At 42.3% G+C, this 144,179-nt stretch overlaps 1 protein-coding gene across 1 annotated transcript; it reads left to right on the top strand.

Annotated features, from left to right (window-relative positions):
* The first annotated feature begins 33,130 nt into the window (after positions 1-33,130).
* On the top strand, positions 33,131-112,065 carry LOC126162198 (nanos homolog 2). Its single transcript, XM_049918535.1, has 2 exons — positions 33,131-33,267; positions 109,863-112,065. Exons 1-2 carry the CDS (start codon positions 33,162-33,164, stop codon positions 110,288-110,290), a joined length of 534 nt encoding a protein of 177 aa, XP_049774492.1. The 5' UTR covers positions 33,131-33,161; the 3' UTR covers positions 110,291-112,065.
* The last annotated feature ends 32,114 nt before the right edge of the window (positions 112,066-144,179 follow it).

The following is a 144,179-nucleotide window of genomic DNA, read 5'->3' as shown; positions in this document are numbered from 1 at the left end:
AATAGTTGTTCTTTCATTATCGACTCCATCACCTTCTCTGGTACTGGGTTTATAGGTATGAGCCTGTAGCTTGACACTTCATGTGGACTGCCTTTTTTGTAAACAGGCACTGTGCGTGCTACTTTCAGGAAGTCTGGAAATTCCCCAGCATGGAGGCTTTTATTTATTACTACTGTTAATGGCTGTATATTATAGTTTTTGACATAGTACAGGACATGCAATAAATATCAGGGCTCCCTGAAATTTGTAGCTTTTTACAATTTTTATTATTTCTTTTGGATACACTCTTTTCCACATTACCATGCTGCACATATTCTCAAATTTCACAGCAGCTGCAGGATCTATTCCACAGTCAGGAATTGTATCTACTGTGTTTTCCACTATTTTTATAAAATAGTCATTAAATTCATCTGGACTGCAAGAATTAGAGCAAGAGGTGGGCTTTTTCCTGTGCTCATTAACCAGATCCCATGCTGCTTTACAAGGATTGTGAGCTGCTTCAATAAATCTGGCTTTGCTTTCCTTCTTTGCTTTTTCTACTTCCTTTCTGTAGATCCTTTTGGTCTGTAAATAACTACAGTACAGTCTATCCTTCATATCCATATCTTTAGCAGCTTTGACCTTGTCATTTAGTATTTGGACAGTACATTTTATTTTGGATAGTCTACGAGTATACCACCTCTTTACTTTGTTAGTTTTTTGTCTATATTTTGATTTAGCATTTGAATATCTCTTGGGTTTTAATGGAAAATATTCATCAAATTTCACTTTTAAGGGTCTGGAACATGTGATTGAATGCAGAATTTGGTGGCAACTCATCAATTATTTGGTGCCAATCTATAGAAGACACTGTAGTTTAGAAATCATCTAAGCTTTTCTTTGTAATAACTCTATTTCTGAATACATAATTTGAATGCCAGCTGGGAATTTGAAACTTCCTGGCAGATTAAAATTGTGTGCCAGACTGAGAGTCGAACTCGGGACCTTTGCTGTTCACGGGCAAGTGCTCTACCATCTGAGCTACTCAAGCACAACTCACGACCTGTCCTCACAGCTCTAATTCCGCCAGTACCTTGTCTCCTACCTTCCTAACTTCACAGTAGCTCTTCTACGAACCTTGCAGAACTAGCACTCCTGGAAGAAAGGATATTGCGGAGACATGGCTAGGCCACAGCGTGGGGGATGTTTCTAGAATGAGATTTTCACTCTGCAGCAGATTGTGCGCTGATATGAAACGTCCTTTGTAGCACAGTCTTGTAAGATGTTTTGTTTTCTTTTTCTGTGTCTTCAGTAGTTTTGACCAGTTCATTTTCTTGTTTCACTACAGTCGAATTTCTTCTGCTTCCTTGCTTTTTTTCACTTCTTGCCTGTCTATATTGATGCCTTCCCAAGAGTTTTCATTCATCAGATTGTTTACGTCTATATTTGGTTTGTTTTTTATGAGGGGTTGAGTTTCACTGACACACCCATTTGTACTAGATATGCCACTCTAGCAATGTTTGGATCTTCAGTGTTGTTTCTCATTGGATAATTACCACTTTATGAATTTGCAAGCTTTTTGTTGCTGTTGTGATTGGTGATGGTGGTAGGTGCTGCTTCTCTGACACACTGCAGACCTGTATTTGAAATTTGCCTCAGATTAGTGATGTTTATCTCTTTATTTCCTGCTATAATACAAGGCACGTTGTTTTCAACATCCTCTGCACACTGTCTTGCTGTGTTTCTTGATGATTGAGGTGCTTCTTCACTTTGTGGTACCAATATTTCTAACTTAGAGTTTGTGGCAATCACAGTGTCTAGTTTTTCTTTTATTTGTTCATTGTTTTTTCACAATTTGCGTAAGAGTACTCACTGATGCAACTAGATCAACACTGCATTGTCCCCATACCTCCAAAATACAGCTGGTTTAATGATTGCTGCTTCCAGTGCTCTCTCCTCGATGCCCTACTAAAAAAGTTGACCATCAGATGAGGCTCATGACGACAGCATTAGTCTGCTCTAAATATTCTTGGTTGAACATAAAATAAGTTGAAAAAAAGAAGATCATACTGATTGTTCACCTGAAACTATGAGTGTAAATGAATCTGTCAGAGTAATCTTTGTAAAAAGGGACACTACATGAAAGCTAACTAAATGATCTGAACTACTTAGTTGAAGTGCCCCCAGTCTATAGTTAAAATCTGCCGAATTATGTATATGATTTGAGCTATGGTCCTCAATGGTCTCAGCAAGGAAGCAAGATTTTGTCTAAATCATATGTAGGAGCACCAATGTCATTTACTGTTGGCTGTAAAGGTAGACTTTAGGAAGACCACATCATCTGGGTGTTACACAATCATGTGTTCCTAAACTCTTGATGGTCTGTTAAGATAATAAGGAAGAATTCAGGAGTGCAGAAATTTGCCATTTCACTTGCTATGAATTCAAGAGTGCAGAAGTTTTCCATCCCAAACATCCTGTTAGGCCATAATCAGTCTTCCTATAGGTAGAAACACTTAGTAGTATATGGAGGATAGTCAGGGAGCAGCAATCCTGAGGACATCTGAATTGTTCAGCTCCACTAGGGAAGTCTGTGACCACAATCTTAATTTGTATGCAGAATGCATACAGCATGTTAATAAATTGCAGAATGGGGGAAGGCATTGTCAGTCTTCAATGGCTCATCTGAGGATGACTTTTGGTTGCCCGGGAAAATTATAAAATTTAGAAGGCACTGTAAATGCCACTATTTCATTATTATGGGATGGTGAACACCAAAACACACAGGTGTTCAAAATTAAAGCAACAAACCGATATTTCCCTATCCTGTGCCCAATTCACAATATAATCATACAAACGGTCATAGGATGTCTGTACAATCGTATTCTGCCACGGATCCGTACAATCGTGTTCTGCCAGGGAGATGGGATTCCGGCCAATGGACAACCATGCCAACTATGACATCAGTGCACCTATCAAACAGGATAGTGTTTGCTGGGTAGTCCCACATCCACAGTCGCTGTGTATACAGTCAGAGATAGTGCAGTATGGCACAGAGAAGATGCTTACCAGGCTCTCTGTGGTGGAGGGCCATAGGAAGAATGGAAGCAGAACAACCAAAAACTGATGTGGCCTGATGGCTTAATGTAAATTGTTCTGTTGTTTCTCAGATGTGGCGACAGTTTATAGAGACCAAAACTCTTCCCCAAAGACCAGGGCATGGTCAATTACATGTGACATAGAGGACCATTATTTGGCTATAAGAGAATGGTTGTACCACCTTAGAACTGCACAGCAACTGACATCTGACCTCGCAGCATCCAGTGGAATTGTTGTACAGAGGCAAACGGTGTACAGAAGGCTTCAGCAGAGTGGCATTTATTGTTAGGAACCTAATGTATGTGTACCTTCGATGTGTCTTCACAGAGGGGAACACCTAGAATTGTGTCGTCAACATGCCATGTGGATGGTCGAACAGTGGCCCAATGTCCTTTTCACAGATAAGTCCCAATTCCGTCTGGAGAATGATTCTCAGTGGATTCATATCTGGAGGGAAAATGATTTTGGAACCCAAAAATTGTGAGAAGAGACTGATATCAAGGAGGATCACTAATGGTGTGGGCAGGGATTATGTTGACCACTCTTAAAAGTCTTCATGAAATCGTATGGATGAATCGGCGGCAAGGTTTAACTGCTGTCAGGAATCATCATGAGATCTTGGGATTTCATGTGCAAAGTGTTGTGGGACCAGACTTCATATTGATGGACTATAATGCTTGACCTCATAGAGCCCGGGTGGTTGATATTTTCTTGTAAATGGAAGCATGGCGTGGCCTGTTACCTCTCCTGATTTGAATCCCATAGAGCATGTCTGAGCTGTACTAGGGAGACAGGTTGCGTCACGTCAGCAATTACCAACCACTTTCCAACACTTGCGAGCAGCTCTGCAGGAATAATGGGCTATTGCCTCAGCATGAGATTGTTGACATCATTCACAGCATGTCCTGTCATTGTCAGTCCTATATTGCTGCCAGAGGTGGTCACATCCTGTACTGAGCACATTAATCAGTTGTTGAAATGTGTGTGCAAATAGTGGCACAGTTAAATTTGTCTGTAGGGCTAAAGGTGAGGCCTTTGTATAGGAGTGAAACTTCTATGGGACCAAAGGTTTTGGTGGAAAGGTTAACAACAGTGTTACGGGAATGTTTTGGCTTTGGATTTGGTGGAGTGTTGGTAGGAGTTTGGGGAATGTGGCAAATTGAAAAAGTCAGCTAAGCAAGGGATTCAGTTTCAGAGATGTGACATATATAACAGGGATTACACAGTAGGAGTATCTTTCGAAGAGAGCAGAGGTACTTCTGGGATGCTTGTGCGATGGAGATTTTGCAGTACCAAGCTTATGAGCACCAGGGACTGGCAGAATCTCAAGAGGTGAAGATCATTGTGAAAGGAGGGGTGGGATCCAGAGAAAGAAATTTTTATGATTGCACTGTTGGATGGATTCCGTCGTGTAGACGGCATTTAAGAAACAGGATGTGGGACTGGGTTTTAGCCAGCAAAAGGGATAATTTTCTGAACTGATACAGAAAGATGGAGTATGGATCCATTGTGGCAGGGGTAGCATAAGGAAATGGGAATGAAGCAGAAATGGACAAAAGAAGGTGTTAGATAGATGTGAGGGGAACTGGATAAGAGAGAAGACCTGTAAAAAGTGCATAAAGACATGCAAAAATAAGCAGGTTTTCGAAAAAGTACACACAAATACATAAAAACATGCTATCTGAACCATTGGGATCCTCCTGTCCACCACCAGCTTTTCTGAACTGTGCAGAGGGGAGTTACCCTTACTGCACATTTTCAGTTCCCTCAATTATTCTGGCCTTAATTTAATGGTAACATACTGTCCCCACTGTCTCCATCCAACAGTTTCCGTCCCCTCTTAACTGTCACCCCCTTCCTGTTCTCATCTGCCACCCTCTGTGTGCTGCCCTCTGCCAATGCACCTATCCATCTTTCCCCTTCCCATCTTCTCCCATTTTTCGCTCCCCACACCACCTCCTCCCTCTCCCAAGTACATTGCCCCACAGACTCCCGCCACCACAGCTGTTGACAGTTTAGTCCCTGCACAGTCGAACAGATAGTGCTCTTCTCTCCTCCCACTCATACACTGCTATCCCTTCCTACCCCCTCCAGATTGCTACTTTTATTCTACATGACAGTTGCATTTCAGTTAGAGTATATTAATCTTTGGTCCGAGATCCTGGAGATGGCAGTCACATGTGTGTCTGTGGAGTATGTTTGTTTGTGTGTATGTTTCCTTTTCTGGTGTGGCTGGAATTGAAAGCTTATGTGTAAGTGTCCTTTAGTTGTATGTGTCTGCTACTTATCCTGTAATTTTTACAGTAAGTAGCATGCTACCTACTTTTTATTCGTGTCAAAGGCAAGAGAATAAACAGAAATTAACAGTTACAAAACATGTAAGTAGACAATGGACATGAACATGTAAACATGAAAAAGGACACAGAAATCTATAATTAACTTGCTTTTACCCAAAACTGAGCTACGTTCAAAGCATTACAGTTAGAAATAACTGTACATAAATGAACATTCATAAATACACTTAAGTATAGACTAACAGACATTGAATTAAATTGTCTTTGTCCAGAAGTGGGCAACGTCCAAGGCATTAGAACTGGCCATCATCAACTCTTCTTCAGTGCATGATGACGGGCACAGACAGCAGTTGCACAGGTGAGACATCGTCTGCTCCTCTGCACACTCACAAGTTGAGGGTCCTCTAGCATATCCCCATTTTACAATCGTTTCTTTACACCGCCCAACACCAGTTTGTAATCTGTCAAAGGACTTCAGCTCTCATTATCACCAGGAGGTAGTTCTTCTTTAGGTTGTCTCCAGACTAGAGGAGCAGTCTCTACTCTTTTTTCCACATGTCTAGCCTTTTGTTTGTGTTGTTGTTTACATCGACCCTTACAAAACTTTTTCTGGACTTCAAGCAGTATGATGCTGGCGAATGGCCAAATAACGGGTAAGTGTCAGATGCCAAGTCTCCATGTCCTTCTGCTTGAGCAGCTGCTTCACATCTTATGTCGGGCAGAGCTATACCTGCTAGATGATACAGCTGCTTCACTTTAGTGAGTCTCAGGCACCCTGTGATTACATGGCATGTCTCATTCAGAGCAGTGTCCACTTGCCTAGATGGCAGGAGTTATGCCAGACAAGTCTTGCATATTCGCCTGCAGAGTTGCACAATGTAAAAGCTGAAGTCCGTAATAGTGACTGGCTGTGCACCCCGGTTAGATCCCTTTAATTTTTGTACGATATTATCTCTTGCGGACACTTTCATTTTGGTGCTGTGACAATGCATTTTGAACGTTAGGGTCCGATCTAAGGGTCCGATCTAAGGTCATCCCAAGATACTTTGGGAAAATGATTGTTTAAGTTGAGTGCCATTCCATGAAATATTTAGTTGTTGGTTGGCCTATCTGTTTTATTGGTGGAATGCACAGACTTGTGTTTTCGTAGGGTTAGGCCTTAAGTTAATATTTTTGTAGAACCGTCCTAGTTCTTCCAGTGCTTCAAACAGCTTATTTTTGACATCATTAAAACCTTTCCCTGGGTGGCCAATGCGAGATCATCCGCATACAGAAAACTCCTGGTGTACAGCAGTAGTGGTTGATCATTCATATACATATTAAAAAGTATAGGGGCCAGAACACTGCTCTGGGGTAACCCATTCCTCTGTAGTCTCCATCTACTGCGCCATCCTTGAAATTCCATGAAAAATCTCCTGTTGCTAAGGAAGTTGGCTATTAAGGTTGTTAAAGTAGAGTATTTAGTGATGTCATAAATTTTTTTCAGGTGTAATTTATGGTTCACAGTGTCGTACGCAGCAGACAGGTCAACAAAGGCCACACTGGATACCGTTTTCAATGTACTGCATGAGACTGAAGATGTGTGATGTACAGGTCTAAAGCCAGCCTTTTGAAGTATGAGCGCAGAGTCAGTTGCTTTTGTCAAGTGGTTCAGAACCATTCTCTCCAAGATTTTATACAAATGACAAAGAAGAGATTTGGGACGGTAGTTCTTAGGGTCATTGTTCTCTTTACCGGGCTTAAGGATAGCGATGACATTAGCTTTCCACCAGACTTTGGGGATCCTACCAGAGCATAAGCAGTTGTTAAAAAGATCTAGAATCCATTTTAGTGTTGCAGGACCAAAACATTTTATTTGCTTATTCCTAAGATCATCCAGCCCAGCAGCCTTTCCTGTTTTACACGTACTAATCACCCTTTGCAACTCTTCCAAGCAAAAAGGTCTTGACAGGTTGGTAACAGAAGTACACGTTTGTTATTAGACTTTGGCTTGATGTTTCGGTTATCCAATTTCCCATTTAATAATAGTTGATGGGCAATATCGTTGGCTGTTATTTTTGCATGGAGGGCCACTCTAGCAGGGTCATTATTAAGGCGTCTGAGAAGTTTCCAGGCTTTCTGGCTGTTCTTGCTGAAGTCAGTTTCCTCCATAAGCTTGATCCACTGATCCAACTTGGTGGCTGATATTGATTCAAGTAATTGCAATCCAAGAGATATTGTTTCTTCACCAGAAGGGTCTTGCTCAATTGCCATGTAGTAGCGATCAAGATCTGATGCTGTATCAGGGGACAGTCTTTGCATGCATTTAGTTCAACATCCACGAGGGATAGACATTCTAGAACATTTGTTCACAGCTCTTACAAAACGATCATATTGCTTAGGGTATGGGCTGATATGTGTTAACTCTTGATCAAGAAGAGTTGTAAACATCTTCCAGTTTGCTTTTTTAAAGTTATACTGGCAGTGAAATGGAACAATGTGGACATATTGCAGGCAAGATCTGACACATGATTGGTCTATGTTGAGATTTAGGGTTCGGTGAGCATAATGTCTTCGTGCACAGCTGTGTGATGGTGTCGCCGGCAAATATGAGGTCAGGATTGTATCCACACTTCCATTGCACACAGTTGAAAGATTGTGGCAGCTTACTATCATGTATAAGTGTCATAGACCCAGAATCTGCCCATTTTAGTACTGCATCTCCATTGTCATCATTTTCACTATAACCCCAACTGGTACTATGGCTGTTAAAGTCTCCTATTACACACTTAGCTGGCTGGCTATGGAAATTAAGTGTTTCTTGAAAAATGAAGGCTTATGTGGGAGGTTTATAAACTAATGTTACCGTGACGCCAAGCAGCTCAACTGTTATGATTTCAATATTGTTCTTTGCAGTAATTCCAGTAGAGTTAATATCTAAACTGGATTTTGTAAAAATGGCACAGCCATACTGATTACAAGGTCGTTCTGCGACAAGTGTCATGCCAAGTACTTTGGGGGCGCCTGTCTTAAAAGCCCCGATGTGTCTCCTGGACGCAGAGTACGTCACAACTACTACACTGGCACAGCTCCTTAAGGAGTCCCCCCTTCTGGTTGCTTAAGCCCTTTATTTTGACAGCGACTATAGTCAAAGCTGGCCCTGATATGGGCAGTTTTGAAACACACTGGGTTGCCATTTTGATGGCTGATGCCTTTGGAGTAGAAGGATTAGACTGCTGTTATGCCGTTACCAGGGAACGCCCGGATGTGCGCTAGATCAGATATATTCACACCCTGCGGGGAGGCTCCTTCCGTGTCCCCCACTCTACCTATGATGTTCCTGTATTACTATTTTATATAGCATCACAGTTCTTATTATCTGTGTTTTTTTTCCCCGTTCCATAGATACGTGCTGAGGAGATCCTCGTGGATGTAGAACATGTCAATATTTTTTAAATTTTTTTTTTAAGCTGAAATAACAATACTAATAGTATGAATATATACAATACATCATTTGTTTCTATTAAAAAATTCGTCAGTGGAGTAGAAGGAGTTGGCCACTAGTAATTCTTTCAGGCTCCTTTTAAACTGATCTTTATTGTAACTAAATTTTTTATGTTTGCTGGCAAATTATTGAAGATGAGTGTTCCTGAGTAGTGGACCCCTTTTTGAACTAAAGTAAGTGCTTTTAAGTCCTTGTGCAGATCATTTTTGTTCCTGGTATTGTATGTATGAACTGAGCTGTTTGTTGGAAAAAGAGATATATTATTTAGGACAAATTTCATTAAGGAGTAAATATACTGAGAGGCAGTAGTTAGTATACCCAGTTCTTTGAAAATGTTTCTACAGGACGTCCATGAATTTACTCCACAAATAATACGTATTACATGCTTTTGGACTCCGAAAACTTTTGTTTGACTTGAAGAGTTACCCCAAAATATTATACCATATGACATTATGGAATGAAAGTAGGCAAAGTATGCAAGCTTTTTCATTTTTATATCACCTATGTCTGCTAACACTCGAATTGCAAATACAGATTTGTTAAGGCGTTTCTGCAGTTCTGTGGTGTGCTCCTCCCAACTGAATTTATTGTCAAGTTGTAAACCCAGGAATTTAAGACTGTCAACCTCTTCTATCTGCTCTTCTTCATGCTTTATGCATATGCTGGGTGGAAACCTCTTACAGGTTCTGAATTGCATATAGTGAGTTTTTTCGGAGTTTAATGTCGGTGAGTTGGCTTTAAACCATTTACACTCCTGGAAATTGAAATAAGAACACCGTGAATTCATTGTCCCAGGAAGGGGAAACTTTATTGACACATTCCTGGGGTCAGATACATCACATGATCACACTGACAGAACCACAGGCACATAGACACAGGCAACAGAGCATGCACAATGTCGGCACTAGTACAGTGTATATCCACCTTTCGCAGCAATGCAGGCTGCTATTCTCCCATGGAGACGATCGTAGAGATGCTGGATGTAGTCCTGTGGAACGGCTTGCCATGCCATTTCCACCTGGCGCCTCAGTTGGACCAGCGTTCGTGCTGGACGTGCAGACCGCGTGAGACGACGCTTCATCCAGTCCCAAACATGCTCAATGGGGGACAGATCCGGAGATCTTGCTGGCCAGGGTAGTTGACTTACACCTTCTAGAGCACGTTGGGTGGCACAGGATACATGCGGACGTGCATTGTCCTGTTGGAACAGCAAGTTCCCTTGCCGGTCTAGGATTGGTAGAACGATGGGTTCGATGACGGTTTGGATGTACCGTGCACTATTCAGTGTCCCCTCGACGATCACCAGTGGTGTACGGCCAGTGTAGGAGATCGCTCCCCACACCATGATGCCGGGTGTTGTCCCTGTGTGCCTCGGTCGTATGCAGTCCTGATTGTGGCGCTCACCTGCACGGCGCCAAACACGCATACGACTATCATTGGCACCAAGGCAGAAGCGACTCTCATCGCTGAAGACGACACGTCTCCATTCGTCCCTCCATTCACGCCTGTCGCGACACCACTGGAGGCGGGCTGCACGATGTTGGGGCATGAGCGGAAGACGGCCTAACGGTGTGCGGGACCGTAGCCCAGCTTCATGGAGACGGTTGCGAATGGTCCTCGCCGATACCCCAGGAGCAACAGTGTCCCTAATTTGCTGGGAAGTGGCGGTGCGGTCCCCTACGGCACTGCGTAGGATCCTACGGTCTTGGCGTGCATCCGTGCGTCACTGCGGTCCGGTCCCAGGTCGACGGGCACGTGCACCTTCCACCGACCACTGGCGACAACATCGATGTACTGTGGAGACCTCACGCCCCACGTGTTGAGCAATTCGGCGGTACGTCCACCCGGCCTCCCGCATGCCCACTATACGCCCTCGCTCAAAGTCCGTCAACTGCACATACGGTTCACGTCCACGCTGTCGCGGCATGCTACCAGTGTTAAAGACTGCGATGGAGCTCCGTATGCCACGGCAAACTGGCTGACACTGACGGCGGCGGTGCACAAATGCTGCGCAGCTAGCGCCATTCGACGGCCAACGCCGCGGTTCCTGGTGTGTCCGCTGTGCCGTGCGTGTGATCATTGCTTGTACAGCCCTCTCGCAGTGTCTGGAGCAAGTATGGTGGGTCTGACACACCGGTGTCAATGTGTTCTTTTTTCCATTTCCAGGAGTGTATTAATATCCATGAAAATATCATTAGCAGATCTTTCTAGTACTACACTCGACATACTATTTATTGCAATACTTGTGTCATCTGCAAATGAACCGAACTCTGCTTCTGGCAGTGTAACTGATGAGAGATCATTAATATACACAAGAAAAAGCAATGGCCCTAAGATGGATCCTTGTGGGACACCACATGTAATTTCTTCCCATTCTGATGATGACTGATGACTTAATTCATAATCCCTTGCACTGACACCCTTTGTTTCCTGTTAGTGAGGTATAACTTGAACCATTTTGCAGCACTGCCCATGACACCATAGAATTCTAATTTATTTAAAAGGATGTTGTGGTTCACACAATCGAATGCCTTTGACAAATCACAGAAAATACCTGCTGCTTGTAACTTGTTATTTAATGAATTAAGTACATTTTCATGGTAGATGTAAATAGCCTTCTCGATATCAGAACCCTTCAGAAATCCAAACTGTGTTCTTGATAATATGTTATTTGTGGTCAGATGGTTGAGAAGCTGCCTGTACATTACTTTTTCTACAATTTTTGAGAATGCTGGCAAAAGTTAAATCAGTCTGTAGTTTGATGGTATCTCTTTATCCCCTTTCTTGAATAGAGGCTTAACATCTGCATATTTTAGCCAGTCAGGAAATGTCCCAGTTATAATTGACTGGTTACACAAGTAACTTAGAATTGTACTAAACTCACAAGAACATGCCTTAATTAACTTTGTTGATATTTCATCGTAATCACTAGAATGCTTTGTTTTTAAAGATTTTATTATGGAAGTTATTTCTTTCGGTTAAGTGAGTGACATATTCATATACCTGAAGCTATTTGTAAAGGCTAGTTTCAGATATTCAAGGGCATTATTTACTGATCCTGACAATCCCATTCTACCAGTAACGGATATAAAGTACTTGTTAAATAGATGTGCCACACTATGCCCATCGGTTACTAATGTGTCATCTTCCCTTATTGCTATTTGCTCCTCTTCCTTTCTGGTTCTACCAGTCTCCTCTTTCACTATATCGCATATTGTTTTTATTTTGTTCCCTGACATTGCTATCTTCTTTTCGTAGTGGATTTGTTTAGATGTCTGAATTATTATTTTAAATATTTTATAGTATTCCTTGTATTTAGCTAAATCATCAGCATTGGAGCTATTCTTGATTGACAGATACATTTTCCTTTTTGTCTTACAGGAAATCTTTATTCCTTGTGTAATCCATGGTTTTATTATAGACTTCTGTTTAATTTGAGTAACTTTTAGAGGAAAACAGTTTTCAAACAAGGTACTGACATTGTTCATGAATGTGTTATATTTTTCATTCATGTTATGAGCACTATAAACATCTTTCCAGTTCATATCTTTGAGAAGTTTTCTAAAACACTCAATTTTTGGTTGATTGACTATTCTCCTGTACTCAGATTTAGTAGTCTTGATAATCTGCTTAGAATTTACATCTAAAACAAGGAGCTGCATGTCATGATCTGATAGTCCATTTATTACAGTTTTATGGTATGATTTTGTTCCTTTGATTTGTCTATAAAAATGTTATCAATTGATGTCCTTGAGGATTTAGTGAACTTAGTTGGCAAGTTTACAGTGTGAGTTAGATTGAAAGACAACATTACTAACTGCAGTAAATGTTTAATGGAAGATTGCATCAGAAAATCTGTATTAAGTCACCAGCAATGAAAATTTCTTTGTTTCTTCCTCTTAAATAACGCAAAAGAGCTTCTAGATGATTTATGAATAGATTATAATTACCTGCAGGTGCTCGGTAAATAGTTACTATTATACAGGATCTGTTATGGAACTCTACTTCTGTTGCACATGCCTTTAGATGCTGCTCTAAACAGAATTTATTAATGTCAATGTTCTTGAATTTATGGCAGTTTTTTTAATAAATGTGGCAACCCCTCCCTCCATCCATATCTTCCCTGCAGAAGTAGGAAGCTAGCTTAAATCCGGAAATGTCTAACATATCTATACCAGTGGTCACTTGATGTTCAGAGAGGCAGATTATGTCAATTTGGTTAGATGAATTCATTTCATCGATACAAATGAGTAGTTCATCAACTTTATTTCTGAGTCCCGGAACGTTCTGGTGTAATAAAGATAACTGATACTGCATACTAATGGGATTATAACTGCTTTGGCAAAGATGAACTGGCGGTTTCTGATTACTTTCTGTTGTACATTGTTTAAATGGAAGCTGTATGCTAAAATCTGACTCCTGTTCATCTGTTTTCTCAAACTGAGTCTGTCTGCCAATCTCTCTTAAAACTCGTTTTCTTTCCCCCTTCCCTATCCTAAAAAAGGCATCCCTCTGACACCTGTGACCACTGGTATTTTACCACTTGTGACAGTGTCCCCCCTTAAGTTTTCTGCAATCAATCCAGACAATTTTCCCTGCCCTTTCCTATTGAGGTGAAGGCCATGCCTAGTATAGTCCCACCTATCGATAGCATCCACAGGAATCAAACCAATATGGGACTCTATATCCGTCATAAGCAGCCACTCCAACTCCAAGTTCACCCTCCCTACAGAAGAGTTCAAATGAGGCCAATCATGGCGTCTCAACACAGACACAAATCCCACACTCGTTTGTTTTGTTGCTGATGCTATCTTCACCAGGGCACTCTCTATGGAATATTCAGAGTCTCTGTCAATGCTATTTCCCGGACCATCCACGATAACCACTGCATCCTCCTTTGTGAAATCCTTTCATAAAGAACCTACATCCTCTGTTACCTGACCCAGATCTGCACTAGGCTTGAAAAAGTTTGTGACCTGGTACTCTGGACCTAGATTTTCCTGCAGTAGTTGGCCAACACCTCTACCATGTGAACTACCTAACAACAGAACTTTCTTTCTCTTTACAAATCTCTCTACCTTTTTCAAGTCCTTGAAAGCTTCAGCTACATGAGGTTCATCCGATTCTGACTGAGGCAACAGGTCAAATCTATTTTCAAGATTTATGACAAAGCTGTCTGATGCTCTCTTTTGCCTGAACCCCCTATTACCTGTTGCCACTTCCCACCTCTGTTCACCCTTCTCCCTCTTTAACCTGTCCAGATCCTCCCTTGCCTTGTCTAGGTCAGCTTGAAGAGCTGCAATTTTCCCTTCCTGTTCCAGTATTTTCCTATCTCTACTGCAGATCCTACAATACCACTGGTGAGCCTCATTTATGTCCCCATTTCCCACGCCACTACATTCGCCCCAATGAAAGAAACTACAGCACCCACCACACCATAGACCGATGACCGTTGCTGTCTGGTCCCTTAAACCCACAAACAATCCATCACACCATACCCCGGAACTAATGATCCTACGGCATGTCCACACTTCTCACTTATGGTAAAAACAGAAATCGTATAAACTGATTTAAGTACTGACTAAAACGTGAACAGAGGACCCTAGAAACTATTCAGGCAGATATAAATAAATTGAGAGAGTACTGAATAAAAAAACTGGTGATTACATATAAGTTTAAGTCACTGTTTACTAATGATACGCGCGCATGAAATTAAGCCTAAAATCCTTGCTATAGGCGCGAGAAGGAAAATAAGCTTCTTACCCCGTTTAATCTTTTTTAACACTTCACTAACACTTCCACTAATGTAACAACACTTATATTATATTTATACCAACTGGAAATGTTTACCTATAAGTTTAACTCACTGCTTACTTCCGATTCGCGCGCGTGAAATTAGGCCTAGGATTCGTGCTACGGGCGTGAGAAGAAAAATATGCTTCTTACAGAAAAATATGCTTCTTACCCCGCTTTCTGTGTTCATTAAGCGCCTTCCAAACTGTATGCATTTTTGAGCCATCCTGCACCAACGATCTCATCTGTGCACAACACACAGCTACATGACTGTGCACTTTGTTGCTGCAGTGTCTGATACCCCAAATTGTTCCCACCAGTAATTATATTTATACCTATTAATCCCATTTCCTCTCTCATTGTCGTGTATTTTAGTGTTCTATTTTCCACAACTACCCATGCCACATGCCATGTCACAGGGTTATTTGGTAACCGTGATAGCGTTACGGAGATGTTTAACAAACTCCAGTGGCAGACTCTGCAAGAGAGGCGCTCTGCATCGCGGTGTAGCTTGCTCGCCAGGTTTCGAGAGGGTGCGTTTCTGGATGAGGTATCGAATATATTGCTTCCCCCTACTTATACCTCCCGAGGAGATCGCGAGTGTAAAATTAGAGAGATTAGAGCGCGCACAGAGGCTTTCAGACAGTCGTTCTTCCCGCGAACCATACGCGACTGGAACAGGAAAGGGAGGTAATGACAGTGGCACGTAAAGTGCCCTCCGCCACACACCCTTGGGTGGCTTGCGGAGTATAAATGTAGATGTAGATGTAGAACTCTCTTCCCTTATACCAATATATGAATACTCCCATACCTCATCTGTTCCTTTTATTCCACATTTCTGTTCATTTTTAATGTATTTGTGCATATTTTTGCTCGATATCATGCATTTTTGCTTACTTTTTACATATTTGTGTCTATTTTTATGTATTTATCCGTGTTGTTCCATGTGTCTACATATTTCTACGTGTCTTTTCTCTTATCCAGTTCCCCTCACAACCATCTGACACCTTACTTTTGCCCATTTACAAATCGTTCCCATTTCCCCTACGCCATCCCTGGCACAGTGGGCATTGTTCCATCTTTGTACAGCAGTTCAGAAAAGTATCCCTTCCCCTGGCTAAACCCCAGTCCCACATATTGTTTCTTAAATGCTGTCTAAACCATGAAATCCTCCCCTCCACCCCCAATGGTGTAACCAAAAAAAATCCTTTCCCTGGATCCCACCCCGCATTTCAAATGATCTTCATCTCTTCAAATTGTGCCCATCCCTGGCCCTCACAAACCTGGTACTTTAAAAACACATCTCCATAGCAGAGGCATCTCAGAATCACTTCTGCTCCCTTTACAGCATACTGTTGCTGTGCAAGCCCTGCTACGTACATCACATCTCTGAAATTGAATCACTTGCTCACCAGTACCTGTTAGAGCCTTCCATACACTGCCTCCATGAGTTATCCAACTTGCTGACATCCTACTGCCACCTCGAGGCACTACTATCCAACATGTATCGTATTCACAGTGTTCCTCCTAATCATTCCTTCTTAGTTCCCAAATCTTGTCTAGCTGACTTTTTAACTTGCCCCATCTCCCAAAACTGCTTACCTACTCTTCACCAAATTCAGAGGCAAAACATTCCCATGACACTGTTGTTAACCTTCCACTAAAACCTTCGGTCCCACAGAACTTTCAGTCCTATGCAAATGCTTCACCTTTAACCTACACCCAAATTTAACCATGCTGGACTCATCAAAAGACCCACTATCCTTCTCCAGATACCTGCAGTGGAAACACTTCTTCACCACCAATCATTCCAAACAGAGCCAATCTAATCCCAACATTGAACCCTGACTCTCCTTGTTCATACCACCATCCAACCATGATCCTCCTTCCCTCCAATGTAATGACCCTCTGGTCACCTTCCAGGAATTCCTTACTTCATCTTGGCCTCTCATTCCTTACCCAGGTCACTTACTGAAAACTCCAAGCTTTCAGCCATACATAATCTCAAAACAAATTCTGACCTAACCATCCCACCTGCAGTCAAAGGTTCCACCACTGTGCTTATAAATCACATTGATATCTGGCAGAAGGCCTCTGCCAATTATCTGACTACTCCACATATAAACTCTGCCAGAGTGGTCCCATCCCAGAAGTCTAACCTAACCTCCAATCCTTGCTTAAAGCCTCAGGCCCTTCCCTAGAACCTCTGCCCTGATTCGATTTCCCTCCCCACTCTTATTTATGACACCCCACACATCCACCTTGTTTGTTATTGTGCCTCTACTGAAATAGTTTTGGCTCACGTTGCCTAACACCACCAACCAATTGCCCATAACCTAGCCTCTTATGTCAAAGGTACTAACCACTTCCTTCACTGACTGTCCACCATTCCCACTCCTTTGCTTCTTGAATAACTACTTGTCACTGCTGATGTCGCCTCCCTATACACCAACATCTCTCATGCCCATGGTCGTCTTGTATTGAACACTACCTTTTCCAATGTCCTTCAGACTCCAAACTGACTACCCCATTACTCCAAACTCAGTACCTCATTGCTCATATGCCTTACTAACTTTACCCATCTCACAGCTACTTATCCTTTGAAGGGAACACATACAAACAAATCTGCGCCACAGCCATGTGCACCCACATGGCACCCTCCTATGCCAATTTGTTTATGGGGCATCTAGAGGAGACCTTCCTAGCCTCCCAAAACACTAAACCCTTGGTCTAATTCAGATTCATTGATGATATCTCCATGATCTGGACTCAGAACCAAGACATCCTATCCTCAGTCCTTCACAACCTCAGCACCTTCTCTCCCATCTGCTTCACTTGGTCCTTGTCAACTCACCATCCCACCTTCCTGAATGTTGACCTCCTCCTCTCTCATGGCCCCATCCACACTTGTGTCCACATTAAACCCACCAACAGCACCTGCACTTCAACAGCTGTCATCCATTCCACACTAAAAAATTCCATACAATGTGACCACCTGGGGATGGTGTATCTGCAATGACAAGAACCTGCTTGACCAGTATGCTGAGGGTCTCACCAAGGCTTTCATAAACAGGCGCTATTCCCCAGACCTAGCCTGCAGACAGACCTCCCATGCTATTTCCCCACACATTCCCAATCGTCCCACCACCCTCAAGAACCAGCCACAAAGTAGTGCTTCTTTCATCACCCAGTACCAACCTGGACAGGAACAACTGAACGGCGTCCTCTGCCAGGGCTTTGGTTACCTATTGTTATGTCCTGAAGTGAGGGACATCCTACCCAAGATTCTGCCCACCCCTCCTAAAATGGTTTCTGTCACCCACTCAGCCTCAACAACATCCTAGTCCATCCCTATGCCTTTCCCATTGCCAACACCTGGTCACAGGGATCATATCTCTGTGGAAGACCCAGATGCAAGACCTGATCAGTCCACCCACCCAACAATTCCTATTCCATTCTGCGCCATCAGAAGCAGCTGTGTTTTATACCAGCTCTGCTTCAAACATTGCACAACATTTTATATTGGTATGGCTACCAACCAGCTGTCCACCAGGATGGATGGCCACCACCAAACTGTGACCAAGATCAAAGAAAACCACCTTGTGACACAACATGCAGCTGAACATAATGTGCTTGATTTCAATGGCTGCTTCACTATCAGAGCCATCTGGATCTTCACATCCACAACCAGCTTTCCTAGACTGCACAGACGGGAATTATCCTTTCATCACATAATCATACCCCAAAATTATCCTGCCATCAATCTACAATAATATACCTTCCCCACACTCTCCAGTTTCCATCCCCCATGTACTATCATTCCCTCCCTATTCTCATCTCCCAGCCTTTGTTGGTGCAGTCCTCGGGCAACACACACACCTATCTTTCCCCTTCCGCACTCCTCTCCTTTCTCACTTCCCACTTCCCTTCCTCCTCCCCTCCCCACCTCCCTACCCCACAGCCCCCAAACGCCTGTTGGCAGTCTAGTCCTTGCATGCTCTGCCTGACTACTCTTCCCACACCCCACCCGTATGCTGCTATTGCTTCCCCTTCCCCTTCCTCACCCCATCCAGATGGCTGCTTCCATTAGAAGTGATTGTTGCATTCCAGTCCGAGCCTCTGTGTAGTAACTTTGTTGGGTCCAAGGTGCTGGAGATAGCGTTCTTGTGTTCGCGAGGTGTTTGCTTGCTCGTGCGAATGAATGTGTGTATTTGTTTCCTTTTCTGGCAAAGGCTGTAGCCAAAGATAATGTTTGAGTGTCTTTTAGCCACGCCTTTCTGCAACTTACCATGTAGCAATATGTGTTTTCCTTATACTGCTGATATTCCAACCTGGAGTTTCCATTGTTTCATTTGGGGCAGGATACTACCTGAGCATGTACTTAGCAGTTACTTTCACATACTGTATATCATCTGGTTTTGCAGCTGCCCGTAAACATTGTTTCAACTGTGATTTATCTATGTTTGATTCTGTGCCGTTTATTTTGTCTCGATGTTGTGTTCCAGCTAGCAAGGGGACAACCAGCTGGTTGTAACTACCAATTTGTCAGTTGATTATTTTTTCCTTCTGTTGATTTTCTTTCGTTGTTTCAGTCAAATAAAACTGGTCTCTGTGGCCTCGTCGGGTATATTAGTGTTTTCCATTTATGTACATCTGCCTCTACATCTATACTCTACATACCACCTTACGGTGAGTGGTGGAGGGCATTTTGTGTACCAGTGTCACCTCCTCCACCCCTCCTTCCCTTGTTCTGTTCCAACCATGTGTGGTTTGTGGTAAAAAAAAGATTGCTGGTAAGACTCCATGTGGGCTTGAATCTAATTTTATCTGGATGATCTCTTTGCCACATGTACACAGGAGAAGCAATATGTTCGTTGGCTCTTCGAGGAACATATGCTCTCATAACTAACAGTAACCCATACTGTGATGCAGAATGTCTTTCTTGCAACACCTGCCACTGGAGATGGGTGAGCATTTCTGTGACGCTTTCGCACTTGCTAAATGAACCTGTAACAAAATGTGCTGCTCTTTTCTGATCGTCTCTATTTCCTCTATCAGTCCTATCTTCAATGGTACGGGTCCCATACTGACGAGTTTGAGTGATTTCATTTAATGTGAGACAACCAACTGGTACAAGGCTCAGACTGTTTTCACTCTGTCTCCAGGGAGGAGTATTTTTACTTGTACATACTTGTTCGGTCTTTTCAGTAATAAACGAACAATGACTATGGCTGCTAAGTGTCTTATATCAAGGAGATGTAAGTAAACAATACGAGAGAAGGAAAGTTGCTACTCACCATATAGCGGAGATGCTTAGCTGCGATAGGCCCAGTAAGATGTTCACACAATCATAGCTTTTGGCCATTAAGGCCTTTGTCAGCAGTAGACTCTCATACACACACACACGTGCACACACACACACACACACACACACACACACACAAGTGCAACTTGCACACACATCTGCAGTCTCAGAGAGCTGAAACTACACTGTGATCAGCAGCACCACTGCATGATGGGAATGGCGACTGGGTGGGGGAAGGAGGAGGCTGTGGCGGGGAGGGGGACGGATAGTATGGTGGGAGTGGCGGACAGTGAAGTGTTGCAGTTTAGACAGAGGGTAGGAGAGTCTTGTGGAGGGGGTAAGAGGCGCAAAGGAGAGAAATAAAAATAAAAGAAATTAAAAGACTGGGTGCGGCGGTTAAATGTCGGCTGTGTAGTGCTGGAATGGGAACAGGGAGGGGGCTGGATGGGTGAGGACACTGACTAACGAAGATTGAGGCCAGGAGGGTTATGGGAACATAGGATGTATTGCAGGGAAAGTTCCCACCTGTGCAATTCAGAAAAACTTGTGTTGGTGGGAAGGATCCATATGGCACAGGCTATGAAGCAGTCATTGAGATGAGGGTTATCATATTTGGCAGCGTGTTCAGCTACAGGGTGGTCCACTTGTTTTTTGGCCACAGTTTGTCTGTGGCTGTTCATGCGGACAGACAGCTTGTTGGTTGTCATGCCTACATAGAACGCAGCACAGTCGTTGCAGCTTAGCATGTAGATCACATGACTGGTTTCACCAGTAGCCCTGCCTTTGATGTGATAGGTAATGTTAGTGATCGGACTGTAATAGGTGGTGGTAGGAGGATGTATGGGACAGGTCTTGCATCTAGGTCTATTACAGGGGTATGAGCCATGAGTAAGTGATTGGGAGTAGGGGTTGTGTAAGGATGGATGAGTATATTGTGTAGGTTCGGTGAACGGCAGAATACCACAGTGGGAGGGGTGGGAAGGATAGTGTATAGGACATGTCTCATTTCAGGGCACGACAAGAGGTAGTCGAAACCCTGGCGGAGAATGGAATTCAGTTGCTCCAGTCCCGGATGGTACTGAGTTAATGAGGGGAATGCTCCTCTGTGGCCGGACTGTGGGGCTTTGGGAGGTGGTGGGAGACTGGAAAAATAAGGCACGGGAGATTTGTTTTTGTACAAGGATGGGAGGATAATTATGGTCAGTGAAGGCTTCAGTGAGATTCTCGGTGTATTTAGAGAGGGACTGCTCGTCATTGCAGATGCGACGACCACGGGTGGCTTGGCTGTACAGAAGGGACTTCTTGGTCTGAAACAGGTGGCAGCTGTCAAAGTGGAGGTATTGCTGGTGGTTGGTAGGTTTGATATGGACGAAGGTACTGATGTAGCCATCTCTGAGGTGGAGGTCAACATCTAGGAAGGTGGCTTGTTGGGTTGAGTAGGACCATGTGAAGCAAATGGGGGAGAAGTTGTTGAGGTTCTGGAGGAATGTGAGTAAGGTGTCCTCACCTTCAGTCCAGGTAGCAAAGATGTCATCAATGAATCTGAACCAAGTGAGGGGTTAGGATTCTGGGTTTTTAGGAAGGATTCCTCTAGATGGCCCATGAATAAGTTAGCGTAGGATGGTGCCATGCAGGTCCCCATAGCCGTACCGCGGATTTGTTTGTAGGTAATGCCTTCAAAGGAGAAGTAATTGTGGGCGAGGATATAGTTGGTCATGGCGACTAGGAAGGAGGTTGTTGGTTTGGAATCCATAGGGCATCTGGAAAGGTAGTGTTCGATAGCAGTAAGGCCATGGGCATTAGGAATGTTAGTGTATAGGGAGGTGGCATCAATAGTGATGAGCAGGGCATCACATAGTAAAGGGAGAGCAACTGTGGAGAGTCGGTCGAGGAAATGGTTGGTATCTTTTATATAGGATAGGTTCCAGGTAATAGGTTGAAGGTGTTGGTCTTTGAGAGCAGAGATTCTCTCGGTGGGGGCACAGTAACCGGCCACAATGGGGCGTCCTGGGTAGTTGGGTTTATGGACTTTAGGAAGGATGTAGAAGGTGGGAGTGCGGGGAGTGGTAGGGGTAAGTAGAGAGATGGACTCTGGGGAGAGGTTCTGGGATGGGCCTAAAGATTTTAGTAGTGACTGGAGATCCTGCTGGATTGCTGGAATGGTATCACTGTGGCATGGTTTGTAGGCGGAAGTATCTGACAGCTGATGGAGTCCTTCTGCCACGTAATCCTTGCGGTTCAAAACTATGGTGGTGGAGCCTTTGTCTGCAGGTAGGATTATAAGATTGGGATCAGTTTTTAGATGGTAGACTGCAGTTATTTCTGTGGATGTGAGCTTAGTATGCATGTTGAGGGATTTGGGGAATGATGATGAGGCACGGTTCGAGGATAAGAAATTCTGGAAAGTTAACAGGGGGTGGTTTGGAGGCAATGGGGGTGGACCACGGTTGGATGGAGGAGTGAAATGATATAGGCAAGGTTCAATGTTGGTCTTTGGTTGAGTCTCATGGGCGGGTTGGTGGCATAAAAGTGTTTCTGCTCTAGGGACCGGGAGAAGGTCTTTAACTAGTCCTACATGGTTGCATTTGGGAGTGGGGCAAAAGGTGAGGTCTTTGGAAAGGACTGATATTTTTGTGGGACTAAGGCTTCTGGAGGAAAGGTTCATGACTGTGTTGCAGATTTGTTTAGGATTTTAGTTCCGTGTGGTGGTGGGAGGGAGTTTTGGAGGGTGGGGTAAGTGTAGTAGGTCTGCGAGACAAGGTTTGTCAGCTATGAGGGGGCATGTGGGAGGTTTTTGAGGTTGTTGTAGAAGTAGAGGACAGTGGTACTCCGAGGCGGGAGTAGGAAGTGAGCAGGATGGAGAGCTTTTTGAGGTGGCGTTGTGCATGTTGCTGAAGTTTCTGCCACACCCAGTCTTTTAATTTCTTTTATTTTTATTTCTCTCGTTTCCGCTACTTACCCCCTCCCCCCTCCACACCACTCTCCTACCCTCCGTCTACACTGCAACACTTCACTATCCGCCACTCCCACCGTACTATCCCTCCCCCTCCCTACCCCAGCTCCTCCTTACCCCCACCCAGTCGCCACTCCCATCATGCAGTGGTGCTGCTGATTGCAGTGTAGTTTCAGCTCTCTTAGACTGCAGATGTATGTGCAAGTTGCGCTTTAATGGCCGAAAGCTATGATTGTGTGAACTTTTTATTGTGCCTATCACAGCAACTTTCCTTCTCTCGTATTGTTACATTCCATCCTGGATTTTCCATTGTTAGATGTAAATAAAGATATATTTATAAAATTTTATCTTTGGGTGAATTAGCCACAGAAGTAATGTTTGTTTAAGATTTCATTTTTAAGTTGTCTAGTGAATTACTGGACCTTGGAAACGTTTTGTTTTTCAGGTTGTGCAGACAGTAACATAGCGTTAAACGCAAAATCCTAATGACAGTGACAACAGGTGCTAATAGAAGGCAGTCAACAGTATTGACTTAACAACACAAAAATGATTGATTGTTTCTGCTCACTATTGAATGCATTGGTGTGATGTAAGTCTGGCACACACTTCCAATGGTGACCACATTGTCAGCACACGTCCATTTGCCATTGTGATATGTTCTTGAATAACCTTGGGCACCCCAGTCTACTGCTAATGTGTCAATCCTCCTCCCCTGGTGCTCTTCTCTTTTTCAGTGGTCAGTGCATGCATCATTCCTCCTCCACTGACTCCCATTCTGTTGTTCAGCAAGCAATGGGTGTTGATTCATATGGCATTCATTTGTGTCACTTGGTGTACCATCTTCTTTTTCAAAAACAATGACCAAACTCACTTTCAGAATGGTCCTCGTAACTTTGGTGTAGCCCCTGAGGTGTTGCCTTGTATTCCTCATGGGTAAGGGTACCCTGTGAGAGTATGCATACCCTTGGTTTGTACTACTGCTTTAGTTCAACTACAGACTGGCTTCACTCAGAAGAAAGATTGGATAGCTCAGTCATCAAAAACACTGATGGGTTTCAGATGAAAGAACGAATACTTGCTTCAACCGACAGAAAAAGTACAGAGTAGTTTCATCTGAAAAGAAAGAATAATAATTCAGTATGCATGCAAAACAACAGACTGTACCATTTTATTTCATTTGGGTGTTACAGACAGCTTTCTTTGGAAAAAAAGAATAATTAATAATTCATCTGATACTTAAAACTACACCTCAATTGTTCTCATAGGTTGGCTTCACTTTTGAAGAGTGAATGAATAATTCAATCAATATGAAAATTGACTTAGTCTAAATTTCTTTCATTCAGTTGTTCCCATCATTAATTCCAGCAATGTGTTTATATTTATTTGTCATTTTATTTTGGGGACAATTAGAGAACATCTCAGGTAGTGAATTGGTTATATAGACTAGCAGAGGTAAAAATCAAATGTAGTTAATTTTAAAACTTGGGACAGAAATAAATGTTAATTCAGATGAGGAAACTGTCAATGAAAGTTTGGGAAGTCAAGATGCAGAAATTTTGAAAGAGAGTTCACAGGAGCAGAGTGAAAAAAGGTTATATCAAAATATGGGGACCACATATCACTGAGTAACTTCATCTGTGTTACTGAATGGTTAACCTGATTCTTACTACTCAGTCCCACTTGCAGGTTGTCTATCTAATGGCTTCCAGGGGAAACAAAAATTTGATGTTCAGTGCTGCTGTTGTAGTCTCCAGTCTGAAGACTGGATGATGCAGCTCTCCATGCTACATCAACCTGTGCAAGCCCCATCATTTCCAAATAACTACTGCAACCTACATCTTTATGATTCTGCTTACTATATTCACCTCTACCCCTCACACTTCCCTACCTGGTGATCCCTTGATGTCTCAGAATGTTTCCTGTCAACAGATCCCTTCTTCTAATCAGATTGTACCACAGATAACTTTCCTCCCCAATTCTGTTCTGTACCTTCTCATAAGTTAATGTGATATACCCACCTAATCTCAGTATTCTTCTGTAGCACCATTTTCAAATGCTTCTATTCTCTTCTTTTCTAAACTGCTAATAGTCCTTGTTTCACTTTGATGCATCGATACATGGCTACACTCCGTACAAATACCTTCAGAAAAGACTTCCTAGCACTTACATCTATATTCGATGTTAACAAATTTCTCTTCTTCAGAAATACTTTTCTTGCCATTGCCAGTCTACTGTTTATATCCTCTCTACTTCGGCCATCACCAGTTATTTTGCTGCGCAAATAACAAAACTCATATACTACTTTGTCTTGTTTCGGAATGTAATTCCCTCAGCATCATCTGATTTAATTTCACTACATTTCCTCCCCCCATGAACCATGGACCTTGCCATTGGTGGGGAGGCTTGTGTGCCTCAGCGATACAGATATCTGTACCGTAGGTGCAACCACAACGGAGGGGTATCTGTTGAGAGGCCAGACAAACGTGTGGTTCCTGAAGAGGGGCAGCAGCCTTTTCAGTAGTTGCTAGGGCAACGGTCTGGATGATTGACTGATCTGGCCTTGTAACAATAACCAAAATGGCCTTCCTGTGCTGGTACTGCGAACGGGTGAAAGCAAGGGGAAACTACGGCCATAATTTTTCCCAAGGGCATGCAGCTTTACTGTATGATTAAATGATGATGGCTTCCTCTTGGGTAAAATATTCCGGAGGTAAAATAGTTCCCCATTCGGATCTCCGGGCAGGGACTACTCAAGAGGATGTCGTTATCAGGAGAAAGAAAACTGGCGTTCTACGGATCGGAGCGTGGAATGTCAGATCACTTAATCGGGCAGGTAGGTTAGAAAATTGAAAAAGGGAAATGGATAGGTTAAAGTTAGATATAGTGGGAATTAGTGAAGTTCGGTGGCAGGAGGAACAAGACTTCTGGTCAGGTGCCTACAGGGTTATAAACACAAAATCAAATAGGGGTAATGCAGGAGTAGGTTTAATAATGAATAGGAAAATAGGAATGCGGGTAAGCTACTACAAACAGCATAGTGAACGCATTATTGTGGCCAAGATAGATGCGAAGCCCACACCTACTACAGTAGTACAAGTTTATATGCCAACTAGCTCTGCAGATGACGAAGAAATTGAAGAAATGTATAATGAAATAAAAGAAATTATTCAGATAGTGAAGGGTGACGAAAATTTAATAGTCATGGGTGACTGGAATTCGAGAGTAGGAAAAGGGAGAGAAGGAAACGTAGTAGGTGAATATGGATTGGGGCTAAGAAATGAAAGAGGAAGCCGCCTGGTAGAATTTTGCACAGAGCACAACTTAATCATAGCTAACACTTGGTTTAAGAATCATGAAAGAAGGTTGTATACATGGAAGAACCCTGGAGATACTAAAAGGTATCAGGTAGATTATATAATGGTAAGACAGAGATTTAGGAACCAGGTTTTAAATTGTAAGACATTTCCAGGGGCAGATGTGGACTCTGACCACAAACTATTGGTTATGACCTGTAGATTAAAACTGAAGAAACTGCAAAAAAGGTGGGAATTTAAGGAGATGGGACCTGGATAAACTGAAAGAACCAGAGGTTGTACAGAGTTTCAGGAAGAGCATAAGGGAACAATTGACAGGAATGGGGGAAAGAAATACAGTAGAAGAAGAATGGGTAGCTTTGAGGGATGAAGTAGTGAAGGCAGCAGAGGATCAAGTAAGTAAAAAGACGAGGGCTAGAAGAAATCCTTGGGTAACAGAAGAAATATTGAATTTAATTGATGAAAGGAGAAAATATATAAATGCAGTAAATGAAGCAGGCAAAAAGTAATACAAACGTCTCAAAAATGAGATTGACAGGAAGTGCAAAATGGCTAAGCAGGGATGGCTAGAGGACAAATGTAAGGATGTAGAGGCTTATCTCACTAGGGGTGAGATAGATACTGCCTACAGGAAAATTAAAGAGGCCTTTGGAGATAAGAGAACCACTTGTATGAACATCAAGAGCTCAGATGGAAACTCAGTTCTAAGCAAAGAAGGGAAAGCAGAAAGGTGGAAGGAGTATATAGAGGGTCTATACAAGGGCGATGTACTTGAGGACAATATTATGCAGGGTGTCTACGACCCGGGACAATCGGGAAATCCGGGAAAAACCCGGGAATTTTTTCATCCGGGAGAAAACCGGGAAAAACCCGGGAATTTTTCGGAATTCCGGGAATTTTTCGTTGGTTTAGCTTTCAGTTAAATTTTGTAATTTTGACTGCAGAATTGATTCTCTAGCAAAGAATGTTATTGTATCCTGCTACTGGAGAATGATACTGCAGCAAGAAAATATAAACGAGAGGGGAAAAAAATAAAACTTTAGTGGCAAAGGAAATGTGCAATTTACAACAACGAAACACCGTGCACGCACAAGCGTCTGCAAATAGCAAAAATATGTCAAAGGCCGTAGGGCGCAGACTGTAATTCTTCGTAACAATAAACTGCTTGCTTTGAGCATGACGTCACAACTGTTCACATTAGGTTCGTTTGACCAATTGCCAGCGGTTTGTTGCGCATGTGCATTTGACTCGCGTATAAGCAATACCTTCTCCCGCTACTTGAAGTTTGGCTGTTAGCTGTATCGGTAGTAGCAGCAAGCAGCCAGATGCAAACGAGAAAAAATTTTCTCCCGCGCCCTAGCTGCCAGATTCACTCTTGCACAGAGTTGTAGTGGGGAGGGGGTTTATCTCCACGTGACCCGTGTTTACGTTAAGTGATTTCGCTGCTTCTCTTCGTGTACAGCTACCACATCAAATGAAAACAAAACGGATATCAGGTGAATTAAAATACATTCACATAATTACGGAGGGCAAAAATATTATTAATTTCAGTTTTCTGATTTTATTTTATTTCCAAGTTTGTAGCAGTCAAACATTAACCGCCTTGCAGAACAGTGAAGTTAATTTTGCAAGTTTGCTAAAGAAATTTGGCTTTATTAATCTTTCCGCTAAGGCAGTCATTTTATTTGAAACGAAGTGTTTCATTCTACAGTATTGCCTAGTTCCAACTGTTCGCTGAATTTCAAGTGCACGTTATCATCTTCTGCCATACATGGCATTATGCCATAATAAAGAACCAAAAATGAGATAGCAGAGTACTGGTACTCCAAGAAAATTTACATCCCAAAAACCACACTGAAAAGCTTAATATCAGATGGGACCTACTTCATTGTGAATCTGGAAAAAGCCAATTTGCACTCAAGCCGAATTATGCATTTTAGTATAGTTTACGAAATTCCAATGTTCTTTGGAGTACCGTCTGATGACCTGTTTCTTTTATGGTGTAATGTAAGCTCTGTTAGTGCTTTATACACACGAACATGCGGGCTTCCTACACCAATACAATTGCACAAGCACAATAATGCCTGTTTTTCTGGCGCTCTCTGGCAACTGGTAAATCGAACCTATTTCTTACAGTCTCTGGATAGTATTGCGAACGGTGGTTAGAAAAGCGCTACTTTCAAAGTAAATTTCTGAATTATATTACGTGTGAGAAAGTGGGATGGATATCTAAGTCACAGAGCGTTCGTAACTGAACAGTTTGAGGACCAGCCACTTACAAGAATTTCGAGCCGAGACATTTATATCAGAATTTTAAATTTACTGGCACATTTGTGTGATGTATTTTAAAGTGTAACACACGCAAAATAAATAAATAAATCAATCAATCAATATTACATGTGAAAACTTAGCTTCTGTTGTAGCATGTTAATCTTAATCGGTTTCAACGCTCCGGAAACTAACGCGCTGTGTTTGGTGCAATTCGATTTGATACTTTCGTAAAACGAAAATATGCACCGTATATGTTGCTGCAAATCAAAGGTCTTTCCGAAACTTCTCTGCCCCGTCTTTTCTTTTTTTTCCGGGAAGTTCTGCGCGATTGTATAAAACGTTAACCATTCAAAGGATTGATAAGTTTTACAGTTCCGAGGGAAAATCTACGGAAAACCTACTGTCACTTAGCACAGAAAAAGTGTATTTTCGCCCGAGAAAAAAGGCATATTTTTTAAACGGAATATCCGGGAGAAATCCGGGAATAATCCGGGAATTTTTTTTCCTTGTCCCCGTATACACCCTGTTATGGAAATGGAAGAGGATGTAGATGAAGACGAAATGGGAGATAAGATACTGCGTGAAGAGTTTGACAGAGCACTGAAAGACCTGAGTCGAAACAAGGCCCCCGGATAGACAACATTCCATTAGAACTACTGACGGCCTTGGGAGAGCCAGTCCTGACAAAACTCTACCATCTGGTGAGCAAGATGTATGAAACAGGCGAAATACCCTCAGACTTCAAGAAGAATATAATAATTCCAATCCCAAAGAAAGCAGGTGTTGACAGATGTGAAAATTACCGAACAATCAGTTTAATAAGCCACAGCTGCAAAATACTAACACAAATTCTTTACAGACGAATGGAAAAACTAGTAGAAGCCGACCTTCTGGAAGATCAGTTTGGATTCCTTATAAATACTGGAACACGTGAGGCAATACTGACCTTACGACTTATCTTAGAAGAAAGATTAAGGAAAGGCAAACCTATGTTTCTAGCATTTGTAGACTTAGAGAAAGCTTTTGACAATGTTGACTGGAATACTCTCTTTCAAATTCTAAAGGTGGCAGGGGTAAAATACAGGGAGTGAAAGGCTATTTATAATTTGTACAGAAACCAGAAGGCAGTTATAAGAGTCGAGGGACACGAAAGGGAAGCAGTTGTTGGGAAGGGAGTAAGACAGGGTTGTAGCCTCTCCCCGAAGTTATTCAATTTGTATATTGAGCAAGCAGTAAAGGAAACAAAAGAAAAATTCGGAGTAGGTATTAAAATCGATAGAGAAGAAATAAAAACTTTGAGGTTCGCCGATGACATTGTAATTCTGTCAGAGAGAGCAAAGGACTTGGAAGAGCAGTTGAATAGAATGGATAGCATCTTGAAAGGAGGATATAAGATGAACATCAACAAAAGCAAAACAAGGATAATGGAATGTAGTCAAATTAAGTCGGGTGATGCTGAGGAAATTAGATTAGGAAATGAGACACTTAAAGTAGTAAAGGAGTTTTGCTATTTGGGGAGCAAAATAACTGATGATGGTCGTAGTAGAGAGGATATAAAATGTAGACTGGCAATGGCAAGGAAAGTGTTTCTGAAGAAGAGAAATTTGTTAACATCGAGTATAGATTTAAGTCTCAGGAAGTCATTTCTGAAAGTATTTGTATGGAGTGTAGCCATGTATGGAAGTGAAACATGGACGATAAATAGTTTGGACAAGAAGAGAATAGAAGCTTTCGAAACGTGGTGCTACAGAAGAATGCTGAAGATTAGCTGGGTAGATCACATAACTAATGAGGAAGTATTGAATAGGATTGGGGAGAAGAGAAGTTTGTGGCACAACTTGACCAGAAGAAGGGATCAGTTGGTAGGACATGTTGTGAGGCATCAAGGGATCACCAGTTTAGTATTGGAGGGCAGCGTGGAGGGTAAAAATCATAGAGGGAGACCAAGAGATGAATACACTAAGCATATTCTGAAGGATGTAGGTTGCAGTAGGTACTGGGAGATGAAGAAGCTTGCACAGGACAGAGTAGCATGGAGAGCTGCATCAAACCAGTCTCAGGACTGTAGACCACAACAACAACAACAACAACAACATTTCATTATCCTTGCTTTCCTTTTGTTGATGTTAATGTTTTATCCTCCATTCAAGACACTGTCCATCCCATTCAATTGCACTTCCAAGTCCTTTGCTATCTCTCACAGAATTACAATGTCATCGGAAAACCTCAAAGTCTTTATTTCTTCTCCTGGAACTTTAACTAATACTCCACATTTTTCTTTGATTTCCTTTAGAACTTGCTCAGTGTACAGATTGAGTAAGAGTGGGGACTGCTTTCATTTCATGCCCCTCGACTTTTATAACTGCCGTCTGGTTACTGTACAAGTTTAAATAGCCTCTCACTCCCTGTATTTTATCCCTGCTACCTTCTGAATTTCAAAGATAGTATCCCAGCCAGCATTGTCAAAAGTTTTCTCTAAGTCTACAAATGCACTGAATTTAGGTACTCCTTATCTTAACCTATCTTCTAAGGGAGGTCATAGGATCAGTATTACCTCGCATGTTCCTTCATTTCTCTGGAATCCAAACTGATCTTCCCTAAGGTTGGCTTCTACCAGTTTTTTCATTCTTCTGTAAAGAATTCGTGTTATATTTTGCAACCATGACTTACTAAACTGATAGTTTGGTGATATTAACACCTGTCAGCACTTGCTTTCTTTGGAACTGGATTTATTATAGTCTTCTTGTAGCCTGAGAGGGTACTTCACCTGTCTCAAGCGTCTTGTACACCAGGTGGAAGACTTTGATTTTCAGTGTTTCTCATAATTGCCAACTGAATTGAATTTTCAGTATTTTACATAATTGTTCACAGAATTTAAAATGTTGTCATAATACACTTATTTAGGTGTATAATCCCAAGCTAAAGATTTAACACAGTAAGCCAAGTATTACAGTTTAGAGACTTGGCTCAGGATAATTCAGTGTGTGCTGATACCCAGATTATACTCATCCAGTATTTAAGAATGAGAGCACTTAACTTGCAACAAACTTTTAACATAATTTCGCATACATGCATAATGGGAAATACAGAACATATTATCAATGTGAGGTAATCAGAAGTCTGAAACTTATATTCATAAGGAATCGGCGGTTTACTGACAGCCACTGGAACACAGGCGTATTTTCTCAGCGTTAACAGAATCATTAGAACGTAAGTCGGATTAAGGGAGGACGGGGAAGGAAGTCGGCCATGCCCTTTCTAAGGAACCATCCCGGCATTTGCCTGCAGCGATTTAGGGAAATCACGGAAAACCTAAATCAGGATGGCCGGACGCGGGACTGAACCGTCGTCCTCCCGAATGCGAGTCCTCGCTCGGTTTGAATTTAGAGATAAGTTCTTGGGGACATATTGGAGCATTGTACTACTGTCTATAGTTGCGAAGGAAGTTTTCCATTTAACCGGTCATCTGTACCTTCGTCATCGCCTAAAGTTGGCTACACAATTTGTCTCTCACAACATTAATTTCAAACAGTGCACTGCCCAGTTGTTCCGTATACTTACCTTCCAGATCGATGGCACTTCCATGTGCGATACATTTTCTCTCTACTCTTTCCCGTGTTCAGTCCGAAAAAGAAGATAGATTTGGGTTTAACATCCCCTCTGCGACAACGTAATTGGAGATGGAGCAGAAGCTGGGATGAGGGAAGGAAGTCGATCTACCGTGAACTCTCAAATGAACCAAACTGGCATTTGCATTAAGCAAAATTTAGGAAAATCACAGAAAATCGAAACTTAGATACCCGCAAAAAATTTGAATCGCAGTGTCTTATTTTTGTGCCACTTCCCTATATCTCAGACTGGTGTGGATTGCGTGTTACACGGCACCAAGATGTAGGTTTAATGGTGAGACGCTTCATGGAAATGAATGCAGAAAGTTCTCAGACTTTTTTACGGCTTGGGAAGTTGTGAATCTGAAGCACACAGTTATGTTCATTTGCGATTTATTTCCGTTTGAAAGGCTTGTTTTTGTAAATAAATGTCAAATAATATACAATTCTCAGCCCTATTTGTATGTTAATATTGTGAAATGCCCTAGTTATTCACCCTCAGTTGAGGGCCTCACACACCCTTCTACATGAAGGTAAGGAGAAATAAGTTTCCAGGTTTATTCAATTCATGCTACATGCTAGCAAAAAAAGTTTTGTCGCAGGAAGTCAGGGTAGAAAAGGTAAAATGTGTCCCAATACTTTTTACACCCATTCGTAGCTCCTAACTCGTCCCGCCCGCATCAGGATACTGCATTACAAAAATAATCGCTAATGCACTAATATCTTTCCTGAAATTATCCCATCTGTGTTGTTTCTCGCAGCTTCTCATTTTATTGTGTAATTTTTGCCCCAAAATGCCCAATAGAAGAACTATATTCTACTGTTACTTGGCAACTTCGATCAAAAAAAAATGAAGCTAGCCTTTTTTTTTTTTTTTAAATACAGTAACAACCTTGCGAGTAAGTACAGACGCGTCGCGTCGTGGATCGTAGCAGTTCGGCTTTCTTCGGTAAACATAATGCGCTGCTGCCCCCAGCTCCAGTGGTCTGCTTGTAACGTCAAACTGCGTCGTTTGGCAAGGAACTTGCAGTACAACGCATTTTGAGTTTAGACGCTGACCGATGTGGGCCCACAGTAGAACTCACCATCCTTGCTACAGCGCCAGCTTTGACTTCATGGACATGATACGAAATTCTCTGTCCTATACGCAGCTGCCGCAAAGTGATGGTAAGCATTTACAGATTAAAGTATGACCGTGAAAGATTAGGAACTTGTTTTAACTGAAACAAAGTTCTCATTAAGGAACCATTTTGCTAAAGTCATCATTTCTGCTGCACTCTTATTGACAATGAAATATCGAGGATAGCTATAATTGTTGCAACTTGTGTTGCAACACGCCGGCTGGTAGGCGTGTACGAAGTATTGGTTTAAGATGCATTCTAAAATTTGTCTGTTGACATATTCAGGTAACTTGGAACAAAACAAGCTACAGATAGCCGAGATATTACTTAGGTTTCAGTTATCAGTGCGGTTTGTGGTACGTACCCCCGAATATGAAAGTTAGCAGTTAAGATTTGTTTCTGTAACAATTGCAAGGGGAAAAATATTAAATTACATTGGTATCTTTCGTGTCCTTCATCTCGCAGCAATATCGTGTGCAGACGTCCACAAGTCTTATAAAGAAGAGCCTTTAACGTTAAAAGTAAGTTAACGCGTATATTCGTGAATTAATTAGACAAACTTATTTATTCGGCCATAGACCAATTTACAATAGTATCGGACATGTCAAACACAAACAGAAATAATTGTAACATTTACAAAGTGGGGTAAGATAAGGGCAGGAAATTAGTTTTACGTTGATATTTTTTAATGGCTTCATTTAGTGCTCCTCACAATTTTTCGCAAATAAATGTAGGAAATCGAATAGGTTAAAATTTCGTGTACCATGAGCGTTAACAGAGCAATGAATATCTTGTCGTGAGCTCGGATGCCTACCACACAAAGGTGAAAACGGTAAAATCTGCACAGCTTTCAAAACGTTACAGGCTCATAACCAAAGTAACAGTATCTGTTACTATACAAACATAAAGTGAGTTAAGAGGCCCCTCTAGTCTCTGAACTTAAAAGATACATTTGAATGACAAGGTATTAGCTCGTATAAATAATTTTCGCTTGGGCACTGATATTTCAGGTTCACAGTGTAGCTACGAAGAAGTAGCCTTTCTGTTATTACAGTTTGTTAGGATTGTATGCACTGTCTTGCCGGTAAAAGTTCTTTCTATGCGGTAGCGCATATATGGGTAGAAGCTTTTATCAAGTCCTTTCCGTCCAGCTGTAATGCGGTTTACTGCCAAGTGGCCCGTTTTTTTTTCTAAAACCTGTTCCTTTTCAGACAACGGTGGTAAAATTGGGCATTACGAGGTATGTGCTCTGGGGCCACGTGTGAATAGTCGAACCCGCTCTCAAATGTCAGTGCGGGCATAATGTTCATTTATAACTCCTTACCCTCCTTAAATCGCAAAACCTGCCGTGATTCGGTGTTGGTTGCATTATCGCACTGTTTTAACATCCGTTGTGGTTTCCTACAATGCGAATTGTGAACAACAGACTGTTTTCTCTAGTGTAATACAAAATGTTCCGCAGAAACGTAAATTTCGATGATTTTAAGTTTGATGTTAATCGCTGCGTGGAGGATGTCAGTGGAAACAGGAAACAGACGAAAAAGATTTTGCAATATCAAGTGATAACAATTCTGCCAGCGAACAGAAGGAACTTCCGGCCAGCGGTGAGTGCTTGTCCAATAAAATACTTTGTTATAATCAGATGCTCTGAGTTGTGGTAAAGGAAAGTGTAGATCCAGCATTGAGGGGAAATTTGTCGACTTTCCTTTTGTATCTATAGAGTACAATTTATGTAGATGCAAATTCAGACTCACGAATTTAATTTTGTGGAAAAAAAAATTGTTATAGTGATCATAATTTTTCAGAACGTAAAATTCAATTAAATGAACGAACAGAAAGTATCGGTATGTGATAGTGTGTACTAAAAAGTAAAATACTATAGGCTTTTAGTACACTCCAACCAGGAAGATTTAAATTAAATTGCACGTAAATAGTTGTGAAAAGTATACCTCCCGAGGAGATCACGAATGTAAAATTAGAGAGATAGAGCGCGCACGGAGGCTTTCAGACAGTCGTTCTTCCCGCGAACCATACGCGACTGGAACAGGAAAGGGAGGTAATGACAGTGGCACGTAAAGTGCCCTCCGCCACACACCGTTGGGTGGCTTGCGGAGTATAAATGTAGATGTAAAAGTAATGTTACGCAAGTTGGTTTCATCGTAGTGGTCCCAAAGACAGCGGCACCTGCCATATCATATCTTACAAAGTCACTTTGTGAGATAACCGCCTCACACACAGATCGACCGACTAGTTGGACGTGTGTATGAGCGCAACCGACCAATTTCTTGCCGACGATCGGTTTTTTCTAGTACCATCACACGACTGTCAATCGCCGCCGCCGCTCCTCCTCTAATCATGCCTTGTCATGCTGTCGTGCCAGCTACCCAGTCCGACAAAAGTAGTCTGTCACGGCGCGCAGGATGTTCAAATTGTGCGAGGCGGACGAAACTTCGACTATGTCTGGAAGAATTTAAAGATTGCAGATGTTTGTGGGACAAGTCATGCCATTGAGAAAAACAAGAAGTGAAACATACGGTTTATTTTTACTTAAGTTAAAGAGTGCTCATGCTAGTCGAGTTCTACCGTAAGTTATTTTTGTAGTCGATCTCTTATCATTGAACATTTCCATACTGGCTAAAATATGCTGATGTTACAGCTCTTTACAAGAAGGGGATAAAGAAATACCGTTAAACTATCAACAAATTTCACTTTTGCTGGCTTTCTCAAAAATATTTGAAAAGGTTGTGTTCAAGCATCTCCTTAAATATCTGACTGCAAGTATTGATGATCATGTTACAGTTTGGATTTCTTAAGGGTTTTGATATAGAGAAAGCTATTTACACCTCAGTGAGAATTTATTAATTCATTAGATAATGAATTAGAGCCTACTGGCATTCTCTGTGACCCGTCAAAAGCCTTTGACTGTGTGAACCACAGCATTCACTTAAGTAAATCAGAATATTATGGTGTCACTGGCAGTGTTGCGAAATGGTTTGAATCTTATCTAACAGGAAACAATGGGTGTTGTTGCAAAATACCTGTGTAGTAAGCAGTCAGTCTTCGTCTGATTGGGAAATAAATATGTGATGTTCAAGGTTTCATGTTGGGGCCCCATTGCTTTTTCTTCTGTACATCAATGACCTCTCATCTGTTACTTTGCCGAACGCTAAGGTTGGTTTGTTTGTAGATGATACAAACATTGCAATAAGTAGCAAGTCAAGCACAGATTTAGAAACAGCTGCTAATCAAATTTTCACTGATATTAACAAATGGTTTAAAGTTAATTCACAGTTATTAAACTTTGAAAACTCACTACATGCAGTTCAGAAACTGTAAGAGATTTCCTCCCAGTGTGTATAACATATGAAGACATGCAGATTGAAGAGGTTGACAGTGTTAAATTTCTGGGATTACAATGTGATAATAAATTAAGTTTGGATGGGCATACCACAGAATTGCTTAAGTGCCTAAACAAATTGGTATTTGCAGTGAGAATGGTGTCAGATGTAAGAGATATAAATATAAGAAACTTCCATGCTCTGCTTACTCTCATTCTGTTACGTGATATGGGATCATATTCTGGGTTGACACATCAAACTGAGCAAAAGTTTTTAGTGTGCAAAAGTGTGTAAATAAGAATCATTTGTGGTGTAAAGTCAAGAACATAATGTAGAAACCTGTTCAAGGAACTGTGTGTTCTAACTACTGCTTTTCAGTATACTTATTCCTTAATAAAATTTCTTGCTAGTAATATATCTCTATTTCCAACCAATAGTTCAATACATAGTATCAATACTAGGAATAAGAATCTACATAAAGACCTAAAATCACTTACCTGGTCCAATATCCAGGAACACACAATTTTCAATAAATTGTGAGGAACCATTAGAAACTTGGTTCCAGATAAAGCACGGTTTAAACAGTTTGACTTTTTGATAGGCAACTCCTCCTACTCTATCGATGATTGCCTTAATAAAGACTGTTAGGCCAGCTTAAGTAAAAATTTGTTAGATTTCAGTTTTGATAGCACTTGGTCACAACAGTCAAGATAGGTAATTTGTGTATAAGTTTATTAATAATGCATAACAATGTTTCAGTCTGACAGTGTAGTAATTCTATAAATGTTAGCTGTTCCAGAGTATTGTAGTCATCTAATTCGACAATCTCCTGATCGGTGTAGTAAGTTTTTTATTCAAATGTTTTATGTTATACTTCCTGACATGTTCCACATCCACGAGTATCATCTCATTTCTTGGGTCTATGGAATGAAAACTAAATCTAATCTAATCTTAGAGTCCATAATGGTCCAATGTTGAATATGACTGTTACAGTAACTGTTTCCAAACAGTAAAGTACACAGCTATGAGAATATTGGAACAGGCTTCAAATTAATTCATAGCAACATCATAATCCTTAATATTGGAGAAATTTATTGTGCAGTTCCAAACAAGCGCCCATCCATGAAATAACTCCCGCGTTAAGGGGGAGGGAGGTGGTCGGCAAAGGGGGATACTGTGCTACAATGGGGTAGAGTCTTGATCTTCTTGACATTATATGTGTAAAGTTTTGTTTTGTATTCCAATACAACTTAAATGATGATGAAAAACTTTAAAACTTCACCCATTCTATCATTATTATTTACTAAGGTTTAAATTTGTGAGTATCATTTGGCACGTGGAGCCGCCTGGTGTGATGATTGTTCATGCATGCTGTGCCTACGGTCTTACATGTTGGCTGCCTATGTTGTATGTCACAAGCCAATACTGCCTTTGAGGCTTTGAGATAAACTGCCATTTATCTGGTTTTGTCTAAGTGTTAATACCATTCAGTCAAAATGTGACTAGCTGAGTGATGGACAAATTGTGTGTACAGCTTATGCTGTTAAAAATGGACAAAATATACAAGATGAAGTTAACACCTTGTAGCAAAGTTTGAAAAGTAATGGAAAATTTTGAAGGTAAAGTGAATTTGAAAAATCAAAAAATTGCAAATAAAGCCGATGAAAAAGAAACTTAAATTTTTTCGCCAATACAATTAGAACCCATGGGCATAAATGTAGGTTTTATATTATTTTTAAAATTTCCTTCTCACTACAAATATGAGGGTCATAGACCTCCTTGTTAGTGCTTCACATTTGATGTTCTGTGCACTGGTGAAGTTTCGAACTATTCTGGCAGATGGCAGAGCCACAGTAAAACATCAAAGTGGTGTCTACATAATGACTCAAGTTACAAACAGCATTGAAATCTGGTTTTGCAGGGCAGAGCGGATCAGGTTATGGTTTTTACTGTTAGTTGCACAAAACAAACAAACTTTTATTTTCCCAAGAACCACTTAATTACACATTGCCTTAAAGGGATCAAATTGAAACAATGCAGCTGAAGGCCTAGTTAGAAAACTTCAGATACTTCCTGGGCTGAAGGCTTAAAACCACAGCAAAAACAAGAATGGCTGAAGCCCTGAACACAAGTTATAGAACAAACTTTCAAAATTTTAGTTATTAAGCAAATCAGTCTTCAAACTTTAAGTCAGCTGAAGGCCTTATCTTAAAATTAAAACAAACTAAATTAATGGATGGCTGAAGGCCTTGCACAGTACATCAGACTGAAATGAAAATCGTAATCTAAAACCAACAGAACAGCGGTGTTCAGAAGTGTTCAAAGGGTTGGCCTGAGGAGGTAGCTCTACCATAAGGTGAGGTGAGACAGGCAGCCAAGAGTAAGGTTAGATAATCGGATGGCAACCCGACCCAGGGACAGCTGAAGGACCGACCAACAACCTAATAAATTCCCTTCCACCCTACAAACGGTACGACAATGGAAAACATCAGCTGGTGACAAAAATACCAGCTGCACTAAGTCTTCAAAATTGGCATCTAAAAGCAGCAAAGTTCCAGTAATCACTCTTAATAAAAAAAATATGAACAAACAACTGAAAGGCTGTCGAACTACACGCCATGCCTGTCAGCTTCAACACAGCGAGGAAAAATGCACTGCTGGAAAACTACGCTAACGACCAGGACAGGTAACTGGGGCGTTAACAGCCGCAGGGCAGAAAATACGGCTGGTGCACTTCACTAATAAGTAACAACCATTTTAATAGTTAGACTACACAGGAAGATTTACAGGTTAACTGATCATCAACTTCAATGTCCAGGTTCAGTGGGCAGCGAACTTTGTAGCTCTCACAGCTAATGCCTCACAATCCAGCTGCATGTGCACACCGCCAGCGGTCCCGGCCTGACCTCACGCAGCGGAGACTTCCTTGCTGCCCTGTCCCAACCAACTGATTGCCACACACACCACCACACGGAAATATAGTGGTCACACCAAAGGTGGTACAGCAGTACTAGTGTAGAGAAGTGCTGCTGCTGCTGCTGCTGCCACTGACAGGCAAGTCAGCAACTTATGGTAGTAACTCAAGGAGAAACAAGACACCACTCGATGGCGACAAACTGCCAAAGAACAAATGGCGTCAACGCAGGCCAGCCATGGCTCAAGCAAGCTGTTATTGAATTCTTGTGTGCAGAAAAAGAAACCCTGGTGAACATTTCATAAACGTTTGTGTGCAGTTTATGGCGATGCTACAGTTGATAGGAGCATAGTTGGTTAGTGGATAAAGTAAGTTACAGCCTCAGGAAATGCAGAAACAGAGCTCTATGATCAGCCACACTCAGGACGCCGTGTCACAGCCACTGCTCCAGACAAGCTGAATTGTACAGATGCCATTATTCGTGCCGACCAGCGCATCACAACTCGACAATTGTGTACAGTTGTCGGTCAGCATTGGAAGTGCGTTCGCAATAATTGAGACTTGGATATTCAAAGAAGTGCTCTTGGTGGGTTCCATGAATGCTCACAGTGGACCACAAGACGCAAAGAAAGGCCACTTCATCTGAATTGTTGGAGGATTTTGAGACAGACGGAGAGGCCTTTGTGCCATGGATCGTTATGTGGGACAAAAGTTGGGTGCACCACTTTGCGCCAGAAACATAAAGGCAGTCCATGGAGTGGTGTTATCCTCATTCACAACAAAAGAAGAAATTAAATATGACCCCCTCTGCCGGAAAAGTCATGGTAACAGTCTTCTGGGATTGTGATGGTGTCTTTTGTGTGGCTGTTGTGATGTTCACCTGCTTTATTTCTTCGTTGATGGTCCTGTGTGTCGAAGTACGGCGTTTCCTATATTGGTTGAAAAAATGGGGGTTGAAGTTACACTGACTACTTTAAATGATGTAGCAAACAGGTGCACATTTGCGTTTCACAGTTCTTTACTTTCACTGTTCACAACCCCCCAATAATATAGTTATGGCCAGTGCACTATTGTTCAACTTTCGATAAGCATCATTAATAGTTTGCAGGTAAACATCAACATATTGCTACAATAGTTCACTGTTGAACATCTAAGAGCTGTAAAAACCTAACCACACATCAGTCTTTCAAATAAATTGAACAGACACTCTTTGCCTTAACACACACACACACACACACACACACACACACACACACACACACACACACACACTGGAGTAACATTTATTATTGTTGATCTAACCAACATAGGTTCTGCGTCTGAAACTCTGTCGTGAAGTGACTCGGGATCAAAATTCAGATCTATATATATCATCACAATAATGTCTGCCCCCCAGTAGCTGAGTGGTCAGCGTGACACTGTCAATCCTAAGGGCCCGGGTTCGATTCCCAGCTGGGTTGGAGATTTTCTCCGCTCAGGGACAGGGTGTTGTGTTGTCCTAATCATCATCATTTGATCCCCATCGACGCACAGGTCGCCGAAGTGGCATCAAATCGAAAGACCTGCACCAGGCAAACGGTCTACCCGACGGGAGGCCCTAGCCACACGACATTTCCATTTTATCGCAATAATAGGCACTGAAACTACACATTGTTCGATGTTTAATTTACAGAAATTACAATTAAAACAGACCTGATTCAATTAACTGAAAACATGGAAAATTTCAGTCTTTTTAATAGTTTCTTCTACTAGAAGAGTTAGGCCAAATTATTTGTTTAAATGATGACATTACCAGGTATAGTTATGCAAACAATACTTTGGACAAAACTGGTAACTACTTTGGAATTAAGGGCTGGCTTTGCGAACATATTTACAAATAGATCCTTTAAGAATATTGTTAGGTGTTCTTCCAAATGTTTGTTATTACAGAATTTATATTTGTTTATATGTTAACAATAGAATTTAAGTTACGAAACAATCACTGACTTCACCCTATAATGAAAGTATTAACTAGGAATAATCAAAATAAATAGAAAATCAATTGCATACATAAAACTAAGCACATAATTAGATCTGGTGTTATATTCTTTAAAACTGAGGGCCTACCTTCCTCTTGTATGAAAATGCAGATTATACTCATGTATGTTAATGGTAATTAGACAGACATGAAAAAATGAATTTTAAGGAGGCAGAGGGCAAAACAAGATGGAAAGTAAAAATATCCCAGCTTGCTTCATCACAATGTGATGCCAAGAGTGTCAACCATCAATTCAGAGATATACTTGAAGACTCTGAATAAACTCAAGAACCACTTCCAACATGTTCGATTGGACAAGAATCCAGCTAAAGTCTTGCTCTAACACGATAATGCATGCCCACACACAAGTCTTAAGAACCCAGCAACACATTGTCAAATTGGGCTGGACATCATTGCCTCATCCATCCTACAGTCCACACCTGTCGCTCTAGGACTTGCATCTCTTTGGGCCTCTTAAAGATTCATACAGGGAACACACTTTGAAGATGAAGAGAGTGTTAGTCATGCAGTGAAAACATGGCTACACCTACAGGACAAGTGCTTTTACAAGCACAGAATACATGCTCCTCCAGTGTTGGCATATGGCCATAGAATGTGATGGAGACTACGTAGTAAAATAAGACATGGACAAGACATGTTGGTGTATATTGTCACCAAATTCTGACTCTTAACAATAAATATGTCCTGAGAAAAAAAGTGAGGCAATAATTATTGAATGACCCTTGTATGTTTAGTAGTCTGTGCCAAATCGAAAAATGGAACAACAGTTACATTCAGTTGTTATTCTCTACTTATTATAATGAAAAATTAGCAACCGCATCTTTGCCTCTTCGAGGTAATCTCAAAAGGTACAGGGTCGATTTCAATGCAGTTTTTGCTGTTGTAGCTGAATCCTTCAGGATGATTTAGCATACATATTGTGTGCAAGGCCGATGTTCAACTTTTTACATGCTTCCTTTTAACTGCAGGAAGAAACCAAACGGGACCAACCAGAGGACACTAAAGATTTTAGAATGCAACCAAATGGAAGCAAGTTACCTCAGACAGTACCTAAATCAATGCCTAGTTGGAACATCTATAGGAATAAAATTGTAGGACTAGAATCTGAACTCAATAGCTTGCTGTTAGTATGCAATTCTGGCTGGCAGTAGATGAAGCAACAAAAAGAACGGCAGCATTAAGGAAAGACATGCAACAGTAAAAAAACATACTGAAGAGAAAGATCTGTGCAGATGAAAACAGAAGGAATTCTGATTTTAAAATACAAAACATCCTTGAATAGAATGACAATATTAGGAAAAGGATGTATTGTTACTTAACGTAAAGCTGAGATGTTGAGTTGCTGATAGGCACACAAGACAAACAAGTAAGCAATCAACCAGAAGGCGTTCTTCTGAATCACATGGGGGGAGCCCGCACTCGCATGCACACGCAACGAGTCTCTGGCTGCTGAGGCCACAGACAGCAAGTAGCAGAGCATGATGGGAGAATGTTTGGGTGGTGGGGTTAAGGAGGTGGCCGGAGTAGAGAGGAGTAGGGGTAGGGGGGGTGTGATGGTAGTGCTGCTTGTGGCGCATACACAGATGAGGTGGAGAAAGGATGAGGCAGGTAGATGCAGTTGGGAAGTTAAACCCAGGGGGCAATTGGGGGGGGGGGGGGGGGGAGTAAAAAGGGAGAGCTGTGTGAAACACATAGTACATGTTGTTGCAGTAACAGTTCCCGACTGTGTAATTCTGATAAGTTGGTGTCAGTAGGAAGGATCCAGATGGTACAGGCTGTGAAGCAGTTGTTCATGCAGGAACCCAGCTTTTTGGTTGTCATGCCTTTGTATGAGGGTTGCCCAGAAAGTAACGCACTGCATTTTCTCCTGGGCCAAAAAAATGCTATGAATGCAGAATGTTACGTATGTATTGATTGAAGCCTCCTGAGTGAGCGTGTCAAGTTTCCGTCACTTTCCTACAGATAGCGTAGCTGCAGAACAGATTCAAAATAGTGTCTGTAGGTGATGTATGTTACAAGTAACGTGCTGTCATTGAATTTCTCACTTCAGAGAAAGAAACTGTCAAGAATATTCACAAATGCTTGTGCAAAGTCTACGGAGCATCTGCTGTTGACAGAAGTACGGTTAGTTGCTGGGAACGGAGGGTGAGATCACCAGAAGGTGGTTTGGCAGAGCTCTACAATTTGCAGGGGTTGGGGAGACCATCCACACCTGTCGCACCTGACATGTTGCAGCTAGCTGATGTTGTCATTAGCAAGGACAGATGCATTAAGACTCAGCGTTTTGCACTGCATCTATCAATCAGCGAAGGAAGTATGGATGCAATTATCTGCACTCCTGGATACTCGACAGTGGTGAGTCCTACTGTGTCTAATGGTGGATCACAAATCACTCAAGAAAAATATTTTCTTGATTTCTTGCAACATTTTGAAGCGGAGGGGGAGGCGTTCTTGTTCCGGAGTGTGATAGTTGATGAAAGTGGGTTCACCATTTTGAGCCCGAAACAAAATTAAGTCGCTGGAATAGCACCATTCCTTGTGTATCCCGCCTGGAAGGTGGCGTGTGGGTATGCTCCTGAAAACTGAAGGGTAGGCCAAATGTAGGAAGCTAGGAGGAGCAGGTGAGGTAGAACTCTCGGCACTGCAGTGTGAACTAAAATAACCTTTACTTAACTTTACGTACAGATGAGCACGTTGGTGTGAAGCCATACATAAAGTTCCTACGTTAAAGTTCCTAAGTTATAAGTAGTGGTCAGCCCACTGTGAAATAGAAACAATGTTGCTAGGTCGTCTCCTCGGACTCAAATGGGTAGAATCTGCAGCAGCACTCATAGAGCTGAACAGTGCCGGCTAGAGGGCGCGGTCATCTGTGTCGGTGTTTTACTGCCAATCTATGAACTTGCACCTACGCCATGGCATCGTAGCTATGGATACCACATCCCCCCCCCCCCTCCCCCCGAAACAACTCACTGTCATTGAGTAGGGCTTCCGATGGCGGGTGGAGGGACCCAGGGGTGGCGCAGCTGAGGGGGTGGACAGCAGAACTGCCGAGGCATGCTGCCCAGCCGCGACCCTGAATTGCTCACGAGGGGGCGAGAAAAATGCCCCGTGGAAAACCTTCCCAGACCGTGCACCGCCACTGGGTATGCTTGGATGAGGCAGCAAAGCAACAACCTCCATGGGCGATGGCAGGGGCGACGCGACGGCAGCCTCAGCATCCATTGGTTCCAGCACCGCAGAGGAATACGGCGGTGGTGGGGATATGGCGATGGCGAGAGGTGCCTGTCCAGTGCAGCTGACCTGACTGGCAGGTGCGCCCGCAGTGGAGGTGCGAGCAGTGGAGATGCTGTTGGTGGAGTTGTGGGCAGTGGAAGCCACGAAGCCTCCAATTTTGCCGGTAAACAACCAGTGGCAGGAAACCAAGGACAGCACAAACAGATCAGTTTCCGGTGTCGCTTGACAGTGCCGGAGGGACCAGAAATGACAAATAAGGCGTGGCCGAGCTGGCGAAGAATGCGCCCCTGCTCCCAGCACTGCCTGCCAGAGAAAACGTGATAGAACACCAAATCATGCGGCACCAAGCCAGAATGAGGCGAAGCAGTGGGGGCACGCGGCGGTGGGTGCAATAGCTGCAGGAGCGACTGATGGGCACGGCCATGCAGCAATTCCGCTGGGAATGGGTGCCGCACGGCTGGGAGAGATATGAAGCAAGGAAAGTACAGAGTGCACGCTCGCGAGAGTGCGTTGCACGCATCTTGCTCATCTGTGACTTAAACGTGTGCACAAAGCGTTCAGCCTCGCTGTTCGACTGGGGGTGGAATGGGGCTGAGGTCAGATGGCGAATGCCATTAGCAGCACAGAACGCTTCAATCTCTGAGGACATAAATTGGGGGCCATTGTCAGAGACAATAACTTCAGGAAGGCCCTTAATACAAAAAATAGATGTCAAAGCCTGAATAGTACTGGCAGATGTAGTAGAAGACATAGGTACAACAAAAGGGAAGTTGCTGTACACATCAATAACTATCAGCCAGCGGTTTTCCCCGAAAGGACCCTCAAAATCAATATGGACGCACTGCCAAGGCGCAGTAGGAGTCGGCCACGCAAAGAATCGCTGGTGGGGAGCAGATTGATGCTCCGTGCAAGAGCAACAGTTAGCAAGCAAATTCTCTATGTTTATCAATGCCAACCCAAGTGCAGTGACGATGCGCTAATTGCTTCGTCTGCACTATACTCAAATGACCCTCGTGCAGTAAACCGGGGATTTCAGACTGCAACAAATGAGATACAACCACATGAGACTGATCATTATCAGTTCGCAACAAGATAACACCGCGGTGTACAGACAAGTTGTGACGTTGCGCAAAGTAACATCAAACAAGCGGATCTCGAATCTGCAAAGAAGCATTGGCGGCAGCAATGCGATGAAAATCCACCGAAAAACCAGCAGCTAATTCATTATCTTGCAAATCAATAAACATGCATGACAATTCGGAAGAATCAAACACTTCGTCAGGTCTGATAGGTAGACGAGACAAAGGATCAGCATTGCCATGCTGGGCCATAGGTCGAAACAAGATTTTGTAATTGTAGTTGGACAAAAACAGACCAATGTTGCAACTTTTGTGCAGTATGGGTTGGAACTGGCTTTGACAGGTGGAACGGCGATGTCAAAGCCTTATGGTCGGTGACCAAATAGAACTTGCAACCGTACAAAAAATCTTGAAACTTTGTCACTCCATAGACAATAGCTAAAGCTTCTTTCTCGATTTGAGAATAGTTTTGCTAAGCAGAATTGAGCAGCGTAGACGCAAAAGTGATCGGGCAATCGTCAGAATTAATGCGGTGTGAGAGAATCGCTCCAATGCTGTGAGCAGATGCACAAGACCGCCAAAACAACTGGTTTGGAGGGATCGAAAGGAATCGAACAGCGATCACTTAATAAAGCAGATTTGAGCTTGTGGAAATCAGAATCACATTCCGAAGACCAAACCAAAGGTAAGTTCTGACGCTGAAGGTGATGCAAAGGTGGTGCAATCTGCACTGTATTCGGTATAAACTGAATATAATAAGTGGTTTGCCCAACACAGACTGAAGTTCTTTCAAGTTCCTGGGTGCTGGCGAGTCTCGAATCGCACAGAGATGTGATGGTGAGGGGTGGACACCCTGTCCGTTAATCATATGTCTTAAATACTGAATCTCAGTTTGAAAAAAATTGCACTTGTCTGTTACACTTTAGTCCTGTCTGCAAAAGTACAGTAAATAAGGCACGCAAATTCTGCAAATGTTCATCAGGGGTGCGACGTGATAAAACTGTATCGTCCAGATAATTGGAACAACCAGGGACAGTGGCACACAACTGCTGTGAATAAGACTGATTAATAGCGGGAGCCGAAGCACAACCAAATGGAAGGCAGTGAAATTTGAACAATCCAAGGAGGGTGTTTATCACAAAATAGCGCCGCAATTGTTTGTCGAGCGGAATCTGAAAGTATGTGTCCCGCAAGTCCATCACGGAAAAGAATTTTCCTGCACCAAGCTTATCAAAACTGTCTTCAGGATGTGGTAAGGGAAATGTAGCTGCCACTGCCTGGGGATTTACTGTAGACTTAGTCAGCAAAAATACGGAGACGACTGTTTGGTTACTTCACACACACTTTAGGCAAAGCCCATGGCGAAGCAGAAACTGGTTCAATGACGCCACTGTCTTGCAGATGCATAAGTTCAGCGATCTGCATTGCGCATTGCGTGCGGTACCGGGATGCGTGCCAGAAAATAGGCATGGCATTATCTTTAACTACAACATGCGCTGCAAAGTCTATGGCACAACCAAGGCCATCAGAAAAGAGATCAGGAAAATCATTGCACAATGTGGCAACACTGTCTGCATGGTCACTAGCATTGATGTGAAGTACATTATCCTGAATTGCGAGGCCAAAAAGTTTAAATGCGTCCATGCCAAAAATGTTCTCCACATCACTAGAGCGGAGCACCATACATGGCTAGCAGACTAAACACGCCAAGCACTGAGATTTCCTGTCCAGTAAATGCAGTCAGCGTGGAATGCGAACGACGAAGCGGGGGCGAACCAAGCAAGTCATACGTCGATTTTTTTCAGTAAAGAAACAGACGCACCAGTGTCCAGCTGCATGCGAACAGAATGTCCACGAATGTGCAAAGTCACAAAGTTTCCTTGCATCGCACTGAATGCGAGAAGAAGTGTCTGGCAAAACTTGATCCGTGCGACGAGATGTTGATACACATGAAGCAGAAGGCTTTGAATAAATGGCATTAATGTCCATAGGCTGATGTGAATCATGATCATGGCAGTTGCCGTTGGGGTGTGTGTCATGCGAATGGGAGACAAGTTGTGAATTAGTTTCTCTTACTACATACAGCTTGCACTTGTCCTTTCTTATTACAAAATAACACTGCACTTGACAGGATAGGCAACCGTCCCGTAGGTGGGCACGAAAGCAGTTCAAACATGATTTCAGTTTCTGAGTAGGTGCTAGGCGTGAAACTTGTTTACGTGCGCGCGAGCGACGTGGCGTGGCTGGCCGTGCTGGGGCCAGGCGGGAGGGCACGTGTTGTGCCGCGCTAACAGTACACACAGCTTGGGTCATGTTAAACCTGGAAGTAGCCATGTCTAGTGTATCTTGTCTGTCTAGTAAGTCCACTACTTCCTGCAAAGAGGAGTTTTTCAATTTGAGGATTTGCTCGCGGATGTGGTGATCCGCTACATTCTGTGCAATAGCGTCTCCAGTCATTATATCTGCATATGAGCATCCACATGAGCAATTAGTCACAATCAGATGTTAGTCCCTGGAGGCACGCTAACCAAGATTTATTGGACTGAGTAGGGCTACGCCGGAGGCGAAAGAATTTGTAGCATGCAGCTACCACATTTATGCTATCACGGAAGTGGGTGTCCAAAGCGTCAATCACTTCATCGTAAGTTTTAGTTTCTGGGCGAGTCGTAGGAAAAAATTTCACGAGCACATGGTACAACACAACACCCGCGTTGTCAATGGAAAAAGGCAAGCCGCTCTGTACCTGGTATGTTGTATGCTGCGAAGTGTGCCTCGAGCTGGGCGATGTATTCTGGCCAGCGTTCAGTGTCGGGATTGAAAACACAAAATGGCGCCGGCGCCGGTACAGGCATTTGCGTCGGAGGTGCCGAAGTAGCTGCAGTTTGTAGTTTGACCAGTCCATTTATGGCAGCAAGCAGCTGCGTCATTTGCTGAGCCTGAAAATGTACAAATTGGACAGTGAAGCCTGACCAGTCCATTTATGGCAGTGAGCAGCTGTCATTTGCTGAGCCTGAAAACGTAAAAGATCGGACAGCGAAGCCTGTTCCTGTGGCGAAGCCATGGTTTACACAATTGAAAGCCTTTGCTGAGGCTAGCACAAAAAGAAAGCAGTACCGAGCAAAAAAAGGAAATGATAGTAGAGGGAAAAAAATCCCATCCTCGTCGCCAGCTTTTGTATCCTGCCTGGTAGGCAGTGCGTGGGTCTGCTCCTGAAAACTGAAGGGTAGGCTGAATGTAGGAAGCTAGGAGGAGCAGATGAGGTAGAACTCTTGGCACTGCAGTGTGAACTAAAATCACCTCTACTTAACTTTGCGTACGGATGAGCATGTAGGTGCGAAGCTGTACATAAAGTTTCAAAGTTACAAGTAGTGGTTAGCTCACTGTGAAATAGCAACAACAATGTTGCTAGATCGTCTCCTTGGAATCAAATGTGTAGCATCTGCAGCGGTGCTCGTAGAACTGAACAGCGCTGGCTAGAGGGTGCTGTCATTGGTGTCTGTGTCAAGTGTCGTAGTGCCAACCTACGAACTAGCACCTACGCCTTGGCATCATAGCTATCGATACCACAATTCCCACTCCGCACAGAGGAAAAAATTCAAAGCACCTGCTTCTGCCAGTAAGGTCATGATCACCGTGTTCTGGGACAATGGAGGTGTGATTGTCATTGATGTTATGCCAAGAGGCGGTACCATTAACTCAGAAGCATCTGTCAACACACAAACAAAACTCCAGATGTGCTGTCCACAGCTTGTGGTCTCGCAGTCGCATTCTCGCTTCCTGAGCACAGGCTCCCAGGTTTGATTCCCAGCGGGGACAGGGATTTTCACCTGCCTCAAGATGACTGAGTGTTTATGTTGTCCTCACCGTTTCATCATCATAGCTCTTTATTCAAATGAAGTGTTGAGTGCTATTGACAAGGGATTTCAGATCAATTCCGTATTTCTGGATTTCTGGAAGGCTTTTGACACTGTACCACACAAGCTGCTCGTAGTGAAATTGCGTGCTTATTGAATATATTCTCAGTTATGTGACAGGATTTGTGATTTCCTGCCAGAGGGGTCACAGTTTGTAGTAATTGATGGAAAGTCGTAGAGTAAAACAGAAATGATTTCTGGCATTCCCCAAGGTAGTGTTACAGGCCCTTTGTTGTTCCTTATCTATATACACAATTTCGGAGACAATCTGGGCAGATGTCGTAAGTTGTTTGCAGATGACGCTGTTGTTTATAGACTAATAGTCATCAGAAGATCAAAACAAATTGCAAAATTATTTAGAAAAGATATCTGAATGGTGCGAAAATTGGCAGTTGACCCTAAATAATGAAGTGTGAGGGCATCCACATGAGTGCTAAAAGGAACTCATTAAACTTCGGTTACATGATAAATCAGTCTAATCTAAAGGCCATAAATTCAACTAAATACCTAGGTATTACAATTACGAACAACTTAAATTGGAAGGAACACACAGAAAATGTTGTGGGGAAGGCCAACCAAAGACTGCGTTTTATTGGCAGGACACACAGAAAATGTAACAGATCTACTAAGAAGACTGCCTACACTATGCTTGTCCCTCTTTTAGAATACTGCTGCGCAGTATTACCAGATAGGACTGATGGAGTACATCGAAAAAGTTCAAAGAAGGGCAGCACGTTTTGTGTTGATGATGTCCTACGTGACGTGTCTGATGTGATTGTTTGTGCTGCTAGCCTTGCTATCCCACACTCATCTGGAGCATTTCGTCGCCGGCAAGTCCCGTGGTGGAGTATGGCCATTGCTATCGCCATCTGTGATAGCCGTCAAGCTTTGCAACACCTTAAGAGGCACCCATCCGCTGTCAATCTTACTACCTTTAAACGCCTTCGTGCCAAAGCCCGATACGTATTCAGAGCAAACAGGTGTGTTGGGAACACTTTGTTTCTTCCGTAGGTGTTACTGTCCCTCTGTCACTGGTATGGGCTACACTTTGCTCCCTCCAAGGTTGCCATTGGCAGTCTACCCTGCAGGGCCTTGCCCTCCTGGGTAGCGTTTGCACCTTTGCACATACCCATTGATTCTTGTGGAACATCTTGCGACCCATTTTGCAATAGCGTCAGCATCAACCTCCTATCCGGCTGCTTTCCTTCGCCAGAAACAGCAGGCCAAAGCTTCCACCATATGTTTTACCACTTGCCAGTTACAATGAACCTTTTGCTGAATGGGAACTTCTTTCCGCACTTTCTTCTTCTCCTGATAAGACCCCTGGCCCACACTCCATTCATAACCAACTGCTTAAACATCTCAATGCTCCACAACGGCAACATCTTCTCCGGATGTTTAACTGTATTTGGCTCCAGGGTGACTTCCCTTCTCAGTGGAGGGATAGCATCGTGGTTTGTGTCCTGAAGCCTGGTTGTTGTTGTTGTTGTTGTTGTTGTTGCCTTCAGTCCTGAGACTGATTTGATGCAGCTCTCCATACTACTATATCCTGTGCAAGCTTCATCTCCCAGTACCTAATGCAGCCTACATCCTTCTGAATATGCTTAGTGTATTCATCTCTTGGTCTCCCCCTACGATTTTTACCCTTCACGCTGCCCTCCAATACTAAATTGGTGATCCCTTGATGCCTCAGAATGTGCCCTACCAACCGATCCCTTCTTCTAGTCAAGTTGTGCCACAAATTTCTCTTCTCTCCAATTCTATTCAATACCTCCTCATTAGTTATGTGATCTACCCATCTAATCTTCAGCATTCTTCTGTAGCACCACATTTCGAAAGCTTCTATTCTCTTCTTGTCTAAAGTATTTATCGTCCATGTGTCACTTCCATACATGGCTACACTCCATACAAATACTTTCAGAAATGACTTCCTGATACTTAAATCTGTACTCAATGTTAACAAATTTCTGTTCTTCAGAAACGCTTTCCTTGCCATTGCTAGTCTAAATTTTATATCCTCTCTACTTCGACCATCATCAGTTATTTTGCTCCCCAAATAGCAAAACTCATTTACTACTTTAAGCCTCTTATTTCCTAATCTAATTCCCTCAGCATTGCCTCACTTAATTTGACTACATTCCATTATTCTCGCTTTGCTTCTATTGATGTTCATCTTATATCCTCCTCTCAAGAGACTGTCCATTCCGTTCAGCTGCTCTACCAGGTCCTTTGCTGTCCCTGACAGAATTACAATGTCATCTGCAAGCCTCAAAGTTTTCTTTTCTTCTCCTTGGATTTTAATTCGTACTCCAAATTTTTCTTTCGTTTCCTTTACTGCTTGCTCAATATACAGATTGAATAACATCGTGGAGGCCTGCTAAGAACCCCCTATTTGTTGAAAGTTATTGGCCAATTAGTCTGCCAAATGTTGTTTGCAAGTTACTTGAACAGATGGTAGCCCATCAGCTCAATTGGGTCCTCGAATCTCGGAATATATTGTTCCCCTACCAGTGTGGCTTCCTAGAAGGACGGTCTCCAATGGATCATTTACTTTGTTTGGAATCTGCAGTTCGGCAGGTTTTTCCCAGTGCCGCCATTTGGTTGCAGTATTTTTCGACCTTCGCAAGGCCTATGACACGGCTTGGTGCCATCACATTTTACTTACTGTTCATGAGTGGGGTCTTCAGGGCCCACTCCAGATTTTTATCCACCAGTTCCTGTTCCATCGGTCCAGGGTTCGTATTGGTACTGTTTTTAGTTCTCCACGGACCTAGGATAATGGCATCTCATAGGGTTCCATATTGAGTGTACTTCTTTTCCTCATTGTTATAGCTGGACTTGGGGCCTCTGTCAGTCCTTTGGTCACCCCTGCTCTGTATGTGGATGATTTCTGCATTTGGGTTAGTTCCTCTTCGATGGCCTCAGCAGAACGGCAGCTCCAGGGAGCTGTGCGGCATATGCCTCTGCATGGACCCTCTCACACGGGTTTCAGTTCTCTCCTTTTAAATCGTGTATGGTCCACTTCTGTCACCGTTCTACAATCCACCCCGATCCAGAGCTCTACCTTGATGCACAGCGATTGCCTGTGGTCCCACAGTTTAGTTTCCTGGGTCGTCTTTTCGACAATGAGCTCACTTTCCTGCCTCATATCAGATTTCTGAATGTAGGATGTTTCCGTAAACTTAATGTCTTTCGCTTACTTGCCCATACCTCTTGGGGTGCGGACTGCTCCATCCTTCTCCACCTTTATTGGGCTTTAGTGCTGTCTCTTGGACTATGGTGTCAAGTTTATGGTTCGGTTGCTTCTTCCACACTGCACCTTCTGGATCCCGTCCACCATTGTGGTATCCATTTGGCCACCAGTGCCTTCCCTACTAACCCTGTTGATAGTCCCCTGGTTGAAGCTGGGAACTCCCCCCTTTCTGTTCGGCGGTCCCGGCTTCTGGTTTCTTATGCAATTGCTATCCGTTCCTCTCCCACTCATCCTTCCTATTCTATCCTGTTTTCAGACCATGGATGTCACCCACCTGATTCCTGTCCTTGGGCGGGTTTACCAGTTGGGCTTCCTTCTTTGCCCTGTCTCCCGCATTCCCTCCCCAACATCCCCCCCCCCCCCCCCCTTCCCCGAATTCGGATGGGTCTCCACCGATGTCTGAAAGATTCCATTCCCTGACGGTGTTCCGTTGTTTCTTCCGCCGAATTTTATGAGAGTTTCGGGATGCTGTTGTTTTTTACACCGATGGCTCTAAATCTGCTGATCGGATGGGATATGCCTTCACGTCCTCTGTTGGCACGGAAAATTATCTGCCGGCACCTACATGTGGGGTGTTTACCGCAGAATTGATGGCAATTTCCCAGACCCTTACCTTTATTAAACAATCCCAACTCAAACTGCGTTTTGTTTTGTATGGACTCAATGAGTGGCCTTCTGGCTGTTAACTGGTGTTTTTTCTTGCCAGCCCTTGGTCTCAGCCATCCATGACCATCTTGCTGATCTTCGCCGTGCTGCTTGTTCCATTGACTTCCTTTGGATCCCTGGCCATCTGGGTACCCCCAGGTAATGAGCTTGCTAATCGTTTGGCTGGGGGAGCAGTCACTTACACCCCCCCCCCCCTCCTTCTCTGTAACCCCTCCTACAGCGGATTTATGGTTTCACATCAAATACCACTTTGCACAATCATGGGCCAACTCTTGGGAGGCTACCTCCCTGTCTAATAACTTCGTGTGAGTAAGGTGACACCTGTCTCGTGGCGTTCTTCCTTCTGCCTCTCCTGAAAAGACCCGACCACCCTGTGTCATCTCCGCATCGGCTATACCCAGCTGACACATGGTTTTCCTTTGAATAATGAACCATCCCCACTTTGTGGTTGTGGGCCCTCTAGTCATTAGCGCACATTTTGGTGGAGTGCCCCCTTCTTTTGGCTCTGCGTGCTAACTATGGACTTCCCCGCACTTTACCTTTAATATTGGCAGATGATTCCCAGATGGTAGAACTGGTTCTCTGTTTCCTCTGTGAAAGTGTTTATTTTCAGTTTTAAAGTTTTTAATCTCCTCCTGGAGTGGGGGCGTGTGGTGAGGGTTGGGGTGTCTCCCACTGTACGCTGTGTTTGGAGATTCCTGACTCCCCTCCCTGGGGTTGCCCACTTGCTGACTTCCCTTCATTTGTTTTCACCATTGACAACACGACTGCACTTTTACGTTTTTTTAGCCTTTTACCTTTTATCATTATGACTCTTGTGAGATGTAAATCTGTCAGTGGACCACCTTTAAAACAAGGGACTGATCACCTTGCTGTTTGCTCCCTTCAACCCCAATCAACCAACCATCCATCCTATTCTACGTATTGCACTTCCATAACAACCGCTCTCCAGTGTTTCGTGGTTATCGGGGCTTCTGTCTGAACCATGCCACCCTGGGATAGCACCTGGAGGGTCTGCACTTTGGTTCACTCTGATTGTTAGTGACTTGATGCCTCTTCATACCAACTTGGAAGCAATAGTAGTCAGTCCAAACAACACCGGCAATCAGTGTTTGCAATGTCTACCTCCCTCCAGGAAAGCCACTTCCTTATGTTGAATTGTCTATCTTAATACAGCAACTCCTGCCCTCGTTTCCCCTCTGTGGGGACGCAAGTGCCCACCACCCTAATTGACCAACTTACTACAGACTTTGTCTTCCCTCACTATCTCATCCCCTGATCTCGTGGCTTCCATACATAGATCACCTAATGATGATCTTTGTGACAGTGACCAGTGTCTGGTGATTCTATTGGTTCCCTGCTGCAACCAGGCAGACAGGCCCCCACGTTGGTCATTCCGCAGCATCAATTGGCTTTTATATATGTCTACTGTGCGCTTCGACACCTCTATCTCGAATTGCATTGATGCAATTGTGCAGGGCGTCTCCACCACTATTCTTCATGCTGCTGGCACTGCTGTCGCCTTATCCGCAGGTCCCCTTGTCGTCAACTGGTATCATGGTGGACTAAGTACGTAGCAGTCGCTGTCCAGGACTGCCGACGGGCGCTGCAGCGATTTAAATGACGCTCTTCAAGACCAACCTCCTCACTTTTAAGCATCTGTGTGCTAAGGGTCGTTACCCTATTAAGCAGAGTAAAAATGAATCCTGGGAATGCTGTTTCCTCCCTGGGGATGTATGCCTCTTCCATGCAGGTTTGGTCCAAGCTCTGTAGCTTTCTGGGCTGCCAGCAACAGTAAACTGTCCAGGGTCGATCCATTGGTCCTTGCAGAACACCTCGCAACATACTTCGCAATTGCTTCAGTGTCCCCTTCCTATCCTGCTACCTTTCTCTGGCAGAAATGCCGAGTTGAACGCCTCCTCCTCCTCCTCCTCCTCCTCCTCCGTTTCAACCCCCACCATACTGAACCATCTAATGAACCCTTCACTGAATGGGAAGTCTTACAGGCTCTTACCTCTTCACAAGACATGGCCCCATGGCCAGATGGTCCAACACTTGAACGTTACCCAGAGGCAACATCTACTCATGGTCTTCAACTGCAATTGGCTCGCTGGTGGTTCCCCATCACAATGATGAGACAGCATAGTTTCCTGTCCTTAAGCCCAGGAAGAACCCACAAGTCTCTTGACAGCTACTGCCTGATTAACCTGACAAATGTGGTTTGCAAACTGCTTGGGATGATGATTAGCTTCAGATTGAGTACTAGAATCTTGGGGCCTTTTATACCTATATCAGTGTGGCTTCTGGGAATGATGATCTCCAACTGACCATTTACTCGGATTGGGAACAGCAATCTAACAGGATTTTTCCTCCATGACTGAGGCTTTCACAGTCCACTTCAGATTTTTATCCACGAGTTTTCATCTCACCGTCTCCTTCAGGTTCGAGTAGGCACTTCACTCAGTGCTCCTTGGATTCAGGAGAATGGTATTCCACAGGGTTTTGTGTTAAGTATCACACTCTTCCTCATAGCTACCAATGGGCTTCTAACCTCTGTTAGGATGATGGTTACCCTGGTATTGTATGTCGATGTCTGGTGTGGCTCCCACTCTGTAGAATCTGCTGAGTGCCAGCTCCAAGGTGCCATCTGACGGGCTTCTGCGTGAGCAGTCTCCCATGGCTTCCAGTTTTCTCCCTCCTTTGCATTTTTGTCAGTGACCCGCAGTACACCCCAATCAAGAACTTTATGTAGGCAACCAGCTCCTCGATGTTGTAGCATGTCCTGTTTCCTGGGCCTTATTTTTGATAAAAAGCTGACATGTGCCCCATATTTGCCACCTGAAGACTATGTGCATGTGGAAACTTAATGCTCTCCACCTCCTGGCCCACACATCTTGGGGTGCAGACAATGCTACTCCATCTTTATTGTGCTGTAGTCTTGTCCATAGTAGATTAAGGTAGTCAGGTTTATGGCTCAGTGCGTCCTTCCACTCTGAAAATGTTTCACGCTGTTCACCATTGTGAGATGCATCAGGCTATTCGAGCCTTTCTCATTAGTCCTCCTGACAGTCTCCTTGCAGAAGTGGAGATTCCCCATCAACAAATACAATGGAGCTAACTCCTGGTTTCTTACGCAATCGCCATTCACTGATTTCCTGACCATCCTGTGTACTCTGTCCTCTTTGCAAATGAAGGATGTCTCCTTCCTGCTAGCCACCCACAGTTGGGATTGCTGGTTGGAATGCACCTCACTTCCCTTTGTCGGGATATCAATCTCCACTCACTGGAGTATGCCCCATGTATTTCCCCACCCACTGCCCCCCTTGGATGGTGCCTAGACCACAGATTAGAGCCAACCTTTTCCAAGGTCCTAAGATTTGTACATTCTGTTCTTGCAGAGTTCAAGGGTGCCACCATCTTCCACACTGATGGTTTCTAAGATGATAGATAAGGCGGCACATGCTCCTACTGGCTTAAAACACCATTTATTGCCTGGATCATGTAGTGTCTTCACAGCAGAGCTGCTAGTCATCAACAGGGCCCTACATTTTGTTTCTTAGGCCTCCCTGCACAGTGTTTTAGTATAGAGGGTGTCCCATTTATCTTGACCACCCTAAATAACTGTTTGTCCAGATGCAAATTACAAAATGTTTAAAGCTAATGTTCTTTAGCTGTCAGGGGACATCAATCAGTATGATTGTCTTTGTTGTAGATTTCTTTTTTATAAAGATATGAACAGTGGTATGACTTTTTTAAATGGCACCTTTATTTTTTATTCGGTAATGCATTTCTTCTCCTAAAGACCTATTCAAAAATGTATCAAGTGTACCATTCACTGAAACACGACATTATTAATTACATAACACAACATTGACGTTGACGCTCCCAGTGCTTAGTGCAGGTACTCGGGGTAATGGAACACATCAGTGTTGATGGTGACAGAGGACAAATGTAAACATAAGTAGAATGCACACTCGTCATTCTGTCAACCATCGTCAGTAGAAGAGTTGTAAGAGTAGAATGTACACCAATGAAGAGAAGGTAGAAATGCTATTCATCTGTGGGGAATGTGAGTTAGCAGAACAGTAATGGCAATACTGTTTTCTTACGTACGGGTACATTTAGTACAGTAGTTTAGTCCTTCTAAATACTGTTGTGTAGAGTAGGCATACAGTTAAAGGCTGTCCTTCCTACAAACAGCATTGACATAACATTTCTTTTATTGTTGTTGTTGTTGTTGTTTGAAGGTAGGTGAAATGCTACGCAGGGAGCAGAACTACACAGAGTGATATCCTGACAAGAACCCACCTTCCTGATGGATCTTTCCTCGTCTTGTTGCGACCCTTCAGGAAACAGGAAGATTCAACCCACGACAGTGCAATTGTCATAACACTCTCACATACGAAGCTGCCAAAGCTACAGTTCTCGCTTCCGTTAGTATGAATCAATATGTGAGCACACAACAGCTTGAACATGACAATTGCATTCCTAAAACCAGTGTACATTGTATTCTTACTTGTCACCGGTTCCATCCTTACCATGTACACTTACATCAAGAATTGCATGGAATGATTTCCAGAATTGTGTGCAGTTCTGTCAGTGGGCATAGCAGCAAACCCTCGCCAACCCAAACTTCTTATCCAATGTTCTATTTACCGATGAATGTTTCTTCTCAAACAAAGGACAGGTAAATACAAGGAACATGCATTATTGGTCCAGCAAAAACCCACGATGGCTTAGACAGGTGGAACATCAGTGTCAATGGAGAGTTAATGTCTGGTGTGGGATGTGTGGTACTACAATTATTGGCCTGTATATCATCAATGGTAGTCTAAACAGCACAGCGTATGTCAACTTCCTCAGATGAATTCTTCCTGTTCTGGATGGAATACTGATAAGAACCAGTATGCTTATGTGGTATCAAAACGGTGGATGTCCAGCACATAACGCCTTGCGTGCACGTCGTGTTCTGAACCGGAGGTATCCTGCCAGATGGATTGGTTGAGGAGGAACAGTTACTTGGCCTGCTAGGTCTCCTGATTTAAATCCTTCGGACTTTTTTGTTTTGTTTTGTGATGTGTTAAAGAAGTCGTCTATCATGATATTCCTAAACTCCAGAGGACATGCAGGAACGTATCGTGCTTGCTTGTAATTCTCTTCAGCAGGAAACACTGGAAGTAGTAAATAATTCTTTCATTCAACGAGTGTACCAGTGTATTGGTGTCCAGGGTCACCATTTTGAGCACCTTTGAATGTTGTACTTCTGGGCAATACTTCGTTTTCATTTGTTCTCTGACAACTCCAGCAAGTGGAAGAGTTTGTGGACCCAGGCTCAGTCATTGTTGTGATATGTAATTAATAACGTTGTGTTTCAGTGAATGGTACCCTGTTATATTTTTGAATAGGTCTTCAGGAGAGGAAATGAATTACTGAATAAAAAATAGTGCCGTTTAAAAAAGTCATACGGCTGTTCATCTCTCTGGAAAAAAAAAAAAAGCTACAACAAAGGCAATTGTGCTGATTTATGTCCCCCTGACAGCTAAGGAACATGTTCTTGAAACATTTTGTAATTTGCATCTGGACAAACTGTTACTTAGGGTGGTCAAGATAAATGGGACACCCTGTATACCAACTGAGTGAGCAGCCTGCAGGGTATCAAGTGATGCCATTCTGGTCACTCTTTGGTTTCTGCTATCCATGACTTTCTCTTTGTCGTTGGTCGTGCCACGTGGTCAGTTGTCCCTCTAGGCCCCAGTCATGTGGGCATCACATGGCATGAACTGGCAGATGTTTTGGTTAGAGATGCAGATGTTTACCCCCATTCCCTTTCATAATTCCAGCTGCAGATATGTGGATCTACATCAAATCTCCCTTTACCCAAAAATGGGATGGCATCTGTTAAGCTACTGCTCTCAATAATATACTCCGCACAGACAAGAAGTCTACTAAGGTTTGGCACTCTTTCTTCTGCTCCTTTTGGGAGAAGTCCACTGTCCTATGCTGTCTTCACATTGGTCATACCAGGCTCACTCGTTCCCTCTTGCGTAACAAACCACCCGCACAATGTGGTTGTATAGCCAGACTGATGGTATCCCATATATTGGTGAAATATCTCCTTTTTGGTCCTTCATACTAAGTATAGTCTTCCAGATTGTTTAATTTAATATTAGCAGAAGATTCACTGTTGGTTGAACTGGTCCTCAGTTTCCTCCATTAAAGTGGCTTTTATTTTCAGATACAAGGTATTGCTTCACCCCTGGAGCAGGGGCAGGGTGGTTGTGGTTCTGGCTCTCTTAGTGTTTTCTCATTCTGGGACCCATGACCAGTCCCACTGTTAGCAGATCCTCTCTTCTGAGTGTAACTTTGGATTTGCGAGACTGATGACCTCGCCGTCTAGTCCCATCATTGGTGCTGTGTGTAGTAGATCCAGTTTCAAATTGTGGGATAAACTCGAATTTGATGTCCGGACGAGCCTTATAAATAGATCCACTGATTTTTATGATGTTTGGTTACAGCATATACTATCTGATGGCACTGTCATATGAATGTGTTTAAAGGACAAAACTACTAGGTCATTAGACCCTCTATTCTAGTAGGGTCAAATAAATAAAATTCTTCTTAAAGAAGGCGAGCAAGTAAAATCCACAATTAGTGTGTGTCTGGGATGGAAAGTGGAGGAGGGAGCAAAGGGCAAAACAAGTTGAAAAGGAAAGGTATAGTACTGTAAAACATGAGTGTGCCGGGCAAAAACTGCAGAGGACTGTCGGGCACATCGCCTGTGTCAAATTGTCAGGCCCCAGATTGTTATGGGAGGCAGCACAATAAAATGGTAGGAGTATATAAGGCAACATGTTAAATTAAAATGAGAAAATTAAGAGGTGCAGTCAGGCCAACTGGTCAGCTAGAAGTCTCCTGGGGCTGAGGCTGTCACCTCCGTCCAGGGGCAAACATGACCCAATTATGACATTCAGGAGTATACAAGACACACTGTCCCATAAAGAGTAAAACTAAATATGTTGCTTTCACAATATTAGTAAACATTGGTACTAGCTAGTATAAGTGTGTTTTAATGTGACAAAAGTTCGGAGCAATTTTAATATGTTCCACTGATTAAAGGAACACAACACTGCAGTAAGGTGGTGTGGCAAGCTTAACCATATATTTTTGATTCAGTCTGGTGTGGATGATGTGGAAGCAGCAATTAATTCATGTCTCTTCAGGATATTCTGCATGAAAACATCAATGTAGTTGTAGAATATTATGGTGTTATCTTGTTAGTGGTAGCTACAATGTGCTACTCCATATGCTATGGCACTAGAAGTTGCCCTACTAAGCCAGGGCCAGGTATCAAATTCAAGGACTTCCTTTTTGGTAACGTTCATGTCAAAATGATCTACCAGTGTTCCAACATAAGGTGTCCAGAGGAACATGATCAGCCTTCCAGTGTCTTTGAGCTCAGAGAGAAGTTATTTCATAGACAAACCAGTGGCTATTGTGGATAGCAATGAGATGACTTGTAGGCACCATTTTCCCTGAGGCAATAAGGTATGCAATGCAGTATAGTGCATAAGCATACCACATTTGTGGAATCCATAGAAAAGTAGTTGAAGTGATTTAACTAGTTCACACTGACTGCAGCAAAACTAGTTTACGCTGACCACACCCCCTGTGGGTCCAGGGTAAGAATAGGCCCGAGGTATTCCTGCCTGTCATCAGAGGCGACTAAGAGTTTCAACCATATTGGCCTTCAATGTGATGGTCCCCATTGGAGTTTGACCTCCATTTTTCAAAATTCTACAGAAGTAAGAGCGTTTTGGGGAAGGATACCTTACGTGGTGTATCACCGGTCCTCAGTGCACTAAGACCTTGGCACTCATCGTAACGGCGTCGTAACTGCACCCACTGTTCATCAATTTGGGCTTAAACACCTGATGGGTTGCACAAGTTACGCCCATAGTGGGTCCCCATTTGCACCTACGATCATGGACTTTCCATGGCACCCGAAATCCAGCACGGTAGCAAGCCCGTTGTGGTGGGGTCGTAATGTACCCTCTAGGTTGTAGCCCCCTGACAACACAGGGATTGTACTGCCAATACCTGAGCTGCACCCTCCCCACGTAAGCCAAGTAGTAGATGCCCATCTACCTGGGGCATCAGGACTCCCGACAATGGTCATTGTGGCAGGTGGCCCTTGCTGAGGCTTGGTGGCGCCCGTGGGGAGAGCCCCTGGTCGGAGTGGGTGGTATCGGGGCAGACGTTTCACAGATGAAACGTCAACATGCATCAGCTCCCTCTGCGGCCATGTCTTCTAAGAGGAAAGGTTCTGTCTCTGGTTTTTCTGCCTTTCCCCCCTTGGCCACTCCCTGGGAGGAAGGACAGGTCCGCCGGCTTGGGGCGAAATACTTCCCCCACTATTTAGTCTGTCCTCAGACCGATGGGGTGATGTTCGCCACCTCCAAGCCCATGTTCTTTGTACAGTATATCGAGGATATCTTCGGAGAAATCGAGGCTCTTAGTAAAATGCGTTCGTGGTCCATTCTCATAAAGACCACCTCCGCTACACAGTCGGCGGCATTCCAGGCATGCGACAGACTAGGGGACATCCCAGTATCCATTGTCCCACATCTGGCGCTCAATAGGACACGGGGATTATTTTCCATCGGGACCTCCTGCTGCAATCTGATGAGGAGCTCAGGGCCAATCTGGAGCACCGTGGCATGCATTTTGTCCGGCAAGTTCAGCGCAGCCCCAAAGATCGTCGCATCGACACTGGGGCCTTTATCCTGCCTTCAAGGGGGATGTTCTCCCGGAGAAGGTAAAGGTGATGTGCTACCGGTGCGACGTGCGACCTTACGTCCCGCCTCATATGCGATGCTCCCGATGTTTGCGCTTCGGGCACATTGCATCACGGTGTGAAGCTGAGCCCCTTTGTGGCGATTGTGGAAGTCCTCTTCGTGAGGGACATAATATGCAACCCACCACCTCGGTGCGTCAATTGTCCTGGCCTCCACTCACCTAGATCTTTCGACTGCCCCGCATATCAGAAGGAGAAGAACTTATAAGAATTGAAAACATTGGACAGTCTGTCTTATTCTGAGGCTAGGAAGTAATACGACCGCCTCCATCCCGTAATGTTGACGTCGTTTGCTTTGGTCGTGTCCACTCCTTCCGCAATATTCTCACCCCTATCCTGTCCCTCGTCTACCTCCTCACCCCATCCAGGGTCTATGCCTCCGCCTCCCAAATCCCTCCCTTCCAAATCCGCCTCCTCAGGCTCCTCAGGCTCCTCAGGCTCCTCAGGCTCCTCAGGATATGTGCGTAGCGAGCACGGGACCCCGAGCTAATGTGGCCTTCCTTTCTTTCCAGGCTGCATACCTTCCCTTTCCGCATCCTTCCCCATCCCCTATCTTCGCCCCTCCTCCCCTCACCTCTGGCTCTTTCCTTCCCTTTCTCCCCATCTGGGAGTATGGTTTGTGCCTACGTCCGGAGACGGACGCTTGTAAATGTAACGCATTCCTCGCCTTCTTTGCTTGTATGTCTTCTTCCTTCCTTCGTCCTTCTCTTTTCCTTACCTCTTCTCCTTACCCTTTTCTCCACTGCGGCGTTTGAGACCTCTCTTCTTTCCTTTCCCTTTCTTTGTTTTTTCCTCCCTGTGCGTGTCTGAAGGCCGACCCACACATTTTTGTGCGTAGCCGGTGACAGGGTAACGCGTAATTCTTCGCCCCGGGTAGACAGGTAGGACAGGTACGTACCCCCTGGTAACGGCCAGGCCCAGGGAGGGGTGATTACCCAAGCTGATACCTTCCGAAAGTGCCGGTTGGTCCCTCCGTCCGTTTGTCGGGAGGTGTGACCTGAGGTGTGAACAATCACCTAAGGCGGGAGTGTCCTCAGAGAGGGCCCCCACAAGGGAGGAGCGCGCCATCGGAGACGCCGGTAATCATGGGGGATTCTTCCGCAATGGTTTCCTCACCTTCCACTATGTCTGCTCACAAGCGTAAGTATACTGAGTCTCAGCCACAGACGGTTCTTCCATCGTTGCCACAGTTCCTTGTTGTTTCTCGGTCTGACGAAGGTCACGACTTCTCCATGGTCAACCCTTTCATTATTCAGAAAGGTGTCGACGCAATTGCAGGTCCTGTAAAGTCTTGTTCCAGATTACGGAATGGTACCTTGTTGTTAGAAACAGTCAGTGCCCTCCAGGCACAAAAATTGCTGCGTACTTCACTGCTCCACACCTTCCCTGTCCGGGTTGAAGTGCACCGCACTTTAAATTCCTCGCGTGGAGTCGTTTATACACGCTCCCTCGACGGATTGTCTGACCAGGGCGTAACGGCTGTTCATAGAGTTATGAAAAGGGTTGACACGAACATCATTCCAACCCGCACTGTCTTCTTGACATTTGACAAAGTTCAACTTCCATCAAAAATCAAAGCAGGCTATGAGATAATTTCCGTTCGCCCTTACATCCCAAACCCTACGCGTTGCTATCGGTGTCAGCGGTTCAATCACACCAGCCAGTCCTGTTCCAATCCGGCCAAATGTGTTACGTGTGGCAAGGATGCCCATGAGGGTGCTTGTCCACCTCCATCCCCTCACTGCATCAGCTGTATGGGTGACCACGCTGCTTCCTCTCGAGATTGCCCCGTTTTTAAGGACGAAAAGCTCATCCAGGAAATCAGAGTGAAGGAAAAGGTGTCGACCTTTGCTGCTCGAAAATTATTCGCCAGTCGACAGCCCACCGTGCCTCAGACAGGAAAATACAGCACCGTCCTTGCTTCTCCTCGGCCAACAAAGGAGGCGGGCACGCAGACTTGCGACCTCACCTTTAGTGCCACGGTCGTCAGATCGGCCAGCGCAAAGATCGCCCGTTCAACCTCACCCGTTTCGCCTGCCCACTCTATGGCTCACCCTTCATCGGGTTCTGCTAAATCTCGAGCCCAAAAGTCGGACAACAAGACTTCGAAAAAAGAGCATACTCGTGAAGATTTTTTACGTACCCCAACTTCACAACCATCGGTTCCTCCTTCATCTAAACATCATAATTCCAAGAAGGCTACAAAGAAACCCAGTTCATCTCCTTCTCCGCCAAGGTGTGTTCCATCTACAGCACCACCTGGTGGAAATCGCCCTCGGCCGTCTTCTGTGTCGCCGAGGTGCACTGCTGGCGACCGATCAACCGGTCGATCGCTGGTGGCAGGAGCTGCTCCTGAACAACCTATGGATCAGGATCTTCTGCCTTCGGCTGAATGCCATTCCATGCTGTCGCTCGCAAGCTCTGAGCAGTCGTTGAGTTGGCAGCAACCTTGGTCACATTCCTCCATTTTCTGTTCACCCTATGTCCATTATCCACTGGAATATCCGCGGCGTTCTAGCCAATCGGGATGAATTGTCAATCCTCTTACGATCCTACTCGCCGGTCATCTTCTGTCTTCAGGAAACAAAGCTGCCTCCCTCATTTTCAGTCTGCCCGATATGATCTCCCCTCTGTTGAAGGCACTCCAGCCCATGGCGGACTCATGATTCTTCTCCATGATACTCTCCATTATCACCCAATCCACTTAAACACTTCCTTCCAAGCTGTCGCCGTCCGTCTTTCCCTTTCTGGATACACATTCTCTCTTTGTACTGTATACATTCCATCGTCCACACCAATGGCACGAGCTGATCTCCTTCATCTTCTCGGTCAGCTTCCACCCCCTATTTGCTGGTTGGGGACTTCAATGCCCACCACCCGCTTTGGGGATCTCCACGTCCTTGTCCACGTGGCTCACTATTGCTAGACGTCTTCCAAGTGGATCTAGCTTGCCTCAACACTGGGGTCCCTACATTTTTGTCTGCCTGAACGACAAATTTATCTCATTTGGACCTCGCGGTCGGTACTTGCCCGCTAGCTCGGCGCTTCGAATGGTTCGCCCTTGATGACACACACTCGAGTGACCACTTTCCATGTGTCCTCAGACTGCAGCCTCAACTGCCATGTATGCGCCCGCGACACTGGAAGTTTGCCCAAGCCGATTGGACACTTTTTTCGTCTCTAGCGACATTCGATGACCGTCACTTTCCCAGCGTCGATGATGAGGTCACGCATATTACCGACGTTATTCTTATAGCTGCGGAACGTTCAATACCACGCACCTCCGAATTGCCCTGGCGCCCCCCGGTTCCTTGGTGGAACGAGGCATGCCGTGACGTAATACGTGAGCGGCGACATGCTCTTCGCATTTTCCGCCACCAGCCTACTTTGGCCAACTGTATCCGCTATAAGCAGTTCCGTGCGCGATGCCGTCGTGTCATCCGCGATAGCAAGAAGGCAAGCTGGAAATTCTTTATTAGCTCATTTACCACCTTCACTCCCTCCTCGGTAGTTTGGAGTCGGCTTCGACGGTTCTCAGGCGCGCCTAGTTTCTCCCCGGTCTCTGGGCTCACTGTCGCGCATGATACGTTAGTGGACCCCGTGGCAATTTCTAAGTCATTGGGTCAGCACTTTGCTGAGATTTCGAGCTCTTCAAATTGCCCGCCAGCGTTTCTCCCGAAGAAACGTGCAGCGGAAGTGCGACCTCTTGCTTTCTCCTCTCCAAATCGCGAAAGCTACAATACTGTTTTCTCCATGCGGGAACTCCAACATGCACTCTCTTCTTCTCGCTCCTCCGCCCCAGGACCGGATGGTATCCACGTCCAAATGTTGCTGCATTTATCAACCCATAGTCTGCGTTACCTCCTTCGCCTTTATAATCGCATTTGGACCGACAGTACTTTTCCCAGACAATGGCGGGAAGCTGTTGTCGTTCCTATTCCGAAACCTGGAAAGGACAAACATCTCCCCTCTAGCTATCGCCCCATTTCTCTCATGAGTTGTGTCTGTAAGGTTTTGGAGCGTATGGTGAAATACCGTTTAGTTTGGTGGCTGGAATCCTGTAGTCTTTTAACACCTGCCCAATGCGGATTCTGAAAGCATCGTTCTGCAGTTGACCATCTTGTTGCTCTCTCCAATTATATCATGAACAATTTTCTCCGGAAATGCCAAACAGTAGCAATATTTTTTGATCTGGAGAGAGCATACTATACCTGTTGGAGGACAGGCATCCTCCGCACACTGTTCTCTTGGGGCTTTCGAGGTCGGCTGCCCCTTTTTCTTCGCGAATTTATGGCAGAGTGCACATTTAGGGTGCGGGTGAACACTACTCTCTCCCGTACTTTCTCCCAAGAAAACGGGGTACCCCAGGGATCCGTGCTGAGTGTTGTACTGTTTGCCATTGCCATAAATCCAGTTATGGATTGTCTCCTTCCTGATGTCTCGGGCTCCCTCTTTGTGGACGATTTTGCGATCTACTACAGCTCTCAACGGACCAGCCTTCTTGAACGACATCTTCAAGGATGTCTCGATCGCCTCCACTCTTGGAGCAACGAAACCGGCTTCCGTTTTTCTCCCAGTAAGACAGTTTGTGTTAATTTTTGGTGACGTAAGGAGTTTCTTCCACCCTCCTTACATCTAGGACCTGTCAACCTTCCGTTTTCAGATGTCGCTAAATTCTTGGGTCTTATGTTTGACAGAAAACTATGCTGGTCCTCCCACATTTCATATCTTTCGGCTCGCTGTCTGCGATCCCTCAACACCCTCCGTTTCCTGAATGGTACCTCCTGGGGAGCGGACCGAGTGGTCCTTCTCCGCCTCTTATCGCGCCTTAGTGCGCTCGAAATTGGACTATGGAAGCATAGTCTACTCCTCTGCTCGGCCGTCTATTCTTCGGCGTCTCGACTCTATCCACCACCGTGGGTTATGTTTAGTGTCTGGAGCTTTTTACACCAGCCCTGTGGAAAGCCTTTATGCTGAGACTGCTGAACCTCCGCTGTCCAATCGGCGAGCAGTCCTTCTGAGTCGTTATGCAAGCCATCTGTCTTCCATGCCTGCTAATCCAGCCCATGACATTTTTTTCGACGCTTCCTTTGATGTAGGGTATGCAGGCCGCCCCTCCTCCCTACTACCACCGGGAGTCCGCTTTCGTCAACTGGTCCATTCCCTTTCCTTCCGCTTTCCTAAAACCTTCTTGACAACTTGGGGTACAGCACCGCCTTGGCTCCGTCCCCGGATCTGCCTGCTCCGAGACCTTTGTCGATTTCCCAAGGATGGTACCCCTTCACTTGTTTATCGTCGGGCATTTGCTGCAATATGTGCACAAATGACGGACGCCACATTTATTTACACCGACGGCTCGAAAACATCGTTAGGTGTAGGGAGTGCCTATATTGTTGGCGACGCCCCAAATCACTTTCGGCTCCCCAACCAGTGTTCGGTTTATACTGCGGAGCTTTACGCTGTTCTCCAGGCTGTCCACTACATCCGCCGCCATCGGCGGATACAGTACGTTATCTGCTCAGATTCTCTCAGCTCTCTCCTCAGTCTCCAAGCTCTTTACCCTGTGCACCCTCTGGTCCACCGGATTCAGGACTGTCTGCGCTTGCTCCACCTGGGGGGCATCTCGGTGGCGTTCCTCTGGCTCCCGGGACACGTTGGTATCTGCGGAAATGAGGCGGCCGATATTGCGGCCAAGGCTGCAGTCTCTCTTCTCCGGCCAGCTATTCACTCGATTCCCGTCGCCGATCTACGGAGCGTTTTATGTCGTCGTGTTGTTCTTTTATGGCATGCACATTGGTCGACACTTCCCCATAATAAATTGCGGGACGTGAAAGCTCTTCCTTGTGCTTGGACCTCTTCCTCCCGAACGCGTTGTCGGGAGGAGGTAATTTTAACTAGACTCCGGATAGGGCACTGTCTTTTTAGCCATCGACATCTTTTAAGCGGCGATCCTCCCCCACTCTGTCCCCACTGCTCTCAGCTGTGGACGATAAGACACCTCTTAATTGAGTGCCCCTATTTTCATCCGTTACGCACCCGTCTACAGCTGTCGTCTGATATATCATCAATTTTAGCAGATGACACGCGATCGGCCGATCGCGTTCCAGAGTTTATTCGTGCCAGTGAAATGACGTCAGTCATTTGAGGTTTTTTTTTGGGACAACCAACCCCCTTCTGTAGTGGATTTTTAAGCCTTCCTTCTGCTTTTAGTTTCTCCAATTTTATGACTTTCGTTCCCATTACTGCTGGTTTCCGTTTTCGGTTTTTTACTGCTTTCTAAGTCACAGACCGGGCGCTAATGACCATAGCAGTTTTGCGCCCTAAAACCAAAACAAAAACAAAAAACCACACCCCATCCCCACGTCCCTCGAGCTGGAACATACCGAAAGGTGATTGGGGACTTTACTCCTCCCTGGCGACCTTTCCGGACCAAGATTTTCTCAGCTGTGACAGTCAGGTCGAATACCTCACGGCTGTTATCATCAATGCTGCCGAACATTGAATTCCTCGTACTACCTCTTCTTCACGTTGCATTTCAGTCCCCTGGTGGAATGAGGCTTGCAGAGACGCTAACCGTGCTCAACGACGTGCTTTACGCACCTTTCGCCACCATCCTACGCTGGCGAATTGTATTAATTACAAACGACTCAGAGTGCAATGTCATCGAGTCATCAGACAGCAAAAAAAGCATGTTGGGCCTCTTTCACAAGCTCCTTTAACAGTTTTACTCCCTCTGCTGTCGTCTGGGGTGGCCTGTGCCGGCTGTCGGGCATTAAGGTCCACTCCTCAATACCTGGCCTGACTTCAGGTAATGAGGTACTTGTGGACCCCGTGGATGTCTCCAACACCTTCGGCCGCTTTTTCGCGGAGGTTTCAAGCTCCGCCAATTACCACCCTGCCTTCCTTCCCAGATAAGAGGCAGAAGAGGCTCAGCAACCTTCTTTCCACTCGCTGAATCTGAAAGATTATAATGCCCCCTTTACCATGCGGGAACTCGAATGTGCACTTGCACTGTCCCGGTCCTCTGCTACGGGGCCAGATATGCCACTCACGTTCAGATGCTGACAAACCTTTCTCCGGCAGGTAAATGCTTTCTTCTTCGTACCTATAAATGCATCGGGACTGTAGGTCAGGTCCCCATGCGTTGGCGTGAGGCCATCGTTGTTCCTATACCCAAACCTGGGAAGGATAGACACCTTCCTTCTAGTTACCGCCCCATTTCTCTTACAAGCTGTGTCTGTAAGGTGATGGAGTGCATGGTTAACGCTCGGTTGGTTTGGATTCTTGAATCTCTACGGCTACTTACCAATGTTCAATGCGGTTTTTGTCAACGCCGTTCCGTTGTTGACCACCTTGTGACCTTGTCGACATTCATCATGAACAAATTTTTGTGAAAGCGCCAAACGGTAGCTGTGTTCTTTGATTTGGAGAAGGCTTACGATACCTGTTGGAGAGGAGGTATCCTCTGCACTATGCACAGGTGGGGCCTACGTGGTTGCCTGCCCCTTTTTATTGATTCATTTTTAACAGATCGAATGTTAAGGGTATGTGTTGATTCCGTATTTTCCGACGTCTTCCTCCAGGAGAACGGAGTGCCTCAGGGCTCCGTTTTGAGCGTAGCCCTTTTTGCCATAGCAATCAATCCAATTTGCAGTGCCCAGATAACATGCCTCCTTGAGTGCGGCCTTAGGTGTTGTCTTGACAGCCTATACTCACGGAGTGTGGCTAATAGCTTCCGGTTCTCTGAAGAGAAGACAGTTTGCATCAACTTTTGGCAATATAAAGCATTCCTTCTACCATCCTTACATCTTGGTCCCATTATTCTTGACAACAAAGTTTTTTAGGGCTCACACTGGACAGCAAACTTTGTTGGTCTCCGCATGTCTCTTATTTGGCTGCCTGTTGTACACGTTCCCTTAATGTCCTCTGTGTTCGTAGTGGTTCATCTTGGGGAGTGGATCGCACTGTCCTGCTTCGCTTATATCGGTCCATAGTCTGATCAAAGCTGGATTATGAGAGCCTCGTCTGCTCGGCCATCCCTCTTATGCCGTCTCAACTCCATCCATCATCGGGGGTTACGTCTTGTGACCGGAGCATTTCTATACTAGTCCCGTCGAGAGTCTTTCTGCTGAAGCTGCCGAATTACCATTGATCTACCAGTGTGACGTACTGCTTTGTCGGTATGCTTGCCGGCTGTTGTCAGTGCCCGACCACCCCTCTTATCAGTCCTCCTTTGACGATTCTCTCGACCGTCGGTATGGGTTGTATGTGTCTGCCCTGCTGCCACCTGGAGTCCGCTTTCGTCGCCTGCTTTGACAATTGGATTTTGCCCTCCCTACCACCTTCAGAGAGGGTGAGAGACTGACACCACCTTGGCTCCAGGCTCCGGTTCACATTCATCTTGACTTCAGCTCGCTCCTGAAGGAGGGTACTCTGGATGCAGTGTATTGCTCACGGCTTGTCGAACTTCGTGCGCGACTCGCCAGTAACTCCTTTATTTACACTGACGGCTCCAAAACTGATAATGGTGTCGGCTGTGCCTTTGTTGTCGGGGACGTCACCTATAAATACCGGCTCTTCGACCAGTGTTCCAGCTTCACGGCCAAGCTTTTTGCTCTCTATCAGGCCGTTCAGTATGTCTGCCGCCACTGCCATTCTCCATATGTACTCTGCTCTGATTCGCTCAGTGCTCTTAAGAGCCTTGGAGCTCCATATCCGGTCCATCCCTTGGTGCAACGGATCCAGCAATCCCTCCATTCTTTTGCTGATGATGGCTCTCCTGTTAGCTTTATGTGGGTTCCAGGCCATGTAGGAGTGCCTGGGAATGAGGCTTCTGATGCTGTGGCCAAGGCTGCAGTCGGCCTGCCTCGGCCAGCCTCCTTTTGCGTCCCATCGTCTGACATTAGTGGGGTTGTTTGTAAGAGGTTTGTGTCATTATGGTGGGATACTTGGTCGTCACTTCAAGAAAATAAGCTCTGGGCCATAAAACCGTTCCAAACAGCTTGGACAACCTCCTCCCGACCATCTCAGCGAGAGGTCATTTTGGCCAGGTTGCGGATTGGGTGTTGCCGGTTTAACCACCACTACCTGCTATCCCGTGACCCCGCCCCGCAGTGCCCTTGTATTTATGCATTGACAGTGTGCCATGTTTTACTGTCGTGTCCTCGTCTTAATCAATCTCGTGTTGTCCTGTCTCTGCCGTCTACCTTACAGGAAATTTTAGCCTATGACCCTTGAGCAGCTGCTCGTGTTCTTCGTTTTATTACTTTAACGGACTTTTCCAAAGACATATAACTCTTTTTAGTTATTTTAACTGCGTCTTTGTAAGAACTTTCTGGTGTTCACCCCCTGCCCCTCCTTGAGTTTTACCAGATTATATGTGCACTTAAGTTTGTGACTGGGCACTAATGACCTTAGTAGTTGAGTGCCCTAAAACCCCACACAAAAAAACCACACTGACCACAGCAATAAGATACCAAAATTGATTTTTTACACAACGTAGTCCCACATTACAGCTTGATAAAGAACTGGTGTTCTTACTATCGTTCAGTTATCATGGTACTTTACAATTAAATAAACTACCAGGCGTACTTTGGAAAGTTTGTACAGGAGAATATAGTAAACGGTGGGTGTTCCCTGTATATAATGTATCAAAATTGTTTTTAATGGTGGAAGCAGACATTTTTCTGGTCTTGAGAGAATATGAGAGATGTATCAGAGGTTGTTCATGATGAGGTTAGCAGCTATGGGCCATACGTGAGGATATTGTCACCTGTTATGGCCTGCTATGTGGAGTGCAGAGGTGTCGCATGTTTTGCTCTTCCATATGCTGCCGATAAAAGCTGAAGCTGGGAAAGAAAAACTATTGCAATGAAAAGTCATTGGGAGTGTTTACATGATGCTGACTAGATGCTTCTTCAGTTTACACTTCCTGATTTCAGGAAATTGACATGTGTAAAAAGAGAATTGAAAACTAAATTCATGTTACTTTTTAATTATAATCAGTGGCATTGTGTACAGGACGGTAAATCGTAGATACATACACAGAATAAACGATAATATTAAAGAGGAATGTAGTAAACTGGGTGTAAGATGGATTGCATCTTAACAGACTAGGCTCTATAATCTGACAAACATCTATGAACATCTTACTAAATATTCTAATGTACAAGGGAAACTTACAAGCAGTAATAGGGGTGAAAATACATGCATGCAAATATATTCCAGAGAAATGTTAGATTCCCATTGTAAAACATCCCCTGGAAAGAAAATTCAAAAAATACCACAAATGATGTATCAGATGAAATCCAGACCTCTGCCTCGCAGCCAGGATTTTCTGTGAGGACATGAAATAAAAACTCAAGGTTAAACATAAAAATATGAACTTGGTTCTTTTCACCAAAATGTGCAGTCACTAACTAGTAAAACAAGTGAAATCCAAATCCTATTAAAAAACGAATTAAAACATACCTCATTATTGTGTCTCACAGAACATTGGCTTGATGAGGACAAGTTACATAATGTGTCCCTACCTAACTTTATGCTAGGTGGCTATTTCTGTAGAAAAATTCTTAAACATGGTGGCAGTTGTATATTCGTAAGAAATAATATAAACTTTGTAAACACAAAATTTCCTGTTGAAATAGTGAAGGAAAAAGTTGTAGATCTATCAGGAGTTGAGATAGTAGACATTAAACTAGCTGTTATTTGTTTATACAGAGCTCCAACAGGTGATATAAATGCTCTCCTAAAAAGTTTGGAATATTCACTTAACAGACTAACACAAAGAAACTGAAGAGTTATTCTATGTGGTGATTTTAATATTGACTTTACAAAGGACACCAAAGAAAAGAATGAATTATCGAATCTCTTTCAAACTTTTAACATGAAATCCACCATAGAAACAGCAACTAATTCACAAAGACTTCACGTACCACGATTCATCAGATATTTGTAAATGTAGAAATAACTATACAATAGAAACACTAAACACAGGCTTTGGGATCACACAGCTCAAAAACTCTGAGTATGGAAACAGAGCTATAGCTTAAACACTGCCTAACCACCACCAGTAGAAACTACAGTTATGAAAATATATATAATTTTCTCCATTAATTGAGCAAAGAAAGCTGGGAAAAACACACAGATGGAAAATATAATAACTTTATTAACAATTTTTCCTACTATTTTGAACTGTGCTTCCCTCCAACCCAGAGGAAAACATACACAAGGAAAACAAACAATAAATGGATTACTCCTGGGATTCTAGTATCTCAAACAAAAGATTACTGCACAGATTGTCCAAACAACTCACATCACCAGAATTAGACTCTTATTAGAAAACTTATAAAGATATTTAAACATGTTGTCAAACAAGCAAAAATAATGGCAAATGACACATACATAAAAAAATTCCACCAGCAATATGAAAGCATATAGAATATTGTCAGGAAAGAAACTGCAGAAGAACAGATAGACTTCCATAACATTAACTGCCTAATGGAGAACTCAGCTGTGATAACTGAACCTATGAAAATTGCAAATAAATTTAATTCCTACTTTACACAGATACCTGAACATCTTATAAATCAAAATTTACAGCATACTCCTGTAAATCAATCCAGATGTACTATAAATAACAAATCTATTTTTCTATACCCCACCAATGAAAAAGAAATACTTCATATAATCAAAGAACTGAAACCCAAATTCTCTGGTACTGACAATATCTCTGACTATATCTTGAAGAAATGTTTCCCTCATAGCCAGTCCACTTGTCAACATCTGTAACTGGTCTCTTATTAGAAGGGGTATTCCCAGAAAAATTGAAGATAGTGAAAGTAAAACCCCTGTTCAAGAAAGGGTTGAAAACAGAAGTATCAGACTATAGGCCAATCTCACTGTTCGCTTGTTTTCCAAAATAATTGAAAAATCTATTATGAAAGACTAATCACTTTCATAGAAAAAAATAATGATTTCTCAAATACCGTACTCAACATGTATTCCGAAAATCTAAATCTACTGAGACAGCTATCTTTGTATTCCTAAATGGAAGCCTTAAATGCAATAGACAATAAAGAACATATCTCAGCCATATTTCTAGTCCTCACCAAAGCATTCGATGTCATCAATCACATCATCTTGCTTCAGAAACTTGAATCTGCAGGTATCAGGGGCCCAGCCTATGAACGGATAAAATCATATCTCCAAAACAGAGCAATTAGTTGAGCTTACTATCCAAGAAGGCAAAAAGATAAAGTCCTACTGCTCAGAAAGCAGAGCATAAAGTATGGTGTACCACAAGGCTCCATTGTAGGACCAGTTCTGTTTCTACTCTATGTAAATGACTTGGAACCGGCTAGCTCATACCAGAATTACATAAAATCTGCAGATGACACAAATGTGATAATAAAAGGAAGGACCAAAGAAGAATTACTAGGCTTTACTAGGCTACATGAGATTAAAAATTGTACCACCCACATTACAGACTGGTTTTCTGGAAACAACTTAGTAATACACAGAAAAAAACAATTACAATGCATATACACACAGTGCAAACTAAATGTCCACTAGCACCAGACATAGTTGTTTACTAGAATCCTCAAAAATGTAAGCTCTACAAAATTTCTTGGGGTATGGATCCAAGAAGATCTAAGATGGGTCCAACATACAAAATAAATTACAAAGTAATTAAATACAATTTGCTATGCAATCAAAATTTTCTGATTGCACATCGAAAGAGGCAACAAAAGATGTGTACTTCGCCCAGGCATAATACTTACCGCAATGCGGCATAATCTTTTGGGTAAACGCATCTGCTAGCAAAAGTTGTTTTATGTGCCTAAGTGGAATTGGATCCATAGAAAATGCTGCATCAAGAATCTCATGCAAGCACTTATTCAAGAAACTACATATCCTTCCATTACCATGTCTGTCCATTTTACAAGTAATCATGTTCGTAAGGAAAATCTTAGAAAATATCAACAATCTTGTGTCAACTAACCAGAGTTCACCTGTATTACACAAGGAGAAAGCAGGACATACATGTTCAATGTGCGCACACAACACTAAAACAGTGGACCACTGCAAACAAGAAACAGACTATACAATAAGCTACATACAAACATTAAAACAATAAGACACTTCAAAATTTAAAACTGCTGTCCATCAATATTTATTACAAAAATATTATAGTATAGATGAATATCTTGAAACATAAAAATTTATTGCCAAATACTACCAAAAAAAAGAAATAATGAATTACTTGGATTAAATATAATGTATGGAAGCTGAACCTTCAGTTGTGATAATATTAAACCTAAATCAATATATTTATTCTTGTATGATTTAAAAACATGCATTGTAAATCAGTGACTTGTCCAATATCATATTGTATACCTTGTACAACAATTGATCAAAAGGACCAATAAAAATGTAATTTAATGTAATGAGAAAGTCAACAAAGCTGAGAGGGAAATGTCAGAAATTTTCCTTATCATAAGCTGCTTCCATTACTTGTAACATAATGTCCATCCCAAGCTGAGTTCACCACCCACTGGCACACACTATGGGTGATAGATCACACACCAAATCTAGTGTTTCTCATGCATTCTCCTTCAGTAAAATCATATACTACTCTGTGAAATTTGTTTTGGAAATACTATCTAGCTTTATTAATTTGTGCCCACTATTTATACACTAATGGCCATTAAAATTGCTATACCATGAAGATGACGTGTTAGACGTGAAATTTAACCGGAAGAAGATGCTGTGATATGCAAATGATTAGCTTTTCAGAGCATTCACACAGGGTTTGCGCCGGTGGCGACACCTACGTGCTGACATGAGGAAAGTTTCCAATGGATTTCTCATACACAAACAGCAGTTTACCGGTGTTGCCTGGTGAAACGTTGTTGTGATGTCTTGTGTAAGGAGAAGAAACGCATACCATCACGTTTCAGACTTTGATAAAGGTGGATTGTAGCCTATCGCGATTGCGGTTTAACGTATCGCGACATTGCTGCTCATGTTGGTAGAGATCCAATGACTGTTAGCAGAATATGGAATTGGTGGATTCAGGAGGATAATACAGAATGCCGTGCTGGATCCCAATGGCCTCGTATCACTAGCAGTCGAGATGACAGGCATCTTATCCGCATGGCTGTAACAGATCGTGCAGCCACGTCTTGATCCCTGAGTGTACAGATGAAGACATTTGCAAGACAACAACCATCTGCACGAACAATTACACGACATTTGCAGCAGCATGGACTAGCAGCTCGGAGACCATGGCTGCGGTTACCATTGACGCTGCATCACAGTCAGCAGTGCCTGCGATGGTGTACTCGACAACGAATCTGGGTGCACAAATGGTAAAATGTCATTTTTTAAGATGAATCCACGTTCTGTTTACAGTACCATGATGGTCGCATCAGTGTTTGGCTACATCGCGATGAACGCACATTGGAAGCGTGTATTCATCATTGCCATACTGGCGTATCATCCGGTGTGATGGTATGGAGTGCCATTGGTTACACGTTGCGGTCACCTCTTGTTGGCATTGACGACACTGTGAACAGTGGACGTTACATTTCAGATGTGTTAAGACCCGTGGCTCTACCCTTCATTCGATCCTGTAGCGATGACTTAAAATCTTTTAGAACAGGCTCTTACTTTTGATTAAGGAAGGACTAGGCCGAAGTTTGAACATGTAATAAATTTTATTATCGTATAGTTCCTCAGCACATGTTCACATTCCTTGGTACTCAAAAAAATATACTGTAAAATTTACATTCATTACACTCTTTATCCTTTAGCAAACAAATTTTGGAATAAATAAGATCACTATCAAATTTTCTTTAAACCATTTCAGTAACACCCAAAATTTAAGCAAAGGGTTTTCGAAGTGAACTCAGAAAGAAACTCGCCTCACAACCACGCTAAAGTTTACCTTTCCCTTTAATAAAATACACTAAAAAAACTCAATGTTAAAGACACAAGCATAATTGAATGTTCAATAATTTTATTAATTGGGTAAATATTTTTTTAAAATTCAACATTATCTTAGCAAACTTTGAACAAAGCAAAATTTTTGCAAGCTTAATTACCACACATTTAAGCATAAGCAACTCAGACAATTATAGCTCAATAAGAGTGCTAAATTACAGGAAGAAAATACAATTTAGAATTTTACAGTCCTGCTCTGGACACATGCCCTTCTTGCTCTCCGAACAGACGCACATGACCCGCGTACTCCTCCGGGTCAAGGTACATAAACATTGAAACCAGAACAAGAAAGCCTTCTAGAACAAACAGAAATCTGCTATTAGAAACATTTCTACCCACGGCCTTATACATACATACATACATACATACATACATACAATTAAGAAAACAACCCTGCAACTTAATTATGAGTAAAAAACCTCACCAATTACGCATCTCTCTTTAACTAATGAAAAGAACATTCACTGATGTACACATACGAAAACCAAAATGCCTCTTTTGCAACCAATTAGCATGTCCCAGCTTAGTCGAATATATATTAACGACAATTAATGAGCAGCACCAGTATCATAATCTCAATCGGAACTGAGAAAGTTTTTATACGACGAATGAGCCTGCGCAATTCTTTAATTTTTGTGAAAACCACAGTTGTCGTTGGAATGATGCTCACTATAAAGATTATCGGTAAGACTGAAACTCCAGGAAATGGAAACGGAGCCCCATAACCAACGTCTGAGGGCCAGAGAGCAGATAAACGTCTGGTGTTAACACCAAGGCAGTCTAGCCGTCACTAGACTCTCTCGCACACTGTGCTGCAGCCGCAGCACAAGGCAGTTGCGCCTCCTGGTCGCTCAGTTCCGTCAGCATCACTGCTTGCCTCGGACATGCACTATATACCCAGCCAGTGCAAGACATAATCAATACTGGCTAGCTTATAGTCTTTGAACCAGAGGAGATAGATACTATTACCTTGATGTGAACACATCAGATCCCTGCGAAACCCTACATTTCAGCAGGATAATGCACGACCGCATGTTGCAGGTCCTGTACGTGCCTTTCTGGATACAGAAAATGTTAGACTGCTGCCCTGGCCAGCACATTCTCCAGATCTCTCACCAATTGAAGACATCTGGTCAATGGTGGCTGAGCAACTGGCTCGTCACAATACGCCAGTCACTACTCTTGATGAACTGTGGGGGAGGGTGCCAAATTCATATTATTGGAGAAAAAGACCTTATTTCACAAAGCACCTAGCGTTCAGCGCACATTGGTCTATAGACTACTCATATGATTTTGAACGCATGCCTGCTGGTTTTTGAACATTTTAGAACAAATTCTAAGTCGATTTCTGAAAGAATCGTAAGTTGAATTTTGAATGCGTGCATAGTGTACGTGATGTCTCTGCCAGCGGAATCCCTGTCGCATCTAGAAATAAACTTTCCTGCAGACAAAATGGGACGGGTCTATACGAGCTGAGCGGAATAAAGCCGAACGGGTGAATTCCAATCTGTTTATGTGGTTGACTGGGTTTGCAAATGATCAGCATTGTTATAACTACTAGCGAACTCCATAGATTCAGACTACCAGAGTGGAAAAAAATGACTAACAGGAATAACAGGCAACAAAGATTGCGTATTGTTTCCTCCGCGTATCCGAGGAAATGAAATTTTGACGGAAAATTTTTGTCCAGACCACTACACCACTAAGCGCCAGTTGTACAGTCCCCGTCTAACAGCCGCTAAAGTTCTATTCTGTGAGTAGCGTGGAAAACGTGTTGTACGAACATGTAATAATGCCTAACCGGAGAATAAATGCGGGATACCTAAACCAGTGATTGTGGGAGGGTTATTGAAGTTAACCAAAGAATAAGTTTTGACACTGGCAGGAATAGTTACAGAATTAGTGACAAGATTGTTAGAATGAGGAAGAAGAAGAAAAGGGGACTCTCACATATTACAGAAGAATATGAAGATCCCAAATTTATATAAAAAATTTCATACTACTACTTTTCGATCTCATGCTTCAGAAGCTTGAGAGTATGAATGAAATGTGAAACTATTTCCTAACACACAACTTTTTCTTGTTGTAGGCCTAATAGGCATTTTGATATTGGTACTTCATGAATTATATTCTGCTGTGTTATAAAAATGACCATTTGTGCTAAAACAGTCTCGTTTATTTGGTGTGTGTGTGTGTGTGTGTGTGTGTGTGTGTGTGTGTAACAATTGCTGCAATATTAGACAGGCCTATTTTGTTCTATCCAGCAGTGACAAAATACACGTCATTATTATGCTTATCCATTATGGATATTTTAGAACCGTGACTGTATATTAATGTAAATAAATTATACCCAACTGCAACCAGTCACTTTTTTCATTAATAATCCTTTATTACATTAACCGGTTTTCGAACCCTTTCAGGTTCATCTTCAGATGATTTCGGGAGGATCCAGGAAGTTACATCATTACTGGTAGTAGCATAATGCTGGGTGCTGGTTTGCAACAGTATAGGCGGCTTTCTTCGTATCTGTCTGCCTCCATTTTGATGTCCAGAACACTTTCACACGAACTATATTAGTTCATACTTTAACAGTGACACTTTACCAGCCGAGCATGCGCTTTACAACTGTTGCTTATAACTAAGATCTTGACACAGATCTCTGTCAAGATCTGTGGTCTGGGTCAGTCTTGGTAAAAACAGCATCCTGTTCCCAGTCATGGGCATTCCTCGCTTGTAAGAAGCTGTGGGATGTTTGTTACTATCACGCGTCATAAAAGCTCAAATATCATCCAGTACATTATCTTCCACAGGGACCTTCTTTTACAGTCTGATGAGGAGCTGCGCAACAACTTAGAGTGACGAGGTGTCCATTTTGTCCGGCACGTCCACCGGGGTCCGAGGGATAATCAGGTTGCCACCAGTACCTTCATCTTGGCCTTCGAGGGTGACACATCACCTGAGAAGGTGAAAGTGATGGTCTACCGCTGTGATGTCAAGCCATATATCCCTCACCTGATGTGGTGCTTAAAGTGTTGGAAGTTCGACCATATGTCTTCCCGCTGTGCTTCCAGCCTCATATGTTGAGATTGTGGTCGTCCATCCAGGCCTGATACTCCATGTGCCCCGCCTCCCATCTGTGTCAGCTGCAGAGATCACCATCCCCCTTGCTCGCCGGACTGTAAGATTCTACAGAAGGAACGGAAAACAATGGAATAAAAGACCCTGGACCGACTGACCTACACTGAGGCTAAACAGAAATTTGAACGGCTTCATTCCATGTGCATGACGTCGTCTTATGCCACCACTGTCACCCCTGTTACAGCTCCATCCATTGCACCACACAGTCAGCTCTGAGCCGAAGGACCAGACCTGCCCCCTTGATGGTGGGGGGGGGGGGGGGGCACTTCCTTCCCTGTTGCTCCTGCACCACCTACCTTGGGAGCAGCACCCCCTCTCTGCCCCCCCCCTCCCCTCCCCACTTCTAGGCCACAGAGAAGTGAGTCTTCTTCGGCTTCTCTCGCTAGTGAGGGATCCCTGGGTCCCTCCCTTCCCAGGTTCCTACCAGTGGCAAACCAGACACCCGCCAGGGGCTGAAGAAGCCCCAGGTAGCTGGTTTTAGGGCTTTGTGGTCCTGGCAACAGGGAGGGAAGTGCACAACTCCCCCCCCCCCCTCCCCCCCCCCCATCAAGGGGGCAGATCTGGTCCTTCGGCTCTGAGAGCTGACTGTGTGTGGTGCAATGGATGGAGCTGTAACAGGGGTGAAAGTGGTGGCATAAGATGATGTCATGGAATGACAGTCCCGGAGACTGAATCAAAGAAGCTGTCCCAGCAGGGGCAACCAAAGGAACAGCATGAGAAATCGAAATCGAAGACCCCTAAGACCAAGAAAATTGCGGTGGCAGCCACTCCACCGCTAACTACAAGCTCTGTGTCTGTGGATGCAGTGGAGATTCTGGCGTCTGCTGAGGACCTAGACCTCGCCGGTCCCCCAGACATTATTGATGTCGCTCCTGTTGCTACTCAACCGGTGGCAGCAGGTGACCCAGCGGCTGCCTCCTTGGTCCCTTCACGCCTTTCTCAGCCATGGACATTGTGATCATCCAGTGGGAATGCAGCAGTTTTTTCCACCGTCTTGCTGAGCTCGACAACTTCTCAGCCTTCACCCTTTCCTCTGCATTGCTCTCCAGGAAACTTGGTTTCCAGCGATGTGAACCCCTGCCCTCCATGGCTATCGAGGTTATTACAAGAACCGGGCAGCTTATGAGAGGGTATCTGGTGGCATCTGCGTCTATGCCCTTCTCTCTCTTTACAGCGAGTCTGTCCCTCCACAAACACATTTAGAGGCCGTTGCTGTTCAGGTGTGGACGCCTCAGGCTGTTACTGTCTGCAGTCTCTATCTTCCACGGGATGGTGATGTCCTGCAGCGTGTTTTGGCTGTGCTGATAGCCCAATTGCTGCCACCTTTTCTGTTACTGGGTGACTTCAACGTCTATAACCCTGTGTGGGGTGGATCAGTGGCAACACGCCAAGGCAGCATCATTGAGCAAGTATTGGCACAGCTCGACCTTTCTATTTTAAATAATGGTGCCTTCACACATTTCAGTGTGGCGCATGGTGTGTACTCAGCCATCGACCTTTCGATCTGCAGCCCTAGCCTATTACCATCTGTCCAGTGGAGTGGGCATGACGATTTGTGCGGTAGTGACCACTTTCCAATCTTTGTCACTGCCACAGCGTCACTCTCCTGGGCGCCTTTGCAGATGTGCTATGAATAAGGCTGACTGGGACATGTTCACCTCCATTGCCACTGTTGAGCCTCTTTCCAATGACACCATTGTGTGCAGTGGTTCACTCGGTCATCACCGGCATCGACACTGCTGCAGAATCTTCCATTCCCTGTTCTTCTGGGTCCCCTCAGCGGAAGACTGTGCCTTTGTAGTCACCTGAGATAGCTGAGGCGATTGAAGATCGCAGGCGGGCCCTCCAGCATCAAAAGCGGCATCCATTAATGGCACACCACATCGCCTTTAAACGGCTCAGAGTGCGAGCCCTGCTGCCTCATTTGCCAACACAAGCAGGAGTGCTGGGAAAGGTATGTCTCCATCATTGGCCTCCGTACCTCTCCATCACAGGTTTGGACCAAGATTAGGCAACTCTATGGCTATTGGACCCCTGTCAGTGTACCTCCCTTTCCTAGCCGCTTGCCCTGATATGGCTCCTGGGCCAGATCACATCCACTGTCAGATGCTCGAAACACCTCTCGGTGGACTGCCAGTGACACTTCTTAGACCTTTTCAACCGTGTCTGGGTTGAGGGTTAGTTCCCGTCGCATTGGCGGGAAAGCATCGTAATTCCAGTGTTGAAACCTGGCAAGAATCCACTGGAGATGGACAGCTACCGCCCCATTAGCCTCACCAATGTTCTTTGCAAGTTGCTCGAACGCATGGTGAGCCGGAGGTTGAGTTGGCTACTCCAGTCTCGGGGCTTTCTGGCTCTGCCTCAGGGTGGGTTCTGTAAGGGCCGCTCTGCCGCCGATAATCTGGTGTGCCGGAGTCTGCCATCTGTACGGACTTTGCCCTTCATCAGCATCTGGTCGCTGGCTTTTTGACATGCAGAAGGCATACAATACGACATGGCGACATCACATCCTCTGTACGCTTCATGGTAGGGGTCTTCGGGGTCCGCTCCTGATTTTCATACAAATTTTCTGTCTCTTTGCTCCTTCCGCATGCAATTTGCGGCCTTCCGTAGTTCCTCCCGAGTTCAGGAGAATGAGGTACCGCAAGGATCTGTCTTAGGTGGCTGCCTCTTTAATTGCAATTAATGGCTCTCTCTGGCAGTGGAAACGTCTGTCTCAGCTTTCTTGTATGCTGACGACTTCTGCCTATACTTTAGCTCCACTGGCATTGCAGCTGCTGAATGGCAGTTGCTGAGCGCCATCCACAGGCCGCAGTCTTGGGCTGTAGCGCATGGCTTCGTTTTCAGCTTCAAAGACCTGCGTTATGCATTTCTGCCGGCGATGCACTATTCACCTTGAGCCATGACTTTATCTTGGTGGCGAACCTCTTGCTGTGGTGGAGACGCATCGGTTTTTGGGATTGGTTTTTGATACCCAGTTGACTTGGCTCCCTCATATTTGGCAGCTTATCAGACGTGCTGGTGGCATCTTAAGGGGAGCCAGAACGATCCATGTCCTCCATGTTAATTTTAGCGAAAAGAAGGAACATTTTTTCTAAAACCATTAAACATATTGCTCTGAAATTTGGCCTACATGTTCAGTGAATATTTCTCTGCAAAGTCATAATGCCATATTAAGAAATATTTATTGGTTTTTGTTTTATAATTTTTTAAACACATGCTTACTTTTTTCTCTAAAATTTTGCACTTTTTCTTCTATAACTCGTGAATTATACAATATTGTTTTACTATTTTTTATAAAAAAGAAGGAAAAGAAGTAAACAATATTGTGTATAAATTTCATTGATATACTGTTAGCAGTTTTTGAGAAAATGTTCCTCAAAGACGAAAATTTTAAAGTTATGGGAAATGGCTTCCAAAGTTTTTTAATATTTTCCTGTCCCATATGATAGATTATCAGCATCCTCTTCGTTTTCTAGTGTTAGTTTCCTTTTCACTGGTCTTTTCTTCCCTTTTGCTGCATATTGTAGGCTTTTCCCTCTTCTTCCTGCACCTCTTAGTCTCTCTTCATCAATTAGGCGCATTGTGGAAATGGTTTTGTGTCCTGGTTGGAAACCTAAACGTTTTAGCACATCACATTTGATAATGTTTCCTTCATTGTATGCATCATAAACTCCAAAATGCAATGGTTTTTATCTGTACAACCACTCTTCTGGGAATCCTAATCCAAATTAAATTATTGACACTTTCATTTGGATTTTGGATTTTCTCATGTAAGCACTTTTCCAATAAACTTGGCTATGATAAATCTCTGAATATAGGCTTAATTACATCAGTTACAGCATTTGGCAAACTGTTTTTATGGGCATATTCCTTTTCTGATTGGTACTTACAGTCATCACCTTTGGGGCACAGTGCACGTTGTGGGTGCTCATTTGTTGATGCTGTATGAAAAATAATGCCCATACTGCTCTCCTCATATGCTCAATGCTTCTTGTATTTTGCCTAATTGCACACCCATAATACCTCTGCAATCTGTCGATTGTTTCATCTGTCAGTCTTCCTCTTCTTCCGAGGATTTTACCATCACTAAGCTTCTGGTTACCATCACTAAGCTTCTGGGATTGTAGTGTCTGCTTTAGTTTGTGCGAGCGAGCCCCCATGCGCTTCTGCACATGTCCAATGCACTCCTGCTTTTTAATGTGAATTTCATTGCTGTAAGGTCTGAGTTCCTCTACAGCTTTGTATTCCTTAGAATCACCAACTCCTAGATAGTGTATCGTACATCGTACCACTCCTGTGATCTGGGAAAAAATTGCTTTCACTCCCTCTACTTCCATCGCTCCACTCGTGCCATGAAAATTTGCTTCACAACTTACACTATGTTCGTTCCTTGGTATTGCCCTTACATCTACAATGTTTTGAGAGAATAGCAACATAATTACTTTGCAACTGTCTCCACTGGTAGCTGTCACAACTCCATTTAGAGATTTATGACTTCAACGTTGCCATGATCCATCTAAAGCAACAGTTAAATCTCTACAATTCCCATTATCTGTCACAGCTTCAACTGCTTTCTTCATTGTTACTTGTGCAATATCTTCAGCAGAAGATCCCACCAATTCATTATAAAATCCAAACTTGGTTGGTGGTTTTGGCAAGTTCATAATTACACATAACATTGTCCCTGCAGCATTGCACTTGCCAGTGCAACGCAAGCCATACACTAGACTAACATTTACACCATACACCTTCTTTCCACTATTACCACTATGAGGAATACTGTTGGAATTAGAAAACGAAACTTCTGCAGCACATTTGTTACATTTAAATAACATTTTACATGCCAAACGAAAGTGTGAAGTTATTTTCAGTTCCAGTCCTCTTTCTTTGCAAACTTGACACAATATGTTATGATTCAAAATATTAGAGAGCAAGGAAATGTTAATTATTTCATTCACATCATTACTGTCACTTTCGTAGTTTTCAAATTTTTCTTTGCTGTCACAATGTTTCTTTCTGGAAGTAGTTCTATCATGTTCATTTGGAGTACTCGGTGAAGCAGTCTGAGCAGCATCTCCCTTTGAAACAACAAAAGATTTCTTCTTCCACTCATTGTGCCTTAAAAACACTAGATAGCTGAAATGGGGCATAATGATATCCACGAACCAAATACGTAAAACAGTTAAGAGAAAAATTCGTCAAATACGCAAAATTGAACAGCTAAACAACACAAAGCAAACTCCACAAGTCAGCACACATGATATAGCGTTTATGTTTACCGATATGAACAGTCACTTGTCACAGAGATAAAGCCGTACAAGGTTGGAAAACAAAACACTGTCTAATTCCACAAAGATACCCTGCTTGCAGCCAGTGAGTGGTGCCGTCAGAGGTGACACACCAAGTCGCTAAAACTGATTACATGGTCAGGGTGTATACGACCCGGGACAACCGGGAATTCCGGGAAAAACCCGGGAATTTTTTCATCCGGAAGAAAACCGGGAAAAACCCGGGAATTTTTCGGAATTCCGGGAATTTTTCATTGTTTTAGCTTTCAGTTACATTTTTGTAGTTTTGACTGCAGAATTGATTCTGTAGCAAAGAATGTTATTGTATCCTGCTACTGGAGAATGATACTGCAGCAATAAAATATAAACGAGAGGGAAAAAAATAAAACTTTAGTCGCAAAGGAAATGTGCATTTTACGACAACAAAACACCGTGCACGCACAAGCGTCTACAGATAGCAAAAATATGTTAAAGGCCGTAGGGCGCAGACTGTAATTCTTCGTAACAATAAACTGCTTGCTATGAGCATGACGTCACAACTGTTCACATTAGGTTCGTTTGACCAGTTGGCAGCGGTCTGTTACGCATGCGCATTTGACTCGCGTATAAGCAGTACCTTCTCCCGCTTCCCGCTTCTTGAAGTTTGGCTGTTAGCTGCATCGGTAGTAGCAGCAAGCAACCAGATGCAAACGAGAAAAATTTTTCTCGCGCGCCCTAGCTGCCAGATTCGCGCTTGCACAGAGTTGTCTGAGTTGTAGTGGGGAGGGGGTTAGTCTCCACGTGACCCGTGTTTACGTTAAGTGATTCCGCTGCTTCTCTTCGTGTACAGCTCCCACGTCAAATGAAAACAAAACGGATTTCTGTGGCCGGGAGCTATCAAGTGAAATGCATTCACATAATTACAGAGGGTAAAAATACACTCCTGGAAATTGAAATAAGAACACCGTGAATTCATTGTCCCAGGAAGGGGAAACTTTATTGACACATTCCTGGGGTCAGATACATCACATGATCACACTGACAGAACCACAGGCACATAGACACAGGCAACAGAGCATGCACAATGTCGGCACTAGTACAGTGTATATCCACCTTTCGCAGCAATGCAGGCTGCTATTCTCCCATGGAGACGATCGTAGAGATGCTGGATATAGTCCTGTGGAACGGCTTGCCCTGCCATTTCCACCTGGCGCCTCAGTTGGACCAGCGTTCGTGCTGGACGTGCAGACCGCGTGAGACGACGCTTCATCCAGTCCCAAACATGCTCAATGGGGGACAGATCCGGAGATCTTGCTGGCCAGGGTAGTTGACTTGCACCTTCTAGAGCACGTTGGGTGGCACGGGATACATGCGGACGTGCATTGTCCTGTTGGAACAGCAAGTTCCCTTGCCGGTCTAGGAATGGTAGAACGATGGGTTCGATGACGGTTTGGATGTACCGTGCACTATTCAGTGTCCCCTCGACGATCACCAGTGGTGTACGGCCAGTGTACGAGATCGCTCCCCACACCATGATGCCGGGTGTTGGCCCTGTGTGCCTCGGTCGTATGCAGTCCTGATTGTGGCGCTCACCTGCACGGCCCACGCATACGACCATCATTGGCACCAAGGCAGAAGCGACTCTCATCGCTGAAGACGACACGTCTCCATTCGTCCCTCCATTCACGCCTGTCGCGACACCACTGGAGGCGGGCTGCACGATGTTGGGGCGTGAGCGGAAGACGGCCTAACGGTGTGCGGGACCGTAGCCCAGCTTCATGGAGACGGTTGCGAATGGTCCTCGCCGATACCCCAGGAGCAACAGTGTCCCTAATTTGCTGGGAAGTGGCGGTGCGGTCCCCTACGGCACTGCGTAGGATCCTACGGTCTTGGCGTGCATCCGTGCGTCGCTGCGGTCTGGTCCCAGGTCGACGGGCACGTGCACCTTCCGTCGACCACTGGCGACAACATCGATGTACTGTGGAGACCTCACGCCCCACGTGTTGAGCAATTCGGCGGTACGTCCACCCGGCCTCCCGCATGCCCACTATACGCCCTCGCTCAAAGTCCGTCAACTGCACATACGGTTCACGTCCACGCTGTCGTGGCATGCTACCAGTGTTAAAGACTGCGATGGAGCTCCGTATGCCACGGCAAACTGGCTGACACTGACGGCGGCGGTGCACAAACGCTGCGCAGCTAGCGCCATTCGACGGCCAACACCGCGGTTCCTGGTGTGTCCGCTGTGCCGTGCGTGTGATCATTGCTTGTACAGCCCTCTCGCAGTGTCCGGAGCAAGTATGGTGGGTCTGACACACCGGTGTCAATGTGTTCTTTTTTCCATTTCCAGGAGTGTATATTATTAATTTCAGTTTCTGATTTTATTTTATTTCCAAGTTAGTAGCAGTCAAGCATTAATCGCCTTGCAGAAGAATGAAGTTATTTTTGCAAGTTTGCTAAAGAAATTCCGCTGAGGCAATCATTTTATTTGAAACGAAGTGTTTCATTTAACAATTTTGGGCACTTCCAACTGTTCGGTGAATTTCAAGTGCACGTTATCATCTTCTGCCATGTATGGCATTATGCCATAATAAAGAACCAAACATGAGATCGTAGAGTACTGGTACTCCAAGAAAATTTACATCCCAAAAACCACACTGAAAAGCTTAATATCAGATGGGACCTACTTCATTCTGAATCTGGAAAAAACCAATGTGCACTTCAAGCCGAATTATGCATTTTAGTATGATTCACGAAATTTTGATGCCTTTTGGAGTATCCTCTGATGCCCTGTTTCTTTTATGGTGTAGTGTAAGCACTCTTAGTGCTTTATACACACGAACATGCGGGCTTCCTACACCACTGCAGTTGCACACGCACAATAATTCGTTTTTGGCGCTCTCTGGCAACTGGTAAATCGAACCTATAACTAACAGTATTGCGAACGGTGGTTAGAGAAGCGTTACTTTCAAAGTAAATTTCTTTTTACGCAAGATGAATTATGTTACGTGTGTGAAAGTGGGATGGATATCTAAATCACAGAGTGTTCGAAACTGAACAGTTTGCGGATCAGCCACTTCAAGAATTTCGAGCCGAGGCATTTATGTCACAATTTTAAATTTACTGGCACATTTGTGTGATGTATCTTAAAGTATATCACACCAAAAAAACACCAATATTACACGTGAAAGCTTAGCTTTTCTTGTAGATATACGGTACTGTGTACATTAATGTAAACCGTTAACTTTTCCTCTTGTGTGTTCGCGCTATGTAACCAGTAATCTTGCTAGTGGCTGACTATAACACGTGCCCTATGCTCTGAATAGCTGCTGTCATCGGCTGGCGAGATCTCGTGGCTTGAGATATGACTCGCTTACAAAAGGACATCACAACCTCGGTTGCAACGCTCCGGAAACTAAAAAGCTGTGTTTGGTGCAATTCGAATTTATACTTTCGTAATACGAAAATATGCAGCGTATATGTTGCTGCAAATCAAAAGTCTTTCCAAAACTTCTCTGCTCCGGCTTTTCTTTTTTTTCCGGGAAGTTCTACGCGATTATATAAAACGTTAACCATTCAAAGGATTGATAAGTTTTACAGTTCCGAGGGAACTTTTTCTGTGCTAAGTGACAGTAGGTCGCCCGGGAAAAAGCATATTTTTTAAACGAGATATCCGGGAGAAATCCGGGAATAATCCGGGAATTTTTTTTCCTTGTCCCTGTATACACCCTGATGGTGCGTCAACTTTGCAGCGATAAACACACCTAGAAATCGCTTAGAAGGGTGAAGCTTGATTTGTTTTATTCAGAAAACTCCAAATAATTTTATAATGAAAAAACAAATTGTCATTTTCATTGTTCCGGCTCCCCTTAACGCTCTTCGTTGCTTGAGTCACACCAGCTGGGGTGCCTATCTGTCTATCCTTCTGTGGCTGTACCAGGCACTAATTCAGTCCCATCTAGATTATGGGAGCCTGGCTTAGGGTTCGGCATCCCTTTCAGCATTGCGGTTGCTGGACCCCATCCTTAACAGCGGGATCCAACTCGCCACTTGAAGCTTTCCGGACAAGCCCTCTCAACATCATACTTGTGGAGGCAGGTGTCCCTCCATTTAGGTTCCAGTGCCAACGATTACTGGCTGCTTATGCTACACACGTTAGTAGCTTGCCTGACCATCCCAATTATCGTCTCCTGTTCCCTCAGTCAGTTGTCCATCTTCCGGAATGGCGGCCCCAGTCAGGGTGTACAATTGCGGTTTGCATCAGAGCTTTTCTCTCTGGGCTTGAGATTTTCCATCTTCCACCTCTTTTCTGGGCCCCTCTGTGTATACCATCGTGGTGTGTGCCCCGCCCATGCCTTCGGCTTGATTTGGCACAGGGCCCGAAGGACTCAGTCCCTCCTGATGCCCTCCGCCGCTGCTTTCTATCAATCCTTGCCGCATTTAAAGGCCCTGCCATTGTCTATACTGACGGTTCGATAGTTGCTGGTCGTGTCGGTTATGCTCTTACTCTAGGGGATCATTATGAACAACACTCATTGCCGGCTGGCTGCAGCGTCTTCACTGCCAAGCTGGTCGCCATCTCTCTCGCATTAAGAGTATATCCGCTCCTGCTCAGGTGAGTCCCAAGACCCACCTAAGGGTGGTGCTACTCATATGTACTCATATGTATGCAGAGGTGAAATGTTCAGTGGTAGGATCTGTAGGAACTAAAACTTTTAAGATTTTGTTGGGCACAGGGGCGCAGGTGTCAATGTCTACTAAGAGTTTAATGGGGCGAAGGAAGTTAGACCCACCATGTTATAGATTGCATGGAGTGGGGGATAATGTCACCTTTGGGGGTCAGTGACGGTTGACTTTTGCATAGGGAAAGTCTGATTTGATGAATGCATGGAGGTAGTACCATAGGTAAGTGAGGGCTAAGACATGATCCTAGGAGTAGATTTCTTGCATCAACATCATGCCAAAATTGACCTTGGACAACGAACTGTGGAACTTGGTGGAATGTTATTTCAGCTAGGGGAAACTTGTCGATGCAGAGCTGTTTCGAGGGGCATTCAATGTAATGAACAAACCAATTGAGCCGCGTACATGAGCATTAACCCTTAATTCACATGAGTGTCTAGTGGCACCGGGAAGTCGCTTTGGGTAAGTGTAGAGTCAAATCTACCTGTGGGTACGGTATGTGTTGAACCCTTGGAGGATAATGAAGTTTTGGATCCATTAGGTTGTTTTGTGAAACATAGTGTTGTATGCGTACAAGAAGGAAACAATGGGCGAGTAGTCCCCGTGAATGTGGATAATTTTAGTGTTGTAGATGTGAATTTGAGAAAAGGAGTTTTAGTAGTGAATTTGGATGTACCAGATGACAGACTGGTGTTACAGAGGTAGGCATAGCGATCAACCACTAAATGCCGATAGAACTGCATTGTGTAACAAAGTTAGGCATTTGAAAGGAGGAGAAAAGATCATATGGAAGAATTGTTGTGGGAATTTAAGGATTTTTTTCCGCAAGGGCCATTACCAGCAACTCCATTAGTTCATTACATACCAACAGGGAACAAAGAACCTGCTTACCGTAAACCATACAGAATACCGAGGTATTTGCAGCCAGTTGTGGAGGATTTCATTGATCAGCAGCTTGTGGATGGTATTATAGAGCATAGTAATAGTTGCTGGGGAGTGGGCATTGTCGTTGTGCCTAAAAAATATGTGGATGGAACTAAGAAATAAAAGTTCTGTTGTGACTACCAATACCTCAATAATAAGATAGTAATGGAGGCATACCCCATTCCAAACATATTGGAGACTTTGGATCACTTCTGACAGTGCCAGGACTTTTCTACGATGGATTTGACAAGTGGTTATCATCAGTTAGAGGTTGGCTCCAGAGGATCTTCCAAAAACTTTCCCTACTCCTGGAGACCATTACCAGTACATAAGAATGTCATTTGATTTGAAAAACACTCCGGCAACGTTTTGGAGGTTTCTGACAGTATGTTGAGGAGTTTGAAACCACGGCAATGTCTTGTCTATTTGGATGACATTATAGTGTTTTCAAGTAGTATGGAGTGGCATAGACAGCAGTTAAGGAAGTCTTCATGAGGGTAAGAGCTGCTCGTTCGACATCAAGCCTGGAGAAATGTCATTTTGCATTGGAAGAAGTGAAATATTTAGGTCATATTATCAGTAAGGACGAAGTAAGAACAGATCGGAGATTGGTACAGGCTGTAAGGGATTTTTGGGAGCCAAAAACAGTTAAGTGCAATCATTCATCGGAATTTGCAATTTCTATCAGAAGTTCATAAAGGGTTTTGCAGATTTAGCTCAGCCATTGACGCGATTGTTACGGAAGGGTGTGTAATTTGAGTGGACAGAAGAGTGTCAGAAAGCGTTTGAAAAACTGAAAGAAGTGTTAACATAGTCTTTTTCTTGTGTTTCCAGATTTTGAAAAGGAATTTTTTTCTAGGATGCGATGCATCGAATCAAGCATTAAGGTGTGTTCTTAGTCAGGAAATTGATGGGAAAGAATATCCTGTAGCCTATGCGTCTAGGCAGTTGAATGCAGCGGAATTACTCAACAGCAGTGAGGGAGTTGCTTCGCATAATGTATGGAATCATATATTTTAAATGTTATTTATATGGGAGAATATTTCAGAAGAGTGCTGCATTGAAGTGGTTGTTGGGGTTCAAGGATCCATCCACTAGGTCTCCACTAGCCTTGAAAGGAGCACGGAAATGGGGATGCACTGAGTAGAAAGGTGGCAAAAGTAGAAGTCATAGGTTATGACCTAGCAGTATGGCAAGAATTACAGGATGCTGACAAAGATTGTAAATTGTATTGGACACAGCCACAATTTAATATGTACGATGGTCTTCTGTGCAGGGAAACGGAAGTTAGGGCCAAGGGTAGTAGTGCCAGCGAAGCTGAGAGATGACGTTTTAAAAGAAGCACATGATCATTTGTTATCTGGTCATGGTGGGAGTAGAGCGATGAATAGGAGAGTGGTGGAGAGGTATTGATGGAATGGTAGGAAAATAGATGTGGATCAGTATGTCAAGAATTGTATACCATGAGTGCAGAGAGCAGATTTGAGTTGGAAACGGATACAGCTACAGCGATTGCCGGAAGTGACCTGTCCATTTTCTATGTTGGAAATTGATGTCTTAGGACCTTGCAGTCAAACACCATTGGTGAATGGATTCGTTCTGACAATAATAGACCATTTTTCGTGGTGTGTGGAGATGGTGGCTATGCCAAATCAACAGGCAGCAGTGGTCGCCCAAGTGTGTATAAACAAATGGGTTTTGAAGTTTGGTGTACCAGAGACAATAATTACTGACCAAGGGACCAACTTCATGTTGGATTTAATGAACGAACTGTGTAAATTGTTTAACATACAGAAGTTGAAGAGGAGTGCATTGCATCCACAGCTGAACAGAAGGACAGAACGGGTACACAGAACAATCGGGGAAATGCTGAGTTTCTATGTGAGTTCTTGTCACGTCAGTGGGACGAGTATTTGAAGCATATTGTATGTGCATACAATGCAAAAGTCCATACCAGTACCAGTTCGTCCCATTTTGGTAGCGTACAGGCGAAAAGTGCTGTCACCATTTGATTTAGCGAAGCTACAGAAAGGAAGGACCAGTGAATATGTATGTCAATTTGGAGGACAATTCAGCATGTTTGGAAACGGGTACAAAAGGCGAATACGAAGGCTTTGGAAAAGCAGGAAGATACAGTGAAGCGGAAAGAAAGTTTACCGCAATATAGAGTAGGGCAATGGGTAATGCTATCCAGCCCCCATATGCCAAAAGGGAAAATGAAGTAGTTGATCATGAGATATCAAGGGCCATACAAAGTAGTTGAAACCATATCCCTCGTTAATGTTAAGCTTTAGCTGCCAACTAGAATGACAGAACACATTGGATGATTGCGACCATTTAAGGGTTTTCCAGATGTGATTCCAGGCATCTCACAGGAAGGGAAGAGGAAGAAAGAGAGTGGAGAGAGGTGTTAAGTGCAGGAAAAACGAGGTATTAAGTGCAGGAAAAACCAGGAAGATAAAACATGATACACCGTATGCCTTTTGATCCAGAAAGTAGTAGAATATTTGTAGTTTTTGTTTTCTTGTTATGTATGCGTTGGGTTTGTGTAGGTTAGGCATTGTATTTTCATAAGTTGCATGTGCTATAGAGTATTGTGAGCCTGCTGAGGACAGCAGTCTTTTTCAAGAGGGAGGATGGGTGATGGTGATCACTGTCCTCAGGTCACTGAAAAGGGGAGCATTGAGCAAGTTGGTAGAAGTAAAAAACTGATCTCGGCAGTTAACAGCTGGTACACCGAGATTAAGAGAGGAATTACAGAGCTGCCATAGAGGGAAGGCAACGGTATGTCCAGCCAGGATGATAAGCACCAATCTGGACACGTGCACAGTGCAGTTATTTTTAGCCAGGAGGAAAGACATAGACTGTTCAAGGGACATCATGGAGCCAAAATTGAGGTTGCAACAGGTCGGGATGCATTGGATGTTCTCCACATACAAAAATTGGATAATAGTAGCAAGTTGTTTTGAAAAGGGAGTATTTGCAGTTAAGCAGAATGTATATAGCTCAAAGGGAGCAGAATTTTAATCAGTGGAGCTGCATGTAACATAATAGGACCAACCTCTCATCTGCTAGCATCAATTTCAGCAGTCGCACAATTGAATTTTACATAGCCGCAGCTGTACTGGCCAGAAGCAACTTCAGAGTTTTTGCCAAGGCAGAATCTGACCTTGTTAAATCAAACTCTGGAGTCAGGTCTGTTGAGATCCGTAAAAAAGTTCATTTCAGAGCACGAGGGGTACATACCAGCCAAACAGCATTCTGATCAGGTGGAGAGCCAATTTCAAGAGGGAACCAGCAGTAGTCCAAATCCCAGTGGATTGGATACCGAGGGCACAAGACGGGTAGGTAAGGGGTTGATCGAGCATTAAGTGGAGTGGTCATCCAGTAAGGAATTTTTACATTTTCTCTCATGTCGCGTTTTAAGACCACATCTAAGTTTTCTAATAGTAGTAGTAAACATGTCAAAAGTACATGCCGACCCAAAAAAGGTTAGAGATTGACCCAGTCTTTCCGAAGGGGGAATAATTTAGCGGCACCACCGTTTAAGATAGGAAAAAGTTAGATTTCCATAGTTTGCAGTTTATGCAGAACATAACTGTGTCGATGTGGTCCGTGGTGGCTTAATCACTACTGGTTCCCTCTAAAGTGAGAAAACCAGTATCGCCGTCACCATACAGGCCCCACCTGATAGCTGTGTAACAGCAGCTATTGGCAGGTTTCTTTACCACAGGTTCCCAAGATATTTCTGTAAGTGTCAGAGGCAAAAGCTAGAAGCTTCCTTCAGGATCCTAAGCTTATGTTTATTTTTTGTTTTATTTATTTTTGCAGCTTTCATCAGTTTTTTGTAGAGTCTAAAGAGGAAAACTATACTGCTGGTCTGATGACACTGATGGGATTGTTTGGCAAAAAATTGCGATAAGACAGAACCCAAAGAAATTGCACTGTTCATATATAATTACCTCAAATTATCAGAGCCACAAAGAACAGACTTGTTCTTCTTATTAGCCATTTCATTTTGAACTAAAAGAATTCTGTAAAGCCAAATGATGTAGAGGTGTCAAAAAAATTGGGCTTAGTTATTTGCAGTTTTTCTGGCTCTAGCTCTAGTCACCAGAACTTTTGATATGTTCCACAGTGTGTGCTAAGAAATTGTAGAACGTATGAAAAGATGGCAGATTTGAGTACCAGTGGAATGTAGGCCCATTTTTACTGCACTTACACCTAATCACTGTTTTTTAGAGCGTTCTGTGCTTGCACCTCACAACCAGATCTAGTTTGTAGGTAGTTTAGAACATGGTATTTCTTATGGGAATGGTTTAAGAGTGCAAACATGCAAAGTTTTGGGTTTATATCACAATGATTTGTGGAGATATAAAAAGCTAAACTTCACTTTTTTTTCCAAGCATCTATTTTTTGGCTGAATTTGCTTCCAATTATAAATATGAAAATTGACCAAGAAATCTTATTTCTCTTAAGAGAGTACAAAAAGTTGTACACGGTGGCCTAGTCTTGTTTTCTTTGAAGATGTTGCTGGAGATATCGTGTATCAAAGTTGCCGAAAACTTACGGGTGCACGGTTTGTAGCTGTGCTATGGGGTCAAACAAATGACTGACTCTGCAAGTATTAAATTAGTGAAAGGAAAACTTCGCCATTGTTCATAGGGAACATGTGGGAACTTTCCTGAAATTAGACCATTTTGCATGGAAAGGCCCTCTTTCCTCCAAAGTGTATGGACATTCAGCTTGTGGGAAATGAAAGTAGCATATAATGATATGGTACATCCAGCAGAATTGCAACGGTTTCTCTAGGTTAACGAAAGTTTGGTTCGGCCTGCACCCTTGTTCCTCTTTCATGATTGAGTCTGCTGAACACTTTTCAATAGACAGATAATATTTATTTGGGAAGATTGTTCATTAATCTTGGTTTCTGTTTAAATGTCAAAGCAGGGAATAAAAAAATTGTCAGTTACTAATGGAAACCTTTAATTTACTGTGCCTGCTTTTGAAAACTTTTAGTCTTTTTATTAAATTTGCTATAAATGTTTTTATGGTAAAATGAATGAAAACTTAAGTCAGGAATACAGTGGACAAAAGTAATTGCTTTATTTTGAAGTGTTGCCCTTTTTTATAATCTTACCTTACTTAAAACTCAAATTTGTTATAGACTATTTCCCTTTCCTGTAAAGCACGATTAGTATTGCAGAGCCCCCATCCCCACCCAGTGACCAGGATCCAGTTTGAAATTCTGGTATTGCACTAATTTGGCTCGCCAAACATAATCATCAAAACAGGTTGCTCTGCTTGTGCTAAAAGAATTGTTAAATTAAATTTAGAATGAAGAACACTACAAAAGCTATAGTCTTACAGAAATGCAACATAAATAACGTAATGTTTGAAAGTAACAACTCAAGAATTCAGGTGCTGAGTTGTCAATAGGCATATAATTATAGCTGAGAGCTTTGCTAGCTTACAGGTGACTAAACCATCCAATGTCATAAATTACCATTTGCAGTGCTAACATACTTCCAGGCAGGATATTAATCAAACGACTTTACCCCCTTTTCTCGTGCTTGTGGGACTTCAATGCACAGTGCCTGAGGCGGTGGTAGTACCATCTCATCTGGTAGGGACCTTCTAATTGACCAGCTTCTCGGTGTCCTCTTCCTACTTTTTGACTACAGAAGTGATGAGCTGAAGACATCCCCTTATGTTTCACTCCCCACCAAACTAAATCCTGTAATGAAACCTTCACTTACTGGGATCTACTTCTAGCACTTGCCTCGACCCATGACACGGCTCCAGACCCTGATGCAATGTACAGATGAGCTAACACCTGACTGTACCCCAAAGGCAACATCCCCTCAGGGTCTTCAACTATCTTTGGCTCAAAGGTGCCTTCCCCTCGCAGTGGTGAGACAGCATAGTTGTCTCAATCCTTAAGCAAGGCAAGAACGCAATGTCTCTAGATAGCGGCTGGCCGATTATTGTGACCAATGTACTTTATAAGCTGCTTGAAAGGATGGTTGCTGAAAGATTATACTGTGTTCTAACATCTTTGTGCCCCCCCCCCCCCCAATAAGTGTGGTTTCCTGGAGGGATGATCCATAACTGAGCATCTGCTTAGGTTAGAAGTGGGAATCCAACAGGCTTGTTCTAAAAACAATCACCTTGTTGCAGTCTTTTTTTCGACCTGCATAAGGCGTATGACACTGATTGGCTTCATCACGTTTTATTTTCCCTGCATGAATGGAGCTTTCAGTGCACCCTACCAATTTTATTAGTCAATTTTTATCCGACTGGCAGGTTAGTCAGCACTTCACTCAATTCCCTGCAGGTCCAAGAGATTGGTGTCCCATAGTGCTGTTGGGTGTCATTCTTTTCGTAGTCACCATTAATGGGGTACCTCTGTTGGGGTACTGGTCACAACTGTTAAGTTGATGTTTCTATTTAGTACATCTCCCACTTGATTGTCTCTGCTGAAAGTCAGCTCCAAAGTGCCATCTGGCAGGCTTCTGTAGGGGATGTTTCCCATGGTTTCCATCCAATTCTCTCCTACAAAAATGTGGCTCATGCATATCTGCTGTCTTACTACAGTCCATCCTGACCTATAACTCTACTTTAGTACCTAGTACTTGGATATTGTAGCAGTGTCTTGCTTGTTGGCCCTTTTTGAAAAAAAGCTGACTTGGCTGCCCCGTAGTAGTCACTTGAAGACTAGCTGCATGCACAAGCTTCCTTGCTCACACACGTTCCACATCATTATGAAGTGTTGTATTCATTATCTATGGAACAAATATTGATCTAATCTAATCATCTTGGGGTGTTGTTCGTGCTACTCTTATCCATTTAATAGTACCATCAGGCTTTTTGCAGATAATGCAGTTATAATGAAGTACTATTTGGAAGAAGCTGCATAAATATTCAGTCAGATTTTAAAGATTTAAAAGTGGTACAGAGACTGGCAAGTTGCTTTAAGTGTACAGAAATATGAAATTTTACCTCACAAAAAAAAAACCCTACTATTCTATGAATACAACATCAGTGAGCCACAGCTGGAATCAACCAACTCGTATAAGTATGTGGTTGTAAGATGCTCTGGGTATATGAAATGGAATGATCACATGGGCTGTTGTGGGTAACTGGCAGGTTAGTCAGCACTTCACTCAATTCCCTGCAGGTCCAAGAGATTGGTGTCCCATAGTGCTGTTGGGTGTCATTCTTTTCGTAGTCACCATTAATGGGGTACCTCTGTTGGGGTACTGGTCACAACTGTTAAGTTGATTAAGTTCGGTTTACTGGCAGAATACTGAGGAAGTGCAATCAGTCTGCAAAGGAGATTACTTACAGATAACTCGTGCAACTGCTTCTAGAATATTGCTCAAGTGTGTGGAATCTGTAACAGATAGGAATCACAGGGCGGCAAATAGTAATGGTAAAGTTATTAGCTTACGTAGAAACTTGTGTTTTGACGCGGAAAAGTGTAAAAAATGCAGAAAAGTACTGAAAACCGGAATCACGTGGAAGGAATGTAATAACTCGTATCATTTTCAATGTGCAAAAGTGGACTCATCTGTGAAAGAAAATAATGAATTTATAACATGCTGGAACTGTAGTCAGTGCTGCATTCAGAACTCAGATAATTATCATAAAGCAAAAATTTGTGACTGTAGGTGTGAATTATCTGTTCTAGTCGGCGATATGGTAAGTGAAATCCAGAGCCTAAAGGCTGAAGTTCTCTCTTAAATAAGAAGGTGAGTGAATTTGAACAACAGCGCCTGATGAACGACTGCAGGCCTAAACTAAAAACCAAGGAAAGCTTTCCTGCTGTCAATACTCAAAACAGGTTTCAAATTCTCGAAGAAATAGTGGAACAAGAACAAGTTCAGTCCGTGCAAACTAGAAGTAATCCTTCAAGCACCAAAGAAACTGTCAGTGATAAGTTCAGAAAACATGAAGTCCCAAACTCGTGTGCAAAACGTGAAACTGAACGTAAACAAACTGTCCAAGGAAGTGGAATCTGTGAAATTACATGCAAGAAATCGTCCCTAGAGAAAAACAGAAGAAACAACGACAATCAGAAACACAAGCAGGGTCGGATTCTATTATATGGAGACAGCCATGGACGTGAAATAGCGCAAAACATCGCAAACATGCAAGACAGCTTTGCAGCTGTAGGCCACATCCAGCTTGGAGCCCCTCTTTCTGCTGTGGTGAAGCCGTGCATGCAGGAGTGTGACTCCTTCTCATCCAATGACTGTGTCGTTATTATGGGAGGTTCATTTGATGTAGCAAGAAATCAAGCAAATGATGCAAGAAGATATATGAAAGTGGTACTGGGTAAGTTAAATGACACTAAAACAGTTGTTGTCAACATTCCACAGAGGCATGATCTTATGAAACAGTCTATTGTGAACTGGGAAGTTCATAAAACAAATGACAGGATTATAGATCTATGTAGTAAATTTCAGAATGTGTCTCTAGTAGATGTCAGCTATCTAGAAAGGGAGCTGCACAAATCTCATGGTCTGCACATGAACAAGAGGCAAAAAGATCATTAGTAGCAAAATTATTGAGGAAGTCAGGCAACATTGTTCACAAAGTGATGAAAAGAAGTCCATTGCCATGGGGTGGTACAACCCACCTCAACAAAATCTGCCACAACACCAGCCACCACTGGCAAGCCAGGGAAACTTGTGAAGCCCGCTGGCCTCATTGCTAGTCCAAAATTATCCTGTAAGGTCCAGCAGGAAAAACTCGGCCTTAAAATCATACACCAGAATCTTGGTAGTCTTAGAAATAAGCATAATGATCTAGATGTAATTTCACGGATTGACAAACCTGATATATTAGTTGTAACTGAACATTGGTACAATGAAGCTCTGATAAGCATTAGTCAACCACTGTGTATGAAATTCTGCACAGCCTTCAGTAGAAAAGACAAGACTTGATGTGAGTGCCTTCTGCTTGGAAGGAGTCTCAGAATTTGCTGCAATAAACCTGAAATGGGGTAGAGATAACATAAGTTATTGGTGTTTACAGGCCACCTGCAGCAAATACAGATACCTTTTTTGTAAATCTTTCTGACTTTCTTGTATACATAGACACAAAATTTTCTGGGCCAAATGGTCATGTAAATATTATAGTTACAGGGGATATAAATATAGATTTATTAACAAATGTCAGCACCAAAAAGTTACATTGTCTGTGTGATGAATTTAACCTGACCCCACTCATTCGGAAACCCACTAGAGAAATTGGCAATAGTAAAACATGTCTTGACAACATAATAACAAACGTGTCCCACCTATCCCACAGTGCATCGGTTTTAAAACTAGCCATCTCAGATCACCATGCAGTACAGCTTAAATTGGAACACCATGAGGCCCCCACTGTCACCACAAAGCAACAGTTTGTAACTAAAAGAATAATGCATAATGACAACATAAATAGACTAAACTGGATGCTAGCACAAATAAAATGGTTTGAAAATAATAGCTTTTCATATGATAACTTTGCTGCTGACTTCTATTACTGCTTTGATACCACATGCCCAGTTGTAATCATAAAAATGAAACAAACAAAAAATATAAACAGAAATATTTGGGTAAATAGTAATGTCACTGAAGCGAGGGAAAAATTAAAACTACTCCACAGTGCAATGCTGAATAACAGAGATTCCTGAGCTAAAGGAAGCCTTCAAAATATATCAAGCACACTATAAGGACTTACTTACACAGACCAGGAGGAACTATGTTGCAAATAAGCTTCAAAACTCGCACAACATAACTACTGGCATCTGGGCAGTCATAAACAGTTTTAGAACCGGCAATGACAAATCCTGTATGGACTTTACTATTAACCACAATGGCATGCTCATAAAAGACCAACTGGAAATTGCAAATATTTTTAATGAATATTTTTCTTCCATAGGGGAAGCCATAAATGACAAACATAAAAACATGCACTACAGTTTTAAAGGTAATACATGTGACCATAGTATATATCTAGCCCCCACAAACTGTGCAGAAATAATGGGCATCATTAGCTCTCTAAAACCCTCTAATTCAGCTGGGCATCATGGCCTAAATACTAATGTTTTAAAAGCCTGTAGCCAAAATGTCTCTGTACCTCTGTCTGCAGCAGTCAACAATATAATAGAATCAGGCACCTTTCCAGACAGACTAAAAATAGCACAGGTAACACCCATTTTTAAGAAAGGTGACAAAAACAAAATAGAAAACTACAGACCAGTCTCAGTCCTTCCTGTCTTTTCCAAAATAGTTGAGAAATTTATATACAACAGGATTATAAACTTTAACAAACACAACCTGATGTTCAAAAATCAAAATGGATTCGTAAAAGGTAAATCAACTAGCACTGCAGCTGCTCAACTAATTGAAGAGGTGTTAGCGGGTATCGAAAGCAAGGAACATGTGGCAGGTTATACCTAGACCTGGAAAAAGCCTTTGATTGTGTGAATGTTGACATACTGTTAGACAAGCTATGGAACATGGGCATTAGAGGCACTGGTTATGACCTAATAAAGTGTTATATGAGCAATAGAAAGCAGTTTGTTCTACTTAAAATGGAAAGTGGTGTCTACAAATCAGAGATCACTTGCATAAAATATGGGGTGCCCCAGGGCTCGGTATTGGGCCCCCTTCTGTTCTTGATCTATGTAAATGATATTAAATACTGTACTATAAATTCCAAAATTGTTCTGTATGCCGATGACACGTCCATTGTATGTAAAAAGGAATCATGTAATGAACTAGAGGCAGAGTGTAATGTGACAAATGAAATTGTTCAGTTTTTTAATGAAAGGCACTTAAATGTAAGCACCAGTAAAACATGTTTGATGGAGTTTAACAAAAGTAGTTTGAATAATGAAATTAAGTTATACATGGGCAACGAATTGGTAAAGAAAGAGTCTAGTGTAAAATTCCTTGGCGTAACAATCCAAAGCAACCTGAAATGGGACACACACACATCGACTTTCTAGCAACTAAGTTGTCAAAAAATATATTTGCAATCAGTACTATTACCAAGTTCTGTAGAGACACCGTAGTCCTAAAGACTGCATACCATGCTTTTTTCTCCTCTCACTTGAACTATGGTATTGAAATTTGGGGGGCAACAACCAAAGGTAATCTAGATAAGCTACTCATTCTTCAAAAAAGGGGTGTGAGAATAATCTGTGGAGCAAAATATAGGGAATCTTGTCGCAACCTGTTTCCAAAGACAGAGGTGTTAACTGTTATAAACACATACATTCTAAAAACCATATTCCTTGTGAAAAGACTGCACCCAAACACTTACTCAGATTTCCACCAGTACAATACTAGAAATAAAGAAAGATTTTACATTGGCAGCCACAGAACAGCACTTTACAAAAAGGGGCCTCAGTATGCAGGTATAAAATTAGCTAATGCACTGCCTAGAGCAGTCATGGCTCTTCCTACAATTAAACTGAATCATCAGCTTAAGAAATTTTTAGTAAAACACCCTTTCTACACATTAGAAGAGTACCATACTTATATGAAGAACAACAAATGCTTGTGAAATTATGTGAATAGAAATAAGTAAACACCTTATTGTAATTTTGTTGTAAATTAATGACATATTCAGAAGAATGTCTCGTGTATTTTTTTAATCATTACTGTTTATGTGTACATGTGCAGTGTACCATTCGATGTTGAATAAAGCAATAATAATAATAATAATAATAAAATAATAATAATAATTATTATTATTATTATTATTATTATTGACTTTTTTTTTTCTCAGACTTAAGTCTGGTTAAAAATGGAACGTGACGCGGACCTCGGTCAAGCGTGACTTCCTTGTAACTGTATGGTATATGTTATATTGCATTTAGGAACTTTCGGGTAATTGAACATGTATCAATAATTACAGATTTTTGTAGTTGTATATATATGTTTGGATGTAGCTGTATTGCATTGATGTACTGGTGAATATTGTGAGGTATGACTCCTGTAGTTGATAGTATAATTGGGATAATGTCGACTTTCTCCTGATGCCACATGTCCTTGACTTCCTCAGCCAGTTGGATGTATTTTTCAATTTTTTCTCCTGTTTTCTTCTGTATATTTGTTGTGTTGGGTATGGATATTTCAATTAGTTGTGTTAATTTCTTCTTTTTATTGGTGAGTATGATGTCAGGTTTGTTATGTGGTGTTGTTTTATCTGTTATAATGGTTCTGTTCCAGTATAATTTGTATTCATCATTCTCCAGTCCATTTTGTGGTGCATACTTGTATGTGGGAACATGTTGTTTTATTAGTTTATGTTGTATGGCAAGTTGTCGATGTATTATTTTTGCTACATTGTCATGTCTTCTGGGGTATTCTGTATTTGCTAGTATTGTACATCCGCTTGTGATGTGATCTACTGTTTCTATTTGTTGTTTGCAAAGTCTGCATTTATCTGTTGTGGTGTTGGGATCTTTAATAATATGCTTGCTGTAATATCTGGTGTTTATTGTTTGATCCTGTATTGCGATCATGAATCCTTCCGTCTCACTGTATATATTGCCGTTTCTTAGCCATGTGTTGGATGCGTCTTGATCTATGTGTGGCTGTGTTAGATGATGCGGGTGCTTGCCGTGTAGCGTTTTCTTTTTCCAATTTACTTTCTTTGTATCTGTTGATGTTATGTGATCTAAGGGGTTGTAGAAGTGGTTATGAAATTGCAATGGTGTAGCTGATGTATTTATATGAGTGATTGCTTTGTGTATTTTGCTAGTTTCTGCTCGTTCTATAAAGAATTTTCTTAAATTGTCTACCTGTCCATAATGTAGGTTTTTTATATCTATAAATCCCCTTCCACCTTCCTTTCTGCTTAATGTGAATCTTTCTGTTGCTGAATGTATGTGATGTATTCTATATTTGTGGCATTGTGATCGTGTAAGTGTATTGAGTGCTTCTAGGTCTGTGTCACTCCATTTCACTACTCCAAATGAGTAGGTCAATACTGGTATAGCATAAGTATTTATAGGTTTTGTCTTGTTTCTTGCTGTCAATTCTGTTTTCAGTATTTTTGTTAGCCTTTGTCTATATTTTTCTTTTAGTTCTTCTTTAATATTTGTATTATCTATTCCTATTTTTTGTCTGTATCCTAGGTATTTATAGGCATCTGTTTTTTCCATCGCTTCTATGCAGTTGCTGTGGTTATCCAATATGTAATCTTGTTTAGTGTGTTTGCCCTTGACTATGCTATTTTTCTTACATTTGTCTGTTCCAAAAGCCATATTTATATCATTGCTGAATACTTCTGTTATCTTTAGTAATTGGTTGAGTTGTTGATTTGTTGCTGCCAGTAGTTTTAGATCATCCATGTATAGCAAATGTGTGATTTTGTGTGGGTATGTTCCAGTAATATTGTGTCCATAATTTGTATTATTTAGCATGTTGGATAGTGGGTTCAGAGCAAGACAGAACCAGAAAGGACTTAGTGAGTCTCCTTGGTATATTCCACGCTTAATCTGTATTGGCTGTGATGTGATGTTATCTGAATTTGTTTGGATATTAAGTGTGGTTTTCCAGTTTTTCATTACTGTGTTTAGAAACTGTATCAATTTAGGATCTACTTTGTATATTTCCAAAATCTGTAGTAACCATGAGTGGGGTACACTATCAAAGGCTTTTTGGTAATCAATATATGCGCAGCGTAGGGACCTTTGTTTAGTTTTAGCTTGATATGTCACCTCTGTATCTATTATCAGTTGCTCTTTACATCCTCGTGCTCCTTTGCAGCAGCCTTTTTGTTCTTCGTTTATAATTTTGTTCTGTGTTGTATGTGTCATTAATTTCTGTGTGATGACTGAAGTTAATATTTTGTATATTGTTGGTAGGCATGTTATGGGGCGATATTTAGCTGGGTTTGCTGTGTCTGCTTGATCTTTAGGTTGAAGATAGGTTATTCCATGTGCAAGTGTATCAGGGAATGTGTATGGGTCTGCAATGTAACTGTTAAATAATTTAGTTAGATGTGAATGTGTTGAGGTGAACTTCTTTAGCCAGTAATTTGCTATTTTATCATTTCCAGGGGCTTTCCAATTGTGTGTAGAATTAATTGCTCGGGTGACTTCATGTTGCAAAATTTTCACTTCAGGCATTTGTGGTATCATCTTGTATGTGTCTGTTTCTGCTTGTATCCACCGTGCATGCCTGTTATGTTGTACCGGGTTTGACCATATGCTGCTCCAGAAGTGTTCCATGTCTGTTATGTTTGGTGGATTGTCTATTTTAATGTGTGTGTTATCCATTGTTTGGTAAAATCTCTTTTGGTTTGTGATGAATATTTGGTTTTGTTTCCTTCTATTTTCACTTTTTTTGTATCTTCTAAGTCGTTTGGCCAATGCTTGCAATTTCTGCTTTTTTTCATCTAATTGCTCTATTGCTTCTTGTTGTGAGATTTTACCTAACCTTTTTCGTTTTTTGTCTGATATTTCATTTCTTATAAATTGTGTTAGCTGTCCTATGTCTTTTCTCAGTTTTTCTATTCTGATCTGTAACCTGTGTTGCCACGCTGGTTTTGTGTGTTTCTTCTGTGTGTTGGTTTGTTCTGATCTCTGCCTAGTGTGTATATTTAGTGTAGTGAGTGCTCCTATATAGACCAGTAGTTGTAACTCTTCCATAGTTGTGTTTTCATTTATTTTGTTGTGTATGATTGTGTTGACAGTTTTTATTGTTGTTTCGACTTGTGCGTTATTTGGCGGTCTATGCAAGAATGGTCTAATGTCTGTATTTGTGTCTTTGTATTCTATATATGTCAGCTGAAATTTCTCTTCTATATCTAACACGTGTCTCTCTTCGTGTTCTATTTGTGCTTGTTCTGGTGGCTGTCTTAAGATTTCGTTTTCCTCTGATTGTTTAATTGATGCGTGTTGGTCTTTGTTTGTTTGCTCTGGGATGTTTGAGTCCATTACTGTGTTTTCTTCCTCTTCTGATTGCACATTATTTTGTTCCAGTATTTGTTGTACTTGTTGTTTGATGTTTTCTAATTCTGACTGGGGTATCCTGTTATTTTTGATTATTACACGGATCTGATCAGCTAGTCGTTGTTCTGTTAAAAATTTTAATTCCGGGTATCTGGTGATAAATGTTGTGTATACTTGTGATCTGTATCCAGTTGTGTTGGTTCCTAGGTTTGTTGCTTGGTAATAACAGAACATGAGGTGTCGATTAACTTCATCTGACCATCTCATCCTCTGTCTTTGTTTTCCTTCTAGGGTGGTTGCAGGAAGCATATCCTGCAAAACACCTCTATTCGGATTTAAATCCTTTTCCAGTTGGCTAGCAGTGTCGTTACCATTGTGGGCGGGCATAGGGTTCAAGCGTCGTCCCCGACCATGACGGCACTTGTCCGAGGCTTCTTTAGTTCTGTCCTGAACCAAGCAATCACACTAAAAGGGGGGTTAGCCCTATTAGTGGTTTGTTCTTTTCGTCGCCTTTTACGACTGGCAGAACATACCGGAGGCCTATTCTTTTCCGGGCCTCCACGGGGTTTATTATTATTATTATTATTATTATTATTATTATTATTATTATTATTTCTATTCTCAGACGTTATGTCTGGTCAAAAATGGACAGTGACGCAGACCTTGATCAAGCGTGACTTCCTTTTAACTGTACGGTGTATGTTATATTGCATTTAGGAACTTTCGGGCCATTGAACATGTATCAATAATTACAGATTTTTGTAGTAGTAGTTTTGTAGTTGTTGTTGTTATTATTATTATTATTATTATTATTATTATTATTATTATTATTATTATTATACAGAGAAGGGGTAGCATGAAGGGTCACTGGTTTCTTTGTGTGGGAGAGTCACAGATACTGAAAGAACTGAAATAGAAGACGTGAAGATAGACGTAAACTCTCCCGGGAAAGTCTGTTAATGAAGTTTCAACAACCGGGCTTAAATGATGACTCTAAGAATATCTTATAACTCCCTTGTATTGCTCACACAGGGATTGTTATAAGTCCCTTGTATTGCTCACACAGGGATTGTGAGGATGATTAGAGTAATTACTGCATGCACAGAGGCATTTAGTCAATCAGTCTTCCCCACTCCGTACGTGAATGGAACAGGAAGAAACCCTAATAATTGGTACAATGGGATGTATCCTTTGCCTTGCCCCTCAGGGTGGTTTGCAGAGTATAAATGTTGTTGTAGATTTATAAGGCCGTGGTTTCATCCCAACTGGACTATGGTTGCCAGGTTTATCGCTTGGCAGTTCCCTTCAGCTTTAAAACTGTTTGACCCAGTTAGTCACCTTAGTGTGCATCTGTCCACTGGATTCTTTCACACTAATCCTGTAGATAGCCTTCTTGCTGAAGCATGGATCTTCCCCCTTCAGATTTGAGAGTACCAGTGTTTAGTCCTACATGCAGTCCCCATTTGACAATTCCTTGATCACTCTGTGCCCCATTCTCTTGATATATTAGGTGTCATCGTCCTGCTACCTGCCCACAGGTGGGCCTAGCAGTTGGAATGCGCCTAGCTTCCCTCTGTCAAAAATCCCCATCTCCCCTCCTTAGATTGTGTTCCCTATTTTCTCATGCTCTCACCTTTGGATGGTGCCCAGGTCATGGATTAGGACTGATTTCTTCCTAAAGTTGGTCACCTCCATTTTTTTTTTTTCAGCATCTGTTATGTCCACTTCTATGGGTTCCAATTTATCATCATCTTATACACTGACGACTCTAGAACTGTGGGTTAGATAGGGTGTGCTTTTACGTTTTCTGCTGGCAGGGAATGCCACTCACTGTCGGTAACATCTAGTGTTTTCACACAGAGGCAGCAGATGTTGGTATAGCCCACCATTTTATTACATGGGTGTCTCTTCACCATGTTTTAATATGTAGTGTCTCAATGAGCAGTCTCAGGCTATTGATGAGTGCTATCTATCCTTCTTGCTGACGTTTCTCATGCTGCCTGCTCAGTTGTCTTTCTTTCGGGTCTCAAATTACGTGGACATCCTGGGAATGAACTGGCAAATGGTTTGGCTAGAGGAGCACCTAGTTGCTCACTGTTCACTTTACCGACACCAGGTGCAGATTTGGGGGTGCAAAAGAGATCTGCACTTGCTTGGAAGTGGAATATCTGATGGGCTACAGCCCCATCTAATACTCTTTCTCCAGTCAGATAGGCTGCTGCAGCATGGTGCTTTCCTTCCACTCCTCCTGGAAGGAATCCACAACCCTATGTTTTCTTTTGTTGATGACATTTCTTTCTATGATACTATTTTATATAATTAGCATCCTGTAATAGGGACCTAATGGTCCCTTCCTGCTCTTAATAAAATGTACAGAATTCTGTGCTAGGCTCTATCATTGGTGCTGAGCAACTACACAGCATGGAGCCACCCCCCTCCCAAATTGTGGTTGTGGAGCTTTTAATCTCCCTCTGGAGCAGGTCCAGTGTGTTTGGGGATGGGCATCTCCTGCTGTGTGCAGGTTCTGGGGGATTCCTGACCCTACTTCCTTGACCGGCCTACTCTTTCATCCTTTTATTGTTCTGTTTTATTTGCTTTTGGATTCAGTTTGCTTCCTTTCTGCGGCATCCAATTTTCTCTGCTGGGTGCCACTTTGTTGAATAATCAGTGCCCTTGACTGTAATGTATTAAAGAGTGTGACAGCTGTGGGTGGGATGTTTCCTGTTGCATGTGGAGCACCAGGGATGCTCACATGCTGACTTCTCTCTCTCCTTCATCTTTCAGTCATTATTGACACTACAAATGATGTCCATTACATTTTTAGCCATCATGCTTTTACTGTTATGAATGATTGTTGGTAGAGCATATTACATTAAACAATCAATCTAGAATGTAATCCTGCTCAAGCAGAAAGTTCAAATTTGTGTCCGCAGCTCGTGGTCATGCGGTAGCGTTCTCGCTTCCCACGCCCGGGTTCCCGGGTTCGATTCCCGGCGGGGTCAGGGATTTTCTCTGCCTCGTGATCACTGGGTGTTGTGTGATGTCCTTAGGTTAGTTAGGTGTAAGTAGTTCTAAGTTCTAGGGGACTGATGACCATAGATGTTAAGTCCCATAGTGCTCAGAGCCATTTGAACCATTTTTTTCAAATTTGTCATTAGAATCTGTGTGAGAGTATTCTTTCTTGAAGAGTGATTGTTTCTTTCTGGGTATTGCTTTGAATATTGAGGAAATATCTAAGGTGCTATAAGGTAGTATTATGTTAATTAGGTCATTTGCATTTTAATATCGAGAAGCATATTCAAAGATAATACTATAAAATACTTTAAAGTTAAATTGTTCAGTAATCCTCCTTAAAATATTTTTAGGTGATGTCATGGAAGAATTCCGAAGAAATGGAAGAGAGGTTCCTATTGATGATTCAACTATGCAGTGGGAGTCTAATTTTAATCTGTTGTATGCACATAGTAGACACATTGAAACACAATATTGTTTGCAGAAAGATTGTTCGCCAAGCATATATGCAAAGAAAGGCATATGGTGTGCATTTTGTAGGAATAATGGTGAATCTGATAAGATTTTTAGAAGCCATCAGCTGAAAGATAACTATGGTAAAACAGTTTGTCCCATTCTTCAAAAGTATGTATGTCCACTTTGTAAAGCAACTGGTCGTGAGGCTCATACAGTGAAGTACTGTCCAAGAAACCCCAATCCTCTTCCTGTGGCACTCATGAATGTCTTGAAAGCACAAAGGTCAGAAACAAGCAAAGCTCGTGTAAAGAGAAATCGATACTAGAGTCACTGGATGTTTGCTGTATTGTTTTATTTTTTATATGTACTGTCCGTGTTTAAACACCAGTACATGGATTATTTTTAGATTTGTTACTGATAAGATATTTATTAAAATATCAAGATTGTTAGCCTGAAGTAAAATGTTTAATTTTGTTTATAATTTTATAAGTATGCTGTACTTGTTGATTTGTGCATTGTAGTAGGCATGCAAATATATTAAAAAGTGTCCTTGAATATTGGAAACTACATGACAATGTTACTTTTGTTAACTTTACGTTAACATTATTATTTAATGACAACATGAAGTGCTTTATAGTGATCACTGAAGAAAATTCTTGTACAAACGTATTTTAAGTGTTTTTATGTAGTTATATCTGTTACGAAATTTATTATTTTTAAATGCTTCATATGGAGTGAGATAACAGGTACAGTAGCTCATATCCTAACAGCAGCCAGTTTCCTATAAATTTGACAGTTTTGTATAGGGCTTTTGTGTTAGTTCACCAGAACTGCTAGTTTTTGTACATTTGTAGGCAAAAATCTTCTTCCTGTTATGCAGTCATTTGGAAACAATTTTTAAATGTTTCATGCAGTAACAGTGAAATAAATTCACCTGAAGTTTTTTCAGATGGTGGACTTAAGAAATAATTGCTGCTAACAGAAATCATATTTTTTTAAAATTTTTGATCACTTTTTGATTCATTTGAGGAAGAACGGAGTTTGAATTTAACTTCTGACATTGATAACATTTTTATAGTTGTACCAAAAAAGTTAGTGTACCTGTGAAATACTGTTAATATTTTACTGTTGATAATGTGGAAGTCCTTTGTGATTAAAATATCGGAAGCAAATTGTAGATTCAATCATGCTGTATATATAATGCTCCGAAATTTGGTGATATGAGTAGTCACTACTGTTGGGTCAGATGAGACATGAATTGTAATGTTACAACAAATTTTCACAAAGTTTTTGAATTGGACAAGTTATTTCTTACCAAAATTGCTGTTTATCTCAAGAGAGATTGCCATTCTGCATGTGTCATCAGCTGTATAAAACTATCCAAATAGTGATGAACATGAAAGTAAGCTTAGGTCACTAGTTCTAAACTTATTCTTCATGCTTAAAATACTTAAATTATTCAAAGTGCTTCTGATCTGTTTAGAATTTCATTTTGTAAAACTTGATGTTGCACTTAAAATCTAGAATTGGTTGTGCAAGTATGAATATAACTCACAGGTCATGAAGTTTTAAACAGTATTATGTAAATAATTTTATTAGGCATGAATGCTACTGAATGGTAAACATTTTAGTACAATGAAATTGGCTTTGTAAGATAATGCAATTTTTTTGTGTGCCTATTGTTACCTGTTTTCGTTTAATGAAATGTAATTTCCCTTCCGCAACAATCACCTGAGAGTCTAGGTCTAAAGTTCTATGAATAATTCAAAATAGACTGGAATAAAAGAAGCCTTCAAAATGTTACACCTCACTTATTTGGAGAATAGATCAGGGTTTTAAATTTTGCTGCTTGCGCTAAGTAAAAAGAATGTTCAATTTCTCTTTTATTATAAAATTTTCTGTGAATTAGAATTTTTTCAAATTCAAAATACTGTGTACAGTTGAAGGAAAAAGTAAAATTGTTAAAAATGTTTTTCTTTTTCCCTGTTTGTCTTGAAGTTGTGTTTTGGTGTGATCTCCAATGAAGACAAGCTGTCGCTGAATGTGAAGCTTTAAAATGTGTTAAACTGCTCAGTCAGTCTAAAAAATTATCCCATTACACAACTGGAGGGATGTTTTGTAATAAATAGGTGAATAAAGGGCAATGATTTAAATTGTTTGTACTTACTTTTGTATGGAGTAAGTGTAACTGACAGTAGAATTGAAGCTTAACTCATGTGTGACAGCAATGTAGCACCAAGCACACATAGCTAAGTTTATTCATCTCAGCAGTTTCACATAGTGTGAACTAATTGGGTACACAGAATAATGTACCCTCACTGACTGATTAGGCCAGCTGCCAGTTACACTGGCCAGCTTCAGCAGATGGGCGCTCTCTCTCTCTCTCTCTCTCTCTCTCTCTCTCTCTCTCTCTCTCCCCCCGCCCTCCCTATCCCTCAAAACAAGGGTCAAGTAACTTGATTTTTTTTATGTATCGGAGTGTACCTTAACTTCAAACATATAGAAGTTAACATAATGAAGTCATCGCGGAATATTACTTTGTGTTGAGCTCGATTTACAAACATTAATTGAAAAAGTATAATTGTTTATATCTTAACACTTGTGATGATTTAGAGCACACATTATTGAGAGTTAAATATAGCTAAAAGTAGAATAGTAGTTCAAAATTGATAGTGGCACTGATAAGACTTCTTTCAGAAGAGCTATTGAATGGTGTTATTGCCAGGGCTGCAAGTCCACATGGTACATGGAGGGTTCAATGTAACAGGATAGAAAATGATTACTGTGTAATGTAGGTTTAGCATAAATCAACAGACAGAACCTCCAAGTGCGTTGAAATTTTTTTCTGTGGTGACAAGTGTTCGAATTGCACAATAGTCTCGCTGGTTTTATTGTATATTGCACTTTACACTATAAATGGCAGCCAATTAATTCTTGTCTTTGTCCCAAAATTAAGGGTATATTTTGATTCGAACCAGCAGTTGATTGTACATGGTAAATGAATGACCTGTTGAAATGGTTTGTTCAAAATCATATAGTTGCTGTTGCTATAGTTTGTTAAAAAGTTTCGTGCAAAACTCGATATTTGTGCTCTGCCTGTTAAATGCAAACTGTGCTTCCCTTTTGATGGGCCTGAAGGGAGAACAATAATGTCAAATTTGGTGGTAAGAGGGCCCAGTGGACAGCCCATCAAAAACTAAACACCAGTAAATTACGAAAACAGGAAGATGATGTACTGGACTGTGGGGAAAAAAGCAAGAGAGAAATAGTGAACAGTCCAAGAATAAAAAGTATAATATAGAGCAGCTGGGAACACAAATGGCATCCTGGTTGTTACGGTGTTGGACTTCTAGGTGGGTGAACCTCACACATCATAATAATAATAATAATAATAATAATAATAATAAAAATAGAACACGAAGTGACACACATGTTAGATATAGAAGAAAAATTTCAGCTGACATATATAGAATACAGACACAAATACAGACATTAGACCATTCTTGCATAGACCACCAAATAACCCACAAGTCGAAACAACAATAACAACTATCAACACAATCATACACAACAAAATAAACGAAAATACAACTATGGAAGATTTAAAACTACTGATTTATATAGGAGCACTCATTACACTAAATATACACACTAGGTAGAGATCAGAACCAACCAACACACAGAAGAAACCCACAAAACCAGCATGGCAACACAGGCTACAGATCAGAATAGAAAAACTGAGAAAAGACATCGGACAGCTAACACAATTTATAAGAAATGAAATATCAGACAAAAAACGAAAAAGGTTAGGTAAAATCTCACAAGAAGCGATAGAGCAATTAGATGAAAAGAAGCAGAAATTACAAGCATTGGCCAAACGACTTAGAAGATACAAAATAAGTGAAAATAGAAGGAAACAAAACCAAACATTCAACACAAACCAAAAGAAATTTTACCAGACAATAGATAACATACACATTAAAATAGACAATCCACCACACATAACGGACATGCAACACTTCTGGAGCAACATATGGTCAAACCTGGTACAACATAACAGGTATGCACGGTGGATACAAGCAGAAACACACACATACAAGATGATACCACAAATGCCTGAAGTGATAATTTTGCAACATGAAGTCACCCAAGCAATTAATTATACTCAAAATTGGAAAGCCCCTGGAAAAGATAAAATAGCAGATTTCTGGCTAAAGTAGTTCACCTCAACACATTATTCATTGAAGAAGCGATAAAAAGTGGAGGTAAGGTTTTGGTCCATTGTCTGATGGGAATGTCTCGCTCCAGTACATGTGTTCTGGCATATTTGATGAGTAAAGAAAGGTTACCAGCTGCAGTAGCAATAAAAATGGTGCGTACAAACCGGGATATTCGCCCTAACAATGGATTTTTGAGGCAGCTTGCTGATCTGGACAACAGGCTTAAAAGAGAGCGACAGTGCGCTGCTGAAAAATACAACTTGTGATAATTTTCCTGACCACCAAATATTTACCAAGAGTACAATTTCCAGTCCTTACATATCAGTACATAACGTGTGCTTCCGTGTCATTATCATTCATGTTCAAATAGCAAATTGAAACACACAGCTGGAAACTGTTATTGTGTCCAAGTGTTGGAAGATGACTCACTGTTAAATTATTTAACAGTTACATTGCAGACCCATACACATTCCCTGATACACTTACACATGGAATAACTTATCTGAAACCTAAAGATCAAGCAAACACAGAAAACCCAGCTAAATATCGCCCCATAACATGCCTACCAACAATATACAAAATATTAACTTGCCATTACACAGAAATTAATAACACATACAACACAGAACAAAATTATAAATGAAGAACAAAAAGGCTGTTGCAAAGGAGCATGAGGATGTAAAGAGCAACTGATATAGATGCAGAGGTGACATACCAAGCTAAAACTAAACAAAGGTCGCCACACTACGCATACATTGATTACCAAAAAGCTTTTGATAGTGTACCCCACTCATGGTTACTACAAATATTGGAAATATACAAAGTAGATCCTAAATTGATACAGTTCCTAAACATATTAGTGAAAAATTGGAAAACCACACTTAACATCCGAACAAATTCAGATAATATCACATCACAGCCAATACAGATTAAGCGTGGAATATACCAAGGAGACTCATTAAGTCCTTTCTGGTTCTGCCTTGCTCTGAACCCACTATCCAACATGCTAAATAATACAAATTATGGATATAATATTACTGGAACATACCCACACAAAATCACACATTTGTTATACATGGATGATCTAAAACTACTGGCAGCAACAAATCAACAACTCAACCAATCACTAAAGATAACAGAAGTATTCAGCAATGATATAAATATGGCTTTTGGAACAGACAAATGTAAGAAAAATAGCATAGTCAAGGGAAAACACACTAAACAAGATTACATATTGGATAACCACAGCAACTGCATAGAAGCGATGGAAAAACAGATGCCTATAAATATCTAGGATACAGACAAAAAATAGGAATAGATAATACAAATGTTAAAGAAGAACTAAAAGAGGAAATATAGACAAAGACTAACAAAAATACTGAAAACAGAATTGACAGCAAGAAACAAGACAAAAGCTATAAATACTTACGCTATACCAATATTGACCTACTCATTTGAAGTAGTGAAATGGAGTAACACAGACCTAGAAGCACTCAATACACTTACACAATCACAATGCCACAAATATAGAATACACCACATACATTCAGCAACAGAAAGATTCACATTAAGCAGAGAGGAAGGAGGAAGGGGATTTATCGACATTAAAAACCTACATTATGGACAGGTAGACAATTTAAGAAAATTCTTTCTAGAACGAGAAGAAACTAGCAAAATACACAAAGCAATCACTCATATAAATACATCGGCTACACCACTACAATTTCATAACTACTTCTACAACCCTTTAGATCACGTAACATCAACAGATACGAAGAAAGTAAATTGGAAAAAGAAAACACTACATGGCAAGCACCCGTATCATCTAACACAGCCACACATCGATCAAGACGCATCCAACACATGGCTAAGAAAAGGCAATATATACAGTGAGATGGAAGGATTCATGATTGCAGTACAGGATCAAACAATAAACACCAGATATTACAGCAAGCATAGTTAAAGATCCCAATACCACAACAGATAAATGCAGACTTTGCAAACAACAAATAGAAACAGTAGATCACATCACAAGCGGATGTACAATATTAGCAAATACAGAATACCCCAGAAGACATGACAATGTAGCAAAAATAATACATCGACAACTTGCCATACAACATAAACTAATAAAACAACATGTTCCCACATACAAGTATGCACCACAAAATGGACTGGAGAATGATGAATACAAATTATATTGGAACAGAACCATTATAACAGATAAAACAACACCACACAACAAACCTGACATCATACTCACCAATAAAAAGAAGAAATTAACACAACTAATCGAAATATCCCTACCCAATACAACAAATATACAGAAGAAAACAGGAGAAAAAATTGAAAAATACATTCAACTGGCTGAGGAAGTCAAGGACATGTGGCATCATGATAAAGTTGACATTATACCGATTATACTATCAACTACAGGAGTCATACCACAGAATATCTACCAGTACATCAATGCAATACAGCTACATCCAAACTTATATATACAACTACAGAAATCTATAATTATTGATACTTGTTCCATTACCCGAAAGTTCCTAAATGCAATGTAACATATACCGTACAGTTAAAAGGAAGTCATGCTTGATCAAGATCCGCGTCACTTTCCATTTTTAACGAGACATAACGTCTGAGAAAGAAAAGAAGTAATAATAATAAAATAATAATAACAGCAATTTGTGTTCCCAGCTGCTCTGTTGTTATACTTTTTATTCTTGGACCATTCACAATACATATGCTGTTCAATTTACTGAAGTTTGACTCTGTTTCTTGGTGTAACATCTGTTTGCAACAGCAAGGTGTAATGTAGTGAACTATAATTATATTCTGCACAACTACTCTATTAGCAGCCAAAGGGAAGAGGCTTTCGAATGGGAACTACAAACATTTGACAACAAAGTGACAAATCAGCTGAATCCTCCACTGGAAAACCCTTATGCTGTGTCATACATGATGTTAGTGACAGTGTGTATACCTTATTATAGGAATCTCTTATCAACGAAACTAGTCTGTACAACCAGTGGGTGCGTGAGTGAGTGAAATATGCCTCCTTACCTGATACAAAGGTTCATATGAATGAGAATGTGATCACTTCAAGGAAATGATGAAAACATAAGTTTGTCACATATGCTGCAACAAATGAATGCAACAGTTTCACAATAATGGTTTCTCCGTGTTCTGTGAAAACATATTTTTAAGGCTTTTGAAGTTGTGTTCCATTTTGGAAGTCTTCACTCTTGAATTCCTTTTTTATAATATAGTTCACACCTGTCTGTTTGTTTTCATATCTGTGGGACGACTGTGGTATTCACCTGCTCTTGCTGTTAATCAAGTTTACTTTAACATATTTTTACCCCATGACTCGTATTCCATAACCAGTGTATAGTATGACTACAGAAAGAAAACAAAACATTTCAGTGACTGGATGGACAGTTCTGTGACGGGGAGTTTCCCTTGAGTATTGTGCAGTTCTAGCCAGCTTTGTCAGAGAGAAGTTCGCAGTCAAAAAAGTAGGCTGTTAAACTATAAAATGGAGGTTAATACAAGTGACTTAGAAAATGAGGAGAGTATTCAGGTGCTGGGATGTACAGGTTGAGACTGAAAGCAGCCAAGAAGTCCAGTAACAAGAGAATACCAGCTGTTGCATATTCACATGGACTATCAGACATAACAGTGAACCCAAAAGCCTTAAGAAGAAAAGAATGCAGTGCAGCTGAAAAACATTCTAAAATACATACTGATCCCGTCAAAAATAGGAACATCTAGGAAGAAGCAAAAAGGAAGAACACTCTTTTGATAAAGTACAGCATAAAGGGAAAAATGGCTGACCAGAAGTACCTGTCAGGGATGTCCAGATGCAGACACTAAAATATGTCCAATAAATTTCATGCAACAAGGAAGTTACCAGCTGATAATAGCTGATGGAGAAAGCAGCACTACAAAAGGTAAGGAAGTTACACAAGCTATAAAAGTTATAGCAAAACATGAAGGTGTAGGAAGAGCCACTATTTCAGGAAGTAGTCCTAAAGAGGATGCTTACCATATGACCTGAATACAAACTGGAAACCATTCTGTACCTGGATAATTGGATGAATCGTGAAAACAGGTGATTTCTTTAAGCAAACAACTAAATTTGTGTGTACATATGACTGCACTATTAAACTGATTCACAACAAAATAATGTTTAGTTTTTGTACAGCACCATACTTAGTGTCAGTTCTTGAACACATTGGTCAGTTGTTTTGCTGTCTTAAGATTGTCCTCATGTAGCCAAGTCTCTCTGCCACAGGACATTGAGCAGCTGCATGTGGTCTAACTTAGGCTATTGCTCCATCCATATTATTGAAGTGTCAAGACACCCAAACATCTCGCCACCAGATGGCCCCACATGTGGTTCAGTGATACTGTCGCCCTCCTGGTCATAAATTTCTTTTCTCTCTCACTTTGAATGATATCATCACTGAGAATTGGGAATCCAGCATACAAAGAATTACGAGCAAGTAACTCACCTACATCCTTTGCACTGCAACCAGAATATCCAGGAATTTTCAAAAGTTCTTTATCTCCTGAAGTAAAATCAAATGGTGGAAAATCCAAGTTGTAATGTAATAATATTATAAAAAGGGTAGTTGCTACTTACCATGTTTGTTGTTCTCCCTATCTGTGATTCAGCGTCTCCACTAAATGCTGAGAAGCAACTATCCTTTCCATAATATTATGTCCTCAAGTGGTATTTCGTCCTCTACTGCTTTTTTCTTCCTTTTCCTTTTCACACATATTTTCATACTCGTCTGTGTGTCTCATTTTTAGTTGAAGTCCTTTCAGTATATTCAAAGCTCATTTTAATGTGGTTGTCACCAAATTCCATACTTCCGTGTAAGAGCTGTCTCTTAAATTTAATTTTTGGTGATGAGCTTCTATTGAAAACTTCTTATCCCCAGGGGGATCGCGGTTCTTTCGTGAGTGGTGCTCATGGGTCCCCAAGCTATTGCGGCCCATTCTTCCTCCCCGGGTTGCATTTCCTTCCGTACCCCTTCCTCCCTGCCCTCACCCCATCCCCACACTCACGCCCCCTGGTGTTCTTACTCAAGTCGACCTGGCTAACTGTGGTTTCTTGTATTACTTCGGGTTTTTGTTCCGCTTGCTTTTTTCTTTTCATCCTTCTTTTTTGGCATTTTTGATCTCCTTCGGGGATGGACCACATCTTCTAAATTTAACCTCCATAGTGAGAGCCATTTGGGAAAGAACACCCTCCCTAGCATCTATGGTATGTGTGAATACCTCTCCCCTTCTCCATGCCCTTGTCCTTTCCCGCCGTAGCCACATTATGCCCTGCTAGGTCACCAGCATATGTAGCCAGTCCATATGGTGGGGATGTAATGTTCCCATCTGGCTGAGCCCCCTGACAACACAAGGATCACACTTCTGATACCTGAGCTGTTGCATCCTCATGTGTGCCTAATAGTGGTTTGGCTGTCATTTTGGGACATCAGAACTTTGGGCAATGGCTGCCGTGCCACAGGGTGCTTGTTATGGCTGGATGGTGCCCATGAGGAGAGCCAACCCCTGATCATAGTGGGTGGTATCAGGGCAGATGCTTTGTGTATGAAACTTATCAATCTCCAAAAAACTGGCTGTTCTTCTGTTGCTGTTTCTTCAGTTGGTAAAAGATCATTTAATTCTGCTTCTTATGACCCCGGGGCCTTCCCTTCCCTTCCCTTCCCTTCCCTTCCCTAGCTACACCCTGGGATGAGGGCCAGGTTCGCTGGCTTGGGATTAAACCTGGTCTGCACTGGGACTGTATAGGAACACTCACTGCCTCCAAGCTCTCTCAGTAAGACGCAGTCGGGTTCACTGTAGATCAACACTACTTCTGCCTCTCAGTCTGTAGCCCTCCGTGCTTGTCAATGTCACAGTGCCCGTTAATCATCACCGGTCTTTGAATATGGTTCAGGAACCTCATCCTTCAAACTAATGTGAAACTCAGGCCAATTTGGAATGACAGGACGTTCATGTTGTGTGGTGTGCTAAGATCTTTCGGACAGTTGTACCAATACAAGTGCCTTTATTCTGGTATTTGAGGGTGATACCCACCTGGTGTGGTTCCTGAGGAGGGGGCAACAGTCTGGATGATTGACTGATATAGCCTTGTAACACTAGCCAAAATGGCCTTGCTGTGCTGGTACTGCAAACGGCTGAAAGCAAGGGGAAACTACAGCCGTAATTTTTCCCGAGGGCATGCAGCTTTACTGTATGGGTAAATGATGATGGCGTCCTCTTGGGTAAAATATTCCAGAGGTAAAACAGTCCCCCATTCGGTTCTCCGGACGGGGACTACTCAAAAGGATGTCGTTATCAGGAGAAAGAAAATGCGTTCTATGGATCGGAGCATGGAATGTCAGATCCCTTAATCAAGCAGGTAGGATAGAAAACTTAAAAAGGGAAATGGATAGGTTAAAGCTAGATATAGTGGGAATTAGTGAAGTTCGATGGCAGGAGGAACAAGACTTTTGGTTAGGTGAATACAGGGTTATAAATACAAAATCAAATAGGGGTAATGCAGGAGTAGGTTTAATAATGAACAAAAAATAGGAGTGCAGGTAAGCTACTACAAACAGCATAGTGAACACATTATTGTGGCCAAGATAGATACGAAGCTCACACCTACCACAGTATTACTAGTTTATATGCCAACTAGCACTGCAGATGACGAAGAGATTGATGAGATAAAAGAAATTATTCAGGTAGTGAAAGGAGGCGAAAATTTAATAGTCATGGGTGACTGGAATTAAAAAGTAGGAAAAGGGAGAGACGGAAACATAATAGGTGAATAAGTATTGGGGGTAAGAAATGAAAGAGGAAGCCGTCTGGTAGAATTTTGCACAGAGCATAACTTAAACATAGCTAACACTTGGTTCAAGAATCATAAAAGAAGGTTTTATACATGGAAGAATCCTGGAGATACTAAAAGGTATCAGATAGATTATATAATGGTAAGACAGAGATTTAGGAACCAGGTATTAAATTGTAAGACATTTCCAGGGGCAGACGTGGACTCTGACCACAATCTATTGGTTGTGAACTACAAACGTCTCAAAAATGAGATTGACAGGAAAGTGCAAAATGGCTAAGCAGGGATGGCTAGAGGACAAATGTAAGGATGTAGAGGCTTATCTCACTAGAGGTAAGATACATACTGCTTACAGGAAAATTAGAGACCTTTAGAGAAAAGAGAGCCAATTGTATGAATATCAAGAGCTTAGATGGAAACCCAGTTCTAAGCAAAGAAGGGAAAGTAGGAAGGTGGAAGGAGTATATAGAGGGTCTATACAAGGGCAGTGTACATGAGGACAATATGTAAATGGAAGGGGATGTAGATGAAGATCAAGTGGGAGATACGATACTGCGTGAAGAGTTTGACAGAGCATTGAAAGACCTGAGTCGAAACAAGGCCCCGGGAGTAGACAACATTCCATTAGAACTACTGACAGCCTTGGGAGAGCCAGTCCTGACAAAACTCTGCCATCTGATGAGCAAGATGTAGGAGACAGGTGAAATACCCTCAGACTTCAAGAAGAATATAATAATTCCAATCCCAAAGAAAGCAGGTGTTGACAGATGTGAAAATTACCGAACTATCAGTTTAATAAGCCACAGCTGCAAAATACTAACACGAATTCTTTACAGATGAATGGAAAAACTGGTAGAAGCCGACCTCTGGGAAGATCAGTTTGGATTCTGTAGAAATATTGGAACACGTGAGGCAATACTGACCTTACGATTTATCTTAGAAAGATTAAGGAAAGGTAAACCTACGTTTCCAGCATTTGTTGACGTAGAGAAAGCTTTTGACAATGGTGACTGGAATACTCTTTCAAATTCTGAAGGTGGCAGGGGTAAAATACAGGGAGCGAAAGGCTATTTACAATTTGTATAGAAACCAGCTGGCAGTTATAAGAGTCGAAGGGCATGAAAGGGAAGCAGTGGTTGGGAAGGGAGTGAGACAGATGTTATTCAATCTGTATATTGAGCAAGCAGTAAAGGAAACAAAAGAAATATTCAGACTAGGTTTTAAAATCCATGGAGAAGAAATAAAAACTTTGAGGTTCGCCGATGACACTGTAATTCTGTCAGAGACAGCAAAGGACTTGGAAGAGCAGTTGAACGGAATGGACAGTGTCTTGGAAAGAGGATATAAGATGAACATCAACAAAAGCAAAAACAAGGATAATGGAATGTAGTCAAGTTAACTTGGTGATGCTGAGGGAATTAGATTACCGTATTTACTCGAATTTAAGCCGCACTCGAATCTAAGCCGCACCTGGAAAATGAGACTCGAAATTAAGGAAAAAAAAAATTTCCCGAATCTAAGCCGCACCTGAAACTTGAGACTCGAAATTCAAGGGAAATTCAAGTTTTAGGCCGCACCTCCAAAGCGGAACAAAGTTGGTCCATTGTAATATGAGACACAATTTTGGTCGAATGAATGACGATACAGTTACAGTAGTTTGGTTCGAGCCGTAGGCTTAGCAGTTAAGCTTTACCAGGTAACCATTGCTATGCGTCAGGCGCTCCGTCCGTATGTATACGGGTACCCTTCGTTTTTCACGTGCTTCGTCTGGTTTGAATTGATTGCTTATTTTTCTTTGATCTGATAAGTGCTGTTCTCTTTGTTATAGGTGTTTACGTCACTCTGAGCTGAAAATGCATTACTGTACTGTGTCATGCATTGTTTGTCGCATTCTGATAATTATTGTTTACGACCTGTCGCCACTTGCGGCATGGTTTGCTTTTGTGCGTGCTACCGCCGCTTACAATAAAAAAAAGAGGAATTGCCTCAGTAGCGAAATAATGGCAAGAGACTGCTATTTGTTGTTATTTACATTGCTGCTCTCTTTGTTAATGATCAAGAAGAACCAAGTAATAAACTGCGTATGATAGAATATGTTCTGAACGAGAGTTTAGCGAAAATTTTTCTCCGTTTGAAAATCTTTGCAGACGCCTCTTTAGTACATTACTTTCTGCACAGAAATTAGTCATCTTAGATTCAAAAATCTAGTCAATTGCCGTGCTTCATTTCTGTCTGTATCCCTATTAGGCATAAGAATAATACGAATATAAACATGATATGATATGTGTATACTTCCGCGTTTACTGTTGTCTCACTCTAGTTTCGTAGTTTATTAGCCAGACAGGATTTAAATGAGATAGCAGCAAACACGAAAGAATACATGGCAAAATGTTTATATTCGTATTATTCTTATGGTGAAGACAATACTGCATGTGATTCACTAAAGTTCCCATTAGCAACCATCTCTTCTCACAGGTAGGAAAAAATTCAGCACGTAGAATTGGCCATACTGACAAACATCGCAAACAGTGTTGCCAGTCGGACTTTCGTAGTACATTGAAAAGCTGCTACATTCGAAGATGAACAATACGGAATTTGTATTTACTTTGTTGGATAATGTATGAAAATGCAGTGGTCGAAATTCGGGGCGGAGAAAAAAAGCTCGTCTTCCGCCTTTTTAAAAATTTATTTACTGACGCAGAGGTTTTGGCGAGCGCTACATGTATTCGACGGCAGAAGTTAGTTGTGGCGGCACCTACCAACATATTTCAGAACTTCCGCTTTTGCACTCGATTCTAAGCCGCAGGCGGTTTTTTGGATTACAAAAACTGGAAAAAAAGTGCGGCTTAGATTCGAGTAAATACGGTAGGAAATGAGACACTTAAAGTTGTAAAGGATGTTTGCTATTTGGGGAGCAAAATAACTGATGAAGGTCGAAGTAGAGAAGGTATAAAATGTGGACTGGCAATGGCAAGGAAAGCGTTTCTCAAGAAGAGAAATTTGTTAACATCGAGTATAGATTTAAGTGTCAGGAAGTCGTTTCTGAAAATATTTGTATGGAGTGTAGCCATGTATGGAAGTGAAACATGGACGATAAGTAGTTTGCACAAGAAGAGAATTGAAGCTTTTGAAATGTGGTGCTACGGAAGAATGCTGAAGATTAGATGGGTAGATCACATAACTAATGAGGAGGTACTGAATAGAATTGGGGAGAAGAGGAGTTTGTGGCACAACTTGACAAGAAGAAGGGACCGGTTGGTAGAACATGTTCTGAGGCATCAAGGGATCACAAATTTAGTATTGGATGGCAGCGTGGAGGGTAAAAATCGTAGAGGGAGACCAAGAGGTGAATACACTAAGCAGATTCAGAAGGATGTAGGTTGCAGTAATTAGTGGGAGATGAAGAAGCTTGCACTGGATAGGGTATCATGGAGAGCTTATCAAACCAGTCTCAGGACTGAAGACCACACCACCACCACCCTCCTGGTGAAGTTGGGTTTTTATTGGAGTGAAGCGAAGCCATATGTACTACCATCCATGAAGTGTTTCCGGTACTTGTGGTTTGGGCACATCTTTCCACTTTGCCGTGGACTCTTTATGCGATGAAAGTGGACACTCACTCCATGAGGGGGAACCCATGTGTTGCTGTACTGTCACTCTCAGATTGCCCAGAAGAGAATATATAGGAGTGCAAGTACCTCGATAAATTATCTTCTGAGGGTCGTCAGAAATATGACACACATCACCCCGTGTTGATGACACCTAACTTTACCTGTTTTACATCTTTCCCCCTCCTTCCTCCTCCATACCCCAGTGCCCCCTGCCCTCTCCCCTTATCCTGCAGTTCCCGTGCCCTCCCCTCCAGGTACAGCTTCCACTTACCAGCCGGAGAACTGTTTCCCTTTTCAGTGCCATCCGGATGATAAGTTCTCTCCTGGGTCCCCTCTCCCTGGTGTCTCCGAGGCTGGAGGCCTGTTGCAGTAACTTGGCTGCAGGGCACACACGGGCCATTCACCGCAATGTCACCCACCCTTCCAATTCCGGATCTTGCAGAATCCTGCTATCCCTCCATGCCCTGCCCTCCTTGACCAACAGGAGGAGGAGGAGTCCCAGGATGTGGCCCCTCTGTTAGCCCCACAGAAGTGTCAATCCCCCCCTACCCCGTGCAACCTGAGTCTGATTTCTTCTTTATGGTTGTCGCCCATCCATGTTGGTGAAGGATGGTGACTTGGTGGCATGAGTAACAGCAACTTGTTTGCCTCCCATTTGGATTCCCGTTCCATGCTTAGTCAGTGTAAGAGTGTAATCCCAAAAGTAAGGTCTATTTTTTTACAAGTACAGAACTCTGTGTGGCAGTTGGTCACACTGTTATGAAGAGAGTTTCACACGCTGTGTGTAAACATACGCACACCGCGCTGAGGCGCTCAGTCTCAGCTTGGCAGCTGTTGAGAATGGAGCTCCCATTGGATGTTACCACCAAGTGCGAATTGCAGGCAGTTATTCGGTTTTTGAAGGCAAAGGGCACTGCAGCAGTTGAAATCCATTGCAAATTGATGAAAATGTATGGTGAGTCGTGCATGGATGTCAAAAATGTTCGTAAGTGGTGTAGAGAGTTTGCAGCTGGTCAGACCAAAATTCACAATGAACAAAGGAGCAGGAGACCCTCAATTTCTGAGGAGACAGTGTTGAAGGTTGAGCAAAGCATGCGTGAAGATTGGTGGATCACCCTGTATGATCTCTGCATGTTGGTTCCTGAGGTTTCCCGAATTACTGCTCACAGAATTTTAATGGAAACATTGAACTACCGGAAGATGTGCGCAAGATGGGTGCCACACATGCTGACTGAGGACCAAATGTGGCAACGAGTTGATGCTTCCATGCATTTCTTCACTGCCTTGCAGCTAAACAGGACAAATTTCTGGACTTAATTGTCAAGGGTGACGAAACCTGGGCACTTTGCACTTGAGACCAAGTAACAACTTTTTGAACAGTATGGCGGCAAGCTGGTATGACATGGGCATACGAAAACTGCTATAGTGTCTACTTTTTATTTATTTATTTACTTATTTATCTCTTGTTCCGGTGATCCATATTGTGACACTATCACAGGATATGGAACATGTCAATTTTACAAGCTTTTGGCCAGAATTTATGGTAATACATAAAACAAAACAAAAACAGTAACTTAGGTCCCACTACAAAAAATACATTTTAGAGATGATAGAGATTACAAAACAATAAGTGTTACAGAGAAATAAATATTGCAAAATATATGTTTACAATAAAAATATTCAGTATTACAAATACAAATTTGGGAATACATTTGCAATTTACAATACAAGAAATGTTAAACACTGTAGTTCAGGAACTCTTCTATTGTATAAAATGATCCTTGCAATAGGAACTGCCTTAAGGTTTTTTTAAACAGGAGATCATCATCTACCAAACACTTAATTCTTGAAAGGAGGGCATAAAAAATCTTACAGCCACTGAAATGGACTCCTTTCTGCACCATACTTAGATTTGGCTGTTCATAGTGGATATCATGTTTCCTTCTAGTATTGTGACTTGTGATATGCACTATTCAGCTTAAAGATGGATTTTTCTTTCCTTATGAAGTGCATCAAAGAGAATATATATTACACAGTAGATGTAAGTGTTTCAAGCTTCTTAAAAAGATTCCTGTATGTGACTCTAGGATGGACTCCACACACGATCCTTATGGCTCTTTTTTTGTACACACAGTACTTTTTTAGCCAGTGGCTACAAAAATGCATCGACAGAAATGGTGATTATGTCGAAAAATAGCTAAATGTTCAAGCTGTAAACTGATGTAAACCGTTGTAGAAATAAACAGGTTTATGTACTTATAAAAAAAATAGGAGACCTTACTTTTGGGATTACTCTTGTAATTGGAATGGATGCTTTTGTCACCTCCTGGAGTTACAATGTCTTATTTTCTTTTACTCAGCAGCTTGTGTGATTCTCCAGAGGTGTCATTTTACTGATGAGCACTCACTGACTCTTCATGGGTTCTGTGCTTTGTCAGAACTGGGTTGGTCATTTGAGGGCTTCTGCTAATGTCTACACATTGCTCTGTACGTACGTTGTTAATGCATGGATCCCCCTTCATACCACGATGAAAGCAGTTGCTGTCCGGGTCCACTTAACCTCTGCGGTCAGGGGTTGCAATCTCTACCTGCCTCATTACAGACCACCTACACCTGCTGCCCTAACAGCCCTCCTTCAGCAACACCCCCTCCCTCCCTCCTCCTTGTCTATTCAGGGGACTCCTTGATTGACTAATTTCGTGCGGGCCATGGCCTGTGCCTTCCTAATGATGGTTCCATACTCATTCTAGGGCTGCATATGGCACTTTCTGTCATTGATCTTTCACTCAGTTCCCCTCCCCCTTTTCCTTTCTTACATTAGTTGCCATATGATGGCCTCTGCGATATTGACCACTGCCCATTGATTCCCTAGTTCCCTTAACACCTCCCAACAGCCACGTTACCCTGATGGGCTTTCCGTCGTGCTGATTGGCCTGTATATACTGCCGACGTCGTGTTTACACCATCTTTATTAGGTTGTATTGTTGAAGTCATTCATGATCTGACTGACAAGATAGTTTGCACAGCAAGCATTGCCATTCCCTGGGTGACTGGTCCTATTCACAGTCAGTCTGTTCCATGGTGGATCATGGCCATTGTCACAGCCATTCATGATCGTCATTGTGGCACCTATCCTCAGTCAGTCTTATTATTGTTAAAAGTGTATGGGCCAAAGCCTGTTACTTAATAAGAGCAAGCAGGTACATTGCGAATCCATTGTCTCCTTCCTAGGTTATACTGTCCCTTCATCACAGGTTTTGGCTACACTTTGTCAGCAGCAGTCTTCCATTCCAGACCTTACCCTTTCATGTGGCCTATCTACAGTTCCTGCTGAAGATCATGCAACCCCTTTTGTGATGGCATCGGTGTCGGTCTCATGTCCAGCCACCCTCTTCTTCCAGAAACAGTGGGCTGAAGCTTCCTGCTCACATTTTACCCCTTGTCAGACTGACTTACAATGAACCTTCCACTGAATGGGAACTTCTTCTGGCCGTCTATTCTTCCCGCAATACAGCCCCTGGCACTGATTCCATCCATAACAGATTGCTTCAAAATATCAATCTTCCACAATGACTGTATCTCATCAGTCTTCTTTTTATGCTCTGTGTCCTCTACTTTACCCAATACCTCATTATGATCATCACTTACATCGTTTCCCCTCATCTCTTACTAGTTTCTTGTTACTGTAACAATTTTCCACCATAATTAAGTTATTTCCTGATCACTAACATTACTTCCACCATTCCAAAGTTAGTCAATATTCCTATTGCCAAATGACGATAAAGTAATCCCATAAAAATTTTCACTTTTTTTATCCTATTCCTTCCACATTAGAAAATGGGACCCTGCACAATTTATACCATTCATTAGAATATGCAGCAAACACAAAAATAAAGTTCTCGTATTCGAAAAGACACCGAAAAGTGACAAAGTATAATGAAATTATACTTAAAGCCCCCTTGAGGCTGATGACACAAATAGCTTTTTCTAGTTTCAATAAGCTGTTGAATATCATAAGTAAACAGGTTATTATTGACTAATCTTCAGTGATGTATTTAGGGCTTTTCAAGATGTTTAAAGGTATGTGTCAGAAAATTAATCTTCTATTGTTAAGTCAGGTAACTCTGTACTTTAGCTTTTATAATTATAACACTGAAAAAGGAAGGCTGCCTTATAATTATTAATGATCAATATCATTTTCTGAAAGTTATCTTTGCTTCACATCCATAGATGTGATTACAATACGCAGAGTCGTGGAAATCAAATTGAGTTCAAATGTACTCTCTTCAAAAAACATGAAGTATCCAAAAATTGCATTAAGTTATGAGAAATAGCACATTAAATCATTATCCATGCCATCTCAGTTCTCGTCATTCACACCACACCTCTTCTCCCTCAGTTGTCCACTTCTCACTACTGTCCTATCGAACAGTTACCAGCGAATCGTATTAATTGATTGTCTGTTGCTGCAGTCCATTGACAAAAACAGGAATTATCAGAGTGTGATTAACTTCTCATTCTGTTTCACCTTAACAAGACACACAAAAGCTGTTGTGAAATCAATGGAGTGTCACATTTCAGATTAAATTATGCAGTTCATATTATTGTAAAATTTTGATTAAATTATGCAGTTAATATTATTGTAAAATTTTTATGTTCGTAAAATAAAGCAAATACTTATGAAACAAATTATGTACACCCCTTGCTAATGCCTTAAGTTATTTTCAGATGATCAATAAGGATTTTTGTAAAAATCTTGGTACTATTTCAAAAGACGAGTGGGCCCATAGTTCTCCCTTGCAAATTACCACTAACACTGCATTGTTCCAACTATTGGCTATTTTCCTCTTACACATTCATTCTGTTAATAGCTACACAGTTTTTACTTCCACCATCTCATCTCCTGCTTATTTCATTTATACATCATATCCAGGGGATTTTTCTCTTTGAATACACTGGAATGTACTCTCACAGTCTGTTCACTTTCTTAGTTGTAGTAAAAAGATTTTTGAAGAACTCTCCATGCAGTTGTAGTGTGATGTCCCATTTCATTGTAACAAAGTCATCTGACCCTACCTACTGTAATATGTCTGCCCATAATAAATGCCTGTTCAGTTTTCTTCATACTTTCATTGTACTTAATTGTCTCAGTTGTAATCTTCTCTCTCTGCTGTTTGATGTCCTTTCATAAAAATTCCAAATAGTTATGTTTAGTTCAGTTAATTCCAATGAAACTTTTGCTATAATCTACTTGTAATTAGTTTCTTTTTGTCAAGTGTCCAGCATCCACTGGAAGTTTGTTTTGTTTTGTTCCACTTCACTTCAGAAACATGTTCAACATTTTCTTGGACAATTGTGTCGAGGAAGCAGTCAAGCAAGGGGCTTCATGTTAGCAAAACTATTTTCTGCAGCCATGAAATAGTTCTTCAAATTATTAAACTGTGATAAGGCAGTAATGCACATGAAGTGAACATCCCTAGACAATTTTAGATTTCCAAATGACATTGTTTTGTTTGGTTTAAATCTTTGATAACTTCAGCAAAGGATGAATAATCAAAACAGGGCAGGTATGGCAGCAGGCCAGAGCTAAATTTACATTAATACTGTAACAGTGCTGGCAGTGCAAATGCTATTGTATACCAATATGTCATGATAGGATAATGTGAAGGACATTAGGTGCACACTACCAGCTGCTTGGCAGTTGTGAAATAGCAATGCTCCATTAATACCATCATTCTTTATGTAACATTATGCCTGTACAGAATTAAGCTGATGTCTTGATGATGGGCATTGCCTGCCAGCCAACGGTGGGTGCTTCAGCGAGCACCCAGGCATGCACCTTGCTCATACGGGTTAGTACACAAGGGCGGCAGAATGCTGGCTCAACAAGCAGCAGGGCAGCAAGATTGCGAGCATCAGGCAGACAGTGGCACTAGATACCTGTGTAGTACAGTCACCCCAATGTTGCCAACTTTTCACAGCAGCAGACCGTAGACCAGCAGGTAGTGGGTGATGCAGTGGAACATAGTCTAAGCTGAGTGGCCCACATTAAACCAATGGCTGGCATGGAGTAGGTCTCTGTTTAGTCAGCAGCCAGAGACAAGTCCCTTCCAACTCCCAAGCAACCAGTATTAGTCACTGGTGTATTACAACAGGACTTTTGGTCACAGAGGACCAGGTTCCAAGGAGGTAGTCCATGTCGCCTTGCACCATGCTGCATGCTGCATCAACAATATTCCACCCCTATTCTGCAGGATGAACATTAATAAAACCAACAAATTGCAGGGATGGATTCCGGACTGGAAAAAGAGGAAAGGTCCTATGGACATGGGTCTAGAAATGTAGCATTGCCACACTGATGAATAACATTTCTCTGACCATGTCACATGCGTTCATTTGTGTGTTTCAGTCTGTGTGACTGACTCAGCATACTGTACGCAGCAGAATACACCAGTAAACATGGCGGGAACAAGCCGAGATGGTGTTCGTATTCGTTCAAGCAGATGGAAACCATCAAGGGGCAGCAAAGCTACACCAAAACAAGTACCCTCACAGACACTAACCTCATAACACATTTCAAGCCCTCTTTGGGTGTTTGGGTGGTCATGGGCCCATTCAGATAAATGAAGGTGCAGGGAGACAGCAGACACTGTGTTCACCAGATTTGGAGGACCGAGTTTTACAGGATATTGGGATGAACCCAAATACAAGCTCCATGCAAGTGGCCTGCCAACATGGTGTAACCCAAAGTACAGTTATGTGTATCTTGGATGACAACCTATACTGTGGAGGCCACTTGGAACTTCCGTTATGAAGTGGATGCGATTAAGGTCTGTACTGTGTTCTGGGATGATTTGTCACCATTGCACTCACACTGTGCTTTCATTGGTCTCAACCAGACCCTCCCCTTAACTCTCATGGATTCCCTTAATTGTAACTTGCACCTTCTGTACTTCCACTTAAAATAATCTGATATTTGCAGGGAGGATGCATGCAAGCTGCTAACGTTATAACAATGAAACAGCATGTTTTGTCTCCATGATCCACCGTGATAGCAGAATTAATAGCAAAGTTTATTGAATTCAATGATATTGATAAACCGAGGTAAGAGCTCATTTTTATAGTCAACCAGTGAGTGAAGCAGGCTGCCACTTATACATGGAAAACTGGGAAATACATATGGGGACTTAATTCCTCTGCCAAACAAGAGCTTAAATATATGAGATTTATATGGAAGATATTACTAAGTTGTATAGTTTTATTATTAAAGTGGCCTTATATTATGTGATGGTGGGTGTATTTGGTTACTGCAAGTGAGTTACAAAATGTAGTTGCCATTTCTTATCTTCTCAAGATTGCCTTCAGGAGGTGCTGATTGTGTATCCTCCTTATTATAGTTGTCAGTATATAGTGTACAGATATCTGCCTTTACTACTCACATCCATCTCTCTAGTGGCTACATAATACCCAAACAAATTGTAGATTTCTGGTTTACTAAGGATTTGTGTGGAGAGACCATTGACAATCAATGTAGCATTCATTATCTGTGATGATAGCATTAAATAAAGATGAATATGGTATTCACAGAAGCCTTATTAATGTTGAGTCAGAAGTTTCCTAATCCCAAAGCATTAACAGAAGTTATACATAAAGATAAATTGTAGCAGATATGGGTCACAAATTCACTGCTTCATTACATATCTAGGAAACACATTTCCAATTCTCACATAAATAAGATATTGTCACCACAATTTAAAAATCTAATGATAATCCAAGCAAAAGAGCAGTTCAGTACAATACATCTCCTCTGTGAATAGTTCCTGCATGAACACACACACACACACACACACACACACACACACACACACACTACTCAGTATGACTCAGTTTCTCTGGAACGTCAATAATCTCATTGGTAAAAAAATCTTTAAAACACCCATCTGAGTCACATATTCAGTTGTCATGACAGTAATAAAACTCAGATGATGAGTAGTCACTTTGCTTTTCTTACTCACAGTCAACATTTTATGCAACTGGAGATCAATCATTTCATGTTGTCTGTAAAATTGAGATGTAATAATCTTGTTTTACTTCCTTTTCAGTTTGCTTAACAGTGTAATTTCCTTTCTACAGCTACATCCATATTCTGCAATCCAGTGACATCCATATTCTGGAAACCAGTGGAAGTTGTATGAGAGAGGGTACTTCCTGTGGTACCAGTTGTTAAGGCTATTCTTCCTGTTCCATTCATGTTCTGAGTGTGAGAAGAATGATTATATAAATACTGTGTGTGCGCTATATTTAATCTAATCTTGTCCCTTCAATTCCTACAGGACTGACACTTAGATACTGCAGTCATAGGATACTGTGTGTTTTTTGTTTTGTGCATTGCACAATTTTAAATTCCTGAACTTTTTGAAACAAATCACCAGTCTTGGCATAACTTCGAAATCTTATCAGTATGTGATTGAATATTTGTGCAGCATTAATCATTGTAGATAACTGCATCACCTGTGAAAAATTGCAGGTTACTATTTATATTGCCTGCTAGGTCATTAATATAAAACATGAACAGCAAGGAACCCAACAAAGTTTTATGGGGCATATCTGAAGTTACTTCTATGTCTGTCAATGACTCTCCATCCAGGATAAGATGCTGTGCCCACCTCACTAAGAAATCCTCAATCAATTCACAAATTTCAGTTGATATGTTACTGCATCTACCTGACTGCCTTGATCCATGGCTTGTAGGATGTCATGTGAGAAAAGTGAAAGTTGCACTTCAGAGTATTGAAGTTTTCTGAAACCATGCTGTTTGGCATGAAGGAGATAATTCTGTTCTTGATACCTCATCACGTATGAGCTCAGAATATGCTCTGAGATTCTATATTAAATAGAAATCAATGATTTGGACTGCAATTTTGTGGATCACTTCTGCTACCCTTCTTGTAGATGGAAGTGATCTGTGCTTTTTTCCGACTGTTGGGCACAGTTTTCTGTTCCAGGGATCTAGATTATACTTAAGAGGAGATAACTCTGGCACAAATTTGTTATACATTCTGTTAGGAATTCCGTTGGGCGTGTAGCTCTGTTTAGTGATTTCAGTTGTGTGTCAACATCACTCATACTAATATTATGTCACTCATGTAGGAAGTGGTGCAAGAATTTAATTGATATTATATCACTCATCTTTGTACTGGTGAGAGAATTTAATAGAGGCAATACCCCTGGAATTTCATTTGTCAATGAACATTTGAAAAAGGACTTCAGCATTTCTCCTTTTGCATTGCTACCTCAATTTCAGTCCCTGTCTCATCCACGAATGTCTAGACACTAAGATTGGGGCTACTAACAGCCTTTACACATGACAAGAATTTCTTTCAGGCCATGAGACGTCTTTTGGAAATATTCTGCTATAATAATCGTTGAAGGCTTCACTCATTGCTCTCTTGGCAGCCAAATGTGTTTCATTCAGGGTAGCCACATGCTTTGCTTTACACTTCCTTTACAGTGTCTGTATACTATGGAGGATACCTTCCATCATGAACTATTCTCTTTGGAGCACATCTAGCAAGTGCATGATCAACTATGCTTTTTAAGCTGAGGTACAGTTGTTCTACAGTCTCTTCATCAAAGTTAAATGACTGAGCGAGGTGGCGCAGTGGTTAGCACACTGGACTCGCATTCGGGAGGATGATGGTTCAATCCTGTGCCCGGCCATCCTGATTTAAGTTTTCCATGATTTCCCTAAATCGCCTCAGGCAAATGGCAGGATGGTTCCTTTGAAAGGGCACGGCCGACTTCCTTCCCCATCCTTCCCTAATCCGATGAGACCGATAACATCGCTGTTTGGTCTCTTCCCCCAAACAACCCAACCCAAAGTTAAATGGTTAGAGTTCATTCTGGAGATATGACACTATGTCCTCTTCATAAGGTGCAGTCAGTTGAAAATGAGACAGATGGAAGAAAAGTAAGTAAACTGTTTATTATTTCAGAAGTAGTCACCATAACTGTTCATAAATTTATCCCAATGTGGGACAGGACAGTCAGTACCTATCTATCTATCTATCTATCTATCTATCTATCTATCTATCTATATCCGAATCCCGCTCCAGCTACTGCCGGGTCTGGGTGCTGACGAGTCCTCTCCATTTGGCTCGGTCCTCCCACCACTTTTCTTCCTCCACTTGCTGCCAGGTCACACCTCTCCTTTCAACAGATATTCTCACTCCCATTTTCCACCGTGTTCTTGGGCGCCCTCTAGGTCGTTTCCCATCCATCTTTAGTTCTTCCATAATTTTAGGGAGTCTCTGCCCATGCATCCTCTTAACATGCCCATACCATCTTAATCTCTTTCTTTCAGTTTCTTCTCTCATACTTTCTTGTTTGAGGTCCTTTCTAATCTCTACATTCCTTACTCTGTCCATTCTTGTTTTTCCCTTAACTGCTCTGAGAAATTTCATTTCCCCTGCTTGCAGTCTGCTCCAGTCCCTTTCTTTCATTGTCCATGTTTCTCCACCATAGGTGACGATAGGGAAGTAATAATTCTTATACATCAGGAGTTTTGCTCTTTCTGAAACTTCATTATTCCAAATCAGATGTTTTATTGTTTGGTAGAAATTGCCTCCCTTCTGTAACCTCCTATTAATTTCGTTAGTTATTCTTCCATCCCTAGATATTTCACTCCCTAAATAAGTGAAACTTTCTACCACTTTGAGGGGTTCTCCATTCAAGGTAATATTTCCATTGATTCCTTTCTCTCTTCCAAATACCATTACTTCACTCTTATCTTTATTTATTCTTAATCCATACCTTTTCATTATTTCCTTCCACGCATCAAGCTGTAACTGTACATCTACCTCTTTATCACCCCATATTACCATATCATCTGCAAAAATCATCTTTTTGTCTTTTTCTTTTATTATATCTTTAACTGCCCTATTCATTCCCTCCATCACAACATTAAAAAGCGCAGGAGATAGAATACTTCCTTGCTTAAGTCCTTGTCTTATTTCGAAGTATTCAGTGTTCCCCAATGGTGTTCTAATTCTACAATTGTGGCCTCTGTACATTGTCTTTATAACATTAATGTATCCATCTTCTATATCTATCTTCTTCAGTTCTTCCCAGAGTCTTTCCCTGTCAACTGAGTCATATGCCTTTTCTATGTCTATAAAAACCATTATCACCCTCTTGTTATACTCCCAACTTTTTTCCATCAGTTGACGGATAGAAAATATCAGGTCGATTGTGCTCCTTCCTTTCCTAAACCCATGCTGTTCTTCACTCAGCTCCTTTTCTATCTTTTCACTTATTCGATTTAATAAAATTCTTTCAAAAATCTTGGCTGTATGACTCATGAGGGTTATTCCTCTGTAGTTTTTACAAAGTCTTTTATTGCCTTTCTTGAAGATGGGAACAATGTCTCCTGTTCTCCAGTCGCCAGGTATTTTACTATTTCTCCACACGCTTGATAGTACTCTATACAGCCACTGCATTCCCACTGGACCTGCTGCTCTTATCATGTCCACTGATACTTCATCAGGTCCTGGGGCTTTCCCCCCATTCATCTTCTTCACAGCTTTTTCCATTTCTTCCTGTGTAATTTGTCCTAATTCTGCTTCCCAACTTCTCTCAATTTCTCCATTATTTGTTGTTTCCTCATGTACCTGGTCCTCAGCATTTAACAGCTTCTTAAAATGTTCTTTCCAGAGATCTTTTATATTCCCTGGATCTTCAATAATGGTACCGTCCTCTGTTTCCATCTTTACTGGTACTTCAGAAGCCTTCCTTTTATTTTTCATCATTTTATAGAACATTTTCTTATTGCTCTTCACATCTTCTTCAAGTTTTTTTGTAAACTCTTCCCATGCCTTTTTCTTTGCTGTTTCCACTATTTCTTTGCACTCTTCTTTTCCTCTATATATCTTTTATGGTCTTCGTCATTTTTAGTTTTCTACCATTTTCTCCATGCTCCATTTTTTCTTCTAACTGCTTGGATTGTGGTATCATCCCACCAACTTGTCTGTCTTATTTTTTCCTTTTCAGATGTTCTGCCACATACTTTTTGTGCTGCTTCGACTAAAGTGTCTTTGAATAAGCTCCATTCTTTTTCTACATTGCAGAAAACTTCTTTTGGAAATTTTTGTGTTATTAATTCTCTGTACTTCTCAGCACATTCACTCTCCTTCAATTTCCAATTTCCAGTCAGTACCATCATGGGAAAAGGTTTTCCGGTTGCCTACAAAACCGTGATTGTACCCTGGTATGTACCTTTACATACAAATCAGATCGACAGCCATGAATGTATTTCTTGAGAGCTCCAAAAATATGGAAATTGTATGGGGAGACATCAGGACTGCATGGAGGTGTAAGTGCTTTCCAGAGAAACTCCCACCTTCCCACATGTTTTGAGTGCACTGTAGAAGTTGTGCTTAAAAGCCTTACACATTCTCCACACATTCCCCATTTTTCCGATACTCCGTAGGTACACAGTTTGGTTAGAAGACGCTTGTGAGGAACGGTGTCGAAAGCCTTATGTAAATCTAAAAATATGGAATCAGTTTGACATCCCCTGTCGATAGCACTTATTACTTCATAGGTATAAAGAACTAGTTGTGTTTCAAAAGAACGATATTTTCTGAAACCGTGCTGACTATGTATCAATAAATCGTTTTCTTCGAGGTACTTCGTAATGTTCAAATACAGTATATGTTCCAAAACCCTACTGCAAATCGACGTTCATGATATAGGCCTGTAATTCAGCAGATTACTCCTTCCCTTTTTGGGTATTGGTGTGACTTGAGCAATTTTCCAGTCTTCAGGTACGGATCTTTCTGTGAGTGAGTGGTTGTGTATAATTGCTAAATATGGAGCTATTTTATCAGCATGCTCTGAAAGGAACCTGACAGGTATACAATCTTGACCAGAGGCCTTGCCTTTATTAAGTGATTTACACTGCTTCGTTACTCCGAGGATACCTACTTCTATGTTTCTCATCTTGGCAGTTGTTCTTGATTGTAATTCAGGAATATTTACTTCATCTTCTTTGGTGGAGTAGTTTCGGAAAACCATGTTTAATAACTCTGCTTTAGTGGCACTGTCATCAGTGACTTCACCGTTGTTATCGCGCAGTGAAGGTATTGATTGCGTCTTGCCACTGGTATGCTTTATGTATGACCAGAATCTCTTTGGGTTTTCTGTCAGATTTCGAGACAGAATTTCATTGTGGAAATTATTAAAACCATTTCGCGTTGAAGTACATGCCATATTTTGAACTTCTGTAAAACATTGCCAATCTTGGGGATTTTGAGTTCTTTTAAATTTGGCATGCTTTTTTTGTTGCTTCTGCGACAATGATCCGACCTGTTTTGTGTACCATGGGGGATCAGTACCATCACTTTTAATTTATGTGGTATATATCTCGCAATTGCTGTCTATACTATCTCTTTGGAAACATTCCACAACTTCAGAAGGAGTAAAGACTGTTTCTTAAAAAGGCGTAAAGAGCATTTTTATCAGTTTTTTCAAGTAGACGTACTTTGTGTTTCTTTTTGATGGTTGTAGGTGTTACGGTATTCAGCTTAACAGAAACTGCCTCGTGGTCGCTAATCCCTATATTTGTCACAATACTCACTATTTGTCCAGGATTAGTCTTTGCTTAAAGGTCAAGTATGCTCTCGCAACCATTTACGCTTCGAGTGGGCTCATGAACTAATTGTTCAAAATAATTTTCTGAGAGCATTCAATACAATTTCAGATGATTTTTTATGCCTGCCGCCGGCTTTAATCGTATAATTTTTCCAGCATATCGAGGGTAGATTAAAGTCACCACTGACTATAATTGTATGAGCGGGGTACTTATTTGAAATGAGACTCAAGTATTCTTTGAACTGATCAGCAACTATGTCTTCTGAGACTTGGTAAAATGATCCAATTAATAGTTTAGTCTGATTGTCAGGTGTAACCCCTACCCATACTATTTCACATGAACTATTTCTAGCTCGGCAAGACGACGGTTGACATTCCGCTGCCACAGCGGAATGAATGTCAGTGTGCACCACCTTTTTTAGGTCCTGCATTTGAGCCCACATCTTTGGCTTCAATCGCGGCGTGCACAGCGCCACAGCGGAATGTCAGTGTGCACCACCTTTTTTAGGTCCTGCATTTCCACATTTGAGCCCACATCTTTGGCTTCACTTCAATTTCGCTACAAGGCAAACTACCTCTGACAGCAATAAATACTCCACCACCAACTGTATTTAATCTATCCTTTCTGAACACTGTTAGATCATTTGAAAAAATTTTGGCTGAACTTATTTCTGGCTTTAGCCAGCTCTCTGTACCTACAACTATTTGAGCTTCAGTGCTTTCTATTAGGGCTTGGAGCTCTGGATCTTTTCCCAACACAGCTATGACAATTTACAACTGCAATACTAATCGTTCCTACAACTACCTCACTGTGTTTTACCTGCCCAATTTTAGACGGACGTCACTTGTGTGGTTCCCTGAGACCCTCTTACCTAAAAAACCGCCCAGTCCCTTCCACACAGCCCCCGCTATCCGTGTAGCTGCCTCCTGTGTGTAGTGGACTCCTGACCTATTAAGTGAAACCCGGAAACCCCCCACCCGATGGCGCAAGTCAAGGAATCTACAACCTACACGGTCACAGAACTGCCTGAGCCTCTGATTCAGACCCTCCACTCGGCTCTGCACCAAAGGACCACAGTCGGTTCTATCGACGATGCTGCAGATGGTGAGCTCCGCCTTAATCTCTGAAGCAAGACTGGCAGTCTTTACCATTTCCGCTAGCCGCCCGAAACCAGACAAAATCTGCTCCGATCCAAAGTGCCACGTGTCATTGGTACTGACTTAGAGCATCTTTTGAATGCTGCCAAACAGTCGTTCTTGTCTTGAGCTCTTGTCCAAATAATGGTGTTTAAAGAGCACTGGGAAACACTGAATGAATCTGATTATCCAAAAGAAACTTTCTTGAACTAATACTGCCTGAGTGTCACAAATAATGTTTAGTTTCAGCTTCCCCTTCAAATCTACATGACTCAATCCATCCTTGAGATCTAGCATGCGAAACGGATAGGCATCAGTAGTTATGCTAAAAACTATTCTTTAATGTTCAATGGGCAACAATATTTACTATAAATTTATTTAATTTTTTGTAATATCCAGTTGTAACTTGGCTTTCACATTTGAATGAATTGGGTTCTGTTATTCCATTAACAAGACGCAACTGGACTTGGTTGTCAATCATGTCTTCTCTTTGGAGATAGTCTTCCGGGTTTGCTATATGTTTGTTGTCCTCTCTCTGTGATCTTTATTCTTACTGGTGGCCTCTCTCTGTGATCTTTATACTTACTGGTGGCCTTTTGTTTATTGGTGTTTAATTAGTCCCTACAACTCCAACTGTTCCTTTTTCATCTCTGGCAGGCTTTCAATATCTAATTTTTATTTGTTTATGGATATATATCAGATGAATTGCCCCCCTTCTTGGTTCCTAATAGTAACTCCGTATTTGTTTATTGAGACTTCAATTTGGTCTAGAATATTTTTCCCATCTGCCACATCAAAATTTGTAATGTCTTCACAAACCCCATAAATATGTGTTACAATTTTCTCTTTGTCAGTCTCACCAGTAGACCTATATGTAAAATAGCCTTGTGAAGAAAGTAAGTTTATTTCAAATACTGTGAGGATTAAGTTTGAATCCAGCAAACTGGAGCATCCATTGCCTCATAGACATCTTGTTATAAATTGACTGTCAGTGTCAATTAGGGCCTTCACTTTTCAGTTACATATTCTGACATTTTTGTGTTTACTTTTTCTTAATAGTGTTTAGATTTAATGTCATCTTGTGATTATTCGTCTCTTTTGTGCATTCCGATGAGTTATGACCAAACTCCTTGCAGGTAAGAACCTCTTTCCTTTGTTCTTGTGATTATAAGCATTTGACCTGTTGCTGCTACCACTGTAGTTCAAATGCCTTCTGTTTGCATCCCGATCTGTACTTTTAATGTTTCTGTTGTTTAAGCCTGTAACATCTTTGGTGGTGGAGTTTCCAAAATTTGCACTGTTCTAACTTCTTTTCAGCAATGACTTCCTAGTGTTTTGTAAGGCCTCATTTTTTTCTTTTGATTGTTTCACTTTTCCGGTGTTTTGCACCTGAATCACCTTTTATACTGTCTGTCACATACTAGAATATAGAATAGTGAACTCCTATTAGTCTCTCTTTCAATATGATAAAACATTATTGATAAAACTTTCCCCATTTCTTGTTTTGCCAAGGAAGTAGATCTCTGCAGCACTTGTCCCCCCCCCCTCCCCCTGCCCTGCAGTTTTGGGGGATAGAATAGGCCCAAGGTATTCCTGCCTGTCATAAGAGATGACTAAAAGGAGTCTCCCAATTTTTCGGCCTAATGAGTTCCTTCAGGGTTTGACCTCATACTTTCAAAATTCTTCAGAAGTGTGGGACATTTGGGGAAGAATGCCTTATGTGATGCACCAGATATGCATAGTGCAGTTAGGTCTTCTGCACATCTAACTGTTGTGGCTGTGCCACTCCACCCGCAATGCAGCTGTTTAGGCAAAGACACCTTCCTAGACACATCATCTTCTTTCATTGTCCTCTTTTGCCCCTTGACAACATTGGATTTCTCTGCACCCAATATCCAGCATGGTAGCCAGTCCATCGTGGTGGGACTGTAAGGTACCCCCTTTTTTGTAGCCCCCTTGCCAACACAGGGCTCGTGCTGCTCATGCCTGAGATACAAACTCCCCATGTATGCCAAGGAGTAAATGCCCTCTTGTTGGGGGATCAGGATTCCCAGCAACGGACATTGTGCCGTGTGACCCTTCCTGTGGCTGGGTGACGCCTGTGGGGCGAGACCATGATCACAGTGGGTGGCATCAGGGCAAATGACCCGCATTGAAGCGGACCAAGTCCTCTCTATCTGGTGACCATAGTGCCAGCAGTTTCTAAGAAAGGCAAGGTAGACTATAGTGCTGGCAGGTATCACCCTAAATCGTTCCCCTCCCTAGCTACACCATGAACGGAGGACTATAAAAAGATAGATCCTTATTCACCAAGGTATTTGGTCTGCAGAAGAACAAATGGTGACTCCTTTCTGGCTACAAAGCTTCTTTTTTTTGTCAAAAACCTGTAGGACAAGTTTGGGGGAGTGACTGTGCTGTCTAAAAGTTAGAAATGGGGCAGTCCTCATTCAGACAGGATCCCCAGGCCAGTCCTGAGTGTTGTTAGCCTATGACCAGCTGGTTGATATTCCTGTTTCCCCTCACCTCTCTTAAAAGCCTCAACATGGTCCACAAGATTATTTTCCATCGTAACCTTCTCTTGCAGTCTGATGACGAGCTCCATTCCAATTTAGAATGACAGGGTGTTCACTTCATTTGGCACGTCTATAGGGGACCAAAAGATGATAAGGTTGTTAGCAGTGCCTTCATCTTGGACCGAGCGAGGTGGCGCAGTGGTTAGACACTGGACTCGCATTCGGGAGGACGACGGTTCAATCCCGGGTCCGGCCATCCTGATTTAGGTTTTCCGTGATTTCCCTAAATCACTCCAGGCAAATGCCGGGATGGTTCCTCTGAAAGGGCACGGCCGACTTCCTTCCCTAATCCGATGAGACCGATGACCACGCTGTCTGGTCTCCTTCCCCAAACAACCAACCAACCAACCATCTTGGCCTTTGAGGGAGATTCATTGCCTGGAAAGGTCAAGGTGATGGTATATCGATGTGATGTAAAACCCTACATCCCTCCCCCTGTGCAATGGTTTTAAGTGTTTTAAATGCTGTAAATTTGGGCACACATCTTTCCTCTGCAATTCCAATGCCACATGTCAAAATTGCGGATGTCCACTGCATCCGAATACCCCATGTGCACCTCCTCCCACCTGTGTCAGCTGTGGAGAGCACCACTCCCCCTGCTCGCCAAACTGCAGTGTACTCCAAATATAGTGGAAAATAATGGAGTACAAGACCCTGGTCTGGCTGACTTACCAAGAGGCTAAAGGGTTGCACCCCATTTGTTTGACATCTACGTATGCTGCAGCTCCATCGACATCACCGTCACTAGTGACAGTAGTCTCCTCACCTCTACCTCGTACAGTTGGTCCTCAGGGCCATCTGAATACATCTGCCCCCTTGGTGGTTGGGAGCACCTCTTCTTCCATTGTTCCCAATGCACATACTTCTGGTGTGAGAAGCAACAGCCTCATGTGGCTCCTCTTGCATGGAAGGGGTCCCTAGAGACTCTCCCTTCCACGGTATCCACTAGTGTAAAAGTGGACATTTGCCAGTGGCTGAAGGAGCCACAAGTTGCTGGACAAAGGGCTTCACGGTCTTCCTCCGTGCCTGAAGCTACTTCAGAAAAGTCCTCCCAGCCAGCCCCTAAAGAGAAGTGAGTAAGCAAGCAGATGAAGAGGGAGAAGGAGAAGTAGTAGTAGTAGTATTAGTAGTAGTAGTAGTAGTAGTAGTCTGCTAAGAAACGGGAAACTCTGGTGGCGCCAGCACCACCAATCCCTACCAGCTCTGTGTCTAAGTACAAGGTGGGATCTTGGTGTCCCACAAGGACCTAGATCTCGCCGAGGTCTCAGCTGCAACAGAAATGGATAACAATACTCAGACGGTGGCAGCAAGTGATGCTGAGGCGTAAACTGCCACCGTGGTCAGTTCATGCCTTCCCCGACTACAGAAAGCATCATCTTCCAGTGGAACTGCGGAGGTTTTTTTAGCCACCTTGCTGAGTTACAACTACTCTTTAAGTGTTACACCTGCTTCTTGTGTTGCCATTCAGGAAGCCTGGTTTTCTGCAATGCAGATCCCCCTCGCCCCCTTCATGGCTATCTGAGGTACTACAAAAACTGCATTGACTTTGGCAGAATGTCAGGTGGAGTCTGTATCTATGTCCTTACCTCAGTCTGTAGCGTACATATACCCCTTGAAACAGCTTTAGAAGCTGTGGTGTGAGGACGACACAGGAAATTACCATATGTGACATCTACCTTCCTCCAGATGGTGAAGTGCCACACCATGCATTGGCTGCACTAGTTTCCCAGCTCCCCTCGCCTTTTTTAATTCTTGGTGATTTAACACCCATAACCCTTTATGGGGTAGGGGAAACCAAGATTACTGGCTGTGGTAAAGATATTGAGGATCTACTAATTCAACTTGACCTCTGTCTCCTCAATACATGTGCACCTATTCATTTCAGTGTGGCACATGGCACATACTTGGCCATTGATCTCTCAGTTTGCAGCCCTGGCCTTCTCATCTGGATCGCTTCACCAGATGGGCTCTTACCAAGGCTGACTATTACACATTCACCTCTGCTACCACCACTGAATCTCCGTTGAATGGCAACATTGATGAGGTGGTCTACACCATCACTACTACCATTGTTGCCACCTCTGAATTGGCAGTACCTTGTTCTTCAGGTTTCTCCTGGCAGAGGACAGCGCCTTGTTGATCACCGGAAATCGCTGCA

Source organism: Schistocerca cancellata, chromosome 1 (genome assembly GCF_023864275.1).
Source record: "Schistocerca cancellata isolate TAMUIC-IGC-003103 chromosome 1, iqSchCanc2.1, whole genome shotgun sequence".
Taxonomy (NCBI): Eukaryota; Metazoa; Arthropoda; class Insecta; order Orthoptera; family Acrididae; genus Schistocerca; species Schistocerca cancellata.
This window is presented reverse-complemented; position numbering and strand designations above follow the sequence as displayed.

Bases quoted from the DNA above. Each gene is read 5' to 3' on its own strand.
- LOC126162198 (XM_049918535.1), top strand. From the start codon at position 33,162: ATGTGGGCCCACAGTAGAACTCACCATCCTTGCTACAGCGCCAGCTTT. The intron at 33,268-109,862 runs GTAAGCATTTAC...AAATATTTTTAG, and splicing joins GCAGCTGCCGCAAAGTGATG to GTGATGTCATGGAAGAATTC.